General features: G+C 42.1%; 2 protein-coding genes across 2 annotated transcripts in view; both read left to right on the top strand.

The window, feature by feature from the left end:
- Window positions 1–6,784, top strand: part of daglb (diacylglycerol lipase, beta) — an 18,808-nt gene extending 12,024 nt beyond the window's left edge. The window contains exons 11-15 of the mRNA XM_034194221.1: window positions 1,019–1,146; window positions 1,914–1,982; window positions 2,320–2,392; window positions 2,548–2,801; window positions 5,583–6,784. Coding sequence (XP_034050112.1) covers window positions 1,019–1,146; window positions 1,914–1,982; window positions 2,320–2,392; window positions 2,548–2,801; window positions 5,583–5,778 — 720 coding nt within the window. The 3' untranslated portion in view covers window positions 5,779–6,784. The remainder of the gene's footprint in view (window positions 1–1,018; window positions 1,147–1,913; window positions 1,983–2,319; window positions 2,393–2,547; window positions 2,802–5,582) is intronic.
- A 5,999-nt stretch (window positions 6,785–12,783) lies between these two features.
- Window positions 12,784–89,684, top strand: spag9b (sperm associated antigen 9b). Its single transcript, XM_034193239.1, has 29 exons — window positions 12,784–13,289; window positions 38,714–38,834; window positions 59,018–59,088; window positions 60,514–60,614; window positions 65,554–65,701; window positions 69,842–70,316; window positions 71,542–71,635; window positions 71,768–71,892; window positions 72,360–72,417; window positions 73,374–73,526; window positions 73,627–73,684; window positions 76,164–76,294; window positions 77,324–77,380; window positions 80,040–80,219; window positions 80,412–80,541; window positions 81,723–81,815; window positions 81,935–82,096; window positions 82,231–82,402; window positions 82,491–82,691; window positions 82,842–82,995; window positions 84,274–84,402; window positions 84,666–84,746; window positions 84,833–84,900; window positions 85,075–85,223; window positions 86,352–86,523; window positions 86,608–86,721; window positions 86,933–87,112; window positions 89,267–89,398; window positions 89,483–89,684. The coding sequence occupies exons 1-29, from the start codon at window positions 12,990–12,992 to the stop codon at window positions 89,599–89,601; spliced, it is 4,128 nt and encodes a 1,375-aa protein (XP_034049130.1). The 5' UTR covers window positions 12,784–12,989; the 3' UTR covers window positions 89,602–89,684.
- The last annotated feature ends 22,816 nt before the right edge of the window (window positions 89,685–112,500 follow it).

Raw genomic sequence — 112,500 nt, 5'->3', positions numbered from 1 at the left:
CAGTAGAATCCAGTGAAAAGACATTTTCATCAGGTGTACAACTTTCCTGCAGTCAGTGAACTAATCGTACACTGGGGGAGGAGGGCTACCAGGGGTAAAAAAACAAAAACCCAAATCTAAATTTCAAATGGTGATAGTTCATCAAAATCAGTTTAAATGGACTGCATTTATATAGTGCTTTTCCATCTACATCAGACGCTCAAAGCGCTTTACAATAATGCCTCACACTCACTCCGATGTCAGGGTGCTGCCATGCAAGGTGCCCACTATACATCAAAAGCAACTAGGGGATTAAGGACCTAGCCCGAGGGCCCTCAGTGATTTTTTCCGGTCAGGCTGGGATTTGAACAGAGGGTCCTCTGGTCTCAAGCCCAACGCTTAACCACTAGACTATCTCCTCCCCCACCTCTCCAGTTTATTGTACATGCTGCTTGAAATTTGGCCAAAATTGAAGTGTTTGCATGATCCACACTCTCTATAAAAACAAAAAATAAATAAATGCAGTTTCTGGGTGGCTCAGACCAGGAGGCACATGGCAGACATTAGTCTGAATTTACAGCTGGAAAAGAGAAAATAGTTGGAGTAACATACACTGGTATATGTGTAGCTTGTGGAGCCCCCTAGGGGTAACACTTGTGGGCACTTGTGTGTGATTATATCAAATCCCTTAAAATTTTTTCCTTTAACTAAATTATCAAATAAATTTGGCTTATGTTTTTCCTTCTTTTATGGCTTGATATTATAACTGTTACATTGCATTAAAGTAATTTTTGAGTTCTACCATCTTCTAGCGACGAGTGTGCCGTTTCAGTGAAAACTGAGCCAACAGCGAGTAAAAAAGGTTTCTTTACCCAGGATACATCAAATAGAGATGTCCACTTCATTCCTCGGTGTTGCTTCCTGACATAACCACAAAAGAAACAAAAGATCAATAACATAAAGTGTGTCAGACTGATCAGACTGTATTTGCTCTGTGTGTGTGACGGTAAAAGTACAGCGTGTGTCTTTGTGTTTGTAGGAGTACAGACTGGTCATCACTGGTCACAGCCTGGGCGCTGGCACGGCTTCCCTGCTCGCCATCCTCTTGCGCAATTCCTACCCCACCCTGCGGTGCTATTCATTTTCAACACCAGGGGGACTCGTGAGGTAAGGACGATGTCAGCTGCTTCTGAGTCTGAAGTGTTCCTCTGAGTCATCCTGCAACTGTGGAGAAATGACAGGAAACTCTGTCGTAATCAGACTTAGCAATGACACCAGAATCATCAAACAAATCTGAATGATGCTCTTGTATTTAACCACATGTAGGACTATAAAAAATATGCTTACATATCATTCATCTGTTCTTCATCCCTCTTACCTACTGCATTGGCTGAAACCACGGTTCTTTCAGGACAGATCGCTTGTTGAGTTTTGCAGAATTTCTCCATAAGCTGTTAACTGTTGTTGATTAATGCTGCGTCAGGTGGTATTTGTGATTATTTGTTCAAACAGCTGAGGCGTACAGTTAGTGTACCGATGGATCCTTAAACGCTTTCAAAGCATTTGATTATGAACTTCAAAGTCAGGTGTTAAATGGAATTTCTTGGTCTTGAATCTGTCTTTGAAAAATGTTACAAATAAATCGGACGAGGTAATATGATTTTTGCATATCAATATGTTTTATAAATCAAACCGAACCAGTAACAGTTGTCCTGTTCACAGGGAAAGTCCAGTAGTGCAGAGAAGGATTAGCAAAAGTTACATTTGCTAACAGTTGCTAGCGTGGGCTCATTGAGTCCAGCTCAAGGCAACTGTTACAAGAGTGCGTACAGTCACAAGAGCGTGCTGTGAGTAGCCATCAGCGGTGATGCTCACGTGAGAGCCGCCTCCACTCTGTGTCCTTCCTGGTGTAACAAGGTATTTTCTTTGTGCAGCAAAGCTCTGGCTGATTACTCCAAGGACTTTGTGGTCTCAGTCGTGCTGGGAAAAGACCTGGTTCCCAGGTAGGTTGGTGTCACAGTGTGACCATCACCAACATAAACACATTGTTTCATTGTAACTGCAAAGTAAAATGAGTAAATATTGAATCTTGATCAGGTGGTTTGGTTTAGTGTGTGTGTGTGTGTTGACAGCACTGTAGATTTGTGCCTTGGATGTGCTGTGGTCTGTTGGAGACTATATTTGTCTCTGCCCTGTTATTACGTGCACAGACGGAGAAATCTCGACTCACTGCTCTGATATTCAGTTTCTCGCAGCTGGTTTTTTCCCACTCTGCCCTTTGGCATCATTCCCTCCCATTTCACTGGCATGTATAATTTGTTTTTGTTTGTTTTTTTGTAGGTTGAGCATTCCAAATATGGAGGATCTGAAGCGAAAGATACTTAAAATTGTTTCAAACTGCAACAAGCCAAAGGTAAGAAGTATTCTCCGCTGTGATGCTTTGACACAAACACGGTTATTGTTCTCAGTGTGTGTGTGTGTGTGTGTGTGTGTGTGTGTGTGTGTGTGTGTGTGTGTGTGTGTGTGTGTGTGTGTGTGTGTGTGTGTGTGTGTGTGTGTGTGTTCCAGTACCGCATCCTGCTGCAGGGATGCTGGTACGAGCTGTTCGGAGGTGAGCCAGAAAACTTCCCCACCGAGATTGACGACAGGAGGGAGGAGGAGCTCAGCCGGCCGCTGCTGGGGGAGGAGTCGCTCATCATTCACCACTCCTCGTCCTATCAGAGTTTGGCGTCAGACGATTCGCCGGCCCACGCAGCCACCCATACTCCTCTTTTCCTGCCAGGACGCATTCTATACATCACAGAAGAAGGGCCGTCACGGAGGTGTGTGACCAGCGTTTTAACAGAACAGTGTGTGAAAATCCTCACATGGAGATTTGGTTCAATACAAACTTGTTCATAAATGTTTGGACGATGACTGTTTTTAAATTTTGTCCCTATAGCAATGTAATAGAATTGAATTTAAAGAACCACAGTAGACTTTCAGCTTTATGGACTTTGTTGTTTTATGACACAGTCCTTTTGTTTTTGAAATACATATGTTATTGGACAAATAAAATCAGAAGAAGAATCAGAATCAGAAGAATCAGAAGAAGTTTATTGCCATTGCCAATGAACAGGATTCACAGACTAGGAATTTGCTTCGATATAATGGTGCAACATTAAACAGAGCAATATAAAATGCTAAGATAAAATATACAATATGTGCCAAAATAAGACAAAATATAAGATAAAAAAAATGACATATGAAAGGCTGTGTGCAACAGAAAGAAAGAGGAACAGAAAAAAAACAGTGCAGTGGGAGGAGTCCAATTAAAACCAAAGTACATTGTCTAAAGTGACCCGTGATAAAATGATAAAGTGACAGAGTTAAGGTTAAGGTGACTGAGTTATGAGGAGTTCATGAGTCTAACGGCAGAGGGGAAGAAACTGTTCTTATGGCGGGAGGTTCTGGTCCAGATGGACTGTAGCCTCCTGCCCGAGGGGAGTGGTTTGAATAGACCGTGTGCAGGGTGAGAAGGGTCGGCTGTGATCCAACCTGCTCGGCCCAGAGTCCTGGATACGTGCAGGTCGTGGAGAGATGGAAGGCTACAGCCGATTATATAGTTTATAAAGTTAACTATTATTTATTAAAGTTTATTAAAATATAAAGTTTATTGTTGCTACAAATCACATTTATGGTCTGTTCTCTTCAGACGAGCCAGGAGACGAATACCTGAAAATTAAGAAGTTACTGAACATGTTTTGGACGTCATTTACATTAATTATTAAGAAATACAAACTATAAGGAAATTCTCTGCTTCTGCAAAAACTCTGGGGTGGGGGTGGGGTCAGATATTGGAATATGGAAAACAGATTAAAATACTGAATAAAACAGACCCAAACTCTGACTAAAAACTGCTTAAATTAATAAGGGGCTTTAAAGTTGTTATACAGCAGTGTTCAGAATAATAGTAGAGTTATGTGACTAAAAAGATTAATCCAGGTTTTGAGTATATTTCTTATTGTTACATGGGAAACAAGGTACCAGTAGATTCAGTAGATTCTCACAAATCCAACAAGACCAAGCATTCATGATATGCACACTCTTAAGGCTATGAAATTGGGCTATTAGTAAAAAAAAAAAAAAAAAAAAGTAGAAAAGGGGGTGTTCACAATAATAGTAGTGTGGCATTCAGTCAGTGAGTTTGTCAATTTTGTGGAACAAACAGGTGTGAATCAGGTGTCCCCTATTTAAGGATGAAGCCAGCACCTGTTGAACATGCTTTTCTCTTTGAAAGCCTGAGGAAAATGGGACGTTCAAGACATTGTTCAGAAGAACAGCGTAGTTTGATTAAAAAGTTGATTGGAGAGGGGAAAACTTATACGCAGGTGCAAAAAATTATAGGCTGTTCATCTATAATGATCTCCAATGCTTTAAAATGGACAAAAAAACAGAGATGCGTGGAAGGAAACAAAAAACAACCATCAAAATGGATCAAAGAATAACCAGAATGGCAAAGGCTCACCCATTGATCAGCTCCAGATGATCAAAAACAGTCTGGAGTTACCTGTAAGTGCTGTGACAGTTAGAAGACGCCTGTGTGAAGCTAATTTATTTGCAAGAATCCCCCACAAAGTCCCTCTGTTAAATAAAAGACATGTGCAGAAGAGGTTACAATTTGCCAAAGAACACATCAACTGGCCTAAAGAGAAATGGACTGATGAGAGTAAAATTGTTCTTTTTGGGTCCAAGGGCCGCAGACAGTTTGTGAGACGACCCCCAAACTCTGAATTCAAGCCACAGTTCACAGTGAAGACAGTGAAGCATGGTGGTGCAAGCATCATGATATGGGCATGTTTCTCCTACTATGGTGTTGGGCCTATATATCGCATACCAGGTATCATGGATCAGTTTGGATATGTCAGAATACTTGAAGAGGTCATGTTGCCTTATGCTGAAGAGGACATGCCCTTGAAATGGGTGTTTCAACAATACAATGACCCCAAGCACACTAGTAAAGGAGAAAAATCTTGGTTCCAAACCAACAAAATTAATGCCTCACAGATGTGAAGAAATCATGAAAAACTGGTTATACAACTAAATACTAGTTTAGTGATTCACAGAATTGCTAAAAAAGCAGTTTGAACATAATAGTTTTGAGTTTGTAGCGTCAATAGCAGATGCTACTATTATTGTGAACACCCCCTTTTCTACTTTTTTTTACTAATAGCCCAATTTCATAGCCTTAAGAGTGTGCACATCATGAATGCTTGGTCTTGTTGGATTTGTGAGAATCTACTGGTACCTTGTTTCCCATGTAACAATAAGAAATATACTTAAAACCTGGATTAATCTTTTTAGTCACACAGCACTACTATTATTCTGAACACTACTGTACCTGCTCAAGAGGCTTTTGGTGAGAAAAACACCTGTTGGACTTCAGTAATATGTGAGCTTCACTTCACCTGCTTCACTGTCACTGTGTGTGTGTGTGTGTGTGTGTGTTTAGTTTATTTTGGCATCATATCTTCTATAAACACATAAGATAACGTGGGCGTGTCCCTGCGTCATATGATGACTACCTTGAACCTGCCACCTAAAGTATTATTTTTTCTTCCCAGGTCGTGTTTTTCCCAGGTCCGGTACCATGCAGAGTGGTCCAACGAGATGGCGTTCAGGACCATTCTGGTCAGCCCCAGGATGATTGCGGATCACATGCCCGACGCTGTGCTCCATGCACTCAGCAGTCTGACCAGCGAGCGGAGCTTCTCTCTCTGCCCGTCGTCATTAAACTCCAGCCGCCACAGCGCGGTCTGAAACCTTACGTGGACTGATCCGTCGTCTTCGCACAGAATCGCCCCAGTCTTTGAGGAACACCTGGAAACGTGTAATGATTAGTGGAGGAAAAGGTGTTCTGTTTTTTATTATGTTACTTGCACTTAATTTAAATATTTTCTGTGAATGTGTCTTTGTGAATGACTTTGTGGGCATCAGTGTGCCGTTACGGCTGAATGTGTGGCCTGAATTAATCAGCAGTGATGCACTTTTACTGAACTGTCGGTGTTCCTTATTTTGTGTGTGTGTGAGTGACCGGTCACCGAAAGTGTCCAATGGCGCCCTCCTCGTTTGTGGGAGTTAATGATGGTAAATTTAATCCAGGATGTATTTGGGTGCAGATATTTAATCTGGAGTGATAAACTCTTCTTTTCTGTTTTGAACGTCAGGGTGAACAGTGCCTACGCGTCCCATAAACATCAGCTTCTACAGGCAAAAACAAAGTGTTGTGTGTTTTCAGGACTTTTTTTGTTTACAGCATTTTTCATTTGATGCAGTTTGACTCGTGCACGATGTGAGAACGATTGTACAGAACTGTTAGATGAAAATGTGTACTTGCTGTGGATTTTGGTTCTTTTTAACTTCAGGTAAATTGATGCTTATAATGCAAATTACTCGCCTGAAACACTGCAGTGGAGTTCTGGTTGCAATTGCAAATAAAAACTAAAGCACACTTCTAATATTTGTTGTAAAGCAGTTTCTGAGTTCAGTGACATACGATTTTAAAATTCCTATGAATTATTAGAGGATTTTTGTCAAAATAATGAATAGTTCATTAAGAATAGCCTTTTATTATTATTTTCCCCACTGCCCTTACTAGCCCTTGTTTAGCAGGTGACGTCACTCGTAACCAAGGCGTGCTGCCTTCAGGCTCCTAATCTTAAATTTGGAAACGAGTGTATCTAGTTTCCTTCCTTAGGATTGATCAGATTGTGGATTTTTCCATTAGTGGGTTTTGCAGAAAGTCAAAACACAGAATAAAAGCAAAGAAATGGAGCTGATCAGATGTTGCGATCATGTGAATGGATAAAGTGACCAGATTAATTTTTAAAGGTTACTATTTCAGTATCAAAGACGAGTTTGTTCTAAACAAAACTTAACTGTTCAGCAGTTTACAACTGCATTTGGATAATCTGTTACATAATTTGATTCAGTTCGGTTCAGTTTGATAATAATGCATAAAATAAAGTATTTCAAAAAGTAGATCTTGATTTCAAGTTGCCGTCACCGCTTTTTATAGGATTTGTACATCAAAAATGCTGATAAGTGATTGAGTGGGTTAGTCTTTCCATGACTAAATGTTAACATCTGGTAAAGTCACTAAATGTAAAGAACAGATAAAGATGGACTAATTAAATGGTTAAATTTGATGCACCACATCAATCATAAATGATCATGTTTGTGTCGACAGTGATGTTTCTGAAACAGTGATTTAATTTAAAGTTGGTGGATACATTCTGTGGACTGTTCTCTCACAATACAATTAACAAGAAATTGAACAGGTGTACCTAATGAAGTGGCCAGTGAGTGTAGGTCTAATGTCAAAGTCAAATCAGAGGTTGTCTAAAATATGTCTATCTCGGGAACTACATGACGTATTGAAATTTGTGTAAAGTTGTCTGCTCTCATAACAAATGTTTAAGACCTTTGATGTCAGCGGTGGAGTGAAACTGACACATTAGCTGGTGGCGGTGAGGCGGTGCAGCCGTCTGACTGATTTAGAAATGTGATGGGCATTAATTTAAATTATCTGACTTGCTTCCTACACTGTTGTCTCATTGTAAAAAATAAATGACAGAATGAGTGACAATAGTTATTGAGTCAAAAATATAGGATCAGAGCTCCTTAGTAATTTTGAACAAATATGGGGAAAGTGGCATTAATGATTCAAGCTTGACATTAATTCAAGAACTCTATCATGACCTGGTCATTAAGTGAGACAGGTGCTGATTCAGAATTCCCCGTAGATTGTTCAGCATCTCCTTACTGTAGCTAATCCATTACATACATATAATGGATTTTGTCCATTTTATACATAAGTATAATGGATTTCCATTATAACGGACAAAATCTGCTGGTCCACCTGTGTGTGTGTGTGTGTGTGTGTCCCTCTTCTGTCCACAAACAGCACCTCAGAATTGAGGCAAATTTGGCACACATACTTTGACATACTGGGAGTGACATAGGCTATTCACTCTATTGAGATACCCCATAATCCCTTGCGTGCCAGAGAGCTGCTGCAGTCTAAACAACATAGAGAATCCACATGACGACAATTGCAAATGAACATTATATGACCAAAATGGAATTTTTTATGCTTTTCATCACCTTAATAAAAGACTGCTGCACAAGACCCTGAAAACTTGCTAAAACAAATATTCAAAATATTATGTGTCTGTTATGTTTAACCTGCATGGAATCTAATAAATGCAAACCGAATTTCAGACTTTTTTGGACAAACAGTGCTGTAAAGGACAATAATCAGGATGTTAAAGAGCAAACTTCACTTTCCCCCAGAATTACATGAACAGGAAGCGATCGCGGTTCACAGCGATTCCCACTGAAAATAACAGAAAAACAACCTGAGCTTCTGGCATGTTTACATAAAACAAACACAATAACAACATCTAAAAACCCAGAGAATATGTTCGGGTGATTCTTTAACTACGGGCACTATTGGCCTTGTAAATGTAATTTCCACCACACCATTGCCTTACAATATAAAGCGCCTTGGGGCAACTGTTTGTTGTGATTTGGCACTATATACATGTGCTCTGATGTCACTGTTTATCTCCATAGAAACTACCCAAACAATCTTTCATACAAACTGTTTAAAGGAACATTACAGTGTTGTGGTGGAAATTACGGCAATAGTGTGGGACAACTACATTTTGTTTAAAAAAAATCACAACAGTTGTATGACATTGAATACCCCAATTATGTTTTGATTATTTTACTGATATTTTATTCAGAGATATTTTAAAACATTAGAAAAAATGTTTCTTTACCATTCATTTTTAACATTGAAGATCAAAAGTCTGGGTGTGGGACAAGCACAAAACAGTAATATTTGCATATAATGATGCTGAAAAAAGGTGAAAAGGTCATCATAGACTACTAGAACAAATTTCTTAACACACTTTCATTGTCAAGATAACTGAGAGCCTACACAGAAACATTGCGACCAACTGTGGGCATGAGGCCCTGGCACTGGTACGTAAGCTGGAAAAGACTGCTAAAAAGATAGCTAACTTTAGAAACCTCTTAAGATTTAACCTGAGATGCAAACGAAACAATGTTATTCCCAAATGCATGAAGCAGGTCACACAACAGAAAAGATCCAGCACAGTTACCTTAGGAGGATTTTGGGTCTTAGAATTAGAAGGCTTCATTTTAAAATATTAGACCTCCAAAATAATCTTGATAGTCTGCACAAAATGTTAGAAACCTTAGTGGGGGAAGAGGCCCATAATAAGATCACAAAGTTCATAGTTAAAATTCAAATGGCTGAGCATTTAAAAAGTAAGGAGCGGCAAATCAGGATGTTTCACAACCTTTTAGTGCAGAAAAGGCGTATTTTCAGTGGGAGTATTTTTAAAGATACACCCAGACAAATTAGTGACAACAGGCAAAATTGGGTAAAGAATCTATCCAACAGGGTTCTTACACAGACAGAAAAGGATGTGCTCGCTAAAGGACTAAATTTCTCAGTGACCCCTAAACATATTCTGACAGTAGATTACATCACTGCAGTAGAGTCAGCCATTAAACATAACAGTTTGTCAGAGTCAGAAGCTGGGGACCTCCGACTAAGAGTCACAGCAGTGCTGAACAGTGCTAAGCCTCCTCAGTCCAACATCACAGGAGAAGAACTGCAAAAGGACCAAAGCATCCTTATCCTGCCAGCGGATAAAGGCAGATGCACAGTGGTCCTGAACACATCGGACTACGAGGCCAAGATCAACAACTTGCTCAGTGACTCCAATACATACGAACGTCTGAAGAGAGACCCCACGAGCGGCTATAAGAAGAAAATCATTAGCTACCTCCAAAACCTGCAGAAAGAGGGACTCATCGACAGGCAGACATACTTCAGACTGTAGCCTGGGGACGCCACTCCGTGCATCTATGGACTGCCCAAAATCCATAAACAGGACGTGCCACTCAGGCCTATTGTATGTAGCACAGATTCCATCACGTACAATTTGGCCAAGTACCTCAAGTGGATTTTGGCTCCTCTAGTGGGTAACTCAGACCACCATGTGGAGAACACACAAGATTTTGTGAACAAGATCAAGGACCTACAGCTGGAGGCAGATGAAACTATGGTGTCATTTGATGTGACATCGTTGTTCACCTGCATCCCCACTGCTGAGGCCGTCTCTGCTGTGAGGCAGAGACTGCTGGAGGATGTGTCTCTACTTGAAAGGACCAAACTCACACCAGACCACATCTGCCAACTCTTGGAGATCTGTCTCAACACCACGTATTTCCTGTTTAGGGGGAATTACTACAGGCAGATTCATGGTTGTGCGATGGGGTCTCCGGTATCCCCCATTGTGGCCAATCTGTACATGGAGCGAGTGGAGAAGACAGCCTTGACGTCTTTCACAGGCATCTCTCCCAGTCACTGGTTCAGATATGTTGATGACACATGGGTCAAAATCAAGCAACAGCAAGTTGAGGACTTTACAGAACACATCAACTCGGTGGACGCCAATATCAAGTTCACACGTGAGGATGCCAGAAACAACCATTTAGCCTTCCTGGACTATGATGCTACGATTGGAGAGAACAGGCAGCTCCAGACAGGGGTTTACAGAAAACCAACTCACACTGACCAATATCTGCTCTTCGGCTCAAACCACCCCTTTGAACACAAGCTCGGGGTGATCAGGACGCTTCAACACAGAGCCCTACAGGTGCCCACAACTGCAGAGGGAAGGGCTAAAGAACAACAACGTGTCCGGAAAGCCCTCACAGTATGTGGGTACCCACGATGGTCCCTGGACAAAGTGCAGAAGTCCCAGAGAACAAAGAGACCAGATAGACAGGAGATGGAGACAAGAAGAAGAGGAGTGTCTCTCCCTTATTTAGCAGGAGTAGGGGAAAAACTACAGAGGACCTTCAGACAGCACAAAATCCCAGTTTACTTTAAATCCGTTAACACCTTGAGACAGAAATTAGTTCATCCTAAGGACATGATCCCTAGTTACAAACAGAGCAATGTAGTGTATTATATCAGATGTCAGGAAAACTGTAACGAACACTACATAGGTGAAACGAAGCATCCTTTACAGAAAAGGCTATACCAGCACTGCAGAGAGGGCGCCAGTGGACCTCAGTCTGCGGTTCACCTCCACCTTAAAGACACTAACCACACGTTTGAGGACAAGGAAGTTAAAATATTAGCCAGAGAGAAGAAATGGTTTGAGAGAGGGGTCAAGGAGGCATTCTTTGTGAAACGTTTGAAACCCAGCCTTAACCGGGGAGGGGGTCTGAGACACGCTTTATCCCCTGTTTACAATGGGGTACTCAGGTCAAAGGAGTCTCAGTCTTTTGTTCATGGTAATGAGTCATTCACGTCATCAAGGGAGCCATCAGAAAGGCATCCATCCCATCATTAGAGGGACAGCTGTCCTGCTATTAGGTGTGCTAACTACAGCACAATAGTTGCTAATTAGAGCTATTGTTTAGTCACTAGCCTATAGCAGTCTGCATCTCAGTAGGAGGGGTCTGGTTAGGTTTAAAACTCCAGCTTTTGTTGGCCTCTGTTTTATTCTTCTCTACAAGAGTCAGACAGAAGTCAGACTTCCAGAGCAAGAATTTTAGCTGAGGAAGCTTCTGCGATTTGAAGCGAAACGTCCTCGCGTCAAGCAACCCAGTCCAGTCGAAAATTCAAGCTTCTCTACTATTGTAAAGATAACTATAAAAGTGTGAACTTTTTTCTGTTTTTCATACAATATGATCAAAGGACATAATAAGTGCCCATAGTCTAAGAATCACCCATTCACGAGACTTTTAGGCACAATATACAAAGACTTTTATGTTGGGATGTTGATGCTGTTGTCCGTGTGCAGCGGTTAAAGTGCAGCCTGATCAGAGCATCTCAGTGCAGATCTCACTCATTGAGGTGTTGCAGGATTTGAAACATCAAGTTTAGTAGTAGTAGTAATAATAGTAGCGGTCGCTTCTTGAGGCACCTTTAGCCATGCCCTAATAGTTCTCTGGAATCCGGGATAGGTGGGAGGTGATAGCTTTGTTGGTGAAGATGTTAGTTTTAATTTGACTCTCTGAATCAAACTCACCCTGGGACAGGGAATCAGCTTGTATTTCCTAAATGTGTGAACATGCTAAATCAGATGTTTTTATCCCTACATCACTTTTCTATCACTTGTAACATGCAGTCTGGGCTCTGAGTTGTTTTACTAATGTGGTTGCAGTGTGAATGATCAGTTACATACATGGTTGTGGGGGGGGTCTAATCAGATTCAGACTGCATTTGCCAGTCAAATTGTTTTTCTGATTAATAATAATTTTTGCACATATTGTTCCACCACACATCATTCAATATCAATACCAGCGTTGGTATCGATATTAGGATCGATCCGCCCACCTCTACAACAGATCCGAAGTGGAGGTGCATGTTGATTTGGCACAAGTTTTACGCCAGATGCCCTTCCTGACGCAACTCCATGTTGGATAATGGGCAGGGGTGGGGCTTGAACCGGGAACCTTCTGCGCGGAAACAAGCGCGCTTAACTGCTTGAGTGACAACAGTGCAGACGAAATTAAACTAAATTGGCAAAAAAAAAAGAAAAAAAAATAAGTAAATAAATAAAAAAATATTTAGGTCAAAATTTTGCGCAGTAACACTTCAGTTGAGATCTGAAGTGTTCTCTGGTGTTTACGGTTTTCCTGCGTTGGGAGCATGTGATAGTCGTATTTCCGACAGTACGTGAAGGCAGCAGCTCATCTGTTGGACGGGAAAGTCTCCGGAGCCAGAAAGACTTTCAGTTCTGTTGCTAACGAGCTGCCCACAGGAGGAGGAGTGCGGGCGGATTATAAAGTGCGGCGGCGCCTCTCCAACAACAACAACCGAACTATGATCTAAGAAACGCGGTTTGATTACTGCGCCGAAAGTATCGGGACGGTGAGCCTCGGCAGCGGCGGCTAGCTGGTTAGCAGGAAAAATGGAGCTGGACGACGCGGTCCTGTATCAGGACGAGTCCGGGAACTCGGCCGTGATGTCCGAGCGGGTCTCCGGTCTGGCCAGCTCCATCTACCGCGAGTTCGAGCGGCTGATCGAGAAGTACGACGAGGACGTGGTGAAGGAGCTGATGCCGCTGGTCGTGGCTGTACTGGAGAACCTGGACTCGGTGTTCGCGGTCAACCAGGAGCACGAAGTGGAGCTGGAGCTGCTGAAGGAGGACAACGAGCAGCTGGTCACCCAGTACGAGCGGGAGAAGGCGCTGCGGAGGACCGCCGAGGAGGTGCCCGCTTTTTAACACTTCTTATCCGGAGCTCCAAAAGTCACTTTTCCCACACCTATTATTAATTCATATTTTATTTATTCACCTTTAAAAAATGTGCCCTAAACACTTACATTTAACAATCATTGTCGTATTTTAATTTGAAAAACATTTACCTACCATAAAGTTGTTAGATTATTACTAAAACTGATTTCATGCTAAAACTATTGCAGATGTGCAGAATTGTCTTTTGCGTCGCTCTGCTGGTGAAGTGGATCCAGACCAAGAAAACGGATCAGATCTGGTCCGGTGTCTCCTGACTGCTTCGTAACAAACTGCTCAGAAAAATTCCTCATCTGAGCTCCTCCACGATCAGGCTGTGCGTGACGTCACAGGCAAAAGTTGTTCTATGCAGAGTTCCTCCAATCGCGCCTTTAGTTCCTTCAGTTGTCTCCCTTCTTGGTGGCTTCCCTCACTAGGCCCCGTCCACACGGAGACAAGTTCAGGTGTATCCCCAAAAGTTTTGTGACGTGTTGGTGTTTCGTTCACGTGAAACCGGCGTTTAAAACCTGCCTTTTGAAAACTGGTAAATCTGAAAATGGCGGATTTGCGGTTTCATGTTGACAAGCAATACAGAACTTTTCTGAAACAAAGTGGCTAAGGATACATACATCCGTATCTTCTGCGGGACTGCTAAAGGTACAGAACGAGGAGAATAAGCGAAGTGCGCAACGCATCTGCACATGCGTGGGTCAAACGGGGGCAAAAATTTCAGTTTCAATTTATTTTCATTTATATAGCGCCAGATCACAACAGAGTTGCCTCAAAGCGCTTCACACAGGTAAGGTCTAACCTTACCAACCCCCAGAGCAACAGTGGTAAGGAAAAACTCCCTCTGAGGAAGAAACCTCAAGCAGAGCAGACTCAAACGGGTGACCCTCTGCTTGGTCCATTCTACAAACATAAATTACAGAACAATTCACAGACCAATATACAAGAAATGCTATTGGCACACAGGACAGGAGGATCGCCAACACGAATACAACTCCCATCTCTGGATGGAGCTGCACCTTAAACAGAGAGAAAAAACAGAATCAGGCATCAGAAAGACAAAAAATACTGTATAATTTGCCAGCATTAAACAACAAGAAAGAGAGAAATACTAAGGTGATCACTGGCCGCTAGCCCTAATTCCAACTACCAAACTCACACCGCTCCCATTGAATTTCGTATACAGTATCATTAGTGGACTGTGAAAGTTAAGGCTTACAGGGATTGTTTCAAAGGCTTTAAGCCTTAAGCAACGCATACAATAATGACAGCTGCGCATGGGTACTGACATATTTGCGCATTCTGATTGGTTGGTAAGACATGACGTCACTGAGGAATACCCTCCGTATCTTTAGAACAGTCTCTGTAGATATGGGTCCATACCCATAGCCACGGCCTTTCTGAAACGATGTCATAGCGCCACCTCTGTAATCTGAGAATCAGAATCAGAAGAAGTTTATTGCCATTGCCAGTGAACAGGATTCACAGACTAGGAATTTGCTTCGATATAATGGTGCAACATTAAGAAGAGATAAAATGCTAAGATAAAATATAACATATGTGTCAAAATAAGATAAAAAAAATGACATATGAAATATGAAAGGCTGTGTGCAACAGAAAAACAGAGAAACAGAAAAAACAGTGCAGTGGGAGGAGTGCAATTAAAAACCAAAGTACATTGTCTAAAGTGACCCGTGATAAAATGATAAAGTGACAGAGTTAAGCTTAAGGTGACTGAGTTATGAGGAGTTCATGAGTCTAACGGCAGAGGGGAAGAAACTGTTCTTATGGCGGGAGGTTCTGGTCCGGATGGACCGTAGCCTCCTGCCCGAGGGGAGTGGTTTGAATAGACCGTGTGCAGGGTGAGAAGGGTCAGCTGTGATCCGACCTGCTCGGCCCAGAGTCCTGGATACGTGCAGGTCGTGGAGAGATGGAAGGCTACAGCCGATCACCTTCTCAGCAGAGGCCACAATGCGCTGCAGTCTGTGTCTGTCCCTGGCTGTGGCCCCAGCGTACCACACCGTGATGGAGGAGCAGAGGATGGACTCGATGATGGCCGTGTAGAACTGCACCATCAGCTGGACAGGCAGCTTGGCCTTCTTCAGCTGCCGCAGGAAGTACATCCTCTGCTGGGCCTTCTTGATGAGGGAGCTGATGGTTGACTCCCACTTGAGGTCCTGCGTGATGGTGGTGCCGAGGAAGCGGTGACAGACCACAGTGGTGATGGGGCTGTTGGTGAGGGCGAGGGAGGGCGGGGGGCTGTGGCTTTCCTGAAGTCCACGATCATCTCCACTGTTTTCTGGGCGTTGAGCTCCAAGTTGTTGCTGCTGCACCAGGTCACCAGTCGGTCCACCTCCCTCCTGTAGGCAGACTCATCCCCATCCGAAATGAGTCCGATGAGGGTGGTGTCGTCCACAAACTTGATAAAGAGGCACTCATCATTAATGCCATGTTGCTGTTAACAGGGTAATTTAACTTTTTTTTTTGTCTTGGTGGATCGTTAATGGGATTGATTTGCATCGCTAGCAGAAAGATGAAGAAACGACGGCTGTCTGTTTGGAATGCTGACTGAATACATGGAGCGCCGTGATGCTAATAAAATAATTTTAGAAAGGACTTTCAGCTTTTAAAATAAGTTATTTTTTTCTTCTTGTTGGTGGGACAGAGTGATGGTGTCCTCCAGCTCAGGCTGAGAAATGCACCCAGAGCAGACAAACACTGAAGGACTTCTTTAAAAACACTGCAGTTTATGTGCAAGCAATTTCCACAAAAAGGAATTGAAGCAGTTCCAAATATCTTCGTCCAAAACAAGGGTGTCTTATGTGGACAACAGTTTTAGTTTGTGATGATAATCCGTCTGAAAGGACTCAACAGATCAGATTAAAATACTTTATATTTACTCAGTGTGCCACTTTGTAAAGTTTAACTTCTGCTGCTACTAGGGCTGAAACGATTAGTCGAATAACTCGAATAATTCGATTACAAAAAATATTGGAGGCAAATTCTGTGCCTCAAAGCTTCGTTTAACTTTGTAGTACATATGCCAGGCCTGTGTGTGGTGCTGTTATGTCCCCAGGAAAAAACAGAAGAAGACTAGAGCATGCGCATAAGCTGTGTAAACGAAAAAAAAACCCAAAACAAAACCAAAAGCTACATCCCATCACAATTTCAGCCAATCAGAACAGGTGAAATTATGTCTGTTGGGGAAAATCCAAAGAATAACGTGACATTTCATGGCAAATGTACCTCAGCGAGAGCGTAACGATATTGAGCTTCCATCGCAGTTCAGTGGGCGTTTTCAGGATCACGGCTTCTTTATTTACTTTCAGAAGATTGCTCATTTACGTTGTTCCCCCCAAAAAAAGTCTGTTTAAAAATCGGCTGTACAAACTAAAGAGTCAGGAAGAAGAAAAAATATATGTCAAAAAGTCATGCTACTTTATGAATTTTGATCTTTGTTCTGCTGTTTTTTTTCTTTCTCGGCTGTGTACACGCATCCAGCGGTCATTGAGCTCAAGACTGCACAGAGAGGAGACGACAAACACTTTCTCCTCAACTCTCTTAATGTTTTGAGAGAGTCTGTCAGCTTTTGGATCCAGGCGTGTGCAGAGTCTGCTCTCTGTAGCGATCGGCTCATGACACCATGTTGGCCCGGTTTTAGCCTGGTTTTAATGTGGCTGTGTGAACGTGCAGCTGAAACTCTCTATGAGGCTGTTTTTACAGGCTGCCTGAACACAGCTAGATTTCTTATACTCAAACTTTTCACTGTTACTGATATGACTGTTACGATTATGAATATGCACCAAACTTGTCTATAGCTGCTTTTAACAGCCTGTGCTTACGACTGTGCACGCGCAGTGGCACTCTCTACCACTGCTACCAGGACTGCATTGAAACTAACACAGGTATTACTTTAAAAGCGAGTCATGAAATCACACTTATGCAAACCGTGAACCATGGGGGTGGTCCGTTCAGCACACTCACTCACTCGTTTTCTTACTTCTCATTACATTTTTGTCCTCTTGATGTGACATATGGGGCATAGAGTGCTCAGCATGGTCCTCCGTCCCTCCGTTTTCGCTTGTTATCACAATATGTCAAGAACCAGTTGACCAGTTTCATTCATATTTAGCATAAGGGTGTACTTGAGTGATCCTGCGACACTTTGTATTACTGATTTGTGGGGGGGTGGGGGGCATGTCATCTCCTGATGACTCTTGTTTTAAACAAACAAATGTTTTGGGTTATTTTAAACTTTATTACAAAATACTAAAGAAAAAATATTGGCCTATAATTTGATTATTAATCTAAGAGGTTAAACTCTTCAATTTGACTATTTGAAGATTATGACCACTTAAGCAGCGCCTTTATAACTCGCCAAGGGACTGTGGCCCATACTTTGGGAATCTCTAAATTATACAGTATTTTCACTGCAAGGTTCACTCGACTCTATTTGATGGGGCTTACTAGTCTGAGTTCACAATTTTATTTATTCATTTTAACAGAATGAGCTGCAGACAAGTGTCTGAAAACTACTCCTTTATTTCTATAAAAGGTGCAGAACAACACTAATCGGTTTTTTAAAAGTGCAAGTGAAGATTCTGTTTTATCTTAAATAGATCTTAAATGGCAGTTTGTGGATCTTTCAGACTACAAACTGCTATGTCCATCATTAAAAATGACTCCTCAAAGGAATTTTATTTACAAGATAAGAGACCCTAAAACCAACAAGACATATCAAACCGAAGAGATCAAAAGTGGTGTTAAAGCATACTGTAAAAAATTATACTCACAACCTCAAGTCAGTGTAAGTGCTGACAAGGAAATGGAGAAATTACTCAGATCTGTAAACTTACCAAAACTTACAGCAGAAGGAAATAAAGCACTAATCTCACAAATCACTAAAGAAGAAATTAATCCAGCTGTTGCCAGATTGAAAGCTAATAAATCTCGAGGAGCGGACGGATTCAGTTCAGAGTGCTACAAAAGTCTGAAGGAGGTCTTGACACCTATTTTGTTGAGGACTTTTGATTGGGTTCTGACCAACAGGGAAACACCAGCCTCATGGAAAGAAGCAATTGTATCAGTTATTCCTAAGGGCCCCTTCACACACACAGCAAATTTGGTCGATTTGCACATAAAGTGCACATGAAGGAGGAATCGTATGCAAAACGTGTAGAATTGTAGCTGCCAGTGGCTTAAAGACAGAGTGTGCACTGTGCGAACCCATTGAACACTCTTGCGGCAGGTGTTGGCCAAATTACAGGTGACACACACGAACATGTGTCCCACCACTGCTGATCAGAGTGACACCTTGGTCTGTGCGCTGAACAGACGGGGGCGTAGCAGCTGTTGACAACTCTGTTCCTGGACATCAGAGCTGCAGAACATGCACCGTGTTTTGACGGACACGTGCGTGTGTGCGCTTGCTGTCTTCCCATCAAAGTACATAAAAATATATATCACTTCTGCAACGGGCTGGAGAGCGCGCACATTGACAGGCTGTTCCAGCTGGACCGAACCGTCAGTTCATGTGGACACACAGCAGGCGATCTGAACTTCACGTCTGTCTGACAGGACACTGAGCGGCACGCCACAAGACTATATGACAGGATGACAGTACGACAAATACACCACTTCCACTCACGTATCAGTGGAAATACGCCGTACCAAATGCCGTTTGGTCAGTTATCACAGCGCATTTTTCAGAAACTACATTTATCTGCTTGTTGATTTTAACCATTGCACGCTGCTGTTATAAGGCAGTGATTGTAGTGCAGTGGTAAAGTTTCTGTCTGGCAATCAGACTGTGTGGGTTCAAATCCCGTGAATGCCATTTTTTATTATTATTTAACCACAGTTATTTAACTACGGGAGTTCTGTATTGCGTCCCCTTTTATGTATTATTTTTATCAACCCAGTGATATTTATTAATTATACAGCTGGTTTTTATTTTATTTTCCTCCATATGAGCAGCGCGATGTGGTGCAGCTTGTCCCACAGTGCGAGCTGTGTTCCTGCTCGAAAGACACCGTCACGTGTATGAACCGTCGCACCGGGATCGTGCATGCTTGCCCATCAGCGCGATGTTTCGTGGTGCGCTAATTCGAACTTTTTGGTGCTGTTTCGCCGTAATTCGACCAAATTCGCATTATGTGTGAAGGGGCCCTAAAGGAGGTAAAGATAAATCAAACTTTGAAAATTACAGTTTGTTGGTTTTTGGGAATAAAAAGAAGAAAAATGAATAAAAGTAAGTTACTAAAAAAAAAAAATTCTGTCACAAATATTAATCTCCACCTTCAGGTTTAACTGTCTTTTCTTTCTAATTAACTTGAGCTAATCTGATTTGAAAATCAGACCCAAATCAAATCAACCCACGTTGATATGAGACGTGTTGCACTTTGAAGTAAGTGAAAATAAAATGCATATGACTGAAAATAAGTGAAATCTGTGACTTTGAAAGCCTTGTGGGTTTTGCATCGTCTTTACTCTGAAATCTTATCGATACAGCTATTTGATATTTGAGCTTTAAAGCATATCTGTTTCCTGGAGTGTGTCCGACAGCCTTCTGAGGTTGGAGTTCCTCATCTGCCTCATTATGTTTGCAGCCTCTCATGACGGGAAAAGGATTAGCGTCGTATGTACAGTCCTAAACGCAAGAACAACCTTTATTTGTAAGAATATGTGTTTAAGGGGTGACAGGAAGTGCAGTTTTTTTTGCTGCTCTGTATTTTTTCTCGGTGTTGATGTTAGACCTGACAGGTGAATGTTGAATGACAGCGACCACGCCAGTGGTGTCTCACAAAGCAGCGGGTTAATCATTGATGGCGTGTCGCAGCATGTTGCTAATGCTTTAGGTGGAGGTGTGCGTGTGGAATTTGACATTAAAATTCTTCTTCCTCATGCTGCTGCAAATCAGGTCACTCAGTCTGCTGATGGGACGTCCTCGGTTCTGCCCATAATGACATCATGGGTCACATATGGGACATTTCAGGATGTGGCGTTCAGACCATAGGAATTCCTGAGTGACGTTATTCCACGATGATGATGTACTGGGCAGCTCTATACTTACTCCATGACTCCAGATTTTCTGTTCCATAGAGTCACAGTGACTAACTATCTGCACGTCACGTCACACGGTGTAAATCACTCAGAGTGTTTGAACCTCAATGCAGCAAAACCAGTATGGAGACAAAACAAAACAAACCGTGGTGGCTTGGAGCTGATCATTTGGACAAAAAGTCTCTTGCAGAAGAAAATCTGCAGATGAATCCGGCAAAACAATCACGTTGCAGATGCCAGGTCCTGCTTTTCACTTTTCCAAGTGCTGAGGACGGACGTCTCTGTGTCATCTGCCTCAGTAGACGAGAGGAAAAGGCAAGGCAGGAAATTTGTAAGGAAAACCCGCACTTCCCTCTGTTTGTCCCGTTCATGTTGTGTGAACGGCCTCAGTAAACTCCTTTATAATTCCAGCTGGTTGACTGTCATTGATCACTGTGACGTCCAGTAGTAGATAATAGAGCCCGACCGATGGATTTTTTGAGGCAGGTGCCGCTAACGATATTTGGATGAAAAAAATGCAGATAATCGATAAATTGGCTGATTTGCCGATAGCTGATAAATCAGCCGATATTATTTTTATTTATTTATTTTAATTAATAAAATGTTCTTTTTTGGACTCTTAACAAAAAAGGTATGAGCTAAAAGCTGAAGCTTTGTCCTCATATTGATTAACTTTATAACAGATAAGAATTTTCAAGTTCAAAAATGCAATCAAGAATTAAACCTTTGTGAAATTAACAAATACATATCCTTAAAAAGAGTTGTGAAATACATCTAATCTTACTACATAGACTGAGTTAATCAAACTGAGTTGAACTGAAACAGGAGAAATGTGGGGTGAATGTAATCGCAAAGTTATTACAAACAACATGCTTATAAATGTACTTGTATGCTTTTGTCAGCCAATCAGTGCAGTGTGACTGCGAACTATAGGGGCCGGTGATGAACACATTTAAGCAGGGGTATAAGCAGCTCTCAGAGCTCCATCTACTGGACAAACGGTGAAAGGACATTTTACATTGCTGACACAAACATTATTTCAGTAACTGTTCTGTTTATGAGAAATTATCGCCGTTCTATCGGTAAAATTTCGGCTGATAGTGAGTACTTTGAAAAGGACTTATATCGGCCGATAATATCGGCCGGCCAATATATCGGTCGGGCTCTAGTAGATAAGACAAGAGTCCGAGTTTGTTGTATCAAAGCATAAATTTATATGACAACGCTGACATGAAGTCTGAACCCTGAAAGGACGGGAAAGGCGGTCTGCAGTTGAACCTTTTTCACATACTGTAATTTTTTTTTTTGTTTTTAAATTACAACAGATCATGATGGAATTGGATCATCAAGATCAAAACCTCCCTATGTGAAGTTGTTTTGATGAGCAGTAATACCTGTTAGTTAGGAAGCATAATGCAAAAAAAAAAAAAAGCAGCGACCATATTTTATTAGTCAGAGGATGAACGGTTTGGAAAAAGACTCTGGATACACTGGCTTGGATGCAGCTGTTTTTTTCTGTTAAAACAGTTGTTATTGTAATCATCTTTGGCAGACATTTTTATTTCTTATTTCTTATTTATCTTATTATTTGTTATTTATCTTAAATAGTTCTGAACAAATTTGTTGATGAACTATTTAAGATAATCAATTTTATTTTAGAATAATCTTGACATAATTGTCACAATTACAATTTTTCTCCCAAGATTACAATTAAATTACAATGATCTGTTTTGGTTAAAATTAGACATTACATTAGATTACATGAAAAATGTAATGATTAGAATCGAGTATGATTACAGATTGTGATTACCCCATGTCTGCTCTTTGAGCGCATTAGGGGCGTGGCCACTTTGGAGTGACAGCTGGTGTGTTTTCGCTCCGGTCAGTCTGTTATTATTTATTTATTTTTTTTGAGCATTTTATTACAAATACCTGTAATAATGTGGCTTGTGTGGTTAATTCTCAGAACGAATCTTCGGAGACTTATTTGCGTCGAGTGAAATTATCGTGTGAGGTAATTTTGGATGCTAACAGTGTTAGCGTTTTTAGCAGCTATTGGTAGTTTGAGGATATTAGGTCCAGTTAATCCTTGATTACTGATTAAATAAGATGGTCATATTTTTTAATGGCCACACCAAAGCAAAATGGTTATGAGAACCACCACTCAGCCCCCCCCCCCAAAATGTTTTAATAAACACCTGCACAAAGGTTAGCCTGTTAGCTGAGCTAATCAGTGTTCAGACTTCATTTGTCCCACTCAGGCTACCCACAGTGTCAGCCACGCTTTACCGCTTTACCCATATAGCTGTGGAGACGCGTGCACACACATACGTACACACACCAGGGGCAGATCCAGATCCCCCAACCCTTTTCATGGACCAAAAAATCTGCTGACTGCTGTTTGTGAACACACTGTTCAGCAACATGTAACTCAGATAAATTTGTACCAGACTGTGATTCAACAAAGTGTAGCAAGGTTGTTCACCTTTTTAGCCAAAGACAGTTTAAACGTTTTCTGTTAGTTGTCATCATAACGTCATAGGATCACATTCACAATTATAAAATACAAGTTCAAATGAATAAAAACAGGTTATAATGTGTCTTTTTTTGTGATTGCATGTTGTGGTGAAAGACTGTATGCACCAAAATGCAGGAAATGGCATCTAAAAATTTAAAATTTTCTGAGGGTGGGGGCATGCCTCCAGACCCCCCAAGGGAAACGCAACCATGACACATTTACAAATCCATGCCCCCCACATTACAAAATTCTGGATCTGCCCCTGTGTATATATATATACACACACACACACACACACACACACACACACACACACACACACACACACACACACACACACACACTGTGGATTAACCACACTGTGAAGGATTAAACAGCTTCTCCTCATGATACAAGTTAACAACAGACCCAGTTTCTCATCCTTGTCATCCACTTGTCATTATCATTGTATTGTGGATATCTGTGGATGATAGAAGAATAAAATTGAGCTTAGGCCTTTAAATAAGTGCACCCTGCCTACTGATGCCATTGCACACTCACAGTAGCTAATCGACGTACAGACTGGAGTGGATGTTGAAATTACGGAGCCAATGTGGACATGATACACGAGTGTGTTATCCGAGAATTGGCACCGCTAAAAAATAAAGGGACAGGGGTCGTGGCCAGTTGGTTGGTGCACTTGGTTTCAATCCAGAAGGTTCCTGGTTCAAACCTCACCCCTGTCACATTTCTCCATGTAACGTTGAGTTGTGTCAGGAAGGACATCTGGTGTAAAACTTGTGCCAATTCAAGATGCAGATCCACCTGGGATCTGCTGTGGTGACCCTGAGTGAAAACAAGGGAGCAGCCGAAGGGTCTTACTATTGTTTTCCTGTAAATTACTTCCTAGTACTCAATCTCTTGTTAGATAGATTTGGTGGTTATGCACAGAAATACATAGATGGCAAAAGGTGGAAATATACTTTAATTAATAATCAGATGTGGTGGACTTTGATTACCCAGCAAAACTCATTTTCCAGAAACAGCTAAAATGGAAAAAAAAGTCCTGAAATAAGAAGTCTGTGTCAGTCTCTTAATAGAGTGTGATAGAGTGGAGCCTCGTGTGTGTGTGTGTGTGTGTGTGTGTGTGTGTGTGTGTGTGTGTGTGTGTGTGTGTGTGTGCCACATGTGTTTGTGAGTTTGTACTCGACAAAGACATCATTATTGGGTGAGTGTGGGGGGGGAAGAGTGCGTGATAAGATGCTAGAACACTCATTCTCTGGAGTGTTGTCATGTGCACAAACCTTCTTAGGTCACATGACGAGCAGCAGAGTGAAGGAGATGGAGAGATGTTTGGGTTTTTGTTTTTTCCCTCCACTAACTTGGCTTGTGTCCTCCTTGTGTCAGTGTTGTGATCACTGTGTTTCACAGCTCATTTGTGTCTTTGCAGTCATATTTCTCATTTCTTCTGGTATCTGCCACAGCAGTTAGCAAACAAGAGAGTTTTGCTGTTGAAAAGAGAAGTTTTGACAGTGAGTTTGATGTTATACCTGTTACTCAAATGACTTGTATACTGACTTTACAAATGAGCCATTAAACTAGAGATACTTTAGGGGACATGATGGTCTAGTGGTTAAGCATTGGACTTGAGACCAGAAGATCTTTGGTTCAAATCTCAGCCTGACCTGACTTGAAAATCACTAAGGGCCCTTGGGCAAGGTCCTTGATTCCCTAGTTCAGGGGTTGCAAAGTTCGGTCCTCGAGAGCCACCTTCCTGACACTCTTAGTTGTCTCCCTGCTCCAACACACCTGATTCCAATGAAAGACTCGTTAGCAGACTTTTAATGAGCCTTTCATTGGATTCAGGTGTGTTGGAAGAGGGAGACAACTAAGAGTGTCAGGAAGGTGGCTCTCGAGGACCAAACTTAGCCACCCCTGCCCTAGTTGCTCCCGGTGTGTAGTGAGTACCTTGTACGGCATACCATGTATGGCAGCCACGCCCCCATATGTTCAGCATCCAGACCAAGGTGTCGCTCTGTGGTCAGATGAGAGGTGCCTCGCCTGCGGGGGGACGCGTGAACCACACACATGTACGCATGCGTTGGGGGGTGGGAGTGTGCAAAACATGTACACGTGTTGTGCGGGGAGCTGACACTTTGGCAAGCCACGTGTACTCTGCAACGCCACACTCCTGGGGGAACGTAGACAAATTTCACAGCCAGCTTGAAAGTGATCATCTGCTGACTGTTTTCGTGCTAATAGCGCAAATGGCCACACATTTTCTAAGTGCCAAAATGAGCGGTGTTAGATGTTCGTGTGTGTCACCTGGAATTCGGCCGACACCTGCCGCGAGAGGGTTCGATGGTCTCGCACAGCGCACACTGCTGGTGTGCGCAAATAGTCGGAGCAACAGGTATACGAGGTGTTGGAGGCAGCTCCAATTTTACACATATTGCATACGATTCCTGCTTAATACGCATTTCATCCACATTCGTACTAACTATGTGTGAAGGGGCCCTAAACGGGGTATTTATAGTGAGTACGGCTTGAAACCGGTTTGATTGGGCTCCATGGCAGTAAAACATTTGAAGCTGAAGCAGCGTTTGTTGCGTTTTTTGTTCAGAGTTTAACAGCTTTAGCTCCTCTCTTTTGTTTTTGGGTGGGTTGCCAGGTCTGCACTTTATTAAGTAAGACTGTTAGGAGGCAAGCCAGATTAAGGCGTCTCATCCCGTTTTTGCACTTTTTTGCATCGTGTGTGATCGTAGTAGACCAGTGCCCTGTGGAATAGCCCTGGTACACTGAGAGTGAGCACAGGTGGTCTTGAGCCAAGAACCTTCTGCTCTGGAATCAAGCACACTAACTTCTTGGCCACCACCCAATCCATTAAAATACAGATGCTATACTAACAGGTAAATTCTGTCCAGGTTTCAGTTTTAGTTTTTACATGAAGAAAGATTCAACATTTTCAAATCTTTGCTCTGATTAGATGCAAAGTCTTGCTTTTGCCTTTGATCTGGGGTTCATTTGAACATTTACAGATTATGCTTGCACCCCCTCCTACCATCCTTCCTGTCTGTAGTCTAGCCCAGTATTATGTTAATGCCCTTAGCGGCTTTATCAGGAAAGTACTTCATTACCACTAGTTCTTAAATGTTCTCTGGGCTTTCCAGACCCTTGCTGTTTAGTCTCCATCTCAACCTAAACCTCCAAATGACTTGTTTCTACCCATGTCCTGATGGTTTCTGCTGTCATTCATGTGTGATCAGAGCGTTCTTCAGTCTTATGGAAATGTGAGTTGAGTTCTTGAAGACAGAATTTCCAACAGTCCCGTCTTTGTTGGTGGAGTGGGTTCTCCACGAGTAAAGCCCAAAGTCAAATCAGGTGCTTGACACTGAAATAGCAGGAGAGCCTACAGGAAGAAAAAAGTCTAAATTGTGGTTTTTAAAAAGGTTAATTCACAAAGTCAGCTGGGAATGACACCTCTGTAGAAGACCATGTGATGAGAACGAGGCCATTTGTTGTTCTGTAGACCAGCAGGAACAACAAGACGCTCAGGTGATCCTCATCTTGATCAGGGGTTGAATTCTGGGAATTCTACCCAACGTGAGCACATCACATGAAAAACACTTGTCCTGTCTTCAAGGGATCAGCTGAGTCATTAATGGATCAGTTTCTGACTTCACACAAATGATGCAGGATGTCACTAAACTTAATAGAAAGAAAAAGAAAATGTTTTTTGAGGATCGAGTTTTTAAAGCAGGAACTGATCGCAAAAAGATATGGAATATTTAAAATCAGTTGACCGGTAAGAAAAATAGAATAAAGTCATCCTTTCTTGAGGTAAATAGTAAATTCATAACAAAGCCAGTCGATATTGCTAATTATATTAATGATTACTTTATAAGCGAACTAGATAAATTAAGAGAAAATATGCCTAATCTGAGTAATGTTAAATCCTATCTATTGATAAGAAACAAAATTATGAACAATAAAAACATCAGGTTTAAATTTGATGAAGTAAGTATAAATAAGGTAAAGGAATACTTGAAATCCTGTAAAAACAAGCCCCCGGATGTTGACGGTCTTAACAGTAGGCTTCTCAGACTAGCAACTGACTGGATCGCTCCTGTTCTAGTTTGTATAATAAACCTCAGTTTTGCTTACAACACGTGTCTGCAAGTGTGGAAACAGGCTAAAATTATTCCACTACTGAAAAATAAGAAAATTCCGTTCTTGACTTTAAACAGTCGACCAATAAGTATTCTACCTGTGTTAGGAAAAATCATGGAGTCTATTGTATATGAGCAAATCAATAACTATTTTTCATCGAATAATTCAGTCACGGATTTCCAGCATGCATCTAAGACGAAGGAATCTATGGCTGGAATGCATCAAACTCACTTTGAATGAATGTTCTTTTAAGGAACTTCTAAATCAACATTTGTGGATATAGCAAGCAATCTGGGTTTAACTTTTGATCATTTATAGATAAGTTTTTATGTATATGGATTGATGAGATGTGATGATTAATTTGATTGGAACTTGATTGTTTTTGTTTTATTTTTTCCTTTTTTTTATTATTTCTTATTTTATATATTTTTGAATGCATTTTTGATTTCTGTGTATTGTGTTTGTTGACTTGCGTGGACCCCAGAAAGAGTAGCTGCACCTCTGCTGCAGCTAATGGGGATCCAGATAAATAAACAAATAATCACTTATAAGCGATTAATTGTCGGTGAATCAGACGATGAACATGATATCCAAGACAATTCTGTCTACTTGTATAAGTGATAAATCAGTTGATTAATTTTATTTTTTGTCATTTTTTAAGTGCTGCATTAAGGACTGATTGGTCTAAACTATTTTTTCATGGTTTAAAACACGTTCTCGTCTTCTCGAGTTGCACTGTCCTATTCCATTGTGTTTTATTTATTTAACACTGAATATAGTTTTGTCTGTTTGACTCTTTTTATTTCTTACAGAAGTTTTTCTTTTCCTATTGTTTATGCACCAATGACCAGATCAAATTCCTCGCATGTGCAAACTTACTTGGCAATAAATTCAATTCTGATTCTGATTTAAAATGATTTTAAACTGGATAATAATGTGGTTGTAACTTGTTTTAAACCATTTCGCTTCACTGAGGACTGAATTTAAGACACTTTAAACTGGATTTAATCTAGCTAAATAGAATAACGTGGTTGTAACATGTTTTATGCCATTCTGCACCAATGCTGGACGATTTTAAAAAGCTTTTAAAGCACTATAGCCTGTGTTTAATCTGGCTAATTCGAAAGAATGTGGTTATAACTTACACTCAACAAAAATATAAACGCAACACTTTTGGTTTTGCTCCCATTTTGTATGAGATGAACTCAAAGATCTAAAACTTTTTCCACATACACAATATCACCATTTCCCTCAAATATTGTTCACAAACCAGTCTAAATCTGTGATAGTGAGCACTTCTCCTTTGCTGAGATAATCCATCCCACCTCACAGGTGTGCCATATCAAGATGCTGATTAGACACCATGATTAGTGCACAGGTGTGCCTTAGACTGCCCACAATAAAAGGCCACTCTGAAAGGTGCAGTTTTATCACACAGCACAATGCCACAGATGTCACAAGATTTGAGGGAGCGTGCAATTGGCATGCTGACAGCAGGAATGTCAACCAGAGCTGTTGCTCGTGTATTGAATGTTCATTTCTGTCCCATAAGCCGTCTCTAAAGGTGAGACAAGATCGTCTGAGACCAGCCACTCGGACAGCTGCTGAAACAATCGGTTTGCATAACCAAAGAATTTCTGCACAAACTGTCAGAAACCGTCTCAGGGAAGCTCATCTGCATGCTCGTCGTCCTCATCGGGGTCTCGACCTGACTCCAGTTCGTCGTCGTAACCGAATTGAGTGGGCAAATGCTCACATTTGCTGGCGTTTGGCACGTTGGAGAGGTGTTCTCTTCACGGATGAATCCCGGTTGTCGGGTTTAGAATACTGTACCTTTGATAAGAGGAAGAGACAACCAGGCAATAAAACAAGTGAGAGATAGAATTCAATTTAAGCTCGCGAGGAGTGCAGTCAGGCTGTACACCAAAGCTACACTAAAGTCTGGCCTGCGCTCCCGCTCTTTTTATTTAGGACTTCCCTACATACATGGGCGGTACAGCTCCTGAGGGGAAGAGTGATAGCGCGTGAGCTGTTGCCGCAGAACTGCTGATTGCACAATACATTCAGGATGTTCAGAACCTTTTTAATCTTGGGCTCGGTTAAGATGTGTTTAAGACATCTAATGATTAATCACACTTCTTCTGACAAAAGGACTGATGTATCACAATCACACTGTGGTTGGAACATTCAATTCTCTATTCTTTATCTTACTGCTCAGCTTCGGCTGCGTCCTGCATGAGTCATCTTCACATGTCCTAAAAAGAGCTTAGCGTGCACACAGAGATACCACAACTTGCAGAAACACGTCATGTCACATATCTTAAGTAACCTTCACCCATCACATCAGTACAATACACTTTATCAGAGCAGAGAGAACTACATTCTACCAGAGCAGAGAACACAAAACATGCATGATAAAATAAAACAGTGTATCTACAGAATAACTCCAACATTTCCCCCCTGTTTATCATGCATTCCAACGGTATTACATCTTCACCTAAAAGTAAACAATTGTTACTAAGCAACCACTTCTTATTCAGATTTTCAGCTGCAGGGTCATTAAACAATGGTAAGAATACATTTACACTCGGGAGGTCTTATCGTTGGTGTTGAGGTCATTGTCAGGTTCACCATAATCACCTGGATCAGGGAACAGATCTGGAAGATAGTGGTCGTAGTCGTCTTCTTCATCAGTTTCATCATCGTCATCGCCTGGATGGTTACCCAGTATTGTTTGATTCGTGGTGTCTCTTGAGGCATTTGTATTTGGTGTCTTTGGGCATAGCACAATCTTCCAGCAAGGATCATACCCCGCTTTGTATGCACACAGTGCAAACGTGTGACATATCCGTTCGATTGGTCTGCTTATCGGGAATTTTAACGAGTTTATTGTGAATGTCACTGTTTTGGTTCGGCCGCTGACTGTTAGGTTTGATATGATATTTTTCCAACTATACGCTTCGTCTGTCCACCCATAGGAATTTTGTGGCCAGGCGGACGGGTAGCCATTCGTCAGAAAGGTATTTCCCCACCAATGACTGGCACGGGGAAAACCCGTAGTCATGTAGAAATCATAAGCCAGCCATTGTCCAGGATCACCAATCCAGCTATCTTGTCTGAGGGCCAAAAAGGGTGTCTGTACAACATAATAGATCCTGGGCGTGGTGTAACAGGCATAAAACCATTGGTAGGATGTTTCCTGGTCTTAACAAGGATTTAGTCCGCATAGTATCTGCCTCCCATGATTGTAGCAGGTTACTCCCTTTGAGGTAACCACATATCGTTTAACACGGCGGATTGAATTTCCACTTGTAGTTTCGTCTGTTCTGGTTGTGATGTTCTCTACTTCCCCAAAGTCAATTCCCTTTTTCATTAATGGTGTCCACACGTGCATTCCCCATATAGTGACTGTTATGGCTCCTAACACTAATGCCCAGCAGCACAATGCTGTTTTCATCCATAATGGTGTATGGCGCGACATAGTCAGGATCTCCCTAAAGTCAGTGTCCTAAGTTTCTGGTCAGTGGCTTGTAATTTCTTCTGCTGATTTTCGTGTCTGCTCTGGATCTTAACACCAGAGCCACACACTATTATCAGACTTGCTCACTTTCCGTACTTACACTGGGTTTACAGAGATCACTTTCTTACAATGTGTTAAATGTATCCACGTTTGTCTTTCTCCTATTTTTAAGGCTGTGGGTGTAGTGAGCAGTACTTGGAATGGACCTTCCCACTTAGGTGAGTGCCAGTGTTTCCTCTTGATGCTTCTTATCAGTACCCAGTCTCCAGGTACCACTTTAGGGTCGTCCTGTGGAGAGATGGGATCATCAATGTTTGAGGTCCTGTCCTTTTGCTTTTCCAGCATCTTTCTCATATAATCAGCTAGGTTTGCTTCTTTTGGTATTTCCCATGGATTTCTGAACTGAGGTAATCTGTACGGTCGGCCAAAAAGGGTCTCATATGGTGTTAATCCTGCTGTACTTGTGATGTTTATATACATTTTTACTAAGTCCACGCACTGTGTCCATGGTCTGTTTGTTTCTTCCATCGCCTTCTTTAGCCTATTTTTAATTGTCCCATTCATTGCGGGTGATGTGCACAGTGGTTTTTTAGGTTTATGCAAAACAGTTGTCCAATGTTTCTCACAACTTGGTTTACAAAATGCGGTCCATTGTCACTATATATTTTTTCTGGTATACCATACCTAGGTACTATGTCTTTGCACAGTGCTTTTGCCACTGTTAATGCATCTGCATGTTTTGTGGGGAAGATCTCGACCCATGTTGAAAATGCATCAATAATGACCAAACAAAATTCTTTCCCTTCACTTTTGTTCAATTGAATATAATCCATGTGTATGGTCTGAAATGGATATTGTGGTTCAGGGAACTTTCCTCGTAGAGGTCTCAAATTCCCTTGCACGTTGTGTTTTGCACATATCATGCATACTTTACAAAATTGTTTTGAAAAATTATTAAATCCAAATGTTGTATACACTGTTTCGATTTGTTTAATCATCCCTCCTGTCGAGACATGGGAAACACCATGGCTTGAAATAGCTGCCCATTTATACAAATTTTTGGGCAACACAGGTTTGTTAAGGGGTCACATGTAGAGACCGTCCTTGTTTTTGACGGCTCCATGTTTTTCCCATAATTTCCTCTCACTGTCCGGGCTTTGATTTTGCATTTCTACCAAGAGATCAGGTGTTACTTCAGTTGCTTTATCAATTGTAAGTGTGTTAGGATCAGCAACCACATGAAGATGGCCTTCAGCAGCAGCTTTTGCAGATTCATCAGCGAACGCATTACCTTGGGAAATAAGATCAATCCCTTTTGTATGCGCTGCACATTTACAAATAGCCAATTGACTGGGTAGCTGGACTGCTTCTAATAATTTGGTGAGCAGAGTGGCATGTGTGACAGGCTTCCCTGTTGAAGTTCCATTCCACGATTTTTCCACTGTTGAGCGAACACATGCACCGTGGAAAATGCGTATTGGCTGTCAGTACAGATTGTGACAGATTGATCTCTGAAAATTTGGCAGGCTACGGTGAGAGCTACCAGTTTGGCCGCTTGTGCCGACATGTTAGCAGGTAGCTTGACAGCTTGTAGGACACTATCATGTGTCACTACCGCGTACCCAGTCATCGTTTCTCCTAGATGATTTTTCTTTGAGGAGCCGTCCACAAATACCACTGTGCCCTCTGAAAGAGATGTATCTTTTAAATCGGGTCTACATTTAGATACTCGTTGGGCTTCCTCCACACAGTCATGTGGTTCTCCATCCACTGGGATGGGCAAGAGTGTGGCAGGATTTAATGTTGTGCAGCGTTCAATAGTCAAATGGGGTTGAGATAGGAGCGTAGCCATACAAGAAAGATGACGTGCTGGAGACAGAAATGTCATATTTGTTTGTAGCAGCAATGCTGACACTGCATGGGGTACTTTTAGTATTAATGAATGGAAAAGCACAACTCCGGCAGAACTCTCTATAGCCATAGAGGCTGCTATTACTGCACGTACGCACGGAGGAAGTGCACAAGCAACACTGTCTAATTTGGAAGAATAGTAGGCAACCGGACGAAGCCTTTCTCCATATTGCTGCGTCAATACAGAAGTCATAAAATGACTTTTGCAATCGACAGTTTGAACAAATGGTTTGTCATAATTTGGTAGGGCTAGAGCCGAGCTAGACACCAGACTTTGTTTGATTTGCACAAATGCCGCTTCCGCCTCTGGGGTCCACTTCAATGCTGTTGACATGGATATACTTTCGTCATACATTAATTTCAAGAGAGGAGACGTAATTTGCGCATAATCTGGAATCCAGCTACGGCAGTAGCCAGTGATGCCTAAATAGGACATCATCTGCTTTTTTGTCAATGGCTTGGGTGCCTGGAGAATAGCCGTCTTCCTGTCTTGAACAATAGTGCGTCCTTGTGCACTCAATTCATGTCCCAAATACTTTACTGTCAGGGACCACAACTGTAATTTGTTCTTGCTGACCTTATGTCCTTCCCTGGCTAGGTGATGTAAGGTGGCCAAAGTGTCTGTGATGCAGGTATCTTTGTCATGAGAGGCTATCAGAATGTCGTCTACGTACAAGAAAATCTGGCTACCACCTGGTGGTACAAATTTGGCCATACTAGCTGACATTACTTGCGAATAAATGGTTGGGCTTTCAGCATATCCTTGTGGCAATCGTGTGTATGTATACCTTTGTCCTGCGTATGTGAAAGTGAACCAGAACTGGCTGTCTGGATCAACTGGGACAGAAAAGAAAGCATTACTAATATCAACGACAGTAAATACTTTAGCATCTGGTCACAACGAATTTAACAACGTATACGGATCCGGGACACAAGGAGCTCTTTGAACAACAGCATTGTTGACAGCTTGTAGGTCTTGCACCATTCTCCAACCTACGGAGGGAGGAGCCTTTTTTACCGGAAAGATAGGTGTGTTACATGGTGAATCGGGGCAGGGGATCAAGACTCCTGCCTTCAATAGATCTTGTATTACCGGTCGGATCCCTTCCGTCGCATCGGGTCTCAAAGGGTACTGCCGGACACATGGGCGATATTCCGTTTTTGGTCTAATTTGCACTGGTAGGGCTCCTTTTACTAGCCCTACATCAGAGGGTCCTTGGGACCAGAGGGTAGGTGGAACTTCCACCAACCTCTGCTCATCCTCTGGATTCAATAAATATGATCATGCTGTCTGTTGAGGATTATCGCAATGGTCAACACTACTCCCTGCTTCCAAATCCGTTCTATGGAGAAGGAGTACACGGAATAGACCGGTGGAAGGACTGAAAAATTCTCCACTCCCTGGATAGGATTCAACCCAATCGGTTGCATTATGCCCTCTTTGACCATAAACCCTAGGCTTTGCCAAGTCACGAGATATGGTTTGAAGAGGGACACATGGAAGGGAGTCCCAGTCCTATGTAATCTCTGAATTTCTGGAGGAACATGAGAGACCGCAATTGCAGCTCTATTTTTCCCATCATGGTAAATACAGTCTGCTACTGCAGATGTTGGGGTTACTTCCTCCAAGAGGCTCTCATAGTTACCGTCCGGTCCTGGAGTACCCTTGAACCACAATGTGACATGGAGATCTTCCGGTTCATGTTTGTTCAGGATGAGACAACAATGTTTTAGCAAACGACAGAACAGATGCACCAAAAGAGGTGGGGCTAGCATCTCGTAGTTTCAGAAAATAATAATAGTAGCAGTTTAGGGCGTAATTTGAGCCTAAAGTAAAGACCTGCAGCTGATGTCGTTTTACTCGCAACAGTCCATTGTCCGACACTAGAGACAGTCCCAATGCAGTTAGACCATCTCGTCCGAGAAGATTAACCGGACATTGGGGCATCATCAATACAGAGATGGAACATGACTTCCCTTCTGGGTCCCGAATCCACACGGGTTGGGACACAGGGACAGCACATGTCTTCCCATTGGCTGCTCTTACCCAAAATGTTTCATCACTGGGCTGTAACCCTACCGGCCATGAGCAACATGTTGTTTTACATGCGCCCGAATCGCATAGGAAAACAACATGCTTCCCATTCATCATTAAAGTCACTTCCGGTTTAGGTACATCACTCATCAGCAGATCTTGAAGGTTTAGATCTGCCTCAGGGACTAAAGGTCCCGTTGATGTTGCTTGTCGGGCGGTTAGTCATTGCGGATTCTGTGTTCTTTGTGGGCAGTCCTTGGCGAAATGTCCTAATTTGCCGCAAACCCAACACTCATTTGACCTTCCAGCCCAGGGCTTTGGGGGAGCTGACTGGCCTTGGCCCTGCCAATTTCCTTGCCTGTCCTGCTTCCATTGCCTCTGTGGGTTTGATTGAAAACGTCCTCGGGGTGGGCCTCTAAAACGGCCCCGCCCACGAGGTGGTCCGAATTTTCTGCCTTGAAAAAGACTTGGCCTTCCTGCCATTCAGACTCATCAGAATAGAAGGTAGTCACCTGTTTCCTTTTTGGGGCTGCCTTTTTTGTTTTCAGATTTCTTTCTGCGTGTATGGCGTGGTCTACATACTCTTGTAACCCAGCTGTTGGGAGCGTTATCATGTGTTTGTCTACCCATGCTCGGATATCTGATCTGGAGTTGGCATGGAGTGCATTTTTCAATTGTTGTTCATACACGCTATCATTTTTCAGTGGTAGAAGACCACTGTGCACTTTAAAAACTTTTTCCATTCGATGTCGATAGTCTTCGAATGGTTCATCATCTTTCTGTTTTGTGCGATTTATTTCTGTGTAATTTGACTTCTGCTGGTATTTCTGCTTAATTCTCAGCAGTAGTGCGGCCAATCGATCTTCCAATTCCTGACTATCATGGGCTAATGGAGTGTGGTCTGCCTCTGCAGGATCCCAATCTCCTTTTACATCAGCCCAATCCTTTGTCACAGTTGCCATTATGACTTGTTGAACTTCATCCCCTCTAAGATTGTAGGATTTAACCAAAGCGGTTATGTCAATAATGTACTGGGCTACATCTTCTCGTGGGGAAGTTACACCTTCCACAGCTGCCTTAACGTCTGCTTGTGTCCAAGTTCGGTACACAAGAATAGTTCTTGGTCCTGACGTATGTGGATTTGCCACATGAATCATTGGATAGACTCCTGATCCACCTGGTTCCTGATCAGCCGGTGGGGCTGATGGACCAGGTTGATTTTCTTCATCTTTTAGTGTTTTGGATCGTGTTGTCATGACGTGTTGTGTAGGGTCTACATATGATGGGGGTTGTCCCTGCGGTAAATCTGGATAGAGTTTATTCTCCTTTATTTCAGCTTCTGGCTGACTGTGTTTTGTAGTATCCAATTTTACTACCATTTCTACTTTTGGAGCCGCAGGCCCTGTCTCATTATCTTCTTGTCTGTGAAACATCACGTTCCCCTGCTCCTTCTTATCATTTACTGTTTCTTTCTGTCTTTCCTTTGCTTCTCTAAGGCCCTTTTTTCGTTTCTCAACTTCTCTTTCCCATGCTACAATTTCACCTTGACCTTCTTTTTCTTTCTTTTTCTCACTTGTTCCACACTTTTTCTCAATACTGTTCTTTAGTTTAGTTAATGACTCTTTCTGCAGGCGTCCATCAAATCCATGATCTTTTATCCACTTATCTAAGTGTTTTGTTGAATTTGGATCAATTTTATTCATGTATATCCAATCTTTTGTTTTTAGATCGTCCCGGGACTTAGGTCTCTCATTTTTACTGTTAGATTTTCCCATTTTGTGTTTTCAGAACGTTTTAGACCAGTGATGGTTTTGCCCCTACAGGGTCCTAATCCACTGGTGTTGTTACAATCACAGGGTAGTAATCAACTATTCTGAGAAGTGCGTTCCCTTTCGCCACCCCGGAGGGCACGGGAAGGCCTTGCCTTTGCTTCTTCTCAAAACTTACTACTTACTTTCCTGTGAGATTTTCATAGAGGGGAGTCGAAGTGACTCCGCACTCTCACTCAGTCACTTTTATTACACTCACACACAGTTATTTTATTTACACAGATACATAGAAACACTTTTAATAACCGTACGCGTATTCTTAGGTCAGGGGAGCTTGCCCTCCCGTGGAATTTAACTAATGTCCTGCATTAGGGGACTCCACCATCCCTGCGAGGTTTAACTGCCTTTTCACTGTGCAATTATTTCCCTGTTTAACCATGACTTTGTCACTATTTCACTATTTCAACATTTCTATTTTACGCAGCCTACTGCCACCATTCACAACAACAATTTTATCAGAATCAAATTCTATACTCACACTCCGTCGGCCTCTTTCCCTCTCGGTGATCCCGTCAACCTTTCAGATCCCAGCCAACGGATTAAGCCAGTCCCGTCAAAGGGTCTGAGTTACCTTGGCCAAGGATTTCTCTGGTGTCGATCACGCTCGCTGGATCCGTCAGGTCTGTTGGGATCCCGGACGAGCCCCCAGTCTTTGTCGGGTTTAGAATACTGTACCTTTGATAAGAGGAAGAGACAACCAGGCAATAAAACAAGTGAGAGATAGAATTCAATTTAAGCTCGCGAGGAGTGCAGTCAGGCTGTACACCAAAGCTACACTAAAGTCTGGCCTGCGCTCCCGCTCTTTTTATTTAGGACTTCCCTACATACATGGGCGGTACAGCTCCTGAGGGGAGAGTGATAGCGCGTGAGCTGTTGCCGCAGAACTGCTGATTGCACAATACATTCAGGATGTTCAGAACCTTTTTAATCTTGGGCTCGGTTAAGATGTGTTTAAGACATCTAACGATTAATCACACTTCTTCTGACAAAAGGACTGATGTATCACAATCACACTGTGGTTGGAACATTCAATTCTCTATTCTTTATCTTACTGCTCAGCTTCGGCTGCGTCCTGCATGAGTCATCTTCACATGTCCTAAAAAGAGCTTAGCGTGCACACAGAGATACCACAACTTGCAGAAACACGTCATGTCACATATCTTAAGTAACCTTCACCCATCACATCAGTACAATACACTTTATCAGAGCAGAGAGAACTACATTCTACCAGAGCAGAGAACACAAAACATGCATGATAAAATAAAACAGTGTATCTACAGAATAACTCCAACACCGGTTCACACTGTTCAGGGCAGATGGCAGACAGCGTGTGTGGTGTCGTGTGGGTGAGCGTTTTTCTGATGTCAATGTTGTGGATCTAGTGGCCCATGGTGGCGGTGGGGTTATGGTATGGGCAGGCGTCTGTTATGGACGAAGAACACAGGTGCATTTTATTGATGGCATTTTGAATGCACAGAGATACCGTGACGAGATCCTGAGGCCCATTGTTGTGCCATACATCCAAGAACATCACCTCATGTTGCAGCAGGATAATGCACGGCCCCATGTTGCAAGGATCTGTACACAATTCTTGGAAGCTGAAAATGTCCCAGTTCTTGCATGGCCGGCATACTCACCGGACATGTCACCCATTGAGCATGTTTGGGATGCTCTGGACCGGCGTATACAAACAGCGTGTACCAGTTCCTGCCAATATCCAGCAACTTCGCACAGCCATTGCAGAGGAGTGGACCAACATTCCACTGGCCACAATTGACAACCTGATCAACTCTATGCGGAGGAGATGTGTTGCACTGCATGAGGCAAATGGTGGTCACACCAGATACTGACTGGTATCCCCCCCCAATAAAACAAAACTGCACCTTTCAGAGTGGCCTTTTATTGTGGGCAGTCTAAGGCACACCTGTGCACTAATCAGCATCTTGATATGGCACACCTGTGAGGTGGGATGGATTATCTCAGCAAAGGAGAAGTGCTCACTATCACAGATTTAGACTGGTTTGTGAACAATATTTGAGGGAAATGGTGATATTGTGTATGTGGAAAAAGTTTTAGATCTTTGAGTTCATCTCATACAAAATGGGAGCAAAACCAAAAGTGTTGCGTTTATATTTTTGTTGAGTGTATTTTCCACTATTCTAGACAAGCAATGGTTGTAAGTGGTTTTGAGCCATTTTAATCATGATTTAACATGGGTATATAGTATATTTGGTACATTAGTTGATTATTGCCACGTACAGATTTTTGACAGTTGTCAGTAAAAGGCTTCACTGGCTGTTCCAGCAACAATAAATCCAATGTTTTGATAATAAAATAGTTTTATTGTTTCCTTCTCTGTCTTTATTGTAGCGGTACATTGCCTTTGAGGACTCTCAGGAGGGGGAGAAGACGGATCTGCAGCGCCAAGTGGTGACGCTGGAGTTGCACTCACGTCAGCTCGAACTGAAAATGCGGAACTATGCAGACCACAGTAAGTCCTCTTTCCTAAACTCAGAGCAAATACTTTCTTTTAAATCTGTGTGTCTGTTGGGAGATGGGGATGGACCTAATTGCGAGTGGTGGGCACAGTTCCACTAATCTGCTAATTATTGAAGCTAAAGACTTCATTATCGGATTAGCTTTTCAGATAACTTTGAAAACCATCATCAGACCAATTATCTTCCGATAAGTTTTGGTCTGATCAGGGCTGTGAAAACTCCGCGGATCTGCGGAATTCCGCGGATTTCATCATGGGGAGGGGTGTGGGAGTGTCAGTGTTGTACTCTTTAATTGTGATCGTTACTGAGTTTTTAAAATGCTTATTGCAAAGCATTCTCTTTTTTTACGACATCATGCAAGTTTTCTAAGTCTGTGGACACTGATCTGTGTGTTACAGATACAAATCAGTTTCCTCGGATCCGTGGAGTTTCGAGGAGAATAAATGCCACTCAAAGCCTGGCTGTTAGGACAGTTGTCGTAAAGCGGGATTGGTTGGTTGCTGCGGTGATGCTGTGTGGCTCCTGTGGGAAGCTAGCTGAACGTAGCATGTGGACATCTCAAACTTTTAGAACTTTCAAGTTTTTAAAAGAAGAATTTTGCAGCATGTCTGTGTCACAGATCGACATCAGACAGAGCGAAGATGGCTAGAAAGACAGTTTGAAAAAGTGTGATAAGGACAAGAATCCGTGGAATTGTTGGTGGCTTCATCAACACACCTGAAAGATAAACAGGAAAAGCGAACTGGTAAGAATTTTTTTTCTCTCTCTGGAAAATAAACATTGTGCTGTTCAAACAGGATTTCAGAAAAGAATATGTGCCTTTTTTTCGTTCATTAATCTAGACTTTCTTTCATTGAAAAAAGACATTGTGGCTTTGAATGAATTTAGGCTACATGAATTTACACAACAATATAAATTAGTTTTTATTAATGTAGACTTTTCATGGGAAAAAAGACAGTGTGGATTTACAAGAATTTACACAAGAATGTGTGGCTTTTTATTATTAGGTATGTTATTGATATTTTACCCTGATTTTTTTTAAATATTCTACAATCTTTAGCTGTGGTTTTTGACATGGTTTAACAGTCTTTTCAGTCTTCATGAATTTCATGTAGTTTAATTGTTCTGAGTTAATGCATAATTTGGTTTACAATTACTGTAAAAGGAAAATCATTCCAGGTCCTACTTCCATGTCATATTCTGTTACTTCAACATGATCATTGACTGTTCAAATGAAAGGTTGAATCTAGGATCATTTAAATATGCACTAATTTTGAGATTTGTTCTTCCAGGAGAGGTTGAAAATGTATCAGTAGATGAAAATTTAATATGGTTTCTGGGGCCCGGGGGGGAGACCCCCTGCAAATTTTCCTCGGATTTCACAATTTTCATTTCACAGCCCTGTCTGATCATTTTTAGACCGCTAACATATGTTTGGAGGTGTGGTGAACAAATCTTTATAGTAAGAAACATTTATTAAGTTTAAAATCAGTTGAGTACCTACCTGTTAAATGTTTTGTAGTAGATGTGCAGTTCTATCCTCTGCAATCAGAGAAGAGCTGTTTCCAGAAGAAACCGCTCTATCCTTTGCAAACAGAGAAGAGCTGATACCAGAAGAAACCGCTCTGTCCTCTGTAAACAGAGGAGAGCTGGTTCCAAAAGAAACCGCTCTGTCCTCTGCAGGCAAAGGAGAACTGGTCACAGAAAAGAAAAAAAAAAAAGAAGCGAATTTCTTTTGACCCCATACTGATACGCTGGCAATATCACCCAAGTCATCCAGAGGCATACAGTTTTAACTTATGGTTAAAATTTTAACCAAAGTAATTTCGGACAAGTTATTTAAATTAACGTCACGTCTGAAGTTTTATAAAGTGAAAATATCAGATATATGTTTTAGTTTTAAAGTACTGCACTAATTTTGAAGGTTTTAGTGTGGACATGCTATCTCCAGGTGCATTATGGGTAGTCTCAGTACATTTGCGATGCTCTGATCAGGCTCCACACGGACAACAGCATCAAACCCTTTGTATATTGTGCCTAAAACTCTTGTGAATATATTCTCTGGGTTCATAGACGTTATTGTGTTTGTTTTATGTAAAAAGTAGCTGGGGTACCCGGCACTGCCTGGGTTAACCTGTTTGACATAAGCCAAATGCCAATCATTTTAATCAAAACAATTGCCCAACATTTTGTTTTTGTAATGCTGATGTCTTATAAATATACTCAACAAAAATATAAACGCAACACTTCTGGTTTTGCTCCCATTTTATATGAGATGAACTCAAAGATCTAAAACTTTTTCCACATACACAATATCACCATTTCCCTCAAATATTGTTCACAAACAGTCGAAATCTGTGATAGTGAGCACTTCTCCTTTGCTGAGATAATCCATCCCACCTCACAGGTGTGCCATATCAAGATGCTGATTAGACACCATGATTAGTGCACAGGTGTGCCTTAGACTGCCCACAATAAAAGGCCACTCTGAAAGGTGCAGTTTTGTTTTATTGGGGGCGGGATACCAGTCAGTATCTGGTGTGACCACCATATGCCTCATGCAGTGCAACACATCTCCTTCGCATCATCTGTGAAGAGAACACCTCTCCAATGTGCCAAACGTCAGCGAATGTGAGCATTTGCCCACTCAAGTCGGTTACGACGACGAACTGGAGTCAGGTCGATCCCCGATGAGGACGACGAGCATGCAGATGAGCTTCCCTGATACGGTTTCTGACAGTTTGTGCAGAAATTCTTTGGTTATGCAAACCGATTGTTCCAGCAGCTGTCCGAGTGGCTGGTCTCAGACGATCTTGGAGGTGAACATGCTGGATGTGGAGGTCCTGGGCTGGTGTGGTTACACATGGTCTGCGGTTGTGAGGCTGGTTGGATGTACTGCCAAATTCTCTGAAACGCCTTTGGAGACGGCTTATGGTAGAGAAATGAACATTCAATACACGAGCAACAGCTCTGGTTGACATTCCTGCTGTCAGCATGCCAATTGCACGCTCCCTCAAATCTTGCGACATCTGTGGCATTGTGCTGTGTGATAAAACTGCACCTTTCAGAGTGGCCTTTTATTGTGGGCAGTCTAAGGCACACCTGTGCACTAATCATGGTGTCTAATCAGCATCTTGATATGGCACACCTGTGAGGTGGGATGGATTATCTCAGCAAAGGAGAAGTGCTCACTATCACAGATTTAGACTGGTTTGTGAACAATATTTGAGGGAAATGGTGATATTGTGTATGTGGAAAAAGTTTTAGATCTTTGAGTTCATCTCATACAAAATGGGAGCAAAACCAAAAGTGTTGCATTTATATTTTTGTTGAGTCCAGCAGAACCTCAAGAGGTGGACTCCCCAAACTAAGTGGAAATACTTGGTTAAAAGACAAACACATTTGAAGTCCTTCATGGACACTTTGTTCTGCAATCAAATTTATAACAAAATTACACACAAAAGGTAGATAACAGTAAATGTAAATATGAGTGAATCAAAATTGAGGTAGTGGTGTATTTCACTGTTTTTACTTTGCAATTTTACAAACATAAAATGAATGTATTCAGACAGGAAGGCAAACTGGGTTGTTCAGGACAGTCAGGTGCTTAACAGCTGCGAACATAAAGTAGCTGAAGGAAGGGATTAAATAAACAGAGATGGCCAACACATATACAGGGCTGGAAATTTGAATCTGCCTGGTCATACCCACAGCTGGCTAGTTTGGGGGTAATTTACAGTTCACAGGGCTGACCTGGCAGGCCCAAACGTATCGTGAGTGTCTGCTGGGAACGAATGGCGGAACCCTGTGTCAGCGAGGTCTTCAACTCCCACCTCTGGGAGAGCTTCTCTTAGATGCCGGGGGAAGGTTGGAGACATGGAGTCCAAGTGGACCATGTTCTCCACCTCCATTGTCGATGCGGCCGCTCGTAGCTGTGGTTGCAAGGTCTCGGGTGCCTGTCGCGGTGCCAATCCCCAAACCTGGTGGTGGACACTGGAAGTAAGGGATGCCGTCAAGCTGAAGAAGGAGTCCTACTTGTCTTTGTTGGTAAGTGGGTCCCCGGAGGCAGCTGACAGGTACCGGCAGGCCAAGTGTGCTGCAGCCCGTGTGGTCGCAGAGGCAAAAACACGGGTCTGGGAGGAGTTGGGGGAGGCCATGGAGGAGGACTATCAGTCTGCCTCAAAGAAATTCTTGCAAACCGTCTGACGCTTCAGGAGGCGGAAGCAGTTCTCCACTGGCACTGTCTACAGTGCGGGTGGGGAGCTGTTGACCCTGACTGGGGATGTTTTTGGGTGGTGGAAGGAATACTTTGAGGATCTCCTTAGTCCCATTGTTAAGTCTTCCAAAGAGGAAGCAGAGACTGGGGACTCAGAGGTGGACTCATCCATCACCTGGGCCGAAGTCACCGAGGTGGTCAGAAATCTCCTCAGTGGCAAGGCTCCTGGGGTGGATGAAATCTGTCCTGAGTACCTTAAGTCTCTGGATGTTGTGGGACTGTCTTGGTTGACACGCCCCTGCAACATTGTGTGGTGGTCGAGGACAGTGCCTCTGGATTGACAGACTAGTGTGGTGGTCCCTCTGTTTAAGAAGGGGGACCGGAGGGTGTGTTCCAACTATAGTGGGGGCCACACTCCCCCCCCCCCCCGGTAAGGTATATTCCAGAGTACTGGAGAGGAGAATTCGACCGATAGTCGAACCTCGGATTCAGGAGGAGCAGTGTGGTTTTCGTCCTGGTCGTGGCACACTGGACCAGCTCTACACCTTCCATCGGGTGCTCGAGGGTTCATGGAAGTTTGCCCAACCAGTCCACATATACTTTGTGGATCTGGAGAAGGCGTTCCTCTGGGCACCCTGTGGGGGGTGCTCCGGGAGTACGGGGTCCGGGGTCCTTTGCTAAGGGCTATCCGGTTTTTGTACGACCGCAGCAGGAGCTTGGTTTGAATTGCGGGTAGAAAGTCAAACCTGTTTCCAGGGCATGTTGGCCTCGGCCAGGGCTGCCCTTTGTCACCATTTCTGTTCATTACCTTTATGGACAGAATTTCTAGGTGCAGCCATGGTGTAGAGGGGGTCTGGTTTGGGAACCACAGAATCTCATCTCTGCTGTTTACGGATGATGTGGTTCTGTCTGCTTCCTCAAATTAGGACCTTCAGCGTGCACTGGGGCGGTTTGTAGCCGAGTGTGAAGCATCCGGGATGAAAATCAGCATCTCCAAATCCGAGGCCATGGTTCTCAACCGGAAAAAGGTGCCTTGCCCTCTTCAGGTCGGTGGAGTGTCCTTGCCTCAAGTGGAGGAGTTTAAGTAACTTGGGGTCTTGGTCACGAGCGAGGGATGGATAGAGCGTGAGATTGACAGACGGATCGGTGCAGCGTCTGCAGTGATGCGGTCGCTGTATTGGACCGTTGTGGTGAAGAGAGAGCTGAGTAGGGGGGCAAAGCTCTCGATTTAACGATCGATCTACGTTCTGACCCTCACCTATGGTCATGATATTTGGCTCATGACCGAAAGAACGAGATCATGAGTTTCCTCCGCAGGGTAGCTGGGCGCTCCCTTAGAGATAAGGTGAGGAGCTCGGAGTCGAGCCGCTGCTCCTCCATGTCAAAAGGAGCCAGCTGAGGTGGCTCGGGCATGTTTTCCGGATGCCCCCTGGACGCCTCGCTGGAGAGGTGTTCCGGGCATGTCCCATTGGGAGGAGGCCCCGGGGAAGACCCAGGACACGCTGGAGGGACTACGTCACTTGCCTGGCTTGGGAACGTCTCGGGGTTCCCCCAGAGGAGCTGGGGGAGGTGTGTGTGGATCTGGAGGTCTGGGCGGCTTTGCTTGAGCTGCTGCCCCTGTGACCCGATTCCGGATAAAGCAGAAGAAACTGGATGGATGGATGGATTTTCAGTTCAACTTTTAAAAAAATGGTACCAGTTTGTTCCCCATGTCATGAGGATTCAGAATATTGTTTTTAGGGCTACATATTATAGTTTGGGAGTTTATCCCTGACAGACAGACAGACAGACGTAGCCCTTTATGTACATAGATGCCAGAAGAAGCCCATGTTGCTTCTCCATTATTTTCAGTTGGAATCATTGCAGTCGATTCCTGTTTGCTATTTAGAGTCCTATGTCAAACACTGTCTGTTGTCTTTGTTCCAGAGGAATATACGAGGTCTATTAGAAAAGTATCCGACCTTTTTATTTTTTTTCAAAAACCATATGGATTTGAATCACGTGTGATTGCGTCAGACAAGCCTGAACCCTCGTGCGCATGCGTGAGTTTTTCCACGCCTGTCGTTGCGTCATTCGCCTGTGAGCAGGCTTTGACTGAGGAGTGGTCCAGCCCCCTCGTCGGATTTTCATTGTCAGGAAATGGCGGAATGATTTGGGCTTTTTTTCCATCAGACTTTTTTCAGAAACTGTTAGAGACTGGCAGCTGGAAACCATTAGAAAAATTTATCTGGCTTTTGGTGAAAATGTTACGGGCTTGGTAGAGAATAAGGAGTGTTACTGTCAGCCGCCATCGACAGGCTGAACGACCATTTCATTTCTAAACGGATGGCTGTCTGGATCCGTGACCATCGTGTGCCATTTCTCTGGTTATCACAAGAGCTGGACATCAACAATTTTCCAGCAGATTTCACTTTTAACAAGAGATTTTGTCATGGAAAGCCGAGCGGAGGCTTCGTGCGTCACGATGGATTCGCTACTGGAGCGAGACAAAACCACCTCCGTTTGGTCTCACAGGACGGCTTTGAGATGGCATTCAGACAGCTGTCAGTGGTTTTTCCATCGAGTGATTATCCGAGAAATTGTGGATGTGCCTGGACATGCCAGAACATGTCCCGTGAGGCTTCATCACGGCGTTGCTGTGTGCCATGCGGCACCACCGCGACGCGCGGAATTCCTCCGCACGTCTGTCTCAATGTGCCGAAAAAGTGCTGATGTCCACGTCTTTTCACAATTCCTGTCAGACGATGTCCCGGATAAAACACAGCGTCCAGTTTGGAAATGAACAGCACATTCCAGTGTTACAGGAGTTTTTGTCATGGAAAGAGGAGCGGAGGCGGAGGTCGTTCAGCCTGTCGATGGTGGCTTTGGAGCGCGGCGCGCCCCACAGCCGCTGGGGGCCGTCCTTAAAGTGACAGTAACACTCCTTATTCTCTACCAAGCCCGTAACATTTTCACCGAAAGCCAGATAAATTTTTCTAATGGTTTCCAGCTGCCAGTCTCTAACAGTTTCTGAAAAAAGTCTGATGGAAAAAAAGCCCAAATCATTCCGCCATTTCCTGACAATGAAAATCCGACGAGGGGGCTGGACCACTCCTCACTCAAAGCCTGCTCACAGGCGAATGACGCAACGACAGGCGTGGAAAAACTCACGCATGCGCACGAGGGTTCAAGCTTGTCTGACGCAATCACACGTGATTCAAATCCATATGGTTTTTGAAAAAAATAATAAGGTCGGATACTTTTCTAATAGACCTTGTGTGTGTATATATATGTATATGTGTGTGTGTGTGTGTGTGTGTGTGTGTGTATATATACACTCAACAAAAATATAAACGCAACACTTTTGGTTTTGCTCCCATTTTGTATGAGATGAACTCTAAGATCTAAAACTTTTTCCACATACACAATATCACCATTTCCCTCAAATATTGTTCACAAACCAGTCTAAATCTGTGATAGTGAGCACTTCTCCTTTGTTGAGATAATCCATCCCACCTCACAGGTGTGCCATATCAAGATGCTCATTAGACACCATGATTAGTGCACAGGTGTGCCTTAGACTGTCCACAATAAAAGGCCACTCTGAAGGGTGCAGTTTTGTTTTATTGGGGGGGATACCAGTCAGTATCTGGTGTGACCACCATTTGCCTCATGCAGTGCAACACATCTCCTTCGCATAGAGTTGATCAGGTTGTCAATTGTGGCCTGTGGAATGTTGGTCCACTCCTCTTCAATGGCTGTGCGAAGTTGCTGGATATTGGCAGGAACTGGTACACGCTGTCGTATACGCCGGTCCAGAGCATCCCAAACATGCTCAATGGGTGACATGTCCGGTGAGTATGCCGGCCATGCAAGAACTGGGACATTTTCAGCTTCCAAGAATTGTGTACAGATCCTTGCAACATGGGGCTGTGCATTATCCTGCTGCAACATGAGGTGATGTTCTTGGATGTATGGCACAACAATGGGCCTCAGGATCTTGTCACGGTATCACTGTGCATTCAAAATGCCATCAATAAAATGCACCTGTGTTCTGCGTCCATAACAGACGCCTGCCCATACCATAACCTCACCGCCACCATGGGCCACTCGATCCACAACAGTGACATCAGAAAACCGCTCACCCACACGACGCCACACACGCTGTCTGCCATCTGCCCTGAACAGTGTGAACTGGGATTCATCCGTGAAGAGAACACCTCTCCAACGTGCCAAACGCCAATGAATGTGAGCATTTGCCCACTCAAGTCGGTTACGACGACGAACTGGAGTCAGGTCTAGACCCCGATGAGGACGACGAGCATGCAGATGAGCTTCCCTGAGACGGTTTCTGACAGTTTGTGCAGAAATTCTTTGGTTATGCAAACCGATTGTTTCAGCAGCTGTCCGAGTGGCTGGTCTCAGACGATCTTGGAGGTGAACATGCTGGATGTGGAGGTCCTGGGCTGGTGTGGTTACACGTGGTCTGCGGTTGTGAGGCTGGTTGGATGTAATGCCAGATTCTCTGAAATGCCTTTGGAGATGGCTTATGGTAGAGAAATGAACATTCAATACACGAGCAACAACTCTGGTTGACATTCCTGCTGTCAGCATGCCAATTGCACGCTCCCTCAAATCTTGCGACATCTGTGGCATTGTGCTGTGTGATAAAACTGCACCTTTCAGAGTGGCCTTTTATTGTGGGCAGTCTAAGGCACACCTGTGCACTAATCATGGTGTCTAATCAGCATCTTGATAATGGCACACCTGTGAGGTGGGATGGATTATCTCAGCAAAGGAGAAGTGCTCACTATCACAGATTTAGACTGGTTTGTTAACAATATTTGAGGGAAATGGTGATATTGTGTATGTGGAAAAAGTTTTAGATCTTTGCGTTCATCTCATACAAAATGGGAGCAAAACCAAAAGTGTTGCGTTTATATTTTTGATGACTGTATGTATGTATGTATGTATGTATGTGTATATATATATGTGTATATATATATATGTGTATATATATATATATATAAATAATATACACACACAGTAGGGAAAATAAGTATTTGACCCCCTGTCAGTTTTGCAGGTCTTCCCACCTACAAAGAAATGGAGAGGTCTGTGCTTTTTATCATAGGTACACAGAATCTATTAAAAATCCAGAAAATCACATTGTATGATTTTTAAATAATTAATTTGCATTTTGTTGCATAAAATAATTATTTGACCCCCTAGAAAAACAGCGCTTAACAGTTGGTACAGAAACATTTGTCTGCCATTACAGAGGTCAGATGTTTCCTGTTGTTCTTCACCAAGTTTTCACACACTGCAGCAGGGATTTTGGTCCATTCCTCCATACAGATCTTCTCCAAATCTTTCAGGTGTGGAGTTTCAGCTCCCTCCAAAGATTTTCTATTGAGTTCAGGTCTGGAGACTGGCCAGGCCTCTGCAGGACCTTGAAATACTTCTTACAGAGCCCCTCCTTAGTTGCCCTGGCTGTGTGTTTGGGGTCATTGTCATGCTGGAAGACCAAGCCATGACCCATCTTCAATGCTCTTACTGAGGGAAGGAGGTTGTCTGGCAAAATCTCACAATACATGACGCCATCCATCCTCCCTTCAATACGGTGCAGTCGGCCTGTCCCCTTTGCAGAAGAGCACCCCCAGAGTATGATGTTTCCACCCCCATGCTTCACGGTTGGGATGGTTTTCTTGGGGTTGTTCTCATTCTCTAAACATGGTAAGTGGAGTCGATTCCAAAAAGCTGTATTCTGGTCTCATCTGACCACACGACCTTCTCACATGCCTTGTCTGGATCATCCAGATGGTCACTGGTGAACTTCAAACGGGCCTGGACATGTGCTGGCTTGAGCAGGGGGACCTTGCTGCCCTGCAGGATTTTAAACCATGACAGCATCATGTGTTACTAATGTAATCTTTGTGACTGTGGTCCCAGCTCTCTTCAGATCATTGACCAGGTCCTCCTGTGTAGTTCTGAGGTTTCTCAGAATCATCCTTACCCCACAAAGTGAGATCTTGCATGGAATCCCAGACCAAGGGAGATTGACAGTCATCTTGTGTTTCTTCCACTTTCTAATAAATAATCATAACAGTTGTTGTCTTCTACCAAGCTGCTTGCCTGTTGTCCTGTAGTCCATCCCAGCCTTGTGCAGGTCTACAGTTTTGTCCCTGGTGTCCTTAGACAGCTCTTTGGTCTTGGCTATGGTGGACAGGTTGGAGTGTGATTGATTGCGTGAACAGGTGTCTTTTGTACAGGTAACAAGTTCAAACAGGTGCAGTTAATACAGGTAAAGAGTGCAGAATAAGAGGGCTTCTTAAATAAAAATTAACAGGTCTGTGAGAGCCAGAATTCTTGCTGGTTGGTAGGTGATCAAATACTTATTTCATGCAGTAAAATGCAAATTAATTATTTAAAAATCATAGAATGTGATTTTCTGTTTTTTTTTTTTCTGTCTTTCACGATTACAGACCTCAACATTCTTTTTAGGTGGGAAATCCTGCAAAACTGACAGGGGGTCAAATACTTATACTGTACTATACTATATATATATATATAAAATGTCTGAAATTCAGTTTGCGTTTATTAAATTCCACGCATCTTAAATGTAGCAGACAAGGATTATCTGGAATTTTGTTTTGACAAGTTTTCACGGTCTCTGTTGACATCTACTGGCCAGTAGTGTTCAGTGTTCATGTCAGTATGAGTGTCTGGATGCCAGTAGATGGCAGCGTTTATTTAGTTTGACCCTGGTTATATCAGACGGTTGTCAAAATAACAACTTGACTTTTTGGCTGTTTTTTTTTTTAAAAAAGGCATATTTTACAAAAGCACATTTATATGTAAACACCAACACACACCTCACATTAACGTGTTTTTTTTTTTTGTTTTTTTTACATAGAATGAATGAGTCAACCAATCAGTATTAGCGGAGGCACATTTTACCCATAATCCCTTTGGCATCCGTCTGTGTTTGTTACAAAACTTCAGAATTAGTGCATTATTTAAAATTAAAAGTTATATGTTATATTTTAACTTTGTAAAATGACAGAATTGACATTAATGGAGTTATTCTATTGATATTAATTTCATTTATAAATCAAATCCATAAGTCAGCACTGCTTTATTTTTCAAGACCTCTACCTCACAGCGACACTGCTATTGAGTAGAGTTGAGCTTCGCTGCTCCTCTCAGCTGCTTCTCTGCTGGAAGCTATGTAGTAAACAGGAGCTTCCAGCAGGGGGCAGGACGCACAAAGACAGAAGTGCTGACTCATTGTTTGGGTCTGTAGTCGCCTTTGATGCTACCAGAAGTGATCATGGTGTTAAAACTCAAAATCAGCTTGTTAGTAGTTGCAAGTGTACTGGAGACAATACTGGAAATTATCGGCTATTGGTTAGCTGTTGGGTGGTTTATAGGTTTAGCTTTATAAAAGATAACTTTTTAGTTAGCTGATTATCTGTTATCAAAGCTAACTTTTTGGTTAGCTGTGCCCACCACTGATGGTTGCCATCCAAGGCGGTGCCATAGTGTGGTGGATGTGGTAATGTGTGGCACTAGTGGTGACATGTCTGTGCATTTCTTTGCATATTAACCATAATGGCTGCAAAGTTTAACATGTTTACGTGGAGGACCACACACCTGCTGGCCAGCACGGAGTGGATGGACTCCACTGAGAGCTATCACATATACTAATGTAAGAAATAGATTGGTCTTTGTTGGTGGTGCTCCACAGCAGCCTTAACTCAAGGTTCTTGAATTGGAGCAATATCTCCACCTGGTGGTAATTTACCATTAATGCAGGCACAATAGAATTTCACTAAGAGTTCTAGTTTATAATAATAACAACAAAAAAAGGCTTAAAATTGTCATGAATTCCTCAGGAATGTTTTTGATTCTTTTGGGAATCTTTAGGGACATGGGAATCTGCTGCACATCAGGAGAAACCCTCGCGATACCCACGTGACTGTACTGTTAACAGTGTGTGAAAGAACACACTCCTCATTGTTACTGATGGGAAAATCTGAGAATTCTAAGCAACATTTGTTTTTTATTATTTCTGTCCATGTGACGCTTCCCCTTTTTCTGTATGTGTTGTTTGAGGAGTTTCATTTTCTGTATTTCTGGCAGCAGCTTTCATCCAAGATGATTAAATTTAACCTTATGATCCTCATCATACTTAGAAGAATACAAACATACAGTCTGTATTTCTTATTTTTGTTACTTTGGTTAATTTTCAGGCTGTTTTACCGTTGACGGTTTACATTTGAGATTTTTGCTTTTGATATTATCATTTTTTGAATAAGGAAAAAAACAACCTTTGGCGATGTCCTCATTAATATAACATTTTTTTTATTAATTAATGCAGAATGTGATGTAAATGGTGTAATGTTGCCTGTTTTTACAGTGTCATCATCTAAAGGTAAAAAACATTTCTTAATAATTATGGAAAGAATCAGCCCAATAATTACATATTTGATTAAAATTGTAATATAGCTGATTGGGATCAGATTTTAGCCACCACCATCTTTAAAATGCTTTTCAGTTGTCAGTGACCCAACCTTTTCATTCGTCTGAAGCAAATTTTTTTCTTACAGTAATAAGCTGGGAGCTGATTAAATTTTTTTTCAATTTCAATTTATTTTCATTTATATAGCGCCAGATCACAACAAAGTTGCCTCAAGGCGCTTCACAACAGTAAGGTCTAACCTTACCAACCCCCAGAGCAACAGTGGTAAGGAAAAACTCTTTCTGAGGAAGAAACCTCAAGCAGACCAGACTCAAAGGGGTGACCGTCTGCTTGGGCCATGATACAGACATAAATTACAGAACAATTCACAAAACAAATATACAGGAAATGTTGCCGGTGCACAGGACAGGAGGGTTTCAGAAAGAGGCACCACACCCATCTCTGGATGGAGCTGCATCTTAAACAGAGAGAAAAAACAGAATCAGGCATCAGAAAGACAAGAAATACAGTATAATTTGTCAGCATTAAACAACAATTTTTATTATCTCTTATTGCTCTTATTGCTTTTATTGCGGCAAGTGTTATCTATTTATTGATTTATTATTTATTATGTATGTTTATGCACACTAAGCTCTTGCAATGTTTTTTCCAATGTAGTTTTACTGCAAATGGCAAATAAACTGAACTGAACTGAACAAGAAAAACAGAAGAAATACTAAGGTGATCGCCGGCCACTAGCCCTAAGCTTCACTAAAAGACCCACAATTTAGGTAAAGTTGAGGCTGCGGCACACTTCGTTTACTAATAAAATGAATTTAAAAGAGTAAAAAGCGTAGAACTATACTATGCCAGTATGCTAACCATACGAAAGGGAAAATAAGTGCATCTTAAGTCTGGACTTGAAAGTCTCCACAGAATCTGACTGTTTTATTGATGCCGGGAGATCATTCCACAGAACAGGGGCACGATAAGAGAAAGCTCTGTGACCCACAGACTTTTTATTCACCTTAGGGACACAAAGTAGTCCTGCACCCCGAGAACGCAAAGCCCGGGCCGGTACGTAGGGTTTAATTAGGTCAGCTAGGTAGGGAGGTGCCAGTCCATGAACAGTTTTATAGACTAGTAGCATAACCTTAAAATCTGATCTCACTGGGACAGGAAGCCAGTGAAGAGACGCCAAAATGGGTGTAATGTGGTCGAACTTTCTGCTTTGTGTCAAAAGTCTGGCAGCAGCATTTTGAACCAGTTGGAGACCCCGAATGCTGGACTGTGGAAAACCAGAAAATAGAACATTGCAGTAGTCCAATCTAGAAGAGACAAATGCATGGATCAGGGTCTCAGCATCAGCCATAGACAGGATGGGACGAATCTTTGCTATATTTTGCAAGTGGAAGAAAGCAGTCCTAGTAATATCTCTAATGTGGAGGTCAAAGGCCAATGTAGGATCAAAAATTACCCCAAGGTTCCTCACTTTGTCCGTGTGATGTATGACACATGAGCCTAGGCTGAGCGTTAACTGGTCAAATTGAACCAATTATTATTATTATTGTCAGGAGAAATTCCGTCCTTCTGGCAAACTTTTGTACCTTAAAACTCAAGAACCGTCAAACTCCCAAAACTGAAATTTTTATACATTATTCCTGGGAGGTCAAAGCTCCGTGCCCCCCCCCCCCCCCCCCAAAAAAAAAAATCACGTATTTTGTGAGTCACACAGGTTTCTACCAGCTATATTTTACATATATTAGTATTGGATTTTTTTTTTTAACTTCAAAATTGTAATTGTCCCCCAAAAACTCCTAATCATTTGGGCTGCACGGCGAACACTCGCCATCCAGTACAACATGTAATCACTGCAGACTTAATTACACTGAGCTCTAATATCAATTCAATTCAATTCAATCAGCTTATAAAGCATCAAATCGCAACAAAAGCCGCTTCAAGGCGCCTCACACAGAACAGTTCAATATAAAATTTAAAATAAATAAAATAAAAAATTCAAATACATAATTAAAAACAGAAGTAAAAGAATAAAACAGATAAAAAATTAAAAGCTGGTCATAAGAAAGAGAATAAAATAGGTTTTAAGTCTTGACTTAAAAGTGTCCATGGACTCCGACTGCCTCACAGTCACAGGAAGACCGTTCCACAGAGAGTGTGCACAATAAGACAAAGCTCTTTGACCTGCTGAGTTCTTCTTCAGCCTGGGAACACAGAGTAGTCCCACATCCTGTGACCGCAAAAAGCCATCACTTGACCCAGCTATCTTAGCTAATTATAGGCCAATCTCCAACCTTCCTTTTCTCTCAAAAATTCTTGAAAGGGTAGTTGTAAAACAGCTAACTGATCATCTGCAGAGGAATGGTCTATTTGAAGAGTTTCAGTCAGGTTTTAGAATTCATCATAGTACAGAAACAGCATTAGTGAAGGTTACAAATGATCTTCTTATGGCCTCAGACAGTGGACTCATCTCTGTGCTTGTTCTGTTAGACCTCAGTGCTGCTTTTGATACTGTTGACCATAAAATTTTATTACAGAGATTAGAGCATGCCATAGGTATTAAAGGCACTGTGCTGCGGTGGTTTGAATCATATTTATCTAATGGATTACAATTTGTTCATGTAAATGGGGAATCTTCTTCACAGACTAAGGTTAATTATGGAGTTCCACAAGGTTCTGTGCTAGGACCAATTTTATTCACTTTATACATGCTTCCCTTAGGCAGTATTATTAGACGGTATTGCTTAAATTTTCATTGTTACACAGATGATACCCAGCTTTATCTATCCATGAAGCCAGAGGACACACACCAATTAGCTAAACTGCAGGATTGTCTTACAGACATAAAGACATGGATGACCTCTAATTTCCTGCTTTTAAACTCAGATAAAACTGAAGTTATGTACTTGGCCCCACAAATCTTAGAACATGGTGTCTAACCAGATCCTTACTCTGGATGGCATTACCCTGACCTCTAGTAATACTGTGAGAAATCTTGGAGTCATTTTTGATCAGGATATGTCATTCAAAGCGCATATTAAACAAATATGTAGGACTGCTTTTTTGCATTTACGCAATATTTCTAAAATTAGAAAGGTCTTGTCTCAGAGTGATACTGAAAAACTAATTCATGCATTTATTTCCTCTAGGCTGGACTATTGTAATTCATTATTATCAGGTTGTCCTAAAAAATTCCCTGAGAAGCCTTCAGTTAATTCAAATGCTGCAGCTAGAGTACTAACGGGGACTAGAAGGAGAGAGCATATCTCACCCATATTGGCCTCTCTTCATTGGCTTCCTGTTAATTCTAGAATAGAATTTAAAATTCTTCTTCTTACTTCTAAGGTTTTGAATAATCAGGTCCCATCTTATCTTAGGGACCTCATAGTACCATATCACCCCAATAGAGCGCTTCGCTCTCAGACTGCAGGCTTACTTGTAGTTCCTAGGGTTTGTAAGAGTAGAATGGGAGGCAGAGCCTTCAGCTTTCAGGCTCCTCTCCTCTGGAACCAGCTCCCAATTCAGATCAGTGAGACAGACACCCTCTCTACTTTTAAGATTAGGCTTAAAACTTTCCTTTTTGCTAAAGCTTATAGTTAGGGCTGGATCAGGTGACCCTGAACCATCCCTTAGTTATGCTGCTATAGACTTAGACTGCTGGGGGGGGTTCCCATGATGCACTGAGTGTTTCTTTCTCTTTTGCTCTGTATGCACCACTCTGCATTTAATCATTAGTGATTGATCTCTGCTCCCCTCCACAGCATGTATTTTCCTGGTTCTTTCCCTCAGCCCCAACCAGTCCCAGCAGAAGACTGCCCCTTCCTGAGCCTGGTTCTGCTGGCGGTTTCTTCCTGTTAAAAGGGAGTTTTTCCTTCCCACTGTCGCCAAGTGCTTGCTCACAGGGGGACATTTTGACCGTTGGGGTTTTTACGTAATTATTGTATGGCCTTGCCTTACAATATAAAGCGCCTTGGGGCAACTGTTTGTTGTGATTTGGCGCTATATAAATAAAATTGATTGATTGATTGAAGATCGTCTGAGACCAGCCACTCGGACAGCTGCTGAAACAATCGGTTTGCATAACCAAAGAATTTCTGCACAAACTGTCAGAAACCATCTCAGGGAAGCTCATCTGCATGCTCGTCGTCCTCATCGGGGTCCAGGCAGATGGCAGACAGCGTGTGTGGCGTCGTGTGGGTAAGCGGTTTTCTGATGTCAATGTTGTGGATCGAGTGGCCCATGGTGGCGGTGGGGTTATGGTATGGGCAGGCGTCTGTTATGGACGAAGAACACAGGTGCATTTTATTGATGGCCTTTTGAATGCACAGAGATACCGTGACGAGATCCTGAGGCCCATTGTTGTGCCATACATCCAAGAACATCACCTCATGTTGCAGCAGGATAATGCACAGCCCCATGTTGCAAGGATCTGTACACAGTTCTTGGAAGCTGAAAATGTCCCAGGTCTTGCATGGCCGGCATACTCACCGGACATGTCACCCATTGAGCATGTTTGGGATGCTCTGGACCGGCGTATACGACAGCGTGTACCAGTTCCTGCCAATATCCAGCAACTTCGCACAGCCATTGAAGAGGAGTGGACCAACATTCCACAGGCCACAATTGACAACCTGAGGCAAATGGTGGTCACACCAGATACCAGTGGTGTCAAAAGTACACACATTTGTTACTTAAGTAGAAGTAGATACTGCAGTTTAAAAACACTCTGGTAAAAGTTGAAGTATCAACTTGACCTCTTTACTCAAGTAAAAGTGAAAAAGTATGTGCTCCAAAACCTACGTAAAGTATAAAAGTATAAAGTAACCTTTAAAAAAAAAAAAAAAAAAGGTAGATGCCACTATATGAATTGAAAGCTTAATTTAAAAACTGATTCGTTCTACATGTGGTCCAAGACCCAAAACCCAAAATTACCCCCAACACCACCTGCACGAAAATGTTTCAATTCTAGAAGCTCTGAAATGCAATCTGGGACTATTCCAGACAATAAACTGCAGTGAGTGCAGCATCCATTTAGTGAAGGGGAAAACCCCCCCCCCCCAAAAAATACAACTTTCCTTATTCAGATTCATTCCAGTAGTATTCTGCTCTTACTAGGATGCAGCAGTTTTCTAGTTGTCAGATAGTTCTGGAGGGAAATCACTAAAGAAATTAACAAACTGAAATATGGTTTTGACCGAAACAAATTGTCATTAAATAAGACAGGGATGAAGTGGAGGTGTAAGAGTCACTAGGTGTTTACAGGAAACATTTATTTATGTATATGTATTTATTTATGTATGTTCATGTTAGTTGCTTTTATATTTTCTGTTGTGTTTCTATTCAGGTTCTTTTTGCCTCTTTTCTCTAAAATTGTATATAATAATCATTAGATTATTAATATATAAACAAAATACATTTAAGAAATATTACAATTTGAAAACAAATGCACCCAACGTGATGACAGCTGCAATTGCTTAATGCTAACTTTTAACATTGAAAATCCATAGACATGCTAACGCGTTAGCGTCGCTCCCGTTTTTAAGTTATAAAATACATCAACTGTTTCAGAAGACCATAACAGGTCCGTTTAACATAGAAAAGGTAAATAATACTCACAGACGTATGCTCTTTAGGGTTTTAGCGGGGGAAAATTAAGCGAAAGAAAGAAAGAATAAACGAAGCAATACGTCGAAGCATTGCTTCAATCTGCGAACCACTGCTTGGATTGGTTCACGGTTCAAAGCATGTTGATTACAGGCGCACATGACGTGAAGCCAAGAGTAACGACGCTGTTTGTTTAAAAAAATGTAAGGAATAGAAAGTACAGATACTTGTGTGAAAATGTAATGAGTAGAAGTCAGAAGTAGGCAGAAAAATAAGTAAAGGAGTAAGTATAGATACCTAAAAAGTGTACTTAAGTACAGTAACGAAGTATTTGTACTTCGTTACTTGACACCTCTGCCAGATACTGACTGGTATCCCCCCAATAAAACAAAACTGCACCTTTCAGAGTGGCCTTTTATTGGGCAGTCTAAGGCACACCTGTGCACTAATCATGGTGTCTAATCAGCATCTTGATATGGCACACCTGTGAGGTGGGATGGATTATCTCAGCAAAGGAGAAGTGCTCACTATCACAGATTTAGACTGGTTGTGAACAATATTTGAGGGAAATGGTGATATTGTGTATGTGGAAAAGTTTTAGATCTTTGAGTTCATCTCATACAAAATGGGAGCAAAACCAAAGTGTTTGCGTTTATATTTTTGTTGAGTGTATTAAGATATATTAGTCTTCTACATGATTAATGAGAAAATATTCCGGTTTTACATGTGGGACTTCTCTTTCTCTTTACTTCTTCTATTCAGAATCTGTGTATCTGTCCCGGGTTATTTTTGCTTCACGTCTTTACCACTAGTTCCTTTCTCAGTTTTCTCTTAACCACATCAAATCACAGTTCTCTGTCTTTCTGTGCAGCTGCTGTTGGAACAGTCACTCATCACTGCCTGTCATTCCGCATTTACCTCTAATTAAAGAGAAACGGGGACGTCTCTCTAAACTCCTGTGCTGCATGGGACCATGAGACGTGGACGCTGCTGCTGCTGTGAATCAGCGGCGGCTCTGTGCGCGCACCCTGGAATGGATTGCAGGCTTTAGTAGCTCCTGTGTCGGCCTTTGTGGGAGGGCATTTAGTCAGCTGGTGTTGGAACACACCAGGACTGTTTGGCCGTTTGGACGACAAATAAGTGCCAACTGAGGGCCACAAGGACTGAACTCACAAAGTTACAACCTGCACTTGGCAGCAACTAACTTTCTTTCTTTTGTGTTAATTTCTATCGAGGTAACTTGTATTTTATGATAACAAACCATCTCATTTATTGCAGGAATGTCATTTTGTATCCATGCGTAAAGTCAGACTAAACCTACATGTTAACCTGAACAGATTAAGAACTCGGCAGCACTGTTTTCAAAACCTCACCTGCTGCCATTCGTGGTAGTTGTATTTCACTTAAGTTTCATGCTATGTTCATTTTGTAGTGGAGAGGTTTTGTGTTCGAGCAGCACGGTGGCTTAGTGGTTAGCACTGTTGGCTCACAGCAAGAAGGTTATGGGATCGATTCCCATCTGTGGTCTTTCTGTGTGGAGTTTGCGTGTTCTCCCCGTGTTTGTGTGGGGGTTCCTCCTGGTGCTCCAGCTTCCTCCCACATCCAAAGACATGCAGGTTAGATGGACTGGAAACTTTAAATTGTCCGTAGGTGTGAATGTGTTTGTTTGTCTGTGTGTGACCCTGTGACAGACTGGCGTCCTGTCCAGGAGTTTTCCCGGCCTCACACCCTGTAAGAAGTTGAAGAGGAGTTAGTGTGTGTGAGGATTTGTGTTGCGTCGATTCCCTCTTGTGGCTGTGAGATGTTATTACACTTGGTTTGAATCCCTTTCTGTTCACCCAGCCACAAACCGTTTTCACTAATGGACTTTGAATAATTCTGTCTTTGTTGTCCAGTCAGCAGGTTGGAGGAGAGAGAAGCAGAGCTCAAAAAGGAGTTTAATGTCCTTCACCAGAGACACACTGAGGTACGGTCAGACCAAACATTATTATACACATTATTTCCTCTTATTTTTGTCTGTACGTTTATCAAGTGTCAGGAAAGAGTAAAGATGCTCCTGAGGATTTCTGAGACCCCATGTTGGCATCTTCAACAATCCCAAACCCAAAGATATCCAAGTTACATCAGCATGTAACAGATAAAATGCACGCATTGCTGTTAAATATAGTAGTTGACAAGAGATTATAGCTACAACACAAATATTACACACACAAATAACAAAAATGATAAAAAAAATAAAAAAAATCTAACAAAATTCATAATTATTGCAAACAGTGGAAAAAGAATGTGTGCTTTGAGTTTGGTCTTAAATGTCCACAGAATTTGAGTATCTGAATTCAGCTGGTAAAGCATTTCATAAAATTTGTACTTGACATGCAAAAAGTCTACTAACAGGCTGCCTGAGATCTTAAGGCACGTGTCGGCACATATGGTTCAATCAGGCATAGTAAGTAAATAAAATTAAGCCTATATTTAAAATGTGTATATGTATTTCAGTTGCATATACATTTGCTTGTACAGTTTTAACGTGTGCATACTAATAAACTTGTGTGCATTGTCAGATATTTACATAAGAAAAAAAATGAAGCTTATTTAATGGTGATAATAACCCAATGCATTTTAAATGCACAGTAATAAGTTTATATATTTATCATCAATAATTCATTTTGTTTCATATTCAAAAAGAACAAGTTTCATCATCACCCAGCCACCCACAGTTGGTGTAAAATGATAAACAGGTCCCTCAACCTAGCAGGAGTTCACTTAGTCACATTGATCCCTTCTTCTGTGAGTTCATGCATAGATTTAACTGCAAGTCATCAGCGTAGCACTAAAAATCAATCCCATAACTTTGTATAACTCGACAACACATTACAAAGAAAATATTGGACCAAGAACAGACCCCTGAGGAACACCATGCTTAGTGACAGATTCAGATAACATTATTGAAGAGAACACACTGTGGCTGACATGGATAATAGGAACTCTGACACAAGAGTATTTGACCAGAAATACCCCAAAATAAATTGCCAAGTCTACTCGACAAAGTCGTGTGATTCACCGTGTCAGTTGCAGCGCTCACATCCAGTGTGGCAGGCACAGAACAGATCATTCACCACTTTTCAGATTCAGTGGAATGTTGCACCCCAAACACCATCTGCCGTACTTTGAAGAGATCATTCTGACAGATGTTTGAGATAGTTTAAAAGCATTTCGTCAGGGATGTTTTTGATAGAAATTCCAGTAAATCACAGGGTCCACACCAGGGTCCAGGCCTGATTCTTGTCTCCACACATAACTTTGTAAAAATAATGGCAATTTTTGGATGCACAGAACTTAAAAAAACAGATGTCTTTATGGCTCATGATCCTCTGTGTTCTGTAACCGCCAGATGATCCACAGCTACATGGAACACTTGGAGAGAACTAAACACCAGCACGCGCAGACAGGAGAACCTTCAGATGCCAGTACGTGTTCATCTGCCAGAGCGCGGTGAGTCGCCACATTGTGCTGTGTGCTTGCTCACACTTCAACAAAAGCTCTTTTCAGACGTAGGCTGACGCAGAAGCTTTATGTGACGATGTGAAAATGTTTCAGTGTTCGGTGCCGCGGTGGAATCGACCTGTGGTGTGGTCGGTTTAGTAAATCAGGGCTGTGGTTTGCCTGCTGTCATATTAATCTCATTTAATAGGATGATGGCTTTTGTGGCATCATGCACACATTTGGAGGAGATTATGATGGTGTGCAGTAGTGCAGGGACACCGCCACATAAAATGGACGTGAATTTTTCATCTTGATCACATGAATTCTAGTGATTTAATTTAGGTTTTAGTTTTAGATTCACTTTACACCCGAAAAACAACACACAGATTTGGGCTGCATGATGTGTGTATACACAATAGTTACACCAGAAATCATATTAAACATGCCACCGTAGAATTTATTTATTTACAGGGCTATTCCACGGGGTAACATTCTACTACGATCACCCACAGCGCAAAAATGATAAAAATGGGATGAAATAACTTAATCCAGCTTGTCTCCTAACAGGCTGTTTTATAACGGGCAGACCTGGCAACCCACCCGAAAACAAAAGAAAAGAGCTGCACTTTCAGTCAAACATGATCCATCTGTTAAATTTTGAACTAAATCTACAAAAGACAAGGTTCAAGCCATATTCACTACAAATACCCTGTTTAAAGACATTTGAACATGACTGAAGCCGTTAAGACTACAAATACCCGTACGTTACCAAGGACTATCAATGATTTCGAGAATCAGAATAAAAATTTTGAACAGTTCAAAAATTGGATCTCGATTTCAACTCTGGTGCCGATGATGGCCGTAAGTACTACGTAGACCAAGTTTGTTCAAGATCGACAAAGGTGGATCAAGAAGTTACTACAGTGCTTCAAAACATGCCTCGATTTGCTATTCTGGATTAAACGGGAGTGAAGAGCACTCTGTGGAATAGTCCTGTTATTTAGTCATTTATTTATTTCCTTGAAGAAAAAAAAATGTGTTTTAACATCAATTTTATAGAAAAGTCTTGCGAATGCTGGTACAAATGCCAAATTTGGCACGATGATTCCCAAGATGGTGCACAACAATTCTGATCAGATCTGATCCAAGATGGCCATCAAAAAATTAGTTTTGGCATTGAAATGTTCCAAACACAATGGATCTCTTTTACAGCACCAGTGAAATCCAAGATGGCACCTAATTATATGATGGCCGCCAAATCGACCCCCAAATCTTTTTTTATTTTCCTCTCAGAAAATGTTGTTGCTTGGTGTGATTTGATTTGTGTGATCTTGGTGTCAAATTGTAGGTTGTCAGACATGCCGGAATTAAATTTTTTCATGTTTAATACAATTATAACATGCCAGATGTATTTTTTTTTCCAAAAGCAATGTGACATAAATTGCAGTTTGACTGTTTGTCACCTTTTCACAGGCCGACATGCATCAGTTTCAATATATGTGCTGGATACTAAATGTAATAAACCTCACTCTAATTTGGCACATAAGTAAAAGAAAACAATAAATACCACAAATGGCAAATAAAATATATCATTTTAATCAATTATATAGGAGAGTTTCTATGCAAAAATAGATTTTCAATAGGTTGTTTTGGCAGCCATCTTGGAAAATGGCCACCTTCTTGAATTTTCTAATGGCATGCTGAGTAATATCACAAGAATCACCATGCCAACTTTGTTTTTTTGTTTTTTTTTACCAGTTTCGTGCAGAAATAATCCAGAAGTTGGTTTGCCTATTTTTGTTTGTTTGTTTTCCCCCCTTTTGTTTTAATTTGAATGTTCAGGAGGCTCCTGAGGGAGGAAAGAAGACGTTAGTTTTAACGTTGGTTATGCTGGACTGCCCGTGTCCAGGCAGCGCCTCCAATGCTGGACTGCCCGTGTCCAGGCAGCGCTGCCCCCCCCCGGGATCTTTGCGTTACAACTGTTTCAGATCAGGCTGCTGTTTGTCAGCCAATAAGCTTCAGCCTGAGAAGAGGCGTGTGAAACGAGCTGCCTCAGCACCGGGGGGGTTTTACTGTCATAGTGAGGGAGTGCAGAGTATTCTAGACTGCACAGCGGCAGCCGTGTTGCATCTCACTTGGAGGACTGGATGAGCAAAAATGGAAGAAAAGCAGATGCACACCAGAGGAGCTGCTCATGTCTGTGGATGAGCCACCGTTCTGCTGCTGCTGATTGAATCAGTACCTGCTGGAACCACGAGGATTACAGGTTCTGAGTGCTGCAGGCAGCTTATTTCCTGCAGTGTTCGTCCCCAGCTGGATGCGCTCTGCATCTCTGTGTGAGGTTCAAAGGGAATTTCGTGCCTCTGTGACCTCAATCTGTTTTGAAGGACTGCACTCCGTTTCATCCTCCGGTTCCTGGTGGGCGCCGGGCCATGATCTGGTGGGGCCATGAGCCCTGGGTGTATGCTGTTGTTTGTTTTTGGCTTCGTCGGAGGAGCAGTCGTCATCAACTCGGCTGTTCTGGTCTCGCTGTCGGTGCTGCTGCTGGTTCATTACTCCGTCTCCACCACGGCCTGCCGTCCTTCCCGTCCTTCCCTAAAACCAGCAGGTAGACATTCGGCTCGGTGTGAGACGTTGTTGTTTTCGGCATGCGTTGGCGGTTTTATCGTCTCGGTGAAAGTAGGTCAAGAGAGAGAAAGTGAAAAACAGCAGAGTCATATCTGGAAGATGACATCACACAAAGGTGCCATGTTTACCCTCTGTGACCTGCGTGTGACCTCACAGCTCCTTTCACCGTGGTTACTGTTGTTCTGGATGCACCGTGTGGAAGATTTGTCACAGAGTCGTGGAAATGAGAATAAGCGCTACGTGTGTTGCAGTGGCATTTCAAAAGTGTCTCATTTTTAAGATGAAAATGTTTTTATTTTAAATCCTCTCTGTGTCTCATGAGTGTAGAGTTACACTGAAGTCTATTACACCGGATGATAATTTATCAGAATGAAGGCCACACGTGCTCCTTTCTTACTTTTATTTATTGTGACAGTCTGTTTACGCTGTGAGATGAGAAGCAGCCAACAGCTGCTGGGAGCATTTGGTTCATGAGTTAATCGAGCAGTTAAAACTACTGGATTTAGACGTGTAGCAGGTAGTGTTTTTATTAATTTTTTAAGTTTCAATTTCAATTTATTTATATAGCACCAAATCACAACAGAGTTGCCTCAAGGTGCTTCACACAAGTAAGGTCCTAACCTTACCAACCCCCAGAGCAGCAGTGGTAAGGAAAACTCAAGCAGACCAGACTCAAGGGGGTGGCCCTCTGCTTGGGCCATGATACAGACATAAATTACAGAACAATTCACAAAACAAATATACAGGAAAAGCTGTTGGTTCACAGGACAGTTGTGTTTTTATTACATATAAAGTAAATGAATAGTGACCAGTTACGAACATCACATTACAGTTTTTGTATCTTTCAGAAAATTTTCTTTGACCTACTTTATGTATAACATATGTATATTATTTATTAATATATTATGTTTAATAAAACATAAATAAAATGATCCTTAAATAGCAAATGAGATAATTGTTTTTACATTCCACTCCCAACAGCCAGGGGCTGTGAGCATGCTCCTCCACGTCGAAAGGAGTCAGTTGAGGTGGCTCGGGCATCTTTTCCGGATGCCCCCTGGACGCCTCGCTGGAGAGGTGTTCCGGGCACGTCCCATTGGGAGGAGCCCCGGGGAAGACCCAGGACACGCTGGAGGGGACTACATCTCTCGGCTGCTTGGGAACACCTTGGGGTTCCCTGGAGGAGCTGGGGGAGGTGTGTGTGGATCGGGAGGTCTGGGCGGCTTGCTTGAGCTGCTGCCCCCCGCGACCCGACCTCCGGATAAAGCGGAAGAAATGGATGGATGGATGGATGGATGGAGGGATAATTGTTTTAATTTCATTATATTTATTTTTTTCTTTTTTAAAGCAACATACGAGTAAATGGTCTTATTGTTAAATTCACATTATTGCATATAGAATTACATTAAATTTATTTGGCAATAAAAGTACATGCACATAAAACATCTGCAGAGGATGGCACGATAAGCATAAAATTTAGTTCCATTGTTTTCCTTTTTAAAAAAAAGTAAATAAAATAACATCAAGACACAGAACAAACAAAATAAGGGTTAACAGAATAGATCTATAATACATCAAATTATTCCAGTCATTGACTAAAATTTCTGACAGAAGAAGATCTTTAACAACTTTCTTAAGAGTCTTTAGTCTATAAAATACTAGTAAAACCAGGTAGAAATAGGCCTAATAACAACTTACTCTTTAACAGTAGAGCATGTAGCTGACTGAATAAGGACCTGGCTTGCCAATGTGTAGACCTGGGTTCAAATCCCAGTCATGCAACCTGCAAGACACAGAACAAGACACTTAATCTACGTTGTCTCAGGCAGCTAAAAAAGGGTACTGGCCTTGGCTGGAGAAGTAACCTGTGTCAGCTTGGAGTCCTGTTCAGGGGGAGTTGTGGACTCTCATCTGCTTGATGCTACAGAATCCAGAGATAAGCACCGGCACCAGCGGGCCTCGGACCAATACAAGACTCACTACTTCTTCTACTTCTTTCTTAAAACAGTCTTTACTATTAAAAAATACTGTTAAAAACAGGTAGAAATGGGTCTGATAAAACCTAAAATCGTTTGAGTCATTGACTACAAATTATGACATAAAAATACTTAAGAAACTTTCTTACGAGACTCAAGTCTGTAACATTCTGGCACAAACAGGTAAATAATTCCAAATCCTTGCAGACAAGCTGTTTTTACAAAAAAATTACTAGAAAAGTCTGATATTCCACAGCTTAATATTTGATCTTTCTTTCCATCGGTTCTGATTGTTTTAACATTTTGCTGTTTGAAATAATTCCTCCTTCTGTCTTTGTGTTCAGGAAGGAGCGTCCTGTCTCCATGGGCCTGTTCCCTCTTCCAGGGACTGATGGTTTGACCCCCGTCCTCCACACGGAACCCGTGGAAACCCTGTCTGAATCGTGGCGGTTCAACAACTTAAGCCATCCGCGGTCCAACACCAGCCTCAAGGTGGGACTCGTGAAGCTTTTAAGTTTTCATTCCTGGAAATAGGAGTTGTTTTTAAAAATGTGAAGCGACTTCTTTTGGCTGTTTTTATGGTGTTTGTGGAAGATAAAAGAGGTGACATCATTCCTACCTCACAACAGAGTGTGTGGATACAAAAAGCTCAGTGCCAGTTAGAACCAGAGCCTCAGAAAGGACGGACTGCTCAGTGTGTCTCGAATGTTTAGCAGCTTCTTGGAAACCAGTTTGCCACCAAGTCTCCATCATGAATATTAATGAGGCCCTATTCAGTATTCATTTGTTGTTATTGCACTAGCATGTGATCAGACGGACTTTGTCACATACAGGAAAGGGGCTTGAATTTTTTTGTTTTTGTAACGATATGTCAACTTATTTCATTTTTTTTTTTTTTTTTTTTGTAGGTCATAAGTAATTTGACAAACATAATTGTAAATATAAATTTTGCATCATGACTTTGACAGCTGGTTTTCATTATATGAGTCAGGGGAAGGATACATGTACATTTCAACAGTGTGGCGCTGTATGGTAAATCTGTCTGGAGGAGGCAGGTCTCAAAGAATGAGTGAAGAGTGAGGGAAGCCACCGAGACTCTCATGTCAACTCTGAAGGAGTTTTCGTCTTCTGTGGCTGTGATTAAAGGAACTCCACAAAATGTACCTTTCGATCACCACAACTTCATGGTGGAGCTTCACAGAGGAGGAATTTCTTAAAAAGGAGACCTGACACTTCAGCTGTAGTTTTCCAGAAAGCATCTGGAAAACTACAGCTGAGATTTGAGCTGTTTTCCTTTTCACTGTGCACTGAAAATATTGCTGGATTTGTAGCAGACACAACGCACATCTGTGTGTGTGTGTGTGTGTGTGTGTGTGTGTGTGTGTGTGTGTGTGTGTGTGTGTGTGTGTGTGTGTGTGTGTGTGTGTGTGTGTGTTGTACAAGCTGCTTTTTGGTGCAGTAAAGGTTAAAAAGAGGAATGCAGAGTTTAGCCAAACACCCACAGTGCAGACACACAGCCGTCTCTCTGTGCTTCTTCCTCTGTCTGGATGGTTTTCAAAGATTTGCAGTTGATAATTCTATCCTGCTCATCTGCTTCATCTAATTTATCGTTATGTTGGGGGGCGAGTCATTTTACACCATCACCTTCTGTAAACCCCCCCCCCATAAAAAAAAAAACTGCCAAACTCTGGTACCCACCAGATCGTAGCTCATTTCTGTGTGAAGATCTGTTTTTTTGGATAAAGATAATCATGTTGTAATTTTGGTAAAAGTTTGCACAACCTTCTTGTGAAAGAATGCAACTCTGTACAAGAACTTGCATGAAAATGTGCACTTTATCAGACTGGAAGAGGAGCGATGAGTTTTCCTGATAGGTTGTAAACTAAGGCAAGTTTCTGAAAGCGGTATTCGAAGACAAACTTCACGATTTAATCATCTTATATTCATTGTGATGTGGAACAGTCAAAAGCTTTCTGAGGTCCTGCAGTTCTCCAGTTTCTCAGTCAAGATGACTGACGGGTCTGTGTGAATACTGGATGGACAGGATTAGGAATAAACATGTTTGGAGACAAAGTCAGAGAGGTGACACTGAGATGATTTGTACATGTGCAGAGGAGGGACTTAGTGTATATAGGGAGAAGGATGCTGAGGATGGAGCCACCAGGCAGGAGGAGAAGAGGGAGGACAAAGAGGAGGTTTATGGATGTGCTGAGGGAGGACATGCAGGTGGTTGGAGATGCAGCAGATGGGGTGAGATGGAGATGGATAATCTGCCTTGGCGCCCCCTAAAGGATGCAGCTGAAAGAAGATAATTTACTCAACAACAACAACAAAAAATATAAATTTTAAATGGCAGAATTTCTCTGATTCAGCCGCATGTTGACATAAATAACCTTCACTAAATGCTAATTAGTATAAAAATTTCTGTTTGAGGCCCAGTTCTTCCCAGCCAGACTGGAAGGTGAAAGGTCACAGCAGAATTTTCCTTCCCAGAGGAATGATCAGGTAGACTCGTCATAGTGTGAGTGTTCAGCTTCACAGTTTTTGCCTGCTTTTATACCGTTTGTTTGATTGCAGATTTTGTTGTGATATATGATTAAATACTCTGATACTAACGTCTTCCACACAACGTTTGTGCAGTACGGACGGTGTCACTTATTACACACACATATGAACATTTATTCACTCACGTACGTCATAAGATTGAGGCTTGAAATAACTGGGATGTTTTTGCAGCATGTGGATTTGAGCTGCATGAGAATGTTTGCACAGTTTGACAATTAATTTTGCAGTTTTATGACAGATCCATTCAGCCATGTCTGTTCTTGTACTGCAAACTCTCAATTGACATCATCGTCATGCAACGGCTACCAGCACACACGGATGATGTCATTGCACAGAAAACTCATAATTTTTTGTATTTTGTGATGTGTTGGGGTCACGAAAGTAATTTATTTCAGGGTGTCTGTTGAAACAGCTTTCATTTAAAACAGGGGCAAGTGCATGCTCATGGTGGGTGGGGGGGGGGGGGGGGGGGGTATTCCAATGCATGGATATCGTAGTTTTATCACCATTTTACTTTAAATTACGTCCACACCAAATCACTTAAATTCCATTTGTTTGAAAATGAAACATTTTCAGCTAAACTGAAATGCTCTAACAACAAGAAATTGTCTCAATATCTTGTAATTTCTGCCCGGTTCTTTGTGTAATTTAGTGCCCCTTTCCAAGAACCAAACCATTGTATTCCTAATTTTGGATTTATTAAACGTCACAATGAAAACTGGACCGGGACCCTCACAGACAGTGTCCATCTTGTGAAAGGCCCAGAAAATGGGTCATACAGGACTATTAAAGCAATGTGGGCATATAAAATGGGTGTAGTTTAGTATCACATTTGTAATGTTACTGGCTCTCACAGATAGGGGGAGCCCTCCATGTATCTAAAACTTAAAGATAAATGATGGAAGTAAAACTTAACTCTTATGTTTAAATGTTAAACCAGATCCCAGAAACGTCCAATCAGTTAGCAAAATCAAACACTTGTTAACTAACATAAAATAAGGACTTAGCACAGATATTATCTAACATCTTCATCTTCCTCCTCCTGGTTGATTAAAGGGCTATTATTCCACAGAGCGCCATCCTTTCCCATTTAATCCCGAAGAGCAATTCGGGGCACATTTTCAAACATCACCACTCTTCATTATCACATGGTTTTCCAAAATCCAATCGTAGGGCAGATTTACCTCATGTGAAAAGCCAAAGATCATTTTCAGGAGTGATGTGTTACTAGTTGGCCCGTTTGAATAGCCCCCTGGGTGCTCCAATGAGTACATACTATTAGTACATACTCAGTGCGTCCTGCGCCATTACGCACAGCAAAAGTGAAACCAGGAGCAGACGGAGAGCCTCTGATGACAATCTCACATGCTCAAACAAAGATTGTGTAATTATCAGGATTGCTCCACTAGTTTGCATGTGAATGTTACTGGATAACTCTGTTGCTTTCTCTGCGTAAAGCACTGTTTACCATATCAATGGACGACAAACGCATAGACCATTTTGTATATATTGTTCAAAATGTGCATTTGTGTTTATTGTTTGAACCTTTTTTGTTGTACAGTTTCACACAAGACCTCAAATTACCTTTATAAAGTGTCAAAACAGTTGTTTATTATAGTTTGCTGTGTGTTTTGAATAAATGTGTGTGGAAAATTATTTTTCGCTTTATTTTTTCCTTGCCTATTCTTGATTGTAAACTTTTATTACACTTATAAAACACAACAAATACATATATATTCTGAAAGCACAGGTTGTCCTGAAAAAAGAGACATAAAACTTGATTGTGGGATGCAGGGAGACCTGTTAACAGCAATAATAAAACATTTATGCCAGGCGAGTGAACTGTCCAAAAAATGCCCTCGGACCCCAGAGGATTAAGATCTTAAATTTGGGATTTTTTTCTGCATTGTTGCTGTGTAATTTTTGTTATTTTTCTTTTATTATTGCAGTTTATTTTGTTTAGTGTGGATGTATTATCGCAGTTTGTTTCCATCTTTTACTACTTCATCTTTTTGTTTGATTTCTGTCGTTTCCTGACAATTGTTTCTTTTCTCACTCCACTTTAAGGATGAACTGACCAGCTTAAACCACGGAAGCTCCAAGTCTGGCACTCCAATCAACCAGAGAAATGTCTCCAAATGTGGACCTTCTGTATCTGTACAAGGGGGAGTCTCCAAATCCAACCCCTCAATATGCTCTCAGGGTGAAACCTTAAAGTCACACACCCCCATTTCTACATTGAGTAGTAACTTGCAGTCCACCACACCACTAACACCACATGATGGAACACTCACTGGCACGGACCCTCGTTCTAGCCTGGGAGGCGTGTCTGCCTCGGCCACGCCCCTCTCTACTGCATCATCAGATGTTGCCATGGGTTCTGTAGACACACCCGTCCAATTTCAGGAATTTTCAGATGGGCTCAACAAGAACTTGGATTGGAACAGCAGGAAGCCAGACAGCACGAAGAACATCTCAGCAGTGCAGGATCGGGGACAACTTGGACCTGGCGAGCAGGACTTTGGCACATCTCCTTTAAAAGGTACTGAATGTCGGGTCGTTGGAGCCTCGAGTCTCTAACTAAAGAGGAGTTAAATGAAAATCCCAGTTTAATTCAGTCTGAGTGTTAATATTAATAGGCGGTGATATTTAGCTGCATGTTTTAAATCTAACTTCATTGCTGTAACAAGACCAGAAACACAGACGAGCTCCCCCATTTTTGGCAAATCTCTTCTGTTTCACCAGCCAGTTTTGGTCTAAATGTACATTAAATCAAATCATTTTTTTACAACTGTATGCTGTGCTTGTCAGGAAATATTCCGTTCTTCTTTACGTCCTTCAAGCAAACTTAATCTTAAAATTCAAGACTCAATCAAATATTGATTTTATACATTAATACTGGGAGTCCAAAGCTCTGTGTCTCCCACCCCCAAAATAAAAAATGCATTTGTGACATTTATAAATGTCTTTTTACTGAATTTTGGGTTTCACAAGTAGGGAATGTACCAGAAGCCCTGAAATGCTCAAATCACCCATGAGATGGCGACAAAAGCTGCTCAAATGTGTGACAAGGTCTCGACTGTTTATTCATTTGAGAAGCTAACTTTTGGTGAAACTAAGATGAGCTGACAGACAAAAGGCAACTTACAGTTGTGTCCCTGACCTTATCAACAACTTAGTTATATTTATTTATTTTTGAGTAACTGTGAAAAAATAAGATCAGAATATCACTGTTTTTTAATCGGTGGAGCAATTCATCATTTTTAATTGGACATCAAATTGGGTTTTTTTTACACTCCATCTTATATCTATCAGTGTCCTACATCTCCAAGTTTATGGATGGTAGTTTTTGTTTTTATTTCTTGCTATATCATTTAAGTTGTCTAGTTTGATTTCAGAGTTCTGCTGTGGTGGTGTCGAAGATCTCACACCAGTTTTACAATTCTGTTAATGTTTGTGCTGTTTAAAGTAAAAATAAAAAGTTGTAATAACTTAATTTACTTCCTATTCTGACATATTTTGTGTTCAAAATGTCATACCATTGTTTGTAGTTACACCCCTATTAGGAAGAATACAAACCATTGAGTGAAAGCCATGATCATGAAAATAAGTTGTGATAAACTGTAATTTGCCCTAACGTGTGATGGAGTATTATACCTGTTTGAGGTTCCAGTTTAGAGTTCATAGGGTAGTATTGTGATTTTTGTGTACTACATTGGTGTTTGTCTGTTCCTGTAAAAGTTATTTTCCTCTGCTGATTATACTAGATGGAACAGACAACTTGGAGATGTCTGAGGTCCAGGCAATCATAGAGTCCACTCCCGAGCTGGACATGGAACTCGGTGACTTCAGAGTAACAAGGTGCAAGACTGTTTATTGGGTCTAATCCCATTATGAAGGAATACCGCCAAATATTCTATCATTTATTTGTATCTAGAATAAGTACTGTAAGTCCCATTCGTAACCATCTTCCTGTCTTTATTTGTCCATTAGCACACCAACAAAAGACGGCATAGAGAACCTCGCCTTTGACCGCAACACTGACTCTCTGTTTGAGGAGCTGTCGTCTGTTGGGAATGACTTTATCGGAGACGTGGACGAAGGAGCTGACCTGCTCGGTAAGTTTCATCGCTCCTGTCTTTACATTCCATTTCCTCCAATGATAGGCCAACATGCTATTGAATAATGTTGTCCTCTTCTCTGAACTACTTTTTTCTTTGGTTGTTTTTCCTTTATTGTTCTTACAGATGAGTTTTCTGGTGTGTATCAGTGAGACTGGTTTCTTATTCTGTCTGTTTTTACCTGAGATCCTGTTGAGATTTGTTTCCTTTGTGGCTTTTTGTGAATCCACGGCAGTAGATTAGATTGGCGTCACTGTGCCATCGAGGATCCGTGTTGTAGACTAGAAATGTACACATAAGAACTTCTAGCTCACAGACTCATAAACCTCTTTCTGATCTTAATATTCTTGATATGACTGCCAGATTACACCGTTCTAGGTAAGCGTGTCAGGAGGATGTTAATGTTTATACTAATTAACAGTCTTACTGTCAGATGTAATGTTTATTTCTTATTGATCTTTCAGGTATGGGGCGAGAAGTTGAACATCTTATCCAAGAGAATACTCAGCTCCTAGAAACAAAGTTAGTACATATTGTCACTAATAAAAGGTATTTACTATGAAATTACAGCCAAGGTGTTGACGGTTCCTAGATACTACATTCATTCATACATAATGAAACATTCATACATAATGTTTCCCCTACATTTCGGTTCCAATATCTCAACATTCATAAGATTTAAAAGTTCATTACTCTTTGAAAGGGTGTTCTTGCTTTATAATTTACAAGAGCAGCCTTAAAATGACAGTAATATCGAAATTATTTCTGGGGCAAATCTGTACTCACCAAATGGGAAACAAACAAACACACGTTGCAGATATTTTCCTTGTATCTTCATTGGACGAATCTTTGAGCAAGTCACTTTTGGATCATTATCTCAGCTGTGCATGTTTTCAGTTAGAAATTATCTGCTGTGTATCTTTTTGTGAGCATTAAAACCTTTATTTCCTGTGTTTATATGTGTAGCACATAGATAGATATATATAGATAGATGTTTTTTCAATTTTCAATTTATTTTCATTTATATAGCGCCAAATCACAACAGAGTTGCCTCAAAGCGTTTCACACGTTTATTATCATTGCAAGTTGTACAATGAAACTTCATTGGGACAGTGCAGATTGCAGCATTAAGGATTAAGATAAATAAAATAGAAGATGTTGATTTGTACACGAGAGTCTGTTGTTGCACTGGGTACTGGTGTTGTGTTTTTCTTGCAGTCTGTCTACATATTTGGGGTAAAAGCTGTTTCTCAAACTGTTTGTGCGTATACTGGGGGCTTTGTATTTGTGGCATTGTACTGGGAGTTCTGTACTTGGGATTCTGCAGTGGAGGTTGTGTGTTAGAGGTGCTGTACTGGGGGTACTGTAGTGGGGGTTCTGTACTTGAGGTACTGTATTTGGAGTACTGTAGTGGGGGTTCTGTACTGGGGTACTGGATATATTTATGTGTATACTTACTTACATGCATTTGTGTTCAGAAATGCCTTGAATGTGGTGAAAAATGACCTGATTGCACAACTGGATGAATTGTCCTGTGAGAAGGAGGTGCTGCAGGGCGAACTGGATGCTGTCACTCGGACTAAGACAAAACTGGAGCAAAAGAACAAAGAATTAGAAGAAGACATGAAGAGGTGGGTTTTTGTGGCCTTTGGAGATGATTTGCACATCAGTCTATACTAGTACCTGTTGATGGAGGGACTTTGCACACTTCCTGTGTGAACTGTGTTCCAGGCTGCGAGCAGAGCTGGAGGAGGTCAGACAAAAGGTCAAGAATGAAAACAAAGATGATGTGAGTCCTGGATGTGTCTCTGCTTATTTGTATGGTTTAGGACAGACGGCTGGTGTCAAACTGATGATCTGGACCTCAGTGACTGTTGGACTAATGTACAATATAATAATACAAGCAGGGCCCCCAACCAGAAGGTCCCTGGTTCAATATCACCCAAGTCCCATTCCTCGTGCACATCTAGAGTTGTGTCAGGAGGGCATACAGTGTAATACCTGCATCAAATCAATAAGCGGATCTGCTGCAGCAACATTGAACAAAACAGGAGTCGCCAAATGTGCCTCGTCGGTCTTGGTGGTAATAACAATTGGTCATTATTGGCCCAACAGAGGTCTGTCTTGTCTGAGTGCAACGACAAGTTTTAAAATGTAGACCAAGAATATTGTAAATTTTCTTTGAAATAACTTTAAATGTTTTCAGTTTTTTTTTTTTTTTTTTTTTTTTATTTTGAAGTGCACTAAACTTTATGGTAAAATATATTAAATCACCTGTAACGTGGCTAAGCAGGGGCTGATTTAATTGTAAACTCTTCTAATCTAAGACCAAGTTAGTTTAAAGTGCTTTTGTGACACTTTCTAGCAAAGGTACCTTAGATCAGAGTCAAATGGGACCACTTCACCCCCAGTGATGAAGTTCCAGTGTGCTGAATCCACAGAGACTGAGGTCATTCTTATCAAAAACAGACTGCGCTGGATGGCTGCACACAAAACATTCCTATACGCTGTGTTAGCAGAAGCTGTTACGAAGGTTCTTTGGGTACCTGGATGACCAAGTGCTTAGTTCACTTGCTTCCAAAAGAGAAGGTTCTGTGCCCACTCTCCATGTAATGTGCAGTTGCATCAGAAGCACCACATGATACAAAACTTTTGCCAAATCTGTATATCGCTGTGGTGACCCCGTGCAAAAAGGGAGAAGGTCGAATGCCCTCTTCTGAGATTCTGAGATGTTTCAGAAGACCTACTGAAACTTGGTGGTGGGCTCCTGGAAAGAACCTGCTGTTGGTATGGTGGACGTTAGTCTTTGATGTTGGGATCCAATCTAACGAAGTGATATTACCATATAATATCAGAAATAATTTACTTTGACATTTATTTATTTCCAGAAACTTGATGCACATGCTTTGAGCTACAGTTGTGCTCAAAAGTTTACATACTCGTACTCTGGCAGAATTTTTGCTTTTGGCCATTTTGAATATGAATGACACAATTTTTTTTTTTTTCACTCATGGTTAGTGGCTGGGTGAAGATATTTATTGTCAAACAACTGTGTTTCCTCTTTTTAAATCAAAATGACAAGAGAACTACCCAAATGAACCTGATCAAAGGTTTACATCCCCCTGTTCTTAATACTGTGTGTTGCCCCCTTTAACATCACTGACAGCTTGGAGTCTATTGTGGTGGTTGTGGTCGAGGCTCTCTGATGGTGAATCTGCCACTGAATATGTTTCAGACTTTATTTACATCAATTACAAAGAAATACAAAACAATATGGCACTCTATGGTAAATCTGCGTGGAGTAGACAGTTTTCAAAAACTGAGTGACTGTGCAAGAAGGAGAAGAGTGAGGAAAGCCACCAAGACACCCAGACAACCCAGGAGAAGTTATAAGCTTACGTGGCTGTGATTGGAGAAATTATGCACAGTGCAAGTTTTGCATTTTGTATCACCAGTTATCCATCTTCATGATGAAGTGGTATAGAGGAGGATTTTCTTAAAAAGAAGACCTGAAAGTTTAGCGACCAATTGCCAGAAGGTACATCTGAGATGCAAGCCTGGATTTGATCTGTTTTGGTGAAAAAAAATCATCCTCTGCTCTCCTCCACTATGAAGCTAAGAGTAGTGATACTAAATGCAAAACTTACACTGTGCACAATTTCTACAATCACAGTCACGTAAGCTTATAACTTCTCCTGGGTTGTCTGGGTGTCTTGGTGGCTTTCCTCACTCTTCTCCTTCTTGCACAGTCACTCAGTTTTTGAGAACTGTCTACTCCATGCAGATTTACCATAGAGTGCCATATTGTTTTGTATTTCTTTGTAATTGATGTAAATAAAGTCCAAGACACATTCAGTGGCAGCTTCACCATCAGAGAGCCTCGTCCAAAACTACCACAAAAGACTCCAAGCTGTCAGTGATGTTAAAGGGACAACACACAGTATTACGAACAGATGGATGTAAACTTGTATGTAAACTGTAAAGTATGTAAACTGATCAGGGTCATTTGGGTAGTTCTCTTGTCATTTTGATTTAAAAAGAGGAAACACAGTTGTTTTGACAATAAATATCTTCACCCAACCACTAACCATGAGTGAAAAAAAGTTTTTGTGTTGTCATTCATATTGTCTTAAAAATGGCCAAAAAAAAAAAGCTAAAATTCTGCCAGGGTATGTAAACTTTTGAGCACAACTGTACATTTAAACCGCCCTGTCTTGAACTGGTTTGAATTGGGTTTTAGAAGCTGTACCTTGGTGGTGTGTTTGCAGAGCGACGTGCCTACAGCACAGCGGAAACGTTTCACCAGAGTGGAGATGGCTCGAGTCCTGATGGAGAGGAACCAGTACAAGGAGCGTCTGATGGAGCTGCAGGAAGCTGTCAGATGGACAGAGATGATCCGGTGAGAGAGCGGAAACAGATCATTTGTCACTCTGAGCTGAGAGAATTACTTCATGTCGATGTGGTTTGAAGTTCCTGTCAGAAATCAGCTGCAAAGTGAAAATACAAACAAAATGGTATGAAGTTTAAAAAAAAAATATGGAGGAACTGACTGTAAACCCAGAGTGCACAGGACTGTGGGGAAAAATATTGCTGTTGTTCTTGAACAAAACGTTTTTTATGAAACGAATGTCAAATGAGGTCGGGTCTGAGCTTCTGCTGGTGCTTCCACCCTGGAGAACCACCCTGGACTGTGACCTGGAACCTGCCCAGAGACATAGTCGTCATGTTGTGGCTGATGTTCCCTCACAGTGCAATTTTACTCCTCATCAAGTCTTCCTAAATAACTGCTTATTCGACACAAAGTCATTCCAGCAGTATCCAAGGATTCTACAGAGACACCTGGTACCGAAGATATCTAATTTGTCACTTTAGGTCACTGGTTACAGTCGAAGTCTGACAACCATACAGTGAGACGAGAAACACCAGGAGGATCCTAAAAACTTGGACCTTCATTCTCCTGCAAAGATATCAGCATCATCCAACTTTTTCCAGTCGTCTCTCAACGACATAAGCAAATCTCTCATCAGTTTTGGCACTTTCATCACACACAGAAACGCTTCTGATGTTTCAGTCCAGGAAGTCATTGAAAGACTGGCTTAAGATTACACAAAGATCACAGCATCATCCACAAATTATTGAACCTTTCGTCGCTGACAGAGGCGCCCAAGTCTCTGGATTCTACAACCTTAACACATTACTCAGTCCATGCAGGCCTTGAACACAGCAGGAGCCAGAACACATTCCTGAGGAACGCCAGAATTCACAGGGAAGAAAGACACTAATGTGGCACTAATGACAGTCTTCTGAATATCATATAATTAAATGGAAACAGTGCTAAGCAGTGCAGACTTAAAATAATAATAAAAATTAAAACTGCACAGTCCTTAATTGGCTAAATTGAATTTGTAAAGTGATGTTTTTCTTTCAGGGCATCAAGGGAAAACATTGCTCTTCCAGAGAAGAAGAAGTCCACCCTCTGGCAGTTGTAAGAACCTCTTTCGACTCCTTAAGTATCACTTCCTGTTCTTACTGTGTATCTTTAATTTTTACGGAGTGTTTTCTTTTTTATTTCATGTTCTGTTATGTCCAGGATGTAGGTAAATCAGTGTAAACACTGCTTACCTCCACCGGCTTCCGCTTTAATCGTCCTGAGCTGAAGCTTTGAATAGAGGAGAGCTTGGAGCTCTGATCTTACCTCTGAGCTGTTTTACCTTCACGGTTCTCTTTTGTGCCTCGTTAAAGCTGAAGCACGTTATAAACATGAAGCATGATGAGAAATGAGCAGGAGGAAGCTTCTGTCGTGTGACTCAGGCTCTCCTTTGTTGAGTTTCACGAGGCATGAGTTTGGTTTGAAGTAGGATAACTTGGAGAATGTTTGTTGCAAAGGGTTTTTGCACCTGTGCATGGAGACCAAGCGAAACGATTCGATCTGATGAAAGCCATCGTCTCTCCTGCCCCGATTCTTCTGCGCCTCTCCATGTTCTGCCTGCTGTCGTGTGACGTCTGTGTGCAGGAGGTGTGTTTGTGGAGGTTGAATGTTTGATTGAAGATGAACAATAAGAGATGTTTGAGTCACGGGTCCTCCACGCACTGCGTTTTCCTCTCATTCTGTAAAGGTTTAAAATTGCAGATTTTACACAAAAATCCTCCAAATTGAATTGAAAATTTAGTTAAAGTAACTTTATTTCTGTGATTAACAGCTGATTTTATTGCTGTTAAATTTATTTTGGGGACTCCGTGATGGCGTTTGCTTCATGAGACATGAGGTGAGTGCACGACGTTCAGCGTTAATGCTGCGTTCAGTGGACACTGAGAGCTCGGAATTTCCAACGTACAAAAAGGCTACGACAAAACGCTGATCTCCTCAGTCATTATGGTGAACCACATCAAAACATCATGACTGTAGCTCAACTTAACTTTCACAACTGACACAGTCATCCTATCTGCGAGTTGTCTTGGCTGTCCAGCAGATGTCCAGCAAAACCTCCGTGTGGTTAAAAATTGTAAATATTTTCTACACAACGCGTATTTATATCCACGCGGTGGAGCGTGCAGGGCCGGGCATCAGCCTGCTCTCTTTTTTCAAGAAAGTTGATTGAATGCCCACCCAAAATTTAATTAGTTTAATAATTATAAATTAATGTACTAAATTTGTGACACCCCCCCCCCCCACACACACACACGATAAAAAGCAAAAAAGAAAAAAAAAAAAAGAAAAAACAGTAATGCAAGAATAGAAATAATGAGCTTTTTTGCAAAGTTTTTCTTGTTTTTTCCGCGTCTTACCTGTGATGATGCCATCAGTGTGCACTGGTAGTGGAACCGAATCGAAGGATGATGTCTAGCTCTGGGAAGGTTAGAACTTCTAGCTGCTGTAGACGGAATTCTGCTGTGATGGTTTTTCTGCTGCTAACGTGCGTAAGCAGCTTAACGTTAACTGGACATCCACAGGCGAGTTACGAACGAGGAAAGGACAAAACAGATGTATAGTTCTCTCTCTGTCTGCTCAAAGTTTTGAGCATGTGCAAAACTTTCCTTTGAACTTGAGAGACATTAGCTGACAAGGAACATTTAATGAGTGAGAAAAGGAGAAAAATGGACACAAACGGGTGAGTTATTTGTAATTTATTTTTTTATTGGTGATAAAATCTTGCGTTTTATTGAAATGGGTGTTTCCAACAAACATAATATTGGCCATGTTTGTCCCCCCCCTTTCTGGCAGGATTTTGTGTGTACAGTAATACTGTGAACCCTTTATTTGAATAGTGTGGGACAAAATTCTATTTGTGTCGAAGTTAATTCCTTTTATGACTTAGAGCTTTAAGAAACTCAGCTGTCACACTGAGTGAGGCTCCGGCTCAGTCTACCACCTGCACCAGGTCACTGTCCACTCGGGGAGGGGTAAACGGGTTAAACGGTTCTTTACGATGGCAGAACTGCAAGAACTCAAAATTGGACCCACCTGAACACGTGCCTCCGGTCAGATTTTCTTCTGCAGTCACCACCCATCTCTTGATGGCATTTATAGCCACAAAGCCTGCACCAAATCTTCGGTCACAAAGCTAAGATAAGAGAGAGATTAAGTCAGAAGAAATAACCTGGGCAGAGTATTCGTGAACCTGTTTGTCATTGACCAGGTGACGGAATAGACGCCTTCATAACGTGCACCACTGAACCTGATCAGGGACTATGATCTTGGAGATGAATGTGTGTCTTTCATTTGTCACACTGGGTGTCCAAAGTGAACCCATAGTGATCTCGGGTGGGGAATCAGTGTGTGGAGTATTTAAGGGGGAAATTTTATTTTCCAGGCCTGTTTTTTTGTTTTTCTTCTTCTTTCCGTGTTGTTGTCTAACAGCCTAGTCAGTGTGGATTATTAACCCTGCAGTCCCGCCTCATTTGTGTGGATTTTGTGCAAATGGTGTGGAGTTGCTCTTTGGGGAGGATAATTGGAATTTGCCTTTCGGATTAACTGCTGCTTGTGTTAAATGTGGCATGGCGTGTTATCATGGGGGGCAGGAGCCATGAATCCTTGTGTCCAACCCGATGGCTGTGGCTGGAGATGTTGCTTTTGTCCACCCCTCTATATGTCTCTCTGTGTTCTTTTCGCTTTCCTTCCCACTTTCCCACCCTTACACTCCTAGTTTCAGCCGTTTGTTCAGTTCGTCAGGTGGGGCGGCAAAGAAACCGGTGCCCGAGGCCCCCGTCAACGTCAAGTACAATGCGCCCACCTCTCACATTCAGCCGTCCGTCAAGAAGAGGAGCAGCACCCTGCAGCAGCTGCCCAGCGACAAGAGCAAAGCCTTTGATTTCCTTAACGAAGAGTAAGTTGAACTTAAGAACAAGACACACTGACAAACTCATCAACTCGCTAAAGAACTCATCAGTGGAATGCGGCAAAATAACTGAAATGATTATAAAGAAAGAAACTTTTTGAAGCAGTTTTAACAAATGTTTTGAGAGAACCCTGTGTGGACTACACGTGTTTCTTAGTGAGCTGATGTTCTGTCCCCTAGAGTGGCAGTGGATAATGTAGTGTCCAGGCGGGAACAGAAGAGGGCGCAGTACCAGCAGGTCAAAGCTCACGTTCAGAAGGAGGACGGCAGATTGCAGGCTTACGGATGGAGTCTGCCCAAGAAGTACAAAGTATGAACATAACAAATAATCCTAATCCAGCGTGTGCGCTAGTGCACGTACAGACCCTGCTGACTGTAGCCTTCAAATATTAAATTTATAATTTCATCTGGGTGTGCATTCCTCAAACATTCAGCAGGTGTCAGTGTTGTTCTCTTCTTCATGCAGACTCCTGAATAGTCTCCAAAACATGGTTGTTTTAAAGCTTTTGGAACAGTGTTTCCAGTTTACCGTGTACCAACAAAAAGTTTTATCACCCGCATTCACACTTTCTTTCTGGTTTTATGTTGCTGTTCGGTCACCTATTTGTTTTGCTCCATCATCATCATCATATCCATCATCATCAGCATCATATTTCACCCTGCGGGTGCTAACTCCCGTGAAGGCGGGCATCGCATCCAGCCGGAGACAGACATGTCTAGGCCTGTAAATATGGATTATTTTCATAATCGATTAATTGATCAATTATTAGGTCAATAAAATATTAGAAAAACGTGAAAATATCGATAGGGGTTTTCTGGAGCCTAAGACGAAGCCTTCAAATGTCTTGTTTTGGCCGTAACCTGGAGTTATTCTGTTTTTAGTAAAAAAGAAAAAACAAAAAAACAAACCCAAAACAAAAACATAGGAAAATAAACCAGAAGATAACAAAATTATTTGGATATTTAAACAAGACTCAAAATAATTGATTATCAATAGCTGTTATTTAATTTAATAGTTTAATAATCAGTTAATCCCTGCAGCTCTAGCCATGTCATTTTGATTGATCTGGTGCATCAAAATTCATCCGTTTGTCCTCGTTATGTCCTTTAAAGTTGTAGCTGTATAAAATGTTTGTATTTGTTGTTTTTTTATTTTTAGTCACCATACGCTCAGACTGGACGAACCCACTCATCTACTTTTCTTTGCTCTTCCAGCCCTCCACTGTTATCAGTGCTGGGAATTAATGGACTATTAGTGTCCACCTGAACACGGCTAAAGATTAGTCCATCAATTAAACGACCTGCAGAAAACTGACAGATGAATCGGGTTAATCTGTGTTTATGACATTACAACCTGAATCTCTGACTTTTACACTGATTTTGAGCAAAACTCACTATTTGAAGACACCTAGAAGGAAAAACAAAAAATAATTTGAATTGCTCTGTGATGAATGTCATACTGGGTGTGATGATGATGTCATGATTTCACAGGTGGCCAACGGTGGTCTGACAGAGAGTAAGATGAAGAGTGTGCCCGTACCTGTTTACCTCAGACCGCTGAATGAGAAAGATGCTTCCATGAAGGTACTGATACCGACGTCTTCTACACTACGCCGACTGTTACCTTCTGACCGACTGGAATGAAAACTTAATTGGCGCCCCCTGATGAACGGTGTTTAAGTTGTGTGTTAATTGTCTGTCAGCTGTGGTGTGCCGCCGGTGTGAACCTCTCAGGGGGCAAAACTCGGGATGGAGGTTCGATCATCGGAGCCAGCGTGTTCTACAACGACGTACCCGGACCTGAAAGTCCTCAAAGGAAAATAGGATCCCAGAGCAGCTTGGATAAACTGGATCAAGAACTGGAGGTCCGTATGTTTGATACCAGCATGTGGCACTTGTGGTCTGTGTTCTGAGAAGATGTTGTCTTCATGTGTTTGCATGTTGGATGTGCAGGTTGACAGTTTGTTCAAACCTCCTGCGTCTCTCCTCGTGTTTGCAGGAGCAGCAGAAGGAGCTGCGGCAGCACGACGAGTTATCGTCGCTGGTGTGGATTTGCACCAGCGCCCAGGCCACCACCAAAGTTGTTGTCATTGATGCCAACCAGCCTGGAAACATCCTGGAGAGCTTCTTCGTTTGTAACTCCCACGTCCTGAGCATCGCCAGCGTACCCGGTCAGTGAGGATTCCAGGAGTGTCGTGCCTCTGCTGAAATAAGCTTTTCCAGAAGAAAAGAATAATGTTTGAAATAAATAATGTCCAGGTGCGAGAGAAACGGACTACCCAGCCGGCGAGGAGGTACCTCAGGGCTCTGATGCCGGGCCAATTCGAGACAGCAGCTTGGTATCACCAAATGGCAGCTCAGGAGTTGGCGAGGACGTGCTCGGAGGCATCACTGTGGTCGGCTGTGCAGCAGCCGCTGTCCCTCAAACGGAGGCTCGAGGAAAGTCAGGTGGAGAATCTGGTAAGAGGTCCTGTCCAACCTGAGAACCAGGTTTTACTCTTCCTCATGTTTCACTGACAGGAAAGCAAATTCTGATTTCAACAGACCATTTTGTTTTAAGAAGCTAATATAAACAACAGATGTGACTTGAAAATGTCGATGTCTTTGCAGAATCTCGACCAGCAGAGGAAGCTACTGAGGCGACCGAGGCCAGTGCAGGGCCCGCCGACCAAAGAGAAGGAGTGAGGGGAGTCTATACCGAACATATTTTCACTGATCCTTTAGGAGCTCAACACACAGAGACTTCAGCTAACAGCACAGAGAGGTAACCGCAGGACGTCCGCTATCTGTTACAGTGCTGTCGTCTTTGTCTTTGTATTAGGGCTTGTGTCCATATAGTGGACCAGTGTCGCAGACCAAACAGTCCCCCCTAAAAATTGGTCCACCCTGTCTCCACTGCGCATTCGTCATTTCGGAGCTCAGCAGCTCATCTGAGACGGAGTCTCTTCGCCCAAAATGATCAGATGGATTAATGTGATTATTAACCATCAGATGACAAAGTAAAACCTCTTAAATCACTCTGAAGTCAGTTTTAAGCAGAAATGAGGCGATACTCTGTGATGCTTTGAAATGACCGACGCACAGTGAACGCATCAGCTAGTAGCTCGTGCTGCTGCGGTGCTCTGATCGCTTCCTCTGTCTTTTATGATAAAGTAATGCTGAATTTATGTGTAAATGATTGTTGTACAAAAGCTTCAGATATCTGTTGCTGAGATGGATGATAAGTGGAGGCAGTTTGAAGCAGAAATGAGGTGATGATCCATGAACAGTGGCTAATGATGCATGCGCAGTGAAGGCAGGGCGGGCCGAGTATTTTAGGGGGCACCGTTTGGTCGGCGACACCGACAAGGCAGCGCTTCATCCCAGTGTTTTTATACAAACAAATAAATACACAAATAACAAATTACTGCGGGTGACAAAAAAAACACAGCATTTAGAGTCCGTCCAATCTGCTCTCATAGATGAACTACTCTGTCTCTGTTGTGGTCGTCTTTGTGTGATGTCGTGCAGCTCAGGATGGATAGAGAACTTCCACAACATGATTCTCCTGTATTTTCTTGGTTGTCAAGGTGACGAGTCTTTCCCCATCTGATTGGTTGTCTAAAAAGGTGCTGCAGTGGTGATACCAGCACCTTTCTGAAAAGTACAGATTTACATCTTGAAATGATCAAAGTTGGATGCAGGTGCTTTTTTGGCTGCATAAACTCCGTTCTCATTAGGAACAAGTGGAAAAGTGACACTGGCGCTCTTGGGTTTGGTGGGGTTTGGAGGGGGGTACCTCTGTATGGACAGAGCCCTTTATGCTACAGTCAGTTTGTGTAGTGTTGTGTCAGCACTTTCTTCTTCTTTTGTTATCATTATTAACATTTTATTTTTGTAAGAGAGTTTTTCCATCACAAATCTGATGAAACTGAAGCAAACTGTGATCAAACCCTTACTTCAGGAGTTCCTGTGGTCTGTTGGACGTGTAGAAGCTGTAGTCGTCCACATGCTCAAACAAAGATAACTATGTTCAGTGTCCTCTGTTGTTGCCGATCACTAGGGAGTCAGATCTGGTGAAAGATGGAGTCGGTTCAAACCTGAGCGCGGACGAGCAGGACCTGATGAGGGAAGAAGCAGAGAAGATGAGCAGCGTTCTGCCCACAATGTGGCTGGGGGCACAGAACGGATAGTGAGACTTTTTCTTTCTTTCTTTTCCTCTACAGGTGGATGTTAAAGGTAAAATATTCAATTATACAAGTAGAACCTGCTTGAGGTGCACAGATGACTGACAAATCCACAGAAAAATGTAATGTGAGGGGAGCCAAAAGCAATGTGAGGGCAGCCATTATGTTGATGATGAAGGTTTACAGAATTATTCTGAGTAGCAGCCACGGCAGTGACGCGTGTCCACCCGGAACCGACGGGACCTGATGACTGTGTTTGTGGTTCCAGCGTGTACGTGCACTCTTCAGTGGAACAGTGGAAAAAGTGTCTCCATTCCATAAAGCTGAAGGACTCCGTGCTCGGTATCGTGTAAGTTCAGCGTGTCACTGAGACCTGTTTAAACATGATATCAGACTCATGATTTTTATATTTATTGTTGTTTTTGTTCCATGCAGACACGTGAAGGGACGCGTACTCGCCGGTCTTTCTGATGGCACATTAGCCATTTTTCACCGAGGAGTAGGTGAGGTGACGCGCACACACACACACACACACACACACACACACACACACACACACACACACACACACACACACACACACACACACACACACTCACTGTATTACAGTGTCGTTTTTCCAAAAATGTAGTTTTCACACTGCAGCTTACATGCTAACTTTCCGTTGTTACCATCAGATGGACAATGGGATCTGACCAACTACCATCTGTTAGACTTGGGGAGACCCCACCACTCCATCCGCTGCATGACCGTGGTTCACGATAAAGTGTGGTGTGGCTACAGGAACAAGATCTATGTGGTGCAGCCCAAAGCCATGAAGATAGAGGTATTATTGTAAGACTCTGCAGTCTGGAGTGAGTTCATGTTGTCCAGTCAGTTCAGGGTTCAGAACCCACCTGTACCTCAGTACATGTGGAACGCCATCTGATGAACAGTGTTCTAAATCAGCCTACGGATCCATAACGGATCCACTGTGGCCACCCCAAAAAAATCACACAGACTTATGCAAAAACAAAAACATGATTCTCGTTTTAGTGGATTTTTTTTGGTGGAGTTCACGTTGATTCAATTTTCTTCAGTGCTTCCATGAGTTGGAACAATAGTTCAAAGACTATGGAGCTGGTAGTCCACGTCGACAGCAGGCGCTCTCGTGGGTCCAGCTGGAGACAATTTAACCACAGCTTACGGAGGAATCGCCCATGATAGACTCTGATCAGCACTTTTTCATCTGAAGTAGACACTCAGAAGCACTTTACAGCGATGCCTCACATTCACTCACACACCGTCAGTGTGCTGACGCGGGGATTAAATACCTTCCTCCAACTGAGGATCCTCAAGCTCACCGCTTTAACCGCTGACCTTCTGACATGGACTGCGTCTCAGTACACATACTAGCTTACCATGTAGTGTCCCCAATCCATAGTGTCCAAATACTCAGTTTGAATTTAGTACTAGGGACCAGTACCCCGGTGATCTACTACCACCGGACCAGACTATACTGTCCCATGATGGAGCCTCATAACTGAAGAGGAACTACTTCCTGGGAAAATTCAAAGATAGTGGACATACATGAAAACCGTAGCGAGATCCAAGACGCTAAAAATCTGAATCAGCAACTGGGGGACAGTCTGCGTAAGTCTACTTAATACTCACTCGCTTACTTCTACTAACCTACGTTAAGTACTTCCTCAGTATCTGGATGAAGGGACGGCGTGTGTCCTGCTGCTCTGTTTAAGATCGAAGGCCGTTTGAGGCGAGAGAATAATGTGGGTCCATTTTTGAAGTTGTGGGGAGAGAAATTGCGTCACAGTGCAAAGGATTCTGGGAGAACTGTCGAGATAATTGTGATTTGTTCTGTTATTTGCTGGTTCTTCTCCTGGTCATCTTGTTAAAGTTGCATTGATAAGTGATTGTTTTTATTAATCCTCCTCCGTGTTATACGTGTGCGCTACAGAAGTCGTTTGACGCCCACCCTCGTAAGGAGAGCCAGGTACGCCAGCTGGCGTGCGACGGCGACGGCATCTGGGTGTCGATCAGGCTGGATTCCACCCTCAGGCTGTTCCACGCCCACACGCACCAGCACCTCCAGGACGTGGACATCGAGCCCTACGTCAGCAAGATGCTGGGTCAGTGCGCTGCTTCGGAACGCCGACGTCTCCCGTTTGTTGGCTAAGTTTGGGTTGTGAGTGACGTGTTTGTCTTCTGCGCAGGCACAGGGAAGCTCGGCTTCTCGTTTGTGCGGATCACTGCTCTCATGGTGTCATGCAGTCGTTTGTGGGTCGGCACCGGCAACGGAGTCATCATCTCCACCCCCCTGACAGAGTGTGAGCTCACACGCCGCCTGTTCTGTTTCAGCTTTATTTATTTATTTGATTATTTGGACACGACAGATTTCTTGTTGACTTTTCTATCAGGATTATTGGTTTATGTTCTGCTAACGTATAAATACAATAAATATGAATCCACAGTTGTAATAAAATGCTTCGTGATTATATTTGTGGAAAATTAGACTCTTGTCTCTGTCTCTCACCTCAGCTCCCAGTAAGGTAACCAAGGCGACCGGTAACCTTCCAGGAGGCGGAGTCTGTGTTTACGGAAATGACGATGGCGACAAAGTGACAGCTGGGACGTTTGTTCCGTACTGCTCCATGGCTCACGCTCAGCTCTGTTTCCATGGTCACCGTGACGCTGTCAAGTTCTTCATCGCCGTCCCAGGTAGAGGCGGCGCCGAGGGCGTGTCCTGTGGGCGCGTCCAGTCTGTGGACTGTTGGGTACCAGATAAAATACAAAACGCACCATCACAGCTTCAAAATGTGTCATGTCTGATGCATACATCAGTCTGTAGAGGGCGCTAGATGTGATAAAGAACATTTAACACACAGTTATGTTCACCCTCCTCGTATTAGAGTTGATTACAAAGTGAAGAGTAATAAAAGTTACTGTCTGGTAACAACAAGTGAGAATCACTCAATAATGTGACTTTTGCTAAATATGGACACAAATTAGAAATCTTTAATTTAATTGAATTTTTTAAATTTGTACTCTGTTTTCCATAAATGAGAACACAGCTGAACAAAAACGGAGAATAAAAGTTATTTTAATGAAAAGCTACAACAGCAAGCATGATGTGACGTCTTTTGTATGATTTTTTTTATTAATCGTTTAAGTATTTATTTAGTTTGTGTTCTGCAGTAACTGATCTTACCATGTTTTGTTTTTAATGCCGCGTTCACACCACACGACACGCAACGCCACAAAGCTTCCATTCCGCTCGCCATCAAGTCAACATGCCAGACCTTGTGAACCCAGGGAAGTCGCCAGTGGCGCCATCCCTGGGTTCACAACATCCTCATGAGATGTTCCCAATTCGAGGACTTTCATTATTTGCCGCAGGAGCTGTGTCTGGATGACAGCCGCTTTCAGCGGTATTTTCGCCTCTCCAGGACCCAGTTTGAGGACCTCCTGTCCCCTCAAACTCTGTCGTCATAATTGTGTTATAAACCAGTCACCATTTGTTTTATTATACATCTGTGTAGTTAATAAATAAAATAATCTTCATGGACAATTCGTTCGCGCGTGCACATGAAAAAAAAGAAAGAAACTGGCTGCCGCCGCTGCTGCCGCCGCTGCTGCTGCCGCTCGCTCTCCCCTCAAACGGACTACCCTCAAAAAAGTACTGCTCACATTGCCAGAGACAGGACATGTCCACATCAAGTATAAACTCCAGATGTCTCCACGTCACTACATATCCAGTCCCTGATTGGTCATCGTGGCACGACAAGATGAGAAAGTTCAGATTTTTCAACTTGGAGAGGAGGGCGACACGATGTGATATCGCGCCACAAATGCGCCAATTGCTCAAAATCGCTTCATTTGCCTCCATCACGTTGCATTGCATGGCTTGAACTTTTGTGGCACCACATCGCCTCATTCCATAGTGATTACATGGCAACCTGTCGCTGCCATCGCTCGCGTGTCATGCGGTGTGAACATGGCATAGGTGTCGCCACCAACAATGTGGACAAGTTTGACAGTGGGTGTGGATCAATCACCACTAATTGTGGCCACCAGGGGGTGGCCACAATTAGTGGTGATTGATATCTTGACAAAGACTTTTTTGTCTATAAAGGTAAAATTTGATGTGCAAGGTTGGACGTTGAATGCGTCTTGATTTTAATTGTGGCCACCAGGGGTCAGGCTCTACAACCTAGTGTATATGATAATGCCACAAGGACTTCACAGCTCGTGATGAATATTTCTACAAAAGATTTGTCAATATGGACAAATTTGGCTTTGGGCATGGATCAGTACTAATTGTGGCCACCAGGGGGCCAGGTCTCACAGACGTTGTGGTGATGATACCTTGACAAAGACCTTGTGTATGAAGGTGAAACTTGGTGCACAAGGTCACCTCACCTCAATGAGCCTTGATCAGTTTTAATTGTTGCCACCAGTAGGCTCAGTCTCACAAACCTTCAGTATGTCTGTGTATCGAGTTGATGTTGGGTTGGACGATGTATGATAGGATCAGTCTTGTACCTGTTTTTCTTAAATGTTACTAATAAACTGAGTCACTGTTGGTGAAATAATTAAACAGACTCTTTGCCTTGTTGCTAATATCCAGATTTATAAAGGAACCGGTGTACAAAAATCCATTAGACCCGGACCAGTTTACATTTATGGACCATCAGGGTGCCACACTGACAGTCCACGTGCATTTAGTTTGTATTTGTTGATTAAAATTATTAAAAGTGCTCCATCTTAAAGACAGAATAATTATTAAAAGTTTAAAATAACAGAACCTCATAAAGTCCTACTGTCCTTGAATGCATTTTTCGTTACCGCCAGTTTGTGTCTGCGCATCTTCAGGTCTTCCAGTTTCAAGCGCATCCTGTGTAGGGGAGGTGGCCATCGATAAGGCACCAGACGCCACATGTCAGGATGGACGGCGGACTGTGCTGGTCATGAGTGGAGGAGAAGGCTACATCGACTTCAGGATGGGTGAGTTTCCAACATGAACTCGGACAATCTCCACTCTGGTGCTGAATCCAGAGAGAGACGTGCCGTGTCTCCGCATGATTTCAGGTGACGAGGACGGTGAGGCAGACGAAGGGGAGGAGCACACCATGAAACTGCGACGGTTCCCGGCGAAAGCTGAGCAGAGCCACATCATCGTCTGGCAGGTGTCAGTCAGCGAGGACTGAACTTTGACCTCTGGTTTTGTCTTTCTTTCAACCGCCGAGGAGCGGCGGGGGAACTGTCAAGGAGCAGCGGGAGAACCGTTGAAGAGCGGCGGGGGAACCGTCGAGGAGCAGCGTTGTCCTCAGGAGACGCAGGTTTCAGATCAGCACTTTTTCTAACTCAGCTACAAACTAAACAAGAATCAAATAAGCATAAACTGCTCTCAGATCAGTCGTCCTGACTGGAAGCTCGAGAGCGCATAGACTCAGACCACCGCACGTTTATCAGTTTTTCTTCTTCTTCTTTGTTTTTATTTGATTTCATTTCATCTGCAGTCTGTTTAAAGCTTCTTATGTTTCCAGTCAAAGCTGCTTTTTTACCCGTTTATCTAATTTTACCATATTTGTGCACAACATGGCTTCTCAAAAACAAACAAAAATATTTATTTTCCTCAAACATTGCTCTTCCTTTTTTTCTTTTAATTTATTTTTTTCCTTTTTACCAGCAGCGTTCGTCTCGGGGTCAGAATTTAAAAACATGCAATACGTCACATGCTCGCCTTTTTTAAAAACAGAATGTTTATGATGAAAACATCTTAATATTTAATGTGTAGCACCCTTTAAAAAAAAATCACACAGTGCAATTTACAAATTTCAGTACTACAAAGTAACCAGGACATACTTTATATCCTCTTAGTCCCACAAGTTGCCATCTTGTGCAAACTTTTCTGTAAGTGGAACAAAAAAAGTTTTTGTTTGTTCATAATTACATGCACACTGTGTTTGGGCAATAAATAAAATCAATATTTTATCAGTTGAGAATATTTTGAGGTTGATACGTTTGGGACACACAAACCTTGATCAAAAAAATGATTTAAATTTTCTTTCATTCAGTAATATATAATTCGAAATGTTCTAATATTCCGCTATTAATAAAAACATATTATTTTTAGTGCACTACATCAATTATCAATTAACGGTGTTTTCTGTTTGATGGTTTTAGAGACACAAGAATTTTGATTAAAAAGAGTTTTTCATCAATGTGTCAACAGGAAACTGAATTTTGACATTTAAAAATCAGTTTTGTTGTGTGTGCAGTAAATCAGTTTTGCTGTTTCAATCAATATATTCTGATTGATCATTTTTGGAGCAAGAATCTTTTTTGCTTCCTTGTGTCAATGAAAAACAGTTTTAAATGTCCAAACACTGATTCTAAGTTTTATTTAATTTTATTTTGTGTGGGCAGTAAATAGACATATCTACTAGTATAAGCAACGGGTTCATCATGTGGCACAGCAGCCTGTACTCCAGGTTGTTGAAATGGAACAATATTGCCACCTGGTGGACATTTACCATTAAGGCTGGTGCAGTAGAATTTCACCAAGAGCTCTGAGTACAGAAATGCAATTAAAATTTAAAAATTAGTTTGAATGTTTTCTTCTCAACAGATAGTAACGTGTGTGCACATCTTGTTTGCACAAGATAAAAAACAAAGAAATCTTTTGTATTGTGAAGCTGAGAGAGTTTAAAGTTTTGAGTAGATTTATCGGATCTCACCAGCCTGAAGACACTTTAAACACTGACAGCTGCCTTAGATATCGAGGTTTGAAAGCTAAACTTTTGTAATTTTTTTCCAGTTGTGACAAGGTGTTTAATTTTTGTTTTCTTGAATGTTACATTTGCTACCAAAGGATTTAAACAAAAAAAAAAAGAGAGAAATGAATGAATGCGATCTGCCGCTGTAATGATAGATATCGATTGTTCGGTGTAACGTGCATGATTTTGTAACTGAAGTCCTGATGTATAGAAGCAATCTATTTTTAGACGGATATTTTGAAATTAATATTGAATATTTTTGACAGACTGTCTACGAGTTGTTTTGAGATGATGATGATGATGCTGAGGATGATTTAATCTCTGCCTCCTGATGTTGATTATTTTGAAAATCTCAGTTTCCTCCTGATGCAAACGTTAATATTTTTATGAACATTATCTTTTTTCTGATGCTCACTTTCGTGCACGGTGCTCGTTTGGGCGCACTGGGATCTGGTCTTTTTGTTTTTTGTACAGTACGAGCAGGTGAGGACGTGTTAATACACTTTATTCATTTCAGTATTTATTTTGACAATTGAGCCTTTTGCGATTCAGAATGTATCTTTGTACATTGAATATATGATGACACGCGTCCATGAAAGATGAAAAGTGCTTTGTTGTTGTTGAGTTTATTTTCTGTCCTCGGCTGTGCACCGTCTCTGTGGGAGACGAGCGAGTGGGCTTTTAATTAAAGATGCTGACTAAAAGTCCTCACGCTGGTAGCATCAGTTTTTAACTCCGGTGCAGGCGGTGACCGTGACCTTGACCTCCGTTGTCCTCTGCATGTCATCTTTTGGCATCTTTATCCTCTGCAGCATCTCAACTGTTTATTTTTAAATGACCAGTTTTCAGTCAGAGATTCATCTCAGAATAGATTTTGTTTTTTTGTATCTGTGTGGACAAGAGAACATGAACGCCCCACACACACACACGTACATGTATGTGTATATATATATATATATATATATATATATATATATTTACACACACATACATACGTGTGTGTGAGGAGCTCGGAGTCGAGCCGCTGCTCCTCCACGTCAAAAGGAGTCAGTTGAGGTGGCTCGGGCATCTTCCGGATGCCCCCTGGACGCCTTGCTGGAGAGGTGTTCCAGGCACATCCCATTGGGTAGGAGGCCCCAGGGAAGACCCAGGACACACTGGAGGGACTACATCTCTCGGCTGGCTTGGGAACACCTTGGGGTTCCCCCGGAGGAGCTGGGGGAGGTGTGTGTGGATCGGGAGGTCTGGGCGGCTTTGCTGGAGCTGCTGCCCCTGCGACCCGACTCCGGATAAAGCGGAAGAAAATGGATGGATGGATATTGAGAAGTATTTGGAAATAAAGAGAACCACACTGACAAATTCTGAGTTCTTGTTCATTTCAGGAGGGGGGGCACCACAAAGCATTTGTGCTTATGGCACCCAAACGGCTAACTCCGGCCCTGAGTCCCTGAATCAAACCAACCCTGGGGAAATTCAGGAAGTATAGATGAACTTTAATGCATCAGATCAAACAGTCTCCGCCCCCTGCTGGATGGTTGATGCACCACTGGGAGCATGTGCAGCCTGCTGAGAGACGATTTCCACATGGAAATACATTAAACCAGACAACTAAACTGTTACTTTCTATTAATTATGTTCTAAAACTCAAGAAAGTCACGGCTCCACACAACCCACAGAAAGAATTTTGTATGACTTTAACTGAAAAAGGACAAAGTGGAGTGAGGTACGCACTGAATGGGGTCCGTGAGAGGGTGAGTTCACGCTTAAATGTATTTAACAGTGGTTACATTCTAACATTAAGATTTTGTTTGATTTGTGGTTGAAGCAGACACTTGTCCTTTCTCTCTGTCTGTCTGTGTCTCTCTGTGTGTCTCTGTGTGTGTCTGTCTGTGTGTCTGTGTGTGTGTGTCTGTCTGTGTGTCTGTCTGTGTGTGTGTGTCTGTCTGTTTGTGTTTCTGTCTGTGTGTCTGTCTGTGTGTGTGTGTCTGTCTGTTTGTGTTTCTGTCTGTGTCTGTCTGTTTGTGTGTCTCTGTGTGTTTGTCTGTGTGTGTGTGTGTCTGTGTCTGTCTGTGTGTGTGTGTGTCTTGTCTGTGTGTTTGTGTGTTTGTGTGTCTGTCTGTGTGTGTTTGTGTGTCTGTGTGTTTGTGTGTTTGTCTGTGTGTCTGTCTGTGTGTGTGTTTGTGTGTCTGTCTGTGTGTGTGTTTGTCTGTGTGTCTGTCTGTGTGTGTGTTTGTCTGTGTGTTTGTCTGTGTGTCTGTCTGTGTGTGTGTGTGTGTCTCTGTCTGTCTGTTTGTGTGTTTGTGTGTCTGTCTGTGTGTGTGTGTGTGTCTCTGTCTGTCTGTTTGTGTGTCTGTCTGTGTGTGTGTGTGTGTCTCTGTCTGTCTGTTTGTGTGTGTGTCTCTGTCTGTCTGTTTGTGTGTGTGTCTCTGTCTCTGTGTGTGTCTCTTACAGGAAACTGGTCAAATTGGGAGGTGGGGGGGCTTTGATAGACTGGCATCCTGTCCAGGGTCAACCACGCCTCTCACCCTGTGACCCCTGAGATAAGCTCCAGCTCTCCCTTGTCCTTTAATTGGAATAAGTCGGGGGGTATTTCTTTTTATCGTCTACAACCGGTCGTGGTTGATCCTGCAGGTCACCTGGTTATTCTTTTCCACATAACTCATTTCCAACACTAGATGGCGCAGTTGACCTGCAGTGCAGTGACTATGTTCAGAGGGAAGCACCACTCCCCTCTCTGTGATTGGTCCATCCTGCTCCTATTCATGTCTTTGGTTTCAGTCCACTGAATGAGACTGAAGTGGTTCTGACACGTCTGGTCTTTAATCTTAATCTCACAGATTACAGCAGCGATAGTCCAGCAGCAGATTACACAACAAACACAATCCTGCAGATCCGTGCAAAAAAAAAAAAAAAACTAAACTAAAAACCTGCTGACTGAGTCCAGTTTGCATGAAGGCAACATGACCTCGTTTTTCTGGAGCTTCAAACTTGGGTTTTAGACCGATCAGGGGTCACGGTCGGCGAGCTGAATGAATGTTCTCACGACCAAATTCTATTGCAGCTGAACCCGGTTTCACTGGACTAAAAAACACCACAGTTTTAAGTTTTGGATGCGGGTGACGTGACGAGGTCAGTTAGAGTTGATGTGGAAAGTAAGAATCCTCAGACCACCTGGTTAGTATCAGACCCCCGTCAGACGTGTGTCTTCAGGTCTCAGGGGGCGTCACACGGTCTGCATCTCTCACAGAATTAGGTGGCAACAGGAATAATTTCAGCTTCACAGTTTAGACCTTACTAGGGGTCTAGACCCACTGGGTGTTGCGGTTTTGGGTGGCATGTTATGATTTGGTGCTAAACAAATAAACAGAGTACTTAAATATGTGACTTTGTGCATGCGGTGTATCTGTTAGTGTCTGTGGACATACTGACCCACCTGTTTGCATGGTTACACTGCCATCTTGTGGTGGTTGTATTAAAGTGCAATTTTGGGACAAGTGGATCTAAACTCTTGTTGAGAAAATCATTTGATGCTGTGTGACAAATTGTGAGTCTTAGTATTTGATACACACATTGCCTACAGGTGACGTGAAGGCCATTTCCGGTTCATATGGGAATAATGTCGTTTTTGTGGCTTAGTCTTTTCACAAAAAAGAAAAAAAAAACTGTGACATCATTAGGCAGGTTTCCATTACCCTCCAATCTGCACAATGTGAAATAGGGAATTAAAAAACAAAAAAACAAAAAAAAAAAACAAGCTTACTGCGTGTGTATTTAAAAAAAAAAAAATCCTCTAAAATATGAAAAATTTTTACTTTTGTATGAGGTTTTCAGTTTTCCTTCTTCAGGTAGTTGAAAAAAGGCATATTTCACAAAACTGGAATGGAAACACTTTCCCGCTATTATCGGTCGCATGTTTCACAGAAAGTCACATGACTTCTGTCATGGCACTAGAGCTCTTGGCAAAATTCTATTGTACCTGCATTAATGGTAAATGTCCACCAGGTGGAGATACTGTTCCAATTCAAGAACCTTGGGACACAATGAAGACCAACCTGTTGATTATAGTAGATGTTTGGTTGGAAGGCTTCATGGCAATATCACAGGATTTAAAAATCTGTTGCCATCATTTAGAATTTCAGTTATCACGAGAGGACAAAACCCAGCACTCACATTCCATCATTCAGTGAGGACGCCGTTGTGTCGCTCATCTTGAAAATATCCCTTTTTTTGTAACCCAGTGACTGACATGCCTAGGACATAAACTCTGAACATTTCTTGCAGACCTCTAAAGGTTTCTGTCATATTTGATCCATGTCTACCTCTGTTCTACAGTTGGATCAATATTTCTGATTGCTGCCAGGTGATGGCTCCAGGTGATTTCCAGCCTCCGCCTTCATGACTCTTCTTGATTCTGATCTTGGTGTTTTTCCACCCTGAAGCTGCTCAGGATCCTGCAGATCAGCAGACCCAGTGACAGTTAGAAATACTCCATAAATGTTCCTCTCACTGTACTCAAAATATTCCAGTTATCCTTAGAGGGAACATTTGAGTCGCATGCATGTCATGATGGATGCTGACTTTGCTCAGTACTGTGTTTGTACCACAAGCAGATAAATATCTGCGTTGTTTCACAGAATGTCACCTTTCCTTCAGAGTAAATTTGATCTGTTCATCTGCGCCCTCATCCCAGGTGGTTTGACATGGTTCTCCCCGATGCAGCGGGAGTCGTCGGTTCCTTGCCTCACACTCTGCCGTCTCTCTGCTTTTATCTTATTTTCCTTTTGATGTGACAGGAGCTTGATTTTTTTTTTTTTTTTTTTTTTTACAAAACTTGGTAGCAAGGTTGATTTCATATAATAACTATAAATATTAATTATAATTATTATGGTTTGGACGTGTGTAGAGGAGGGACACAGGGTATATAGGGAGAAGGATGCTGAGGATTGAGCCACCAGGCAGGAGCAGAAGAGGGAGGCCAAAGAGGAGGTTTATGATGTGCTGAGGGAGGACATGCAGGTGGTTGGTGAGACAGAGGACAGGGTGAGATGGAGACGATTGATCTGCTGTGGTGCCCCCTGATGGGAGCAGCCGAAAAAAGTAGTACAAATGTGTTTTGTTTTTTTTTCCCACTAAGTAAGTCACACCGGAGTATAAGTCATATATAAGTCACAGGATCTCCCAAACTAAAAAAAAAAAAAAGTAACATACTCTGGAAAATACAATATTTGTCCATTGAGAATGAACATCGTCCATGAAATCAGTCCATTATAATTTTCCTTTTTTAAGAAATTAGTCTACAGTAGTCCTGTTTGAGGGCGGACATTAAAGGGGTAAAAGGAAAGAGCACAATCCTTCTTCCGGGGACAGTCCTCATCTGTCCTCATCATCAGCACAGCACTTTTGGGCAAATTACACACAAAGTGAAAATGCAAAGAAAAAGTGACGATATGGTGGAAAGTGGACGTGTTGCGCTTTGTTTATGACCCGAAGCTCAAATGTGTTGAGGCAGTTTTGCAGCCAAGAGAACGCAGCTACTCTGGTTAGCTGTGTAGGCTAACTCTTACCAACATGACGTCTCCCATTTGCCTCTGGGAACCGGAAAAAAACTGCACTTTTCACAGCTGGTTTGCGGACTGCAGCCGAAAACAAAACAGTCCACCATTTATCCGTTAGAAGTGATGCCATGTTCGTGCTGGCTGTCCCCGGAAGTGGTCAAATCCCACGACATCATGCAGGGGTTCAAACGAGACTGCGCTGCCCGATTGATTGAAATCTAAAAAAATGTGGCTCCGTGTTTCTCTCTAAAAGAATGTAAATAAATGATTCACAGTCCACAGCTGGATCTTGAACAGCACCAGCATTCAGTTTGCTCGTCTTGATGAGACAATTATCTCGAAAAGATAAACATTTTAAGTAATCAGGAGTGAAAACATGTCATTTCTGTGGAGGTAATGACACATTACAAACAGTGCGCCGTCCTGCAGACTGCCAGTCCATCAGGACCAACTGGAAGCAGACAGGTGAAGCGCGGGCGTGTCCTTGTCCAGGTGATATGTGGACGTGTCCTTGTCCAGGTGATACGTGGACGTGTCCTTGTCCAGGTGAAGCACGGGCGTGTCCAGGTGCAGCGTGGGCGTGTCCTTTTCCAGGTGAAGCGCGGGCGTGTCCTTGTCCAGGTGATGTATGAGCGTCTTCTTGTCCAGGTGATGTATGAGCGTCTTCTTGTCCAGGTGATGCGTGGGCGTCTTCTTGTCCAGGTGATGCGTGGGCGTCTTCTTGTCCAGGTGAAGCGTGGGCGTCTTCTTGTCCAGGTGATGCGTGGGCGTCTTCTTGTCCAGGTGATGCGTGGGCGTCTTCTTGTCCAGGTGAAGCGTGGGCGTCTTCTTGTCCAGGTGATGCGTGGGCGTCTTCTTGTCCAGGTGAAGCGTGGGCGTCTTCTTGTCCAGGTGATGCGTGGGCGTCTTCTTGTCCAGGTGATGCGTGGGCGTCTTCTTGTCCAGGTGATGCGTGGGCGTCTTCTTGTCCAGGTGAAGCGTGGGCGTCTTCTTGTCCAGGTGATGCGTGGGCGTCTTCTTGTCCAGGTGATGCGTGGGCGTCTTCTTGTCCAGGTGATGCGTGGGCGTCTTCTTGTCCAGGTGATGCGTGGGCGTCTTCTTGTCCAGGTGATGCGTGGGCGTCTTCTTGTCCAGGTGAAGCGTGGGCGTCTTCTTGTCCAGGTGAAGCGTGGGTGTGACCTTTGCTTTTTCCAGCTGCTGGGATGCTCAGCAGCACAGAGGAAGCTGTGTGTTGAATCAGGCTCAGAGAAACGCACCACATGGACAAAATGTGATTGCTGATGTTTCCTCATCATTCACATAGGACCTCTCACCCAAATCTCCACCTCCTCTCTGTTCCCGTCCATCTTTATCCAAATTAAACAAAACGCCTCCCCCAAAGTCACACGGGTCAGAATGAAGGTTTCCCTGTTCTTCTATCATCGACGTATCAATGAAACATTCTCCAACTCCCATTTCTTCTCCTGCTCTCTCTTCACTGCCCATGTCTCAGCTCCGTGTAACACGTCCATAATTTTATGGGAAATCCTCCAAAGAGTCTCAGAGCCTGACACCCCAAAACCTTTCTGCCCGCTTCACTTTGAAGTGATTTAAAAATGTATATAAAATGAACTTACTGTATTCTATCTCTTTTATTATGTGTAATTTAGCCAGATATAGAATTGGCTAAAAGGGACCTCCTTTAAATTAGTACAATATCGGCTGTTAACTGTTTTATAAGGTGCTCAAATGAGTATAAAACCACTTTGAACAAGCTGGACTGAAGAAAGAAAAAAAAATGCTGGCCTTCTATTTCTATGGCCTTCTCTCTGCTGACATCAGGTGCTTCGAGGTCCAACAACCTAATTTGGTGTTCAGTGCCTTGCTCAATGCCACTTTGGCATAATAGAGGACAGCAGTCGGGAATCAAACCAGTGATCTTTTGTTAAATAGAAAACTTGCTCCCCCGCTTGATCTGCAGTTCAGTGGCACCTCAGATGCAGCAGAAATGATTCTCAGGTGTTTTTTTTTTTTAATGATATCAGGATCACTGTTTCCTGTTTCCATTTCCAGCTGCACGTCCACATCAGCTCAAGGCCACAAACGCTGCCTTATATTTGGAAAACAACGTCTGAGATACATCTCGCCCGCTGCAGTCGAAGAAAAATATCCAAAAGGTCACACGAGGTAATGTTTTGTTTTCTCGCCGTCTGGACTGCAGGATATGAACCCAAAAGTTTACAGGTTCATCTGAACAAATAGAACCATCAGATGGACATCAGGTTCTTTATTTTGTTGCTGGAGTTTTGGAATCGGTAAATAATGAATGAAGTTCAGTGATTTGAGGAAAGGAAAAATAAGTTTTGTACTATTTGGCATTGTCTCAAAAAAGGAGTCAGACCTGAGCTTTTAGGTTTTTTATTTTATATCAAATAATTTAAATATATCAAACATTTTTAAACAAAAATCTTAATTTTGAAATCAAAGCAAATCATGACAAAACATCTAAATGAACCACAAACTTCAAAATATTAAAGTACAATTTAAATTTTTACAGTGAGGGTCACGTTCACTGATATTACAACCCCAATTCCAATGAAGTTGCTACGTTATGTAAAATGTAAATAAAAACAGAATATGATTTTCAAATCCTCTTCAACCAATATTCAATTGAATACACCACAAAGACAAAATATTTAATGTTCAAATGATAAACGTCATTGTTTTTGTGCAAATATTTGCTCATTTTGAAATGGATGCCTGCAACACGTTTAAAAAAAAACCTGTGATGACTGCTCAAAGAACACCTGTTTGGAACATTCCACAGGTAAACAGGGTAATTGGAAACAGGTGAGTGTCATGATTGGTTATAAAAGGAACATCCCCAAAAGGCTCAGCCCTTCACAACAAAGATGAGGCGAGGATCACCACTTTGTGAACAACTGCATGAAAAAATAGTACAACAGTAAAGAACAATGTTTCTCAACATTCAATTTCAAGGAATTTAGGGATTCCATCATCTACAGTCCATAATATAATCAGAAAATTCAGAGAATCTGGAGAACTTTCTACATGTAAGCGGCAAGGCCGAAAACCAACACTGAATGTCTGTGACCTTCGATTCCTCAGGTGGCACGGCATTAAAAACCAACATCACTGTGTAAAGGATCTTACTGCGTGGGCTCAGGAACACTTCAGAAAACCATTGTCAGTTAACACAGTTCGTCGCTACATCTACAAGTGCAAGTTAAAACTCTACCATGCAAAGCGAAAGCCAAACATCAACAACATCCAGAAACGCCACCACCTTCTCTGGGCCAGAGCTCATTTGAAATGGACAGACACAAAGTGGAAAAGTGCTCTGTGGTCTGATGAGTCCACATTTCAAATTGTTTTTGGAAATCATGGATGTCATGTTCTCCGGACAAAAGAGGAAAAAGACCATCCAGACTGTTACCAGCACAAAGTTCAAAAGCCAGCATCTGTGATGGTATGGGGGTGTGTTAGTGCCCATGGCATGGGCAACTTACACATCTGTGATGGCACCATCAGTGCTGAAAGGTCCATCCAGGTTTTGGAGCAACACATGCTGCCATCCAAGCAACGTCTTTTTCAGGGACGTCCCTGCTTATTTCAGCAAGACAATGCCAAGCCACATTCTGCACGTGTTCCAACAGCGTGGCTTCGTAGTAAAAGAGTGCGGGTACTAGACTGGCCTGCCTGCAGTCCAGACCTGTCGCCCACTGAAAATGTGTGGCGCATTATGAAGCGCAAAATACGACAACGGAGACCCCGGACTGTTGAACAACTGAAGTCATACGTCAAGCAAGAATGGGAAAGAATTCCACCTACAAAGCTTCAACAATTAGTGTCCTCAGTTCCCAAACGCTTGAGTGTTGTTAGAAGGAAAGGTGATGTAACACAGTGGTAAACATACCACTGTCCCAGCTTTTTAGAAACCTGTTGCAGGCATCCATTTCAAAATGAGCAAATATTTGCACAAAAACAATAAAGTTTATCAGTTTGAACATTAAATATCTTCTCTTTGTGGTGTATTCAATTGAATATAGGTTGAAGAGGATTTGAAAATCATTGTATTCTGTTTTTATTTACATTTTACACAACGTCCCAACTTTATTGGAATTGGGGTTGCAGTTAATGCAGTAATAATGTTATATAACAGTGAATTAATCATTTGTTAATACTGTTCTTGTTAGTTAATGAAGTAATAAGAATTACGTAGCTGTGAATTAAGAATGAACCCTGTTTCGTAATCCTTTATTTTTGGTGTTCATGTTAACAAAAGTATTAATTTACACATTAATCATTTGTAGATATTGAGTGCCATTAACAAATGATTAATAAACACAGTTCACTTGTAGTTCACTGTTAATTATGCATTATTATGCATTTGCTAACAAAGAGTATTAATACAAAATATAGTAATATAATTACTAAACCGTTAACTCATTATTCATTGTTAGTTAATGCTTTTTACTTAATTAACTAGTGTTAATGTCCCCATGTTGTATGGACTGGATAACACAACTAATCTGTACAATGTGGGGACATTATTATCTTTAGTTAATGCAATAATAAGGATTAACTAACAATGAATCATTTTACAAGTCACTTTTATTTCAGTTAAACAGAATGTTTCTGTGTATCCTGGTGCAGCAGAATGTGGTTCTGTCCATAAAAACCTGGTCCACGTGAAAGCTTCACAAACCTGGACCCACGTCGATAAACCAAACTTTGATCCAGCGCTGGAAAGCAGCGCAGTAGTGTCCCCAGAGTTGGAAAAGCACCGTATTTAACTGTGAGCTTGTCCCAACCCATTACTGTAGTGGATCTGAGCGACAGCTGTTGGTTTCAGAGCGGTTCTGATGGCCGTGATAGATTGTAGCCAGAGTCAAAGGCTGACATTTGAATCCTGTTCCAGCCCTCCAGGTCTTGACTTTGGAGGTTCAGTCAGAGGAGCTGCCAGCCTCAGGTTTGTCCTGACCCAGTTCTGTCTGCTGACTGAACAGTGCAGAGAACAGGACGAACACAAAAGGCGGGTATCGAACCAGAATGACGGGACTGAAAGCAGAAACACTAAATGTGCACAATCATTTTATTTCAGAGTGCAGAAAGAACTGCTGCCATGAAGGTGCTTCTCCCATTTTATATAGTAATAATGACTTGGATTTATAGAGGACTTTTCAAGACGCCCAAAGTGCTTTACTAGTTGCATTATTCATTCACACACATAGGTGGTGGTGAGCCACTAGTGTAGCCACAGCTGCCCCAGGGCAAACTGATGGATGCGCGGGTGCCATTCTGTGAACACTTTGTTTAGCAATCGCTACACGTTGGAAAGTAGTTTATTATTATGGATATATTCCAACCAGTGTTCTACGTCCTGTTCATGCCCGTCTGCATCCTGGTGCCTCCTTGTATCTACAACACAATGTCCGACTTAATATGTCCACAGTCGTCTCTGTCGAACCATCAATTTGGATCCACCTGAGGGTGTACATAGAGATGTCAGTGGGTGCCAGAGTTCTTGTTTCTGGTGGGGACCATTGTTGGGGTTCAGAGACAGTTGACCCTTCAGCCCAGGTTCTTGTTCCTCTTTGTTCTTCCAGCTCGGACTCAAGGAGACCCCGTTGCTTTCTGTGTCTGCTGCAGGACCAAAACTGCCTGACAACAATTCAATTCAATTCAATTTTATTTATATAGCGCCAAATCACAACAAACAGTTGCCCCAAGGCGCTTTATATTGTAAGGCAAGGCCATACAATAATTACGTAAAAACCCCAACGGTCAAAACGACCCCCTGTGAGCAAGCACTTGGCGACAGTGGGAAGGAAAAACTTCCTTTTAACAGGAAGAAACCTCCAGCAGAACCAGGCTCAGGGAGGGGCAGTCTTCTGCTGGGACTGGTTGGGGCTGAGGGAAAGAACCAGGAAAAATACATGCTGTGGAGGGGAGCAGAGATCGATCACTAATGATTAAATGCAGAGTGGTGCATACAGAGCAAAAAGAGAAAGAAACACTCAGTGCATCATGGGAACCCCCCAGCAGTCTAAGTCTATAGCAGCATAACTAAGGGATGGTTCAGGGTCACCTGATCCAGCCCTAACTATAAGCTTTAGCAAAAGGAAAGTTTAAGCCTAATCTTAAAAGTAGAGAGGGTGTCTGTCTCCCTGATCTGAATTGGGAGCTGGTTCCACAGGAGAGGAGCCTGAAAGCTGAAGGCTCTGCCTCCCATTCTACTCTTACAAACCCTAGGAACTACAAGTAAGCCTGCAGTCTGAGAGAGAAGCACTCTATTGGGGTGATATGGTACTATGAGGTCCCTAAGATAAGAAGGGACCTGATTATTCAAAACCTTATAAGTAAGAAGAAGAATTTTAAATTCTATTCTAGAATTAACAGGAAGCCAATGAAGAGAGGCCAATATGGGTGAGATATGCTCTCTCCTTCTAGTCCCTGTCAGTACTCTAGCTGCAGCATTATGAATTAACTGAAGGCTTTTCAGGGAACTTTTAGGACAACCTGATAATAATGAATTACAATAGTCCAGCCTAGAGGAAATAAATGCATGAATTAGTTTTTCAGCATCACTCTGAGACAAGACCTTTCTAATTTAGAGATATTACGTAAATGCAAAAAAGCAGTCTTACATATTTGTTTAATATGCGCTTTGAATGACATATCCTGATCAAAAATGACTCCAAGATTTCTCACAGTATTACTAGAGGTCAGGGTAATGCCATCCAGAGTAAGGATCTGGTTAGACACCATGTTTCTAAGATTTGTGGGGCCAAGTACAATAACTTCAGTTTTATCTGAGTTTAAAAGCACGAAATTAGAGGTCATCCATGTCCTTATGTCTGTAAGACAATCCTGCAGTTTAGCTAATTGGTGTGTGTCCTCTGGCTTCATGGATAGATAAAGCTGGGTATCATCTGCGTAACAATGAAAATTTAAGCAATGCCGTCTAATAATACTGCCTAAGGGAAGCATGTATAAAGTGAATAAAATTGGTCCTAGCACAGAACCTTGTGGAACTCCATAATTAACCTTAGTCTGTGAAGAAGATTCCCCATTTACATGAACAAATTGTAATCTATTAGATAAATATGATTCAAACCACCGTAGTGCAGTGCCTTTAATACCTATGGCATGCTCTAATATCTGTAATAAAATTTTATGGTCAACAGTATCAAAAGCAGCACTGAGGTCTAACAGAACAAGCACAGAGATGAGTCCACTGTCTGAGGCCATAAGAAGATCATTTGTAACCTTCACTAATGCTGTTTCTGTACTATGATGAATTCTAAAACCTGACTGAAACTCTTCAAATAGACCATTCCTCTGCAGATGATCAGTTAGCTGTTTTACAACTACCCTTTCAAGAATATTTGAGAGAAAAGGAAGGTTGGAGATTGGCCTATAATTAGCTAAGATAGCTAGCCAACTAATAAAGATAGATTGATCATATTTAAGATCGAAGCATTAAATAATGGTAGGGCTTCCTTGAGCAGCCTGGTAGGAATGGGGTCCAATAGACATGTTGATGGTTTGGATGAAGTAACTAATGAAAATAACTCAGACAGAACAATCTGAGAGAAAGAGTCTAACCAAATACCGGCATCACTGAAAGCAGCCAAAGATAACGATACGTCATTGGGATGGTTATGAGTAATTTTTTCTCTAATAGTTAAAATTTTATTAGCAAAGAAAGTCATGAAGTCATTAGTGAGACGCCATTTCCTCTCCAACGTACGGGTTATCTGCTTTAAGCTGCGAGTTTGTGAGTTATACCACGGAGTCAGGCACTTCTGATTTAAAGCTCTCTTTTTCAGAGGAGCTACAGCATCCAAAGTTGTCTTCAATGAGGATGTCAAACTACTGACGAGATACTCTATCTCACTTACAGAGTTTAGGTAGCTACTCTGCACTGTGTTGGTATATGGCATTAGAGAACATAAAGAAGGAAACATATTCTTAAACCTAGTTATAGCGCTTTCTGAAAGACTTCTAGTGTAATGAAACTTATTCCCCACTGCTGGGTAGTCCATCAGAGTAAATGTAATTAAGAAATGATCAGACAGAAGGGGGTTTTCAGGGAATACTGTTAAGTCTTCAATTTCCATACCATAAGTCAGAACAAGATCTAAGATATGATTAAAGTGGTGGGTGGACTCATTTACATTTTGAGCAAAGCCAATAGAGTCTAATAATAGATTAAATGCAGTGTTGAGGCTGTCATTCTCAGCATCTGTGTGGATGTTAAAATCACCCACTATAATTATCTTATCTGAGCTAAGCACTAAGTCAGACAAAAGTTCTGAAAATTCACAGAGAAACTCACAGTAACGACCAAGAGGACGATAGATAATAACAAATAAAACTGGTTTTTGGGACTTCCAATTTGGATGGACAAGACTAAGAGTCAAGCTTTCACATGAATTAAAGCTCTGTCTGGGTTTTTGATTAATTAATAAGCTGGAATGGAAGATTGCTGCTAATCCTCCGCCCCGGCCCGTGCTACGAGCGTTCTGACAGTTAGTGTGACTCAGGGGTGTTGACTCATTTAAACTAACATATTCATCCTGCTGTAACCAGGTTTCTGTAAGGCAGAATAAATCAATATGTTGATCAATTATTATATCATTTACCAACAGGGACTTAGAAGAGAGAGACCTAATGTTTAATAGACAACATTTAACTGTTTTAGTCTGTGGTGCAGTTGAAGGTGCTATATTATTTTTTCTTTTCGAATTTTCATGTTTAAATAGATTTTTGCTGGTTATTGGTGGTCTGGGAGCAGGCACCGTCTCTACGGGGATGGGGTAATGAGGGGATGGCAGGGGGAGAGAAGCTGCAGAGAGGTGTGTAAGACTACAACTCTGCTTCCTGGTCCCAACCCTGGATAGTCACGGTTTGGAGGATTTAAGAAAATTGGCCAGATTTCTAGAAATGAGAGCTGCTCCATCCAAAGTGGGATGGATGCCGTCTCTCCTAACAAGACCAGGTTTTCCCCAGAAGCTTTGCCAATTATCTATGAAGCCCACCTCATTTTTTGGACACCACTCAGACAGCCAGCAATTCAAGGAGAACATGCGGCTAAACATGTCACTCCCGGTCCGATTGGGGAGGGGCCCAGAGAAAACTACAGAGTCCAACATTGTTTTTGCAAAGTTACACACCGATTCAATGTTAATTTTAGTGACCTTCGATTGGCGTAACCGGGTGTCATTACTGCCGACGTGAATTACAATCTTACCAAATTTACGCTTAGCCTTAGCCAGCAGTTTCAAATTTCCTTCAATGTCGCCTGCTCTGGCCCCCGGAAGACAATTGACTATGGTTGCTGGTGTCGCTAACTTCACATTTCTCAAAACAGAGTCGCCAATAACCAGAGTTTGTTCCTCGGCGGGTGTGTCGCCGAGTGGGGAAAAACAGTTAGAAATGTGAACGGGTTGGCGGTGTACACGGGGCTTCTGTTTAGGGCTACGCTTCCTCCTCACAGTCACCCAGTCGCCCTGCTTTCCCAGCTGCTCGGGATCTGCTGGAAGGGAACTAACGGCGGCTAAGCTACCTTGGTCCGCACCGACTACAGGGGCCTGGCTAGCTGTAGAATTTTCCACGGTGCGGAGCCGAGTCTCCAATTCGCCCAGCCTGGCCTCCAAAGCTACGAATAAGCTACACTTATTACAAGTACCATTACTACTAAAGGAGGCCGAGGAATAACTAAACATTTCACACCCAGAGCAGAAAAGTGCGGGAGAGACAGGAGAAGCCGCCATGCTAAACCGGCTAAGAGCTAGTAGCTGCGCTAAGCTAGCGGATTCCTAAAAACACGCAAAGTGAATAACGTGTAAATAATTTAGAGGTGATTCAGCAGAGGGAGTGCTTTAGTTAAGGCACGTGAAGATTACACTGGGAAACAAATCGTTATCTAGTTAACTAGATCAATCTAACTGCGCAGAGTAAACAGCTAACAGATACAGAAAAACACCGCTGTGCTCCGGAACAGGAAGTGATACAATACCGCAGTGAGAGCCAACCACCAGTAGAGGCAAGCAAACAGAAGATAAATGGTAAATGGACTGCCTTTATATTGTACTTTTCCATCTGCATCAGATGCTCAAAGCACTTTACAATGAAGCCTCACATTCACGCAGACACACTCACACCCTGATGTCAGGGTGCTGCCACGCAAGACACTCACTACACACTGGGAACAACTAGGACATTAAGGACCTTGCACAAGGGCCTTTAGTGATTTTCTGGTCAGGCTGGGATTTGAAGTGAGGATCCTCTGGTCTCAATCCCAACTCTTAACCACTAGACCATCACCTCCCCAAGATACTGTTGTGCAATAATAATAATAAAAAAGCCATGCTAACCGGTTTGTGATCCTCAAACCGCTTTCCACTCAGAACTCGTCCAGCACACCTTCACCTGCAATGAATCAACCATTGCTGGTGTGCCTTACCTTTAAGGTCTTGATCCAGGACGTTTGCAAATCCAGATACTCCAACTCATTCCGCTGTCCCAGAGGTGCAACCAGGACTGATTCAGATTCTGCAAAGATCAATTTAATCAGTGTTTCCTCGCCGGTAAAAGTCACTGCGTTCCACAACTGCTGCCAATCCTCTAAAAAAAAATGGGTAGCTGTGGTTGCCAATCACCCCGAACCCTGAAGGAGCCTAATGCAGTGGTTGGATGAAAACCACATTTTGCTTTTTTGGTGATGAATTACTGAGAAAAAACAAACTTGCTTGATAAACTTGCAGGCGGTAGGATTGATGTTGCCGACATGGACAGTATGTCTCATCTACTCTCTCGCTCCCTCATTCTACTTAAAGACAGATCTAGAGAGAAATTCTCACAGGATTGTGGTCAAAACACAAATGGCGTCCTTGTGTGTCCACAGAGATGATACCAGGAATAGCTTTATTTTGTTTTTTTTTTGTCCTTCATCCTCGCCTCTTTCATCTCACAAAGACAGAAAGGCGGGGGGGGCTTTAGAAGGGCCTTGAGTTCATACATATGTGATATCAGGATGAGGAGACGCTGAAAACCTCGCGGCACCTGTTCTGATGCTCCTTAATGTGCTAATGTGGACTTTTGTTGATCCGATGTGACCAGATGAGGCACGTGGTGTGGACGCAAACAGCATGACGATTGTCACCGTCTGGATATCTTGTTTACGTAGGAGTTCATTTACTGTGAAATGGTTGGAAGAGAGAGAGATCATCACTTTATCAGAATGTGTTCGTTCCAGCTGTAGGATATTTTGCATCTGATGGGCAAACATCATTTGTCCACACGCACGCTGCTGAATCATTGGCAGTTTCTGTGTTTCAGCCGTCATGTGATTTATTGGCAGCGGTCAGCGTGTTGGAGCCCAAGTTCAGAGGTCAGGAGAACACGTGTGTGCCTAAAAATGATCATAACTCAGAGACAACATCAGCAACGTGAGAGATCAACGATCCACCCGTTCAGATGGCATTAACTAGATTTACGTTAAAGACACTGAAACATTAGAACCCATGCCCATTTGGTAAACTATATTTTCAAACCTTTCCCCCTTTGTGTTTCAGTCGACAGCTTTCAGAGAACTTTTATTTCTCAGTTTACTGGTTTTGCAGAAAAAAGTAGACCTCTGGGCTCTGAGGCTTGTTGATGTAGGTGCTGATCCCTGGATACTGCAGCATGAAGTGGATGAAAGTCTACGACTCCCCCTGAATGGGACACCAGTCCATCACAAGTTCCTATGGCTATAAATCAAATCAAATCAATTTTATTTATATAGCACCAAATCACAACAAACAGTTGCCCCAAGGCGCTTTATATTGTAAGGCAAAGCCATACAATAATTACGGAAAAACCCCAACGGTCAAAATGACCCCCTGTGAGCAAGCACTTGGCTACAGTGGGAAGGAAAAACTCCCTTTTAACAGGAAGAAACCTCCAGCAGAACCAGGCTCAGGGAGGGGCAGTCTTCTGCTGGGACTGGTTGGGGCTGAGGGAGAGAACCAGGAAAAAGACATGCTGTGGAGGGGAGCAGAGATCGATCACTAATGATTAAATGCAGAGTGGTGCATACAGAGCAAAAAGAGAAAGAAACACTCAGTGCATCATGGGAACCCCCCAGCAGTCTAAGTCTATAGCAGCATAACTAAGGGATGGTTCAGGATCACCCGATCCAGCCCTAACTATAAGCTTTAGCAAAAAGGAAAGTTTTAAGCCTAATCTTAAAAGTAGAGCGGGTGTCTGTCTCCCTGATCTGAATTGGGAGCTGGTTCCACAGGAGAGGAGCCTGAAAGCTGGAGGCTGACTAACTAACTAACTAACCTTTTGTGAAGTCACAGAGTAACGGTTTACATCTCTGATTTACCTTGTGAAAATGACCTCTTTCTAATAATGACACCTGCTGCTAATCCACCAACAATCCAGCATCTGCTGATCATCCAGCAGGTGGCAGACTTGTCTGTTTGATGTTACAGTACAAAAGCAAAACAAAGTTGCTTTTTGTGGGTGAGTCTTTAACTACAGGCACTATTGGCCTTGTAAATGTAATTTCCACCACACCATTGCCTTACAATATAAAGCGCCTTGGGGCAACTGTTTGTTGTGATTTGGCGCTATATACATGTGCTCTAATGTCACTGTTTATCTCCATAGAAACTACCCAAACAATCTTTCATACAAACTGTTTAAAGGGACATTACAGTGTTGTGGTGGAAATTACAGCAATAGTGTGGGACAACTACATTTTGATTAAAAAAAAACCCCACAACAGCTGTATGACATTGAATACCCCAATTATGTTTTGATTATTTTACTGATATTTTATTCAGAGATATTTTAAAACATTAGAAAAAAACGTTTCTTTACCATTCATTTTTATCATTGAAGATCAAAAGTCTGGGTGCGGGACAAGCACAAAATGGCAATATTTGCATATAATGATGCTGAAAAAAGGTGAAAAAGTCATCATAGACTACTAGAACAAAGTTCTTAATACACTTTCATTGTAAAGATAACTATAAAAGTGTGAAATTTCCCCTTTTTTCTGTTTTTCATACAATATGATCAAAGGACTTAATAAGTGCCCGTAGTCTAAGAATCACCCTTGTATTCAATTGCTGGATGACGTTCAACAAATTTTAATGAGTTTGTCCTTTAAATAAGCCATTTATTTTAATAGCATTCAATATTTTTATCGTCTTAAGAATACATAGGGTATGGACTCGGTCATGAATCTGTCTGTCGACCTATGTATCTATCTATAGTCTATGTATCTATCTATAGTCTGTGTATGTGTCTGTAGTCTGCGTATGTGTCTGTAGTCTATGTATGCGTCTTTGGCTATAGTCTGTGTATTTATCTATAGTCTGTGTATCTGTCTATAGTCTATATATTTATCTATAGTCTATGTATCTATAGTCTATGTATCTGTCTATAGTCTGTGTATCTATCTGTAGTCTATGTATCATCTATAGTCTATGTATCTATCTGTAGTCTATGTATCTGTCTATAGTCTATGTATGTGTCTATGTATCTGTCTGTAGTCTGTGTATCTGTCTATAGTCTGTATATCTGTCTATAGTCTATGTATCATCTATAGTCTATGTATGTGTCTATGTATCTGTCTGTAGTCTATGTATCTGTCTATAGTCTGTGTATGTATCTATAGTCTATGTATCTGTCTGTAGTCTGTGTATCTGTCTATAGTCTATGTATCTGTCTGTAGTCTGTGTATGTGTCTGTAGTCTGTGTATCTGTCTGTAGTCTGTGTATCTGTCTATAGTCTATGTATCTGTCTGTAGTCTGTGTATGTGTCTGTCGTCTGTGTATCTGTCTATAGTCTATGTATCTGTCTGTAGTCTGTGTATGTGTCTGTGGTCTACGTATCTGTCTGTAGTCTGTGTATGTGTCTATAGTCTATGTATCTGTCTGTAGTCTGTGTATCTGTCTATAGTCTGTGTATCTGTCTATAGTCTGTGTATCTATCTATAGTCTATGTATCTGTCTATAGTCTGTGTATCTGTCTGTGTATGTGTCTATAGTCTGTGTCTGTAGTCTGTGTATGTGTCTATAGTCTGTGTATGTGTCTGTGTATGTGTATGTAGTCTGTGTATGTGTCTGTAGTCTGTGTATGTGTCTGTAGTCTGTGTGTGTCTATAGTATGTGTCTGTAGTCTGTGTATGTAGTCTGTGTATGTGTATCTGTCTGTAGTCTGTGTATCTGTCTGTGTATCTGTCTGTAGTCTGTGTATGTAGTCTGTGTATGTGTATCTGTCTGTAGTCTGTGTATGTAGTCTGTGTATGTGTCTGTAGTCTGTCTGTAGTCTATGTATGTGTCTGTAGTCTGTGTCTGTAGTCTGTGTATGTGTCTGTAGTCTGTGTATCTGTCTGTGTATGTGTCTGTAGTCTGTGTATGTGTCTATAGACTGTGTATGTGTCTGTAGTCTGTGTATCTGTCTGTAGTCTGTGTATCTGTCTGTGTATGTGTCTATAGTCTGTGTATCTGTAGTCTGTGTATGTAGTCTGTGTGTGTGTCTGTAGTCTGTGTATGTGTCTGTAGTCTGTGTATCTGTCTGTGTATGTGTCTGTAGTCTGTGTATGTGTCTGTAGACTGTGTATGTGTCTGTAGTCTGTGTATGTGTCTGTAGTCTGTGTATGTGTCTGTAGGCTGTGTATGTGTCTGTAGTCTGTGTATGTCTGTTGTCTGTGTATGTGTATGTAGTCTGTATGTGTATGTGTCTATAGTCTATGTGTCTGTTGTCTGTGTATGTGTCTGTAGGCTGTGTATGTCTGTAGTCTGTGTATGTCTGTTGTCTGTGTATGTGTATGTAGTCTGTGTATGTGTATGTGTCTATAGTCTATGTGTCTGTTGTCTGTGTATGTGTCTGTAGGCTGTGTATGTCTGTGTATGTGTCTGTAGGCTGTATGTGTCTATAGTTTGTGTATGTGTCTGTAGTCTGTGTATGTAGTCTGTGTATGTGTCTATAGTCTGTGTATCTGTCTGTAGTCTGTGTATGTAGTCTGTGTATATAGTCTGTGTATGTGTATGTAGTCTGTGTATATAGTCTGTGTATGTGTCTGTATTCTGTGTATGTAGTCTGTGTATGTGTCTATAGTCTGTGTATCTGTCTGTAGTCTGTGTATGTAGTCTGTGTATGTAGTCTGTGTCTGTAGTCTGTGTATGTAGTCTGTGTATATAGTCTGTGTATGTGTCTGTATTCTGTGTATGTAGTCTGTGTATGTGTCTGTAGTCTGTGTATGTCTGTTGTCTGTGTCTGTGTATGTAGTCTGTGTAAGTAGTCTGTGTATGTAGTCTGTATGTGTATGTAGTCTGTGTATGTAGTCTGTATGTGTATGTAGTCTGTGTAAGTAGTCTGTGTCTGTGTAAGTAGTCTGTGTCTGTGTCTATAGTCTGTGTATGTCTGTTGTCTGTGTATGTGTCTGTAGTCTGTGTATGTAGTCTGTGTATGAGTATGTAGTCTGTGTATGTGTCTGTAGTCTGTGTATGTAGTCTGTGTCTATAGTCTGTGTATGTGTCTATAGTCTGTGTCTGTAGTCTGTGTATGTGTCTATAGTCTGTGTATCTGTCTGTGTATGTGTCTGTAGTCTGTGTATCTGTCTGTAGTCTGTGTATCTGTCTATCTGTCTGTAGTCTGTGTCTGTAGTCTGTGTATCTGTCTGTAGTCTGTGTATGTCTGTTGTATGTGTCTATAGTCTGTGTATGTAGTCTGTGTATGTAGTCTGTGTATGTGTCTGTA

The sequence above is a fragment of the Thalassophryne amazonica genome, chromosome 18 (genome assembly GCF_902500255.1).
Source record: "Thalassophryne amazonica chromosome 18, fThaAma1.1, whole genome shotgun sequence".
Lineage (NCBI taxonomy): Eukaryota > Metazoa > Chordata > Actinopteri > Batrachoidiformes > Batrachoididae > Thalassophryne > Thalassophryne amazonica.
Note: the sequence above shows the minus strand (reverse complement) of the source record. Positions and strands in the feature narration are given on the sequence as shown.

Bases quoted from the DNA above. Each gene is read 5' to 3' on its own strand.
- spag9b (XM_034193239.1), top strand. From the start codon at position 12,990: ATGGAGCTGGACGACGCGGTCCTGTATCAGGACGAGTCCGGGAACTCG. The intron at 82,996-84,273 runs GTAACCGCAGGA...GCCGATCACTAG, and splicing joins TCAGCTAACAGCACAGAGAG to GGAGTCAGATCTGGTGAAAG. The intron at 84,747-84,832 runs GTAAGTTCAGCG...TGTTCCATGCAG, and splicing joins GACTCCGTGCTCGGTATCGT to ACACGTGAAGGGACGCGTAC.